The sequence below is a fragment of the Heterodontus francisci genome, chromosome 3 (assembly GCF_036365525.1).
Source record: "Heterodontus francisci isolate sHetFra1 chromosome 3, sHetFra1.hap1, whole genome shotgun sequence".
Lineage (NCBI taxonomy): Eukaryota > Metazoa > Chordata > Chondrichthyes > Heterodontiformes > Heterodontidae > Heterodontus > Heterodontus francisci.
The window spans coordinates 134546126-134674345 of NC_090373.1; the positions used below are offsets into that span (position 1 = coordinate 134546126).

At 42.8% G+C, this 128220-nt stretch overlaps 2 protein-coding genes across 2 annotated transcripts; both read right to left on the reverse strand.

The window, feature by feature from the left end:
- Positions 1 to 186: 186 nt before the first annotated feature.
- slc35d3 (solute carrier family 35 member D3) lies at positions 187 to 2051 on the reverse strand. Its single transcript, XM_068018760.1, has 2 exons — positions 1616 to 2051; positions 187 to 917 (listed from the first exon to the last, which is right to left on the reverse strand). The coding sequence occupies exons 1-2, from the start codon at positions 2049 to 2051 to the stop codon at positions 187 to 189; spliced, it is 1167 nt and encodes a 388-aa protein (XP_067874861.1).
- Positions 2052 to 34981: 32930 nt separating this feature from the next.
- pex7 (peroxisomal biogenesis factor 7) lies at positions 34982 to 121685 on the reverse strand. Its single transcript, XM_068018770.1, has 10 exons — positions 121452 to 121685; positions 107837 to 107894; positions 105441 to 105591; positions 98652 to 98729; positions 95241 to 95349; positions 63754 to 63860; positions 63515 to 63628; positions 61378 to 61433; positions 42002 to 42101; positions 34982 to 36251 (listed from the first exon to the last, which is right to left on the reverse strand). Exons 1-10 carry the CDS (start codon positions 121573 to 121575, stop codon positions 36183 to 36185), a joined length of 966 nt encoding a protein of 321 aa, XP_067874871.1. The 5' UTR covers positions 121576 to 121685; the 3' UTR covers positions 34982 to 36182.
- Positions 121686 to 128220: the final 6535 nt, after the last annotated feature.

Sequence of the window (128220 nt, forward strand, 5' to 3'; positions counted from 1 at the left end):
AGTGCAAAGTTCTGGCAGTGTATTGTTGACATTAATACCATGCTGTTTTACCTGGTGGTGAGTAGGAGTGAGATCAGTGACAAATTTACAAATGTTACAAATTAGCACTCTTTTAAATAATATATATTAAGCCCTCTTGGCTCCAATAACTGGCTTTACACAAAACAAAAAATGCGAGGTCTTGATTTATTGGGATTCCTGAACTGAAGGATCTTTCCTGAAAACCCGTAAATGTCTTAATAACCTCCAGACTCCGATATAATTTTCAGTCAGTGGGCTGTTGTGCATGTCTCCCTGTGCTGTCGGCACGCTTCCATTCTTCAGAATATTGGGATCTTTCTGCAGTTCATACATTTGGGGAGTCACAGTAGCAGACTCGAACTGCTCCTCCTCATCCTCCTTGGTCAGTTCTTCCAAGTCATCGTATTTAGCCTGTTGCCTTGTCTCGAAATATTTGACGATGCAATAGGTGAGCGAGCCCACCGTGTTCACGACCACACCAGCAATGAACAGGGAGGTGGGCTCCACGTCTTTGAAAGCCAGCATGCCCACCGTGATGGTGACGATACTTTTCACCACCCCCACAAAGCTGGTAGTGACCGCTGAGTTGATGTAAGTGCAGTGTAAGGTGGTGAAGTTCATGAGGCAGCCGATCAGGATGCAGGAGGTGAAGGTACAGCCGACGGCCGCCTCCTGCCAACCCGGGTAGGACCAGATGTTGATGGTATCCAGGCTGGCGAAGCTGCAGAGCAGTAGGATAGGCGAGGCGGTGAGGGCGATGGTATACTGGGCAGTCAGGGGTCCATAGGAGTGTTCACTGCCCGTCTTCTGAATCACCACCAGATAAGCGGCATGCACCAGCACGGCGAATACCCCCGTCACGTACCCGAGTGGATCCCCAGAAAGATCACCAGCTCCTAGATCAGAGAAGGACAAAAAAAGACTCATCAGAAAAAAAAATACCAAAATGCCGATAACTATTCCTGGTTGCCCGAGTAGACTTTGGCACACCAGGGCAAGTCTGTAAAATGTAATCCATTGATTTAATGGGAGCTTTCCGCTCCTGAGGAAACTTCAGTATGAAACAAAACAAAATGACGAGGAGCGATTAATTTAGCAATAGGGTAAATAGAGCAAAACAACGGTTCGAAAAACGTTTATTTATTGACTGTTTCGTTTATTCAAACCTTTGATCGTGACGAGTGGCGAGCTGGACAGATAGGAAATGGATAAATGGATAAGTATATAAAGATTGCATTATTTCAAAAAAAAAACTCGATAAGTTTGGCAATTCTTACATTCCTCTCAAAAATTCTTCACAGTCCAAATTTGAGCTGCATTTACTCAGATCGACAAATAGAAACTTGGCCTGACCGTCAGCTATTAGATCTGCTTGGGTTTTCTGTGATTTACCCTATCCCCTTTTACCATTTTGCTGCAATGCTAAACCAATCCACAGTTTTCCTGCAGTTCTCCCCGGTTGCCAATTAAACTTCAATTCATTTTGTTCACCCCTCACGAGTAAACTAAAAACATAGATTTTGTGCAATTGCATGGGGAAAATCAGAGGGAGAAGAGAGACAGTCCTTGGAGAGGGATGCTGAGTGATACTGACCTGCCAGCGCCGCTCCGCAGGTAGTAAGGAAGACCGCTACACTGACACCGATGGAAGGAATGCCATTCTTGAGAACAAAAACTCCTATTATTAAAGTAACGAGAGGTAGACAGCGCTTGAAAACAACATACATGGGAAGACTGAGCCCCCGGAGTGACCACAGAGTCAAACAGGACTGGAGAGTGGACAGCAGCGTGACACTGGCAAAGACTTTAGCCAAACTTAGGCTGAAAGGCGGCACATCTATTTTACCCAGCCTTCTAAGGATCTCCAGGGTCAGGGCGGCGGTGCTGCTGGTGAGACACTGCACCAGCGTTAAAAAGATAAAATTATAGCGAGAAATAAGGAGTTTCAGTAGAATATTGAGAGATCCGGAGAACACCCCGTGTGCAACCGCCACCGAAATGCCAAGCACACGACCCTTGCAGCACTGCATCTCTCTTCAGATGTTAAAACAAAGTTGAAGCGGTCTCAGCATTAGCTTAGCCTTTCGGTGCCGACCGTCACCAGCGCTCTAATATCCAGAGCCGCCCACTATCTGCTTAAAACTTCCATTCATTTAACTAAAGGGGGGCTGTGGGGCGAGGGGGGTGGAAGTGGGATGGAGCAGAATCGGTGTGGGCTCAAACTGATCAATTTAACATTTTATTAATGATCACCTATTCCAACTGCTGCAAAGTGAAATGTGAAAGATCCGGAGCTGCTGACGCATGGAAACCAGTTGAATCTGCACTTTCCATTTACTTAATTAGGTAAGTAGTTTTTATTGCATTTCTGTTCGCCGTTGTGTTGAAGGACTGGAGGTGAGTCACTGCCGGGGGTCCTCAGCCAAGCCAACAATGCAGCAGTCAGTCACCAGTCTAAAATTCTGATGCTCAGAGCTGAAGTAAAATCTGCTGGAAACACCTCGTTATTTGGTTGAATGGAATCCAACTCCAAGTTCACCAAGTTTCAGGTGATAGAAATCACCTTCAATGCAGCGCCTACCTTATATTAACTGAGTACAGTTATCCTTAACTCAAAGTATGCACAAGTGATCTGGGTAAAGAAGGATCTGCACAGCAAAAGTTTTTTCTCTTCACACATGTCGACTGGAAGGGCGGTGGAAGCAGATTCAATAGGGAATTGGATATATACTACTGTACATTTGGTATTGCGACGTATTTCCGACATATTATTTCTGCAAAACGCTACAGTGGTGGCAACGGCTAGAAAATGGCAAATTTTCTCCCAAAGATTTAGTTGATTACCACAATTACAGAGATTATAAAAGGATTTTGCAACTAAGTACAAATGTCACAAACTCAACATGCCAATGTAATTTAGTTTAGCATTAGATGTCCACAATCGTAATGTTTGAAAGTCGGCAAAGTCAGACTTCAAATGATTATCTGTTGATGACAGGACGAGGGAAATTGTCAATGATATCTTTATCATATTTAGAAGGAACGATTTTATACTTGAATGAAATTGAAAAATTAGATGTAAATATTCGTTTTCTATATATAAATAAAATATTTTCTGCCAGCTACCATTTCAGCTTCTTTCATTGACAGAACGCTGCTTTTTGACACAAATGCTAACAACAGATGGGAATGAAAGTGTAACACTCCTGACTCTGCTACCTTTCAAATTTCCCTTTTGTCCTTTTGTTTGGGCATGTCTAATGCTGCACTGGGCCTGCAGCTGTAGATTTCTAGGTAATGTGGAGCTGCAGTGTTTCCTGCCACTCCCCAGCCTGCATTTCATAGAATCATAGGGCAGAATGTTTCCCAGCCAGGTGAAGGCAGGTTTCGAAGCATGCGTGGTGGTAAATTCCCTGGGGAAATGTTACCAGGAACGAGGAGGCGCATTTGGGGGGTGGGGCAGGAAAATCGCACAGAAAGAGGTCGTGCCGGTTCCCCAATGTGTTCCCGCCTCCTTGCGCTTTTCCCAGAGACAGCTTCATTGTGATCATGGCATTCTGCCCAGCAATGTCGGGAAGCCAATTAAGGCTCATCTGCAACTGATTAGCAACAATTTCCCCGTGTAAATGAGAGTTCACCGGCGCCGCACGGGACCCCCCGCTATGTCTGCAGCTCGTTGGGTAAGAGGCGGTACATGCAGAGGCAGAGGTTGAAGCACCATGACAAATAAATTCCACCTACCACCTTAATAATGCAAATCAGCAAGCCTGAAGTCCTCTGCAGAGGACTTCCAATCTCCCGGAGACTGCAGTGAGGAATAGTGCTGGTGGTGCTGCCCCGTCCCAGGGCACCTTCCCCTGCAATCGCAGGAGGTGCAATACCTGCTCATTTACCTCCTCTCTCCTCACTATCCCAGGCCCCAAACACTCCTTTCAGGTGAAGCAGCTATTTACTTGTACTTCTTTCAATGTAGTATACTGTATTCGCTGCTCACAGTGTGGTCTCCTCTACATTGGGGAGACCAAGCGCAGACTGGGTGACCGCCTTGTGGAACATCTCCGCTCAGTCCGCAAGCAGGACCCTGAGCTTCCGGTTGCTTGCCATTTCAACACTCCCCCCTGCTCTCATGCTCACATCTCTGTCCTGGGATTGCTGCAGTGTTCCAGTGAACAACAACGCAAGCTCGAGGAACAGCATCTCATCTACCGATTAGGCACACTACAGCCTGCCGGACTGAACATTGAGTTCAATAATTTCAGAGCATGACAGCCCCCCATTTTACTTTCATTTTTAGTTATTTTTTCTTCCTTTTTTTTTTACATTCTTTTTTACATTTTTTACAATCTTTTTTTGCATTTATTTCATTTCATCTTAGTTTGTTCAGTTTGCTTACCCACTGTTTTTTTCAGGTTTTTTTTCAGGTTTGCACTTGCTGCTGTTCAATATTCAGTGTATTCACACCTAATCTGTACTAATGCTTTGTCTTTCAACACACCATTAACATATTGTTTGCCTTTGCTCTGTGACCTTTTGGTCAGCTATGTGGCCTGGTCCAATCTGCACCTTCTCCTTTGTTATCTCTTGCCCCACCCCCACCTCACTTGCTTATAATCTGTGACTTTTCTAATATTTGTCAGTTCCGAAGAAGGGTCACTGACCCGAAACGTTAACTCTGCTTCTCTTTCCACAGATGCTGCCAGACCTGCTGAGTGATTCCAGCATTTCTTGTTTTTGTTGCTCTCGTACTTTATTTTCCCCTTCTTAATCAATCCCTTGGTCCTCCTTTGCTGAATTCTAAATTTCTCCCAATCCTCAGGTCTGTTGTTTTTCCTGGCAAATTTATATGCCTCTTCCTTGGATCTAATGCTATCTCTAATTTCCCTTGTAAGCCATGGTTTGGCTACCTTGCCCGTTTTACTTTTGCACCAGACAGGGAGAAACAATTGTTGCAGTTCATTCATGCGCTCTTTAAATTTTTGCCATTGCCTATCCACCGTCATCCCTTTAAGTAACATTTCCCAATCCGTCTTAGCCATCTCGCGCCTCATACCTTCATAGTTTCCTTTACTAAGATTTAGGACCCTAGTCTCAGAATCAATTACGTCACTCTCCATCTTGATGAAGAATTCTATCATATTATGGTTGTTCATCCCCAAGGGGTCTCGCACCACTAGACTGTCAATTATTCCTCTCTCATTACACAATACCCAGTCTAGGATGGCTTATTTTCCAGTTGGTTCCACAAAACCATCCCGTATACACTCCAAGAATTCTTCCTCTACGGTATTGTGACTATTTTGATTTGCCCAATCTATATGCAGATTAATGTCACCCATAATTACAGATGTTCCTTTATCACATGCATCTCTAACTTCCTGTTTAATGCCATTCCCAACATCACCACTACAGTTTGGGGGTCTATATACAACCCGCACTAATGTGTTTTGCCCCTTAGTGTTTCTCAGCTCTACCCATACAGATTCCACATCGTCAGAGCTAATATCTTTCCACACTATTGCGTTAATTTCCTCTTTAACCAGCAATGCAACTCCACTGCCTTTTGCTTTTTGTCTGTCCTTCCTAAATACTGAATACCCTTGGATGTTCATTTTCCATCCCTGGTTACCTTGCAGCCATGTCTCCATAATCCCGACTATATCGTACCCGTTTACATCTATTTGCACGATTAATTCATCCACTTTATTGCGAATGCTCCACGCATTAAGGCACAAAGCCTTAAGGCTTGTCTTTTTGACATTACTTGTCCCCTTCCCACTATTTTTCACTGTGGCCCTGTTTGATTCTGGCCCTTGATTTCTCTGCCTGTCACATTTCTTATTCCCCTTACTGTCTTTTGTTCTTGTCTTTGATCCCCCCTCCTCTAACTCTTTGCAAAGGTTCCCACCCCCCTGCCATTTTAGTTTAAACCCTCCCCAACTACTCTAGCAAATACTCCCCCTAGGACATCAGTCCCAGTCCTGCCTAGGTGTAACCCGTCCAGTTTGTACTGGTCCCACCTCCCCCAGAACCCGTCCCAATTTCCCAGTCATCTAAAACCCTGCGCCTCACACCATCTCTTCAGCCACGTATTCATCCAATATATCCTGCTATTTCTACTCTGACTAGCACGTGGCACTGGTAGTAATCCTGAGATCACTACCTTTGAGGTCCTATTTTTCAACTTACTTCCTAGCTCCCTATATTCTGCTTTTAGGACCTCATCCTTTTTTTACCTATGGCGTTTGTACCAATGTGTACCACGACCACTGGCTGTTCACCCTCCCCCTTCAGAATGTCCTGTAACCGCTCTGAGACATCCTTGACCCTAGCACCAGGGAGGCAACATACCATCCTTGAGTCTCTTTTGCGGCCAGAGAAACACCTATCTATTCCTCTTACAATTGAATCCCCTATAACTATTGCATTCCCACACTTTTTACTCCTCCCCTGTGCAGCAGAGCCAACCATGGTGCAATAAATTGGGCTGTTGCTGCTTTCCCCTGAGAGGTCATTCCCCCCAACAGTATCCAAAGCAGTATATCTGTTTTGCAGGGAGCCACAGGAGATTCCTGCACTGCCTGCCTAGTCCTCTTGCTCTGCCTGATGGTCACCCATTCCCTTCCTGCCTGTGGGGTCTGAGCCTGCAGTGTGACCACCTCTCTATATGTGCTATCCACGATACTCTCCACCTTGTGGATGCTCCACAATGTCCCCGGCTGCCGCTCCAGCTCTGAAACCCGGGCTTCCAGGAGCTGCAGCTGGACACACTTCCTGCACACATCATAATCCCGGGCACTGGAAATGTTCACGGCTTCCGACATGGAGCACGAGGAGCACACCATGGCTTTGAGCTCTCCTGCCATGACTTAACCCTTTAAATTAACCTTTTGGAAGATTTTAATATCAAATAATATCAGTTACTCTAGGGGCCTTCTTCCCTCGTTATTCCAGAACTCCCTAAAAAACACTACTTACTATATATGAAATAAACGGTAATCCTTTCTTACCTTAGATACTTACCCAGCTACTTAGAGCTATTCCCTATCAGCAGTGACTCACCAGTCCCTCGGGAATGAGGACGACTTTCTTCCACTCTGGGGTTGTGGGTCTTTAGGTGACTGAATAATCCAAACCTGATACTCCAGGTCCCAAAGTTCATTTTGAGGGGGTGGAAGATGCCTGTGTGTGGGTTCTTTTAATGTGGGGTGGCCGTTGCACACCGACTACCACACGGTCCAAGTGAAGGAAAGTCTTTGTCCAATGGCAAGGATTGGAGACCAGGCTCTGCTACATGGACAGGGACTAATACATGCACATGGCTAGCATGTCCAGCTGGCAAGCCTAGTAGCAGGCCATGTGAACCTGCAGAAGGGTGTTCTTGAATGGGGTAGCTGAAAGCCTGCTCCAAGGATTCCTGTGACAAGGGCTCCCCAGGACCCCTCATGGAGCTGGCAGGATGAGGCTGATGCAGAAAAAGCAGTATAACCAGGCTCACAGGCTCAGCAGGATGCTGAAGTTTCTCAGTCACAGCAATGGTGGAGGAAGGGCAGTAAACTGATCAAAGTTACTTTAAATATCACATCTGAGCAGCAATTCAGAGACAAAGTTGGGTCTTACGTTATAACCAGTGTAGTGCAGAGCAAAAGCGTCTTCTTGATTTTGAGATAAGTCCAGAAATTTGAAGCTAAGTTTCAAAGAGGATCTAGATGTAGACTTTCCAGATCCTTTCCACAGCTCGCAGATTGGAAAAACAGAAAAAGGCAGCAGATTATAGATGGACACAGAGTCTTACATTTTTCCAATGTAGTCCAGTGCAGAAGCATGATCTTGATGTCCAGAGAAGCCAGGATTTTGAAGCCAGATTTGAGAGAAAAACCACATCCAGGTCTTGCCCAGATCTTTACCAATGCCAGCTCTATGAATGCTCCGACAGCATCAGGAGCCCGCCCACCATCTTCAATTAGGAGGCCACCTCCGGGAAGACTGCACTGAAGGCTACTGCAAGCAAGTGTGGGCATGGGACCCCAATTTGGTCCCAACGCTGGGGTCTTGAAGCCCACAGTAAAATCTAGCCCAGAGTGTGTAAAGGTATGTGAGTATGCATGTGTATGGGAGTTTATGTGAGAGAGGCAAAGAAAATGGAGTGGGATTGTGACAGAAGCAGTCTGACAGAGATAGATAAATACATTGTGAGAATGAATATGAACAAGACTGAGAGAATATGGCCTGTTGCAACCTGCGCTTGAATGTTAGCAATCCTCCTGGCTCCCAGCCCATATTTCCCTCCCATGTTGGCTGGCTTATCATCAGCCATCACTCTCCCATCTCTATCAACACAGCTTGTTCCTGGCCAATAGGTTTAATACCAAGAGGTTCTGGGATGTCAGCCTGGATCCGGACCCAAAAACAATTTTAAGTACAAAAGCTATTTGAAATGCTGTATTTGAAAACGGCATGTTAGAATACAGGCTGCAAGTACAGTGGATTTTACACCTTGTAAAAAACGTTTAAGGCTGAGACCTGAGCAGACAGGTCAAGTCTTAAAATGTTAGCGTTAGGTCAGAATTAGGGTCAGGCCAGGAAACATTTGCATGGACCTGCTCCAGCTCTCGTGCAGCCACAATCCTTTGCCACCTCAATTCTGCCAGATTTAATCATTAACTACGAAACAGCAAACTATGCTAATAGCAAACTGGCAAGCGGGAGAAAGAGAAATGAAATCTCTCAAAATACTTCTGTAAATACTTCCAGTTGCCATCTTGGTTCCTTACTAACCTACTGATAACTAAAAAAAAATCTAATTTTAAAGTATTAAACACATAAGATAGTTCTAAACCAATCACCAAATGTAGCCACAAAGGTACTGCAATTATCTTTGAAATATCTGTGCCAAGTTCCTCTGAATGACCAGCCCCCTTTCTCTAGGTTGCGCAGCTTGAGTTTTACCACTTACCCAGTTCTTGCAGTGATTGATTGGGTTTGTTGCTATTTATTGAGCTCAGACCCTGCTGGATCTCAGTTTGCAGCCATTAGCAGGCTATCTCACAAATCGTTATCTCCTGATAAAGTCTTCCTTTTCCCTGCCTTAGTAATGGCTTCTCAGAATGGCTATACCGGGAAATAGCACTCTTGTGACTTCACCAGTCATTTTCTGCTCCAGACTTTACCCATTTCCTCCCTCTTACTAACGGTGTGAAGATGCATACTCTTCCTGCTTCACTGCTTTCGATCCCACTGCTAACTCCCAAATTTCTCTCACTCTTTCCCTCCTGATATCACTGCAAAGCTCCAGATTTCTCCTGCTTCCACTGTCTGGAAAGCAACTCCACGTCCATATCAGATTTGGTCTGCTCCCGTTCTTTCATCATGGACCCAAGTCTTTGCTGCTCCTTACAGCTATATTTTTCATCCCATTCCAGTGTGCCAGCCCTAGGTCAGTATCCAGTATTGCTAACCATGGGTGTACCTTGTGCCACTATAGTTGGTTGTATACTATGCTGCTGATCATTTTTTGATTTCCTCCACAGTTCCTCAGTTTCTATTGCATCCCCTTTGCACTCAGTGCTCACTGCTGTAGCAAGTCAAGTTGCCCATTCACCCTCCCTCAGAGCCCCAAACCTCAACCCCTTCTCTCAAGCTTCCCTCTTACCCAGCTGTGGCACCCCTCTCCCCTGCCACAGCCTCCAAACCCAGCTCCATGGGGCCAGGAAAATTCAACCCACAGAGTTGGAAAGAAGCAGAGATAGAGGAACATAGTTTTGTCCATAAGCAATGAGAGATCAACTAGTATTATTTATTGTATAGAATTATTTTTCATGAGATGTGGGCATCATTGGCAAGGCCAGCATTTGCTGTCCACCACCATCCCTAATTCCCCTTAATAATTGAGTGGTTTGCTAGACCATTTCAGAGGGCAGTTAGGAGTCAACCACATTGCTGTGGGTCTGGAGGCACATGTAGGCCAGACAAAGACAGCAGATTTCCTTCTCTAAAGGACATCCAATGGGAGTTTCATATCACCTTTACTGAGATTATCTTACAATTCCAGATTTCTATTAACTAATTGAATTTAAATTCTACCAGCTGCCATGGTGGGATTTGAACCTGTGCCCCTAGGTATTAGCCTCTGCATTATTACCACCAAGCCACCATCACCCTGACTATGTCCCCTGCCTACTTCTCTCTGTCTTTCTCATTAGTCACATTTTATTTTCTTCAATTTATTTTATGGGTTTGAACACTTTTCTATCTTTATCCTGTGACACTTTTTTTTCTTAGCATCAAAATCTCTGCACAGCACATCTGCAGTTATCTTTCCCATGATCAAGGGTTTTCTTCTCCACTGCTGCTCGTCATTTGCCAACACAAAACATTTCTTGAGGGCTTTAGCTGTCACTGAATTATTTATTTATTTATTTAGAGATACAGCACTGAAACAGGCCCTTCGGCCCACCAAGTCTGTGCCGACCAACCACCCATTTATACTAACCCGACAGTAATCCCATATTCCCTATCACCTCCCTGCACTAGGGGCAATTTACAACGGCCAATTTACCTATCACCTGCAAGTCTTTGGATGTGGGAGGAAACCGGAGCACCCGGCGAGAACCCACGCAGACACAGGGAGAACTTGCAAACTCCGCACAGGCAGTACCCAGAATCTAATTAGAAATGGCACACACCAAATGGAAAAGAAATTCTTTCCTACCATCTGCACTTATTGTGATTTCCATTCCTGCTGATATCTCCAGTGAATTGTGATTTTCCCTGTGATTGCAGGACTCTTGTATCACTCTTCCCAGAAATTAAGCCCAATAAAGCTTAATAATTAGGAAACAGGAATGCTACCTTAACAATAAATTATTCTTTGCTCATAAAAGCTGCAACCAGTTTTTCTTTATAAAGGTATGCAAATTATTAGTAACAAGTATTGTACACTTTTTATACAAGCATTCCATGTATCCTTTCCTTAGGTTTATTTTTAGGACAGAGTAAGTTAATAGAGCTTGGTTTTGCAGAAAAATTGCTGTATATACTTTGTTTTCATTGCTGCCCATTTTATCAAAACCTTTTGAGAATTTAGTTTTTCAATTTTGGAGAGCAAGGCAAAAGGGTCAAATATGTTCATTTATATATGCAAACATGAGTCAGAGGACAAAGTTAAAACTCCAATGCCATTTTTGTCTTATCCCTCTTATCCCTGACTACCATCAGTCCCGGCTCCCATTCACCAACCTACAAATCAGGATGTGGCCATTTCTAGGAAAAATGAACGATGAAAGAGGTCTTCAATTCCAGTCAGAGAAAACTTGGAGGTTTGGGAAATATTTTTAAAGCAGTTACTTGTGGATTTTAACCCATAAAAACTTCCAAAATTAATGTATTTGCTGCTGCAAGTTCTGCACACTAGATGCTCACGGCTCTAAAGTGCTGCTTGTTTTTATTCCTGATGCTTATAACCCTCCCCTTTAAAGTACTGTTGCAGGTCCTTCACATTTGGCCATGTCGCCTTATTTCCTGCCTCCAGATTGGCAAGGCTGCTTATTGGACTAGATTGCATGCCACCAGCTCATCGACCACACTATCTTGAGGATCCAGGATGAAAATGGATCAGATCCCACACTGAGTCCTCTGACAGCTGCCGCATATGCCCTCACCCATTGCCTTCACAAATCACACCCAATTTATAGGAACATAGGAACATAGGAACAGGAGTGGGCCATTCAGCCCCTCGAGCCTGTCCCGCCATTCAATGAGATCATGGCTGATCCACGGCCTAACTCCATATACCTGCCTTTGGCCCATATCCCTTAACGTCTTTGCTTAACAGAAATATATCTATCTCAGATTTAAAATTAACAACTGTTCTAGCTTCAACTGCTGTTTGTGGGAGAGAGTTCCAAACCTCTACCACCCTTTGCGTGAAGAATTGCTTCCTAACATCTCTCCTGAACGGTCTGGTCCTAATTTTTAGACTATGCCCCCTAGTTTTAGAATCTCCAACCAGTGGAAATAGTTTATCTTTATCTAGCCTGTCTTTTCCTGTTAATATCTTGAAGACTTCAATCAGATCACCCCTTAACCTTCTAAATTCTAGCAAAAATAGGCCTAATTTGTGTAATCTCTCCTCATAACTTAATCCCTGTAGTCCAGGTATCATTCTTGTAAACCTACATTGCACTCCCTCCAAGGCCAATATATCCTTCCTAAGGTGTGGTGCCCAGAACTGCTCACAGTACTCCAGGTGGGGTCTAACCAGGGTTTTGTACAGCTGCAGCATAACTTCAGTGTCTTTATACTCCAATCCTCTAGATATAAAGGCTAACATTCCATCAGCCTTTTTGATTATATTCTGCACTTGCTCATGGCATTTTAAAGATCTTTGCACCTGAACCCCCAAGTCTCTTTGGACATCCACTGTACTTAACCTCTTCCCATTTAGAATGTACCCTGCTCTATCCTTTTTTGGTCCAAAATGGATAACTTCATACTTGCCCGCATTGAAATCCATCTGCCACAGTTTTGCCCACTCACCTAGTCTGTCAATATCTCTTTGCAATTTTATGCTATCATCTAGACTGTCTACAATGCCGCCTAACTTTGTATCATCAGCAAATTTGGATATATGACTTACTATGCCATCATCCAAGTCGTTAATGAATAATGTGAATAATTGAGGCCCCAACACAGATCCCCGTGGGACACCACTAGTCACATCCTGCCCATCGGAGTACATACCCATTATCCCCACTCTGCTGCCTACCAATCAACCAACTTTCTAACCATGTCAATAATTTGCCCTCAACTCCATGGGCTTCTACCTTAGTTAACAGTCTGTTATGTGGGACTTTATCAAATGCCTTCTGGGAGTCCATATAAATAACATCCATAGACACTCCCCTGTCCACTATCTTAGTCACCTCTTCAAAAAATTCAATGAGATTTGTCAGGCATGACCTTCCCGTCATGAATCCATGCTGGCTGCCCCTGATTAACTGAAATTTTTCTAGGTGTTCAGTCACCCTATCCTTGATTATAGACTCCACCACAGATGTCAGGCTAACTGGTCTGTAATTTCCTTGGTTCCCCCTTTCATCCTTCTTAAAAAGTGGACTGACATGTGCAACTTTCCAATCCAGAGGGACCACTCCTGAATCTAGGGAACTCTGAAAGACTATAGTTAGGGCATCTACAATGTGCTCCCCTACTTCCTTTAACACCCTCGGATGGAAACTGTCAGGTCCTGGGGATTTTTCACTCTTTAGTTCCATTAATTTCCTTGTTACTGATGATTTACTTATGTTAATTGTATTAAGTCCCTGTCCCCTATCGGCTATTAATTTTTTCAGGACTTCCGGCAAGTTATCCTCCTTTTCAACTGTAAATTATATCATTAATTAATTAATATCATTAATTTATATCATTAATTTTGCCTGACATAAAATGGGTCAGTTTGATAAAATGGGGAACATTATCATGGAGGACTAGGAGGCACAGAAAAGCCTAAACCATCCGTGCTACACTGGATGTCCTTATTTACAGGCAGTTAAAATGTAATGTTTTGTAAAGATGAGCAGATTACACCATTACCTGTGTCATATGCAATGTGTTTCTTGTTATGTTGTAGCTACAGTTCCAGTTGAATAGCCTTTTCGCTACTGAGTAGGGCAACACTGGGTCCAATGTTGCCCTTTAGGGCGAAAAGGACTGAGCATGAAATATCCCAGAATATGAATACAAACTATTGTATGTAGTTTAAAAGAAGAATGTAGGAGTTAACTTCCTCTAATCATTTATAGTAAATTCTACAAGCAAAATAATGAAGAATTTAAAAATTATTACCTCTTCCACCTTGAAGGACAAGGATAGCAGAAGCATGGGAACACCAGCACCTGCAAGTTCCCCACCAATTCACACACCATCCTGACTTGGAAATACTTCGCCATTCCTCACTGTCGCTGGATCAAAATCCTGGAACTCCCTCCCTAACAGCACTGGGTGTACCGCACCAGATGGACTGCAGCAGTTCAAGAAGGCAGCTCACCACCACCTTCTCAAGGGCAGTAGGGATGGCAATAATGCTAGCCTTACAAGCGATGCCCATATCCCGTGAAAGAATTAAAAAAAGTAGCCCCCTTTCTTTCAGAACCCTTTAATTTGGATGGATGTAAATGTGGGTGATGGGCACCAGGGAGTAGTAACTGCAGTAACTGGGACATACAGTTTAAACAAGTGATAAAGAGATTAAGGTATCTCTAAACCTTTAGCCCAAAATATGCCTTCCCAGATACATGTGTTAATTTTGAGATAAGGGCCTTCCTAGCAGCTTTTCCTCTGATAGCTGAAACAAAAACAGAAAGTGCTGGAAATACTCAGCAGGTCTGGTAGCATCTGTGGAGCGAGAAACAGAGTTAACGTTTCAGGTCTGTAGGACCACAGACAATGTTTTTATTAGAATTGTGTTTTAACCCTTGGTCAATAAATAGTCAATAAACAGACAAGTGACAGATTTTCTCATAGGTTTAAAGAAAAATGAATGTTTATTTTTTTAAAACCCCGAAAATTCGCAACTTCACCCACACACAAATGCACACACTCATGATATAGAATAGAAGATTTAGGTCTGGTATTTTTTTAAAAAGTTCATTCTGAAACCTTGTTTGTTTTCCCGGGAGGAAAATTTAAACAATGCAGGCCTGTTCATCCTTTTCTCCTGGTTTACTGGAGTCAAGCTTTGGAGAGTTTCAGGTGGATGGCTGCTTGGCTGCAGACTTCTTTGGTTAAATCTCAGTTACAGTCCAATAACGAAGATCCTGCTTCAATGTCTCTGATGGAGAGTTTTCAAAGGTCACCTTTTCGTCTCTGCCTCTAGGTAGTTTTTAAAGATGGTGTTCGGCAGGGTCTTCTTCTTGGCTAGAATAGATCTCTCTCAACCTTCTGGCTGTAGGCTTTCTGTCTCTGCTTTCAGCACAGAAAAGTCTCTTTTTTTAAAAAAACTTATCAGGCTTGGGTTTCTGTCAGGTGATGCAAGTTGCTCTCTCCTGGTGTTTTCATACAATGTCTCTGTCTAACAATGGCCACACATTCAATGGTCTTTGAATGTTGCTCATCTTGATAAAGTGGTGTCTGGTCACACCTATTATCCTGAGTTTTGTTTTATTCATTCATGGGATGTGGGCATCACTGGCCAGGCCAGCATTTATTGCCCATCCCTAATTGCCCTTGAGAAGGTGCTGGTGAGCTGCCTTCTTGAACCGCTGCAGTCCATTTGGGGTAGGTATACCCACAGTGCTGTTTTCATTCCTTTTTATTGACTTCGTAGCAGTTAGGTACAACTGAGTGGCTTGCTAGGCCATTTCAGAGGGCATGTAAGAGTTAACCACATTGCTGTGGGTCTGGAGTCACATGGAGGCCAGACCAGGTAAGGACAGCAGATTTCCTTCCCTAGAGGACATTAGTGAACCAGATGGGTTTTTACAACAATCGACAATGGTTTCATGGCCATCATTAGACTAGCTTTTAATTCCAGATTTATTAATTGAATTCAATTTCCACCTTCTGCTCTGGTGGGATTCAAACCCATGTCCCCAGAGAAATACCCTGGGTCTCTGGGTTACTAGTCCAGCGATAATACCACTACGCCACTGCCTACCCCTGAGTTTGAGTCTGTAGACTCTAGGTCTGCAAAGATCATTTATAATAAAAACAGAAAGTGCTGGAAAAACTCAGCAGGTCTGGCAGCATCTCTGGAGAGAGAAGCAGAGTTAACATTTCAGGTCAGTGACACTTCATCAGTTCATGAAGGGTCACTGACCTGAAACATTAACTCTGCTTCTCTCTCCACAGATACTGCCAGACCTGCTGAGTTTTTCCAGCAATTTCTGTTTTTATTTCAGATTTCCAGCATCCGCAGTATTTTGCTTTTATTTTACTGCAAAGATCATTGTTAGCCCAACTGGTTGAAAAAGATATCCATTAACATTAAATGGGGTAATTAGCATTTCTAATGCTTTCTTCAAGGCTGATCCAGACATAATGATAGGTTCAGTCTCCAGCAGTCACTATGTCTATTCGCAGTACAGGAGAGCCTGTAGCAAAAGTGTGTCCATTCTGGGAGGTTAATTCATAAGTTCATTTTTATAGTTCATAATTGCTCCTTGCGTGAGCATGACAGAATCAATAGTACATTGTAACAGTGACTACATTTCAGAAATACCTCATTAGCTTTGGGATATTCTGAAGTTGTAAAATGTGCTATTAAGATAGTGTGTTGTGTCTTTACAGAAATGACTACACTGTCACCTTTGTTCAGATTGCATTGGTGTTTTGTTCCTATTGGAGAAAGGAGCTGAATGGACTGCCTCACTGTACTTGGTAACATCTAAATTAGGTTATGTATGTTTAGAATTGTGTGCAAGAGGACAATATGGTGTACCATTGCAATCTGTGCAGTGAAGGTGCTTCCACAATTCTCTTAGGTTAAGAGCTCAGCTGTTTAGGTACAACTGAGTGGCGTACTACACCACTTCAGAAATCAGTTAAGAATGTTACAAAAGGTTTTTTTTTCTACTCAGAACTTAGAATTCTGTGTGTTTCAAAAGCTAAGAAAATGATTTTTGCTCAGTGGAAGACAGCTGCAAATAGTTGGAATTCCTGCAGTGTTTTGAAAGGAAGCCATAACAAAAGTTGAACTTCATGGGTGCTTTGAAAGGAAATTGAACTTGTACAAGGACAGGAAAGCCAGCAATTTCAAGGAAACCACAGGGGTTTGACCTTTCTTCAGAGCAGCTTTTGAGTGACAGGGGGAGATACTGTGTCTGCACATGTGACCATGTTCATGAAGTTTATTTTTCACCTTGGACCCTTTAAAAAGCCTGTGACCATGTTCATGAAGGTTTTTTTTTCCTTGGAACCTTTAAAAAGCCTGTGAATTGGACAAAGGACAGGCATTTGAAATCTTTGCTTTGATCTGCCTGGAGCAAGAGAGGGAGACAAGGTAAAGTGTTACCTCGCTCTGTAAAGGAGACATGCATCTCTTGAAAAGGAATCCTGCATTTGAAAGGTTGCAGATTCCTGTTGCCTCCTGTCTCTGAAGAATTCCTGCATCCAATGAGAATCTTGCTGCCTCCAGTGTTCTAAGAAATACTGAAATCTGAAGAATTCTTCTGCTAGACTGCTGCTGACCTAAGTCGACCTCTTGCTACACCCCTGATGGAAGACATATGTGATGCTTGCTGCAGTTAAATTGCCATGAATGCCTACCCATCACAGACTGTTCATCAACCTCGCCTGGAGAGACTTTGAGTGGCATCCAATTATTAGACTCTGGGACACCTCACCATACCAGAATTATCCTACCATAACGTGATAAACACAATTATTTTTAGTATTCCTTCTATTCCTAAGAAACAGCATTAAACCAAAAATGTTTTTGCCCCCGGTTAACCAGTTTCTTTTTGAATGTATGTGTGTATGCATGAGGGTTAAAGAAATAAGGTGTTTTCATATATATTGTTATGACCATGTGAGAAAGATGTCTAGGGGTCCCTCTCAGCCTTCACCTGGTCTTTCCGTAACAGGGTTTAATTTTAAACACACCGTGTTTTCAGCTCCCCCTTGGTGAATCCTTGTTCACCGCTTTCTACTTATAAGGCAAAGAAACCAGTGCAAACAGGTTTTTTTAGGTTTAAACTCTAATTCGGTGACGCCTACGGAAAAACGACAAGCCCACGCTAGCATGCATACGCGATACACACATGCAAATAGAGATAGAAAAGAGAAGAAAAATAGTGGAAATGTTTGAGGCAATATCTGAAGAGTTTTTGTTATGGTTCTTCAGGCTCACTGTAGCGTCCTTGATTGTAGCTGGATCTTGCTTTTTGTTGCGGCTCAGTATTCTTAAACCTTGTTTGCTGTAGGAGACTTTTCTCTCTTGGGGTTCATGTGTCTTCAGTGGATTCAAAGGCTTGTGAGAAAGAGATGGGAGCAGACAGGACAGATCTTCTCAGTCCAGGAGCAAACAGTCTTTCTCAGTTCAAACTCTCTGTGGCTAGTTCAAAAAACCTTGGAACAGCCAGTTAGTCATGTGACCAGCTGGTGCAACCAGTCCTGGCCCCCGTGGATTGCATCACCCCAGCAGGCCCTGTAATGTGCTTCCCCAACCCCTCACAGTCCGGAGATCAACATCCATTGTGAGTTGAATGTGTCAGGGAATGGTCCTTTGTCTACACAAGCACTGTCTGTTAGTATGCAAATGTTTTTTCCAGCCACGGCTGATCTGTTCAAGTCATTTCCTCACTCCAGCAACAGTTCAAAATCAATGTTCATATGACAAAACCAATGTGCCTCATTCTTGGTAGGTGGGGGCCTGCATGACAATATATTTATCGAGTTGGTAGTTAAGACCTATTATTTCTTTTCTAATAAATAGTTAATGTTGTTGTTGTTTAAAGAAACCTGGTTTGGTGTGTTTTATTCTGGGGGGAAAACTAGAGTGTTTAATTTGGCTATTCTTCGGTAGGTGGGAAACTTTATTTGATACCTGTGGAGCAGTGGGACTGAATTAGCCGTGCGTTACTCCTGCCTTGGTCGTAACATATTAATTGGGGCTCTTGTCAGGATTGTTTCCAATGCTAATTATGTGAATTATAAGGGGAGTAAATAATTGAAAGAGATAAAAAAAGGAACCAGGTTTCTTGTGTAATGGGGTAAAGTCTACACCACCAGAATGGCATTGGCAGCTGCTGCAGTTTTTCTGGGAAAGGACTATGTCCGTCAGTGACTTGACAACTTTAACCAAGAATAAACTAACAGAGTTGGCAGCACAATTGGGATTAGAATTGAAATCAGGTGCTAAAAAAGCAGAGATAATTGACTGTGCTGCTCTGTCAGGGTACACTGTATTCCTTGACTGCTGTGACTCTGCTCTACCACTCAAACTTGCCAAGTTTAAGGCAACATGTTGTGGCCTACAGTGCCTATTCCCTACCAGCTGCTTTTACCTGCTGAGCTTTGAGATTTTACTCGTGTACTGCTGGTTTCTCAGCTTTACTCCGCTGCTCTGTTGGATACTGTCAGAGGATTCCCTCATGTTAAGGGTGTTCAGCCATGGGTTACCTTGTCAATGTTTCGGTTTGGCAGTCCCAATTGGGCATGACAAGGCTTTATTGTAACATTACCAGAATCAGTCATGCACACAGTATTCAAGCAACAATTAACAGAATCAAGGTCGGTATCAACAGGTCAGAATTTCTGGACAGCCGCGTAGCATGGTGGGTCTTGTTCTAATCTGCTGTGTGTCATCTTCTTCTTCTTTTTCTTTGGCCTCCTTGTCTCGGGAGACAATGGGTAAGCGCCTGCAGGTGATCAGTGGTTTGTGGAGCAGTGCCTGGAGTGGCTAAAAAGGCCAATACTAGAGTAACAGACTCTTCCACAGGTGCTGCAGATAAAATTGGTTGTCAGGGCTGTTTCGCAGTTGGCTCTCCCCTTGCGCTGCTGTCTTTGTTCCTGCCAACTGCGAAGTCTCTTCGACTCGCCACACTTTAGCCCTGCCTTTATGGCTGCCTGCCAGCTCTGGCGATCGCTGGCAACTGACTCCCACGACTTGTGATCAATGTCACAGGACTTCATGTCGCGTTTGCAGACGATTTTAAAGCAGAGACATGGACGGCCGGTGACTCTGATACCAGTGGCAAGCTCGCTGTACAATGTGTCCTTGGGGACCCTGCCATCTTCCATGCGGCTCACATGGCCAAGCCATCTCAAGCGCCGCTGACTCAGTAGTGTATAAGCTGGGGATGTTGGCCGCCTCGAGGACTTCTGTGTTGGAGATACAGTCCTGCCACCTCATGCCAAGGATTCTCCGGAGGCAGCGAAGATGCAATGAATTGAGACATCGCTCTTGGCTGACATACGTTGTCCAGGCCTCGCTGCCGTAGAGCAAGATACTGAGGACACAGGCTTGATACACGCGGACTTCTGTGTTCCGTGTCAGTGCGCCATTTTCCCACACTCTCTTGGCCAGTCTGGACATAGCAGTGGAAGCCTTTCCCATGCGCTTGTTGATTTCTGCATCGAGAGACAGGTTACTGGTGATAGTTGAGCCTAGGTAGGTGAACTATTGAACCACTTCCAGAGCATGGTTGCCGATATTGATGGATGGAGCATTACTGACGTCCTGTCCCATGATGTTCGTTTTCTTGAGGCTGATGGTTAGGCCAAATTCGTTGCAGGCAGCCGCAAACCTGTCGATGAGATTCTGCAGACACTCTTCAATGTGAGATGTTAATGCAGCATCGTCAGCAAAGAGAAGTTTCCTGATGAGGACTTTCCGTACTTTGGTCTTCGCTCTTAGACGGGCAAGGTTGAACAACCTGCCACCTGATCTTGTGTGGAGGAAAATTCCTTCTTCTGAAGATTTGAACGCATGTGAGAGCAGCAGGGAGAAGAAAATCCCAAACAGTGTAGGTGCGAGAACACGGCCCTGTTTCACGCCACTCAGGATAGGAAAGGGGTCTGATGAGGCGCCGCTATGCTGAATTGTGCCTTTCATATTGTCATGGAATGAGGTGATGATACTTAGTAGCTTTGGTGGACATCCGATCTTTTCTAGCAGTCTGAAGAGACCACGTCTGCTGACGAGGTCAAAGGCTTTGGTGAGATCAATGAAAGCAACGTAGAGGGGCATCTGTTGTTCGCGGCATTTCTCCTGTAGCTGACGAAGGGAGAACAGCATGTCAATGGTCGATCTCTCTGCTCGAAAGCCACACTGTGCCTCAGGGTAGACACGCTCGGCCAGCTTCTGGAGCCTGTTTAAAGCGACTCGAGCGGAGACTTTCCCCACTATGCTGAGCAGGGAGATTCCACGTTAGTTGTTGCAGTCACCGCGGTCACCTTTATTTTTATAGAGGGTGATGATATTGGCATCGCGCATGTCCTGTGGTACTGCTCCCTCATCCCAGCACAGGCAAAGCAGTTCGTAGAGTGCTGAGAATATAGCAGGCTTAGCACTCTTAATTATTTCAGGGGTAATGCCGTCCTTCCCAGGGGCTTTTCCGCTGGCTAGAGAATCAATGGCATCACTGAGTTACGATTTTGTTGGCTATAAGTCCAGCTCATCCATGACTGGCAGAGACTGGGCTGCATTGAGGGCGGTTTCAGTGACAACATTCTCCCTGGAGTACAGTTCTAGGTAGTGCTCAACCCAGCGGTCCATTTGCTTGCGTTGGTCAGTGATTGTGTCCCCTGATTTAGATTTGAGGGGGGCGATCTTCTTGATGGTTGGCCCAAAAGCTCTCTTAATCCCATCATACATTCCTCTGATGTTTCCGGTGTCTGAGGCCAGCTGAATATGACTGCATAGGTGTTGCCAGTAGTCATTTGCGCAGAGCCTGGCTGTTCTTTGTGCAGCGCTTCTGGCTGTTTTAAATGCTACGGATGTTAACTCGCTGGGGGCTTTCTTGTAGTTCAGCAGTGCAATGTGCTTAGTGGCTATGACAGGTTCCAGCTCTTCAAAGTGAGATTGAAACCAGTCTGCATTCCGCTTCACGCGTTTGCCAAAGTGGTCATAGCTGACTCATAGATGGCGTCTCTGATGTGGGCCCACTTGGTCTCTGCATCCCCTGTGGGAGTGTTTTGAAGGGCTTTTTCAAGTCAATTTAGAAATTTTTGTAACAGCTGTGGATAAGAAATTCTGCTCATGTTGATGCGCGGGTGGCCCTTCTGCTTGGAGTGATGCAGCTTCTCTGGTTTGAGTCTAACCTTGCTGCACACCAGGGAGTGGTCGGTGTCGCAGTCTGCACTCTGGAAGCTGCGTGTTGTTTGAACGCTGTGTAAAGAGGCTTGCCTTGTGACGATGAGGTCCAGCTGGTGCCAACGACGTGATCTTGGGTGCCTCCAAGAAACCTGGTGACAGGGTTTATTGTGAAAGAACGAGTTGGTGATGCAGAGGTTATGATAGGTACACAACTCAAGCAGTCTCTGTCCATTCTCATGTGTGTCGTAAGAGGTCTGTATGCCTATAAGACTGGGAAAAAAAAGACACTGTGAACAATGACTACAGAGGCTCAGTATTTGAAGTGCAGCTGCAGGGCAATTTGTATCCAAGCAACAGGAAGATTTTACGACAGTCTTATGACTTCTGTGGAAAGACTTCAGTTTCAGTTCTGTAGAGGGAACAGAACAGCTATTAGTGGCTGGAGCTGTGATTTGCTGATAGACCACAGAAAAAGACCTATTCTCTCTGAAAATAAGCTCTGCATTTCAAGGGGAAAAGTGTGACATTTAAGGTGAGGTTTTGACCTGCCTGAAGAGACAGGAAGAGACCCAGAGAAAAGAGGAATTGCTACCTTCTCTGGAGAAACAATGCTTTGGAGAAAGGAAGGCTGTGTTTCAGGTGTGGCAGGTTGCTGTTGCCTCCAGTCAATAATCATTGTCTCAAGAGTGAGTTCTGTGGTTGCTGTGCTCTGTGCTCTTTTGCTGACAGTATGTCCTGTTGACTCATGTATTTTTGGAAATTCCTGAAATCTCAAGAAACTTTCTGCTGTTAGACTGCTACTTTAAACTTTTAAATAGACCTTTTGCTGACAGAATTGTATAACGTCTGCTGCAGACAAACTACCTTGAATGCCTACCCACCACAGACTGTTCATTAATTTCACCTGGAGACTTCAGGTGGCATCTAACTATTCGACTCTGGGACACCTCACTGATCTGGAAACAACCCACCAAGAGTTACAACCCAGTTATTTTATTATCCTGAAGAAACTGTTACAACATCAATATAACTATTTTACCCGGTTAACCATTGGTAATTGAATGTATGTATGAGGGTTAGGAAGATTAAGGAGTTAGAAGATCTTTTCATATATATAGATTCATCTCATTATTGTTTAAAACTTGGTTTATTAATAAATATTTAATTTTATTGCTGTTTATAGAAACCTGGTTCAGCATGCTTTATTCTGGGGATAAATAAGGTGATTAATTTGGCTATTTTTACGGTAGGTGGGAAACTTTACTAATATGCTGTGACCCGTCAAGCAGTGGGACTGAATTAACTGTGCATTACTCCAGCCTTGGTCATAACATATTAATTGGGGGCTCTTGTTGGATTCAAATCCAATGCTAATTATGTGAATTATAAGGGGAGTAATAATTTGAAAGGGAAAAAATAAAAGGAACCAGGTTTATTGTATATTAGAGTAAAGGCTATATCATCAGAATGCCATTAGCAGTTGCAGCAGAGTTTCTGGGAAAGAAGAATGTGTCCCTCAGTGACTTGAAAACTTTAACCAAGGTTAAATTGATAGAGTTGGCAGCAAAATTGGGGTTATAGTTGAAATCAGGTGCTAAAAAAGCAGATATATTTGATGTAATAGTCCAACATTTAAAATTGGAAGAAGAGGAGGAACAACAAGATAGTAAGTCAGAGAGTGAAGCAGTGGAATTGGCTAGAATTCAGTTAGAAACGAAAAAACTTGAAATGGAAAAAGAAACAGCAATAGAATTGGAAAAACTTAAGCTTCACCAGGAAAAAGAAATAGAATTGGAAAGACTTAGGCTTCAATTTCAGAGGGAAAGTGAAAAGAAGCAAGGGAATTTGAATTAAAAAAATATAGAACTAAGACAAAGGTGGTCTTGATTCCGGGGTAAATTCTGGTCAGGAGGAATCTGAATCCAGTCCAGGATCCAGAAAAAGCTGTTTAAATTCATACAAGCTCTTCCTATGTTCAAGGAAAGGGACGTAGGGGCAATTTTCATTTCTTTTGAAAAAATAGCCAAATAAATAAAATGGCCAAAAGAAAGCTGGACACTGCTTTTGCAAAGCAGGTTGATGGGCAGAGCTCAAAGTTTATGCCATGCTTCCTGAAGAGGCTTCTGCAGATGATGAGATAGCAAAAAAAGCTATTCTTGCTGCGTATGAGTTCGTCCTAAAGCTTACCGTCAGATGTTTTGGAACTTACGGAGATTGGCTGGGCAGACATATGTAGAATTTGAGAGGGTAAAACAAATTAATTTTAATTGTTGGTGTTACTAGCAGGTGAGCAATGTGTCTAGGGGTCTGTTACTATCTTCACCTGGTCTTATTGTAACAGGGTTTAATTTTAAACACACTATGTTTTGAGCTCCCCCTTTGTGAATTCTTGTTCACAGCTTCCCAATTATAAGGCAAAGAAATGAGCACAAACAGGCTTTCTTTGATTTAAAGAAGTGAAATTTATTAAACTTACTTAAGCTTAAATTCTAATACAGTTCACGCCTACAGATATAAGACGTGCCCACGCTAGCATGCACACACGATATACACATGCAGATAGGGACAGAAAAGAGAAGAAAAGATAAAGTGAAACAATTTGAGGCAATATCTTGTTACTGTGCTTTGAGCTCGCTGTAGTCCTTGATTGAAGATATGGTCTTGCGTTTCGTTGGGGCCCAGTATTCTTTTTAAACCTTGTCCACGTAGGAGACTTTTCTCTTTGAGTTTACTTGTCTTCAATTGTTTCCGAAGTTGGTGAGAGCGAGATGAGGGCAGACAGGAGAGGCTGTAATTCTTGCTTCAGTTCCAGGAGCACATGGCATTCTGAGTTCAAATTCTGTTTTTCCAGTCTTAAACACCCCTAGTTGGCCAGCAAGTGGCCACATGACTGACTGGTTTGACCAGGTCCCTTCTGTGAATTTGGGCGGGGACCGGTTCCTTTGTTTCAATATTGTCTGGTACGATGCAGATGTCCTTCCAGCCAGGGGCTTGCAATTTTAAGTTTTAATGTTCATGTGGCGAAATCATGTGTGCCTCAGTCTTGGCAGGTGGGGGGATTTTCCTAACAGTTGGATACAGGCATTAAAGATGACAACCATGTATGAAAACCTTAGGGAACTGATTCTCTTGGAAGAGTTTACAAGTTCAATCCCTCCAGTAGTAAGGACTCATGTAGATAACCTGAAAGTTTTAAAAGCCAGACAAGCAGTGGAAATTGCTGATGATTTTGAGCTTGTGAATAAGCCAAAACCCCCACAAACCCAAGAAGGATAGAAAGTGGGAGAGTGAAGTGGGAGGCAAGTAGTCGGGGACAAGAAGGTACAAATGGGAATACCCCAGGATCACCTCCTCAGGCCAGAAAGGAAGGTGCTGAGGGTAGAAGTGAACTCTGCAAGCCAATGTGTTATCATTGCCACAAGGTGGGACATTTTTATTCAGAATGCTGGAAGTTGTGAGGTAAACCCTTGGGACTTGTTGGGGTACACAAAATTAATGCAGGTTAAGAGCTTCTTTTTCTGACAGAGAGAACAGCAGACCAGGCTGCAGCTTTAATGGCAGCTGTAAAATCAGACACAAAAACTAACGTGAGTATAGAGTTTAAGGATAAGATGCCTGAAAGTTATAATGAATTCTTGTCAGAGAAAAGTAACTCCATATCCCTAAAGTGAGGCAGGAAAACCTATCGTTATACTTAGGGATACAGGAGCAACCCAAACTCTTTTGCTGGGGACAGGTATAACGTTTCCACCAGAGAGCACACTGAATACTAAAGTTTTAGTTAATGGAATTGGTGGGGAGTATATATCTGTACCATTATATAGAGTGCACCTAGAGTGTGACCTGATATCTGGGATGGGAATTGTAAGAGTTGTCCATATAATATAAAAACAGGAAATGCTGGAAACACTCAGCAGGTCTGGCAGCATCTGTGAAAAGAGAAGCAGAGTTAACGTTAACTCTGTGTTGGAGAATTTTCTGAGCTTTGCTAATTATTACTTAACTTTGTAGAAATAGAAAAACAGGACGCAGCTTGTAGCTAACCTAACCAATGGTCAGGAAATGTAGACCGAGCAACTGACCACAATCATCTGGCTTAGGAAGGGACAGAGCTCATGATGGATTTTGGGGAAGTGAACACAGACTGTTCGTTACTGACTCTTCCGCTTTTATCATGTTTGTGCAACCTAGCCAGAAGTAACGGCCAAATATAGTACCTGGCGTGTGTACGTTAAATAGGGAACAATAGCTTGTTATGCTCGAACTAATGCTCTACTGACCTCGGACTTTGCAAAGGGCACAGAGCTGCAGGTGGTCTTGTGGTTGTCCTGTGGTTTATGCTTAATTGTGAAACTGCTAGCTCTGCTTCTTTTATACTATATAAGTCCACGACGCTTTGTAGCTCTCGGGAGTATCACTGGACCGCCTTTAGGTAAGGTGTGCTCCCCCATGATATCATGCAATAAAGTGTTTGTTCTCAACGTCTGAGTCCGGAGAATTTGTTCAACAGTTGGGCACAATCTGGATTTTCTCCAACACTCTGCTTCTCTTTCCACAGATGCTGCCAGACCTGCTGAGTGGTTCCAGCATTTCTTGTTATTTCAGATTTCCAGCATCTGCAGCACTTTGCTTTTATTTTAGTGTTTAATTCACTGCCACTTCTCTTCCAGGAATGCCTACCTTGAAGAAGTTCTGCTCTTTCCTCCGACAGGATTTTCGTTTGTCTCTTTTACCTTGTTCACCTTCATTGCTTTCTATTTCCCTCCTGGAGTTTGATAAAGTGTCTACCAAAACTCGTTTTCACAGCCACATCTCCTTCCTCAGTGACTGTCTCCAGCTCCGACTTATTCCACGTGGATTCCAACTGCATTTTCACCCATCATGTTTTGAATCCACCCAGGATTACAGGTATCTCCGAGAAATACAACGTTCCTCGGACTGCTACTCTCGCTGCATCCTAAGATCCACACTCAGTGCTATGCGCCGCCACATGCACACACTGGACCTCTCTCTCCAGCAGCACCGCCTCACCTTATCTCAAAGCTGTTCTACCCCGCAGTTTCATTTCATCTTTCGTCTCATCCGACGCATTAACAAAAAACTATTTTTCTTCCTTTCAGATGTCAAGGAACGCAAGCTCCAGCAGCTGATTGGGACGAATGCTCCTCCAGATCCTCCTTCCGCTTCACTTCCCTCTGACCCCATCCCTTCTGATCTGACCCCTTGCCGTGTATTCACTATACCCTCGGCCCTCCCCCTCTCTGATGCTGAACATTCTGCACTCAGCAAAGGTCTCAGTTTTATCCCATTACGCCCCCACCTCAATGAATTTCGTGCACGGCATGACCTTGAGCTCTTCTTCCGTCGCCTCCGTCTCCGGGCTCACTTCTTTGATCAGGAGTCCTCCCCCCGACCAACAGACCCATTCACCCGCCTCCAGCATTCTCCCTCTACCTGGACCCCTTCCCCTGACCTCTTACCCGCTCTTGATCTCTTCATTGAAAACTGTCGGCGAGACATTGGTCATCTCAATTTCTCTGCCCCCCTCACTCACTCTAACCTGTCCCCCTCTGAACTTGAGGCACTCTGTTCTCTCAGGTCTAACCCCGACATGGTCATCAAACCTGCAGACAAGGGTGGTGCTGTTGTTGTATGGCATACCGACCTCTACCTTGCAGAAGCTCAACGCCAACTCACAGACACTTCTTCCTACCTCCCTCTGGACCATGACCCCACCACCGAACATCAAGTCACTGTCCAAAGGACTGTCACTGACCTCATCTCCTCTGGAAATCTTCCGTCTACAGCTTCCAACCTCATAGTCCCGCAACCCCGGACAGCCCGCTTCTACCTCCTTCCCAAAATCCACAAACGGGACTGTCCCAGCAGACCCATTGTGTCAGCCTGCTCCTGCCCCACTGAACTTATTTCTTCCTATCTTGACTCTATCTTTTCTCCGCTGGTCCAGTCTCTTCCCACCTACATCTGTGACTCTTCTGACGCCCTACGTCATTTTGACAATTTCCAGTTTCCTGGTCCCAACCGCCTCCTCTTCACTATGGACGTCCAATCGCTCTACACCTCCATCCCCCACCAGGATGGTTTAAGGGCTCTCCGCTTGTTCCTTGAACAGAGGCCCAACCAGTCCCCATCCACCATCACCCTCCTCCGCCTGGCTGAACTTGTTCTCACATTGAACAACTTCTCCTTCAACTCCGCTCACTTCCTTCAAGTAAAAGGTGTGGCTATGGGTACCTGTATGGGTCCTAGTTATGCCTGTCTTTTTGTGGGATACGTTGAGCATTCTTTGTTCTAGTCCTACTCAGGCCCCCTCCCCCAACTCTTTTTCCGGTACATTGATGACTCTATCGGTGCCGTTTCCTGCTCCCACCCGGAACTGGAAAACTCTATCAGCTTTGCTTCCAATTTCCACCCTTCTCTCACCTTTACATGGTCCATCTTTGACACTTCCCTTCCCTTCCTCGACTTCTCTATCTCCATCTCTGGGGATAGGTTGTCTACTAATATCCATTATAAGCCCACCGACTCCCACAGCTACCTGGACTACACTTCTTCACACCCTACCTCCTGCAAGGACTTCATTCCATTCTCCCAGTTTTTCCGTCTCCGACGCATCTGCTCTGATGATGCCACCTTCCATGACGGTGCTTCTGATATGACCTCCTTTTTCCTCAACCGAGGATTCCCCCCCACTGTTGTTGACAGGGCCCTCAACCGTGGCCGGCCCATTTCCCGCACCTCTACTCTCACCCCTTCCCCTCCCTCCCAGAACCGTGACAGGGTTCCCCTTGTCCTCACTTTCCACCCCATCAGCCTCCATATCCAAAGGATCATCCTCTGCCATTTCCGCCACCTCCAGCGTGATGCCACTACCAAACGCATCTTCCACTCCCTTCCCCTGTCAGCATTCCGAAGGGATCGTTCCCTCCGCGACACCCTGGTCCACTCCTCCATTACCCCCACCACCTCGTCCCCGTCCCATGGCACCTTCCCCTGCAATCGCAGGAGATGTAATACCTGCCCATTTACCTCCTCTCTCCTCACTATCCCAGGTCCCAAACACTCCTTTCAGGTGAAGTAGCGATTTACTTGTACTTCTTTCAATGTAGTATACTGTATTCGCTGCTCACAATGTGGTCTCCTCTACATTGGGGAGACCAAACGCAGACTGGGTGACAGCTTTGCGGAACACCTCCGCTCAGTCCGCAAGCAGGACCCTGAACTTCCGGTTGCTTGCCATTTCAACACTCCCCCCTGCTCTCATGCTCACATCTCTATCCTGGGCTTGCTGCAGTGTTCCACTGAACTTCAACGCAAGCTCGAGGAACAGCATCTCATTTTCCGATTAGGCACACTACAGCCTGCCAGACTGAACACTGAGTTCAATAATTTCAGAGCATGACGGGCCCCCCATTTTACTTTTATTTAGTTACTTTTTCTTTTTTTTTACATATTTTACAAAATTTTTTTCTTTTGTTAATTTCATTTCGTTGTAGGTTGTTCAGTTTGCTTCCCCACTGTTTTTTTTTTCATGTTTGTACTTGCTGCTGTTTAATCCTCAGTTCGTTAACACCCTATCTGTACTAATGCTTTGTCTTTCAACACACCATTAACATATTGTTTGCCTTTGCACCATGACCTCGTGGTCAGCTATGTGACCTTGTCCAATCTACACCTTCTCCTTTGTTATCTCTTGCCCCACCCCCGGCTCACCTTTGACATTTCTAATATTTGCTAGTTCCGAAGAAGGGTCACTGACCCGAAACGTTAACTCTGCTTCTCTTTTCACAGATGCTGCCAGACCTGCTGAGTGGTTCCAGCATTTCTTGTTTTTATTTCAGATTTCCAGCATCCGCAGTATTTTGCTTTTATTTAAGAGTTGTCCATAGTTTGCCAGTAGAGGGAATTGACTTAATCCTCGGGAATGATTTGACCAGATCAAAAGTATCAGTTTCTCCCGTAGTCACAGAGAAACCAAGTGAAGTTAAAGAAACGGAACAATTACAGGAACAAGTTCCAGGAATATTTCCTGCGTGTGTAATCACCTGAGCAATGGCTAAACAGGTTCTATTGTCGGAGATAAAATTGGCACCACAGACAGATAGCCGAGCATCTGAAACTTTATTTGGGGATTTGGATAATCCAGATGAGTTGTTTAACAAATCTTTTGTAATTACAGCACAACAAGCTGATCCAGAGCTACACAGAATAACACAATCAGCTCTGACAGAAGCTAAGGCAAAAGGAGTTCCAGAAGGCTATTATGTTGAAGACGGGACTTTGAGGAGGAAAGGGAGACCGCCTCACAGACCTGCGGATGAAGACTGGACAGTTGTTTGGCAGATAGTGGTACCATCTAAATATTGCCAGGAATTATTAAGGTTAGCACATGACATTCCTCTCGCAGGACATAGGGGGATTCAGAAGACTAAATCATGTAAAAGTCAACATTATTACTGGCCAAGCCTTACAAAGGACATGAAGCAATTTTGTAAGATGTGCTATACATGCCAAATGGTGGGAAAACAGCAACCTACCGTAAAACCGGCACCACTAATTCCCATACCAGTTATTGAGGAACCATTTAGTAGGGTATTGGTAGACTGTGTAGGACCCTTGCTGAAAACAAAAGCAGGACATCAATACATACTTACTATCATGGATATGGCTACTCGATTTCCAGCGGATATTCCTTTGAGGACAATTACTGCTAAAGTAGTAGTAGAGAAGTTAACCCAATTCCTTACGAGATATGGATTACCACTCAAAGTTCAATCGGATCAAGGTTCTAATTTCATGTCAAAATTATCTCAATAAGTCATGGGCAATTTGGGTATCAAACAGTTGACATCTTCAGCATATCACCCACAGACACAGGGAGCTTTAGAGAGGTACCATCAAACTCTAAAAACAATTAATAGAGCATATTGTCACGAATGTCTGCATGATTGAGTTAAAGGGCTAGTTTTTCTTTTATTTGCTACCAGAGTTTCAGCGAATGAGTCTACAGGTTTTAGTCTTTTGAATTCGTTGACGGGTACGAAGTAAGAGGTCCTCTAAAACTCAAAGACAGATTCTTAGAACAAAGGAATGAATCATTGATACTAGACTATGTATCTGTGTTCCGGGAAAGGCTCACAAAAGCTTGCAAAGTGGCTCAGGAACACCTCAAGGCATCCCAAGCCAATATGAAAAATGGGCAGACAAGAATGCAAAGACCCAAAATTTTCAACCAGGGCATGATGTATTAGTATTGTTACCTTTACAGGGTGAACCATTAAAAGCACGGTTCAGTGGTCCATATAAAGTGGTCAAAAGAGTTGGGAAGGTAAATTACTTGCCACCCCTGATCACCAGAAAAAGAATCAGTTGTATCATATCAATATGTTGAAGCAGTATTATCGCAGAGACATAGAATATAAGAGCAGGGAGGTTATGATGGAGCTGTATAAAACACTAGTTAGGTCACAGCTGGAGTACTGTGTACAGTCCTGGGCACCACACTATAGGAAGGATGTGATTTCACTGGAGAGGGTGCAGAGGAGATTCACCAGGATGTTGCCTGGGCTGGAGCATTTCAGCTATGAAGAGAGATTGAAGAGGCTAGGGTTGTTTTCCTTAGAACAGAGAAGGATGAGGATGAGGGGGGACATGATTGAGGTATACAGAATTATGAGGGGCATTGATAGGTTAGATAGGAAGAGACTTTTTCCCTTAGCGGAGGGGTCAATAACCAGGGGGCATAGATTTCAGGGAAGGGGCAGCAGGTTTAGAGGGGATTTGAGGAAAAGACATTTCACCCAGAGGGTGGCTGTAATCTGGAATACACTACCTGAAGTGGTGGTAGAGGCAGGAACCCTCACAACATTTATGAAGTATTTAGATGAGCACTTGAAACGCCATAGCATACAAGGCTCCGGGCCAAGTGCTGGAAAATGGGACGAGAATAGTTAGGTGCTTGATGGCCGGCACAGACACGATGAGCCAAACGGCCTGTTTCTGTGCTGTATAACTCTGTGACTCTATATCCAGGGATGTTGAGCTTCCATTCTTGCCCTTCTTTAAGCCAAGTTTCCATTATAGCAATGATATTGTGTTGTTATGTGTCTATCTGTGCCCTCAGCTCATCGGCTTTATTTACTATACTCCTTGCATTTAAATAAATACCCTTTAACACTGCCAAATTCCTGTGCTGCACACTTTTTAGACTTTGCTTCTTCTGCCTTTCAGAGTCACACACTATTTTTTTGCCTCCCATTCCCTGCCTTGAAATTGCCCTATCTGAGACTGTGCTCAGGTTCCCATCCCCTTGCCAAACTAGTTTAAACCACCCTCAGCAGCACTAGCAAACCTTCCTGCAAGGATATTTGACCCAGATCTGTTCAGGTGTACACCATCCAGCTTGTACAGGTCCCACCTTCCCCAGAACTGGTCCCAATGCCCCAGAAATCTGAAGCCCTCCCTCCTGCACCATCTGTCCAGCCAAGCATTCATCTGGTGTATTTTCCTATTTCTATACTCACTAGCACATGGCCTTGGGAATAATCCACAGATTACTAACTTTTGAGGTTCTGTTTGCTAATCTCGTTCCTAACTCCCTAAACTCAGTCTGCTGGACCTCATCCCTCCTCCTTCTTATATCATTGGTTCCAATGTGGACCATGACCTCTGGCTGTGCACCCTCACCCTCCAGAATGCTCTGTAGCTGCTCGGTGATATCCATGACCCTTGCAGCAGGGAGGCAACATACCATCCTCGAATCATGTTTGTGATCACAGAAAAGCCTATCTGTTCCCCTAACTATAGAATCCCCTACCACTATTGCTCTCTTGTTTTTCTCCTCCCTCCCTGCACAGCTGAGCCACACATGGTGCTCTGGTCATGACTCTTGCTGTACTCTCGAGGAACCCTCTCTCCCATCGGTACTCAGAACTGAATACCAGTTAGAAAGTGGGATGTTCTTCTGGGACTCCTGCACTATGTGCCTTAACCTTCTTGTCTGTCAGGCAGCCTCTGCCTGTGCTCTCGAGCTCTGAGGTGACAACCTCTTGAAATGTGCTATCGACGTAGTTCTCTGCTTCCCGGATGTGCCACAATACCTCCAGCCTCAGCTTAATAAAGGCCAGCTACCTGACCCGAACCCAACGGGACCCGAATACGTGCCGGGTTCGGGTCGGGTCAGGTTGTACTTCTGGGTCCGGCATTCGGGCCGGGTCGGATACGCTCTTATCACAGAAAAGTGGCTCCACTGTTAATTTAATTTTTGGACTAGAAAGCTGGTTTTGTTACAGTTACTTTAAGCTTGTGCAGATCAGCAACAAAGTGAAAAACGGTAGGTAAGTTAACTGATGGTCGGGTGCGGGAAAAAATGGAAGGACTCGGGCCGGGTTGGGCTCGGGTCGGATGTGGTTCTGTCGGACTCGGTTCGGGGTTTTTATTGCAGACCCGAGCAGGCCTTTACTGCTCGAGTTCCAAAACCCGGAGCTCAAGCTTCTGCAGACGGTGACACATCCTGCAGATGTGTTTGTCAAGGACACATGGTGCGCTCACGACTTCCCATATGCCACAGGAGGCACACTCCACTTGGCCAAGCTGCTCTGCTATACCTTAGCTTTACAAAAATATTATTGCCAATATAATAAATAAAATAACTTACCAGTTACTTGCCAATCAGCTTCTACCCCTGTACTGTGGAGGCTGAAAAGGCAGAATGGAAAAGAAAGACAGCAAAGAGCACCTCCTTCCCTTAGTCAGTGAAATCCCTCACACACAACTCACAGCCTTTCTCTCCAAATACCACTTTCCAATTAGTAATTACTAATAAATTACACTAACTAAAACCTTAGTAGTACCAACCTTACCATTTGCAAAGTAGCTATTTGGGGGGTTTTAACAAAATAAACAACTTTTTTTCTCTTTTTTAAGCAATTTACAGGCAATAACAGCTGTTATTTACCAACCAATCAGCTTACAGATTTTCCATGGTGTCACTGTTAAGTTTTTTTTCACTTTTCAAACACAGTGCACAGGGACACAGAGACTGCCAACTGCCGCTCTGATCTTCAGGTAAATGAGGGCCTCGAGCTCCACTCTTCATTTATACAGCTCCTGCTCCTGTTCCGCTTCCTCTTCCTCCCAGGTCCGCCAACAGCTGCTGCTCCACTCCTCAGTAAGTAAGGGCCTCGAGCCCCGCTGTTTATTTATACAGCTCCCGCTCTGGATCCCCCTCCTCCCAGGTCCGCCGCCAACAGCTGCTGCCGGTCTGCTCCTCACCACCACCTTCACAATGGCAATTAGGGATGGGCAATAAATGTTGGCCGAGTCAGCAATGCCCACATCCCATGAACGAACAAAAAAAAAAATTAAAAGATTTAAATTGTGAAGCGCTACAAGTTGTTGGATGGTTTGCTCCACCCCTCCATTCTCCTCTCAAATAATGGCTCGCCCTCACCTCCGAGTTTCAAGAAGTTGCTGCATTTGCACAATTAAACTCGCCTTAGAAAGTTAGGGCTAGTTCTGAACATTGTAACAGTGTAAGTACCTTTTTTATGATGATATTTATGTTCCTGCAATGCCAATCAACCTCTCCCACCCAGAATGTGAACAACTGAAAAAGTGGAATTTCATTCCTGCTGGTAGTAATTAGTTAAGAGATTTTAAAAGTTTAAAATGTCTTAATTGTTTTCTTTCTTTTCCTTGCCTCATTTTTCCCTCTTAATTCAATCTTTCTTTCCCTCCATTTCTTTCTGTACCAAACTTGACTCCAATTCATCCTATTTCCTTCTCCTTCACTCCTCTGTATTTTCTCTATCCTTAAATCACATTGGTTAATGAGATTGTTGGTTCCCTCATTCACCAAGGTCCCAGATGCTCTTGTCAACAGCTGGCACTTTCAGCAACTTGCAGGGTAAAAGCTTTTCAAGCTGATGGGCGAGAGACAAAACCTAACTATCGCAGCATGCCACGAGATGCTCCACTCCAGCAAAATCTGGGCCAATATCTCCTTCTTTGGCTAAGCAGCTTTTTTTAAAAAAAATTAAACCTTGGAAACGACTTGAGACTTTTTTCTATGTTAAAGGTACTAGATAAACGGAAATTGTCTTTGTTGATGACAAGATAACAAAGGACTAGTTAGCCTGAAAATGTGAATTATTTCAGAATATTTATTAAAACATATATACACTTCATAATGGTATTAACAAATTAAAGACAATATCTGTAAATGTAGCAAGACAGAAACAACCTAAATATTCTGAAAAGTGAAAAGTTCTTTTTGTAACAGAGTTCAAATTAACAGGATTTTCTTCCTTTGAATGTTGAAAAAGTGTTCAGGAAACCCACATTGTAATAATTCCCTGCCTAAAGAATGATTTAATTGTACTTTTTAAAGAAGAGCAGGGAATGTTTTCCAAGGAATTAAACCAAGGACCTGTCTGACTGTTTCAGTGGGCATTCTGGTAGTCCTATTCAAGGGTGTTCTCCTGGTATATTGGTCAAAATTCCTCCTTCAGCCAACACTGTCAAAAAAACAGATTAACTGGTCATCCGTTTCTCAATGTGGTTTAGCTCCAATCTCAAAGACGCAATCCATTCCACCAGAATGAAATTTTTCAATTTCTCACACCTGAGTAAGATTGTCATAGTAGTTTCAATTTGTGCCAATGTTTTATCTTATGGCCAGTTGCCCATCAGGAACTAGCATGAATCTGGTCAAACTCATTTCAGATCCTTATGGTCAGCAGAGAGACTCTCATCACAATAGTCTGGACCAAATCCCAGGGCTGCAAAGCCATGTCTAACCCACTGTAGCAACCCAAGAAACAAGAGGAAGATAAACATGGTTTGAGCAGATCCTCTTCATTATCCCAAACTTGAGGGTGAACCATATGAACAGAGCAGCTTCTTGTATTCAAATACATTGCCTCAACTGCACAGTCTAAGTGGCCCACAATTTCCAACCTTTTCAATGGTTAGGTACTAAGTCATATTGAATTCACATAAGAAAATTAAAAATAAATAAATAGATTAACTCCCAATATTGAATTTCATCCACCATTTTCTCAAGCATTCTGTATTGCGAACTGATAGAATTGCCGCCATTCCCATTTCTCAATATTTCTGGTAATTTAAACAAGATATTAAAACACAAAAACTCAATTATTTTCCTCCTTCAAGTGCAAGTCACCAATGCAAAAAACACTTCAAACTGTACATCCAGCTGAATACCGATTAGTAAAATTGGTGAAGAGCTTTACAAATTTACTGACGATAACCATTTACTTGTATGAATTCTAAAATGTTGCATATATCTGCAAATGAATCAAACAGTAATCTTTTACACTGTTTTTCAGGATACGGTATTCTAAATCTTGCAGTGATGTCAAGTTTAATGACTAACTGTAAGGCAAGCTGGAGTATAGATCTTCACTGTCTCATCCCAGGCACAGTCTGCAACCTGTAATGAAAGCACAACAGAAGGCCTGAGTTAGCAGTTTTTCAGACACTACCCATCTAAAAACACAGTTAATAAGATACCAAATCAGACTAGGAATATGGCAAAACCATAACTGAATATTGGAATGGTACAATCTCCAATTGGGAGAATTAATAATTAAAATTTACATTATTGTTTGGGATGAGGGTAAATTAAACAAAACTGTAAAATCATTCATTTAGTCAGCACATTTTAGAGTCATAAAGTTATAGGGTTATACAGTACAGAAAAAGGCCCTTCGGCCCATCGTGTATTTTAACCTCAATCCTTCATGATGCCATGTATCTACTCTACTGGATTAGCATATCAGTGGAAAAACAAAACTAAGCATCCCCAGAATTGGCTGCACACTGCATTACAATATATTGTTATGTAGGCCCCCACCTGCCAAGAAAGAAGCTCATATATTTCGCCACATGGACATTAAATTTTAAAATTGTTGCTGGGAAGAAAAGAAGGCCTATCACAAAGGGTTGCCAAGCCCCTGGCTGGAAAGACATTTTTTGCACACTAGCAGTATTGGAACAAAGGAACCAGTCCCTGCTCCAATTTAATCCACAATGGACTTTTGATTACCAGACATTGAGGAGCTTGCATTCCAGGTTGACTGCTAAGATGGCCAAATACACAAACAGATGTGGTCCCACACCCCTAGTCACATGACTAACCTGCTGGGAAACCTGAGTTTTTTTTAACTTGAACTTGCTACAGAGTTTTTGAACTGGCAGAAAGCTGTTTGCTCCTGGACTGAAAAGACCGCTCGTGGCTGGCTTGCCACAGCCTCTCCTGTCTGCTCTCATCTCTCTCACCAGCTTTGGAATCCATTGAAGACATATGAACCCCGAGAGAGAAAAGTCTCCTACAGTGAACAAGGTTTAAGAAGAATGCTGGGCCCCAACGAAAAGCAAGATCTACCTGCAAGCAAGGACTACAGCGAGCTCGAAGCACAGTAACAAAAACCCCTCTTCAGAGCTTGCCTCAAACCTCTCCAATCTTTTTCTTCTGCTCTTTTCTGTCTCTATTTGCATGTGCGTATCGCGTATGCATGCGAGTGTGGGGCGCAGCGTGTATCTGTAGGCGTTAACCGAATTAAAGTTTTAATAAATTTCACTTTTCTTCTTTAAACCTAAGAAAGCCTGTTTGTGCTAATTTCTTTGCCTTATAATTGTAAAGCGGTGAACAAGGATTCATGAAGGGGGAAGCTAAAACACAGTGTGTTTAAAACAAAACCCTGTTACAGTAAGACCAGGTGAATGCTGAAAGGGAACCCCTAGACCTCTTTCTCATCTGGTCGTAACAATATAGTTTCTGCACATATTGAATGGAAAAACCTGGTGCATCAGGCTGCCTTTAAAAGATTAGGTAGACTGGAAGGATGCAAATAGCAGTGTTCCTCAGGGGTCATTGTAGATTGAGCAGATAGATCTTAAATGGAATTTAATATAGAGAAATGTGAGGTGACACATTTTGGGAGGAAGAATAAGCCAATGATGCATACAGTAGATGGTGAAACTTGCTAATAAGTAGAGAAGCTTTAGGAAGGATGTCAAGATCATGGAGATGGTGCAGAAGAGATTCACTGAGATGATATGAGGAAAGACTAGAGAAATTGGGATCTTTTCAGCAGAATGAAGTAGATTAAGAGGAGACTAAATTGAGGCACTCTCCACTCCTGCTGTGTTAAAATTATGCCCTCCAAAATCCAAGAATCTTAAGGGACTCTAAGTGAAGACATATTTAAAACTGCTTGCTAGAATTTCGGCCTTGGCTGAAATCTAAACTATTTTACCTTGTTACGGGTGAAGCAGCCTTCCCACCTTCAGGTCAGAAGGTGCAGGATTCAAATCCCTGCTCCACACAGTCACTGTGAACAGAGACCAAAGCACTGGCTCTGAATTCTGGGTTGACATCCAGCAGCATACTCATCATTTGATTGATGACGGAAGGGCTGTCGATGTCATATACATGGACTTCAGTAAGGCGTTTGATAAGGTTCCCCATGGCAGGCTGATGGAGAAAGTGAAGGCGCTTGGGGTCCAAGGTGTACTAGCTAGATGGATAAAGAACTGGCTGGGCAACAGGAGACAGAGAGTAGCAGTAGAAGGGAGTTTCTCAAAATGGAGACGTGTGACCAGTGGTGTTCCACAGGGATCCGTGCTGGGACCACTGTTGTTTGTGATATACATTAATGATTTGGAGGAAAGTATAGGTGGACTGATTAGCAAATTTGCAGACGACACTAAGATTGGTGGAGTAGCAGATAGTGAAGGGGACTGTCAGAGAATACAGCAGAATATAGATAGATTGGAGAGTTGGGCAGAGAAATGGCAGATGGAGTTCAATCAGGGCAAATGCGAGGTGATGCATTTTGGAAGATCCAATTCAAGAGTGAACTATACAGTAAATGGAAAAGTCCTGGGGAAAATTGATGTCCAGAGAGATTTGGGTGTTCAGGTCCACTGTTCCCTGAAGGTGGCAACGCAGGTAAATAGAGTGGTCAAGAAGGCATACGGCATGCTTTCCTTCATCGGACGGGGCATTGAGTACAAGAGTTGGCAGGTCATGTTACAGTTGTATAGGACTTTGGTTCGGCCACATTTGGAATACTGCGTACAGTTCTGGTCGCCACATTATCAAAAGGATGTGGATGCTTTGGAAAGGGTGCAGAGGAGGTTCACCAGGATGTTGCCTGGTATGGAGGGCGCTAGCTATGAAGAGAGGTTGAGTAGATTAGGATTATTTTCATTAGAAAGACGGAGGTTGAGGGGGGACCTGATTGAGGTGTACAAAATCATGAGAGGTATAGACAGGGTGGATAGCAAGAAGCTTTTTCCCAGAGTGGGGGTTTCAATTACTAGAGGACACGAGTTCAAAGTGAAAGGGGAAAAGTTTAGGGGGGATATGCGTGGAAAGTTCTTTACGCAGAGGGTGGTGGGCACCTGGAACGCATTGCCAGCGGAGGTGGTAGATGCGGGCACGATGGAGTCTTTTAAGATGTATCTAGACAGATACATGAATGGGCAGGAAGAAAAGAGATACAGAAGCTGAGAAAATAGGCGACATGTTTAGAGAGAGGATCTGGATCGGCGCAGGCTTGGAGGGCCGAAGGGCCTGTTCCTGTGCTGTAATTATCTTTGTTCTTTGTTCTTTTTTATCGCATGAATTATGGGAGTGGATAAAATCCTCCTGTTGCATAGTCTGACTAACCACCTTATCGGCTGGTATAAAAATATGACCATGGAAGAAGTGTTCATTGGTCTGTCAATTCGTCCATTACGTCACATTATTTTCCACGGGAATAATGTAAAGGTACGAAAACAGCAACTTTACGAATGACGAGTTTCACCAGTTTGCTCAATCAGCCTTAAACAGATAATTACCCCTTTTTAATTCAAGTATTCAGAAAGGGGAAATCAGCAAACCACACAGGGTGTTCCACATCATAGTCCTGCCACAACCAAACTCACAATGGTAAACATGAAGCACCACAGCCAGTAGCCAAAGAGAAGCCAACAGCCGAGGTTCCCAGCCTCTCAGCTCAAAGTACAAGCCAAGTAAAACTAAAAATAAATCGGTGGGGGGAGAGAGAAAATTATTCTTAATAAGAAGCTTCATGGATCAGACGAAAATTGCCCAGCTAATTATCAAATAGCATTAATTTGTTCACTTCTCATATTGTGTTGCTGCAGAAAACTAATTTTAATCAACCCAACTGAAGCAAACAATTATGGGTGATGTGTCCTGACTTGGTCAATACTAGTCTTATCTCTGCTGATAAGGGCACGGAGAATCGAGGATAAATTAATGTTTCATCACTGAAGCTGAATTTACCTTATCTCCAGTATACCTTTGTTCTATTAACTGTATTTTATATTTTTCCAGTTCAGGGATACTTTAGAATTAAAAGTCCTTAATCCAGATGTGTATCCGTTTATAAGCATCTAGCAATCTACAAGTTTATATGTTTCTTGAAACCTGGATGTTAAATCACCCCAATCTAATCTCTCATTCAGATGTGAACAAATTGCAACCAGTGAGGTGCTGACACCCCTTCTAAACATTAGCTCAAATGAGAGCTTGAGTTGGAATGTGTTAATTGTCTGTTTTAGGCCAATTCAGCCAATTTGCATCTGCCACAGAGTAGATTTCAGTGAACTGACTCACTCTTACACTCATCTCCCCTTCCATCAATATAAAAAAAATCAGAAATAACCAAGTGGGGAATTCAAAAAGAACAAAAACTACAACTGCTTCCTTTCATCATCTGCATTCTCAATTAATTGCCTGACTGTATTGCAGCACTCACCTGTACTGTATAAAATGTGGGCGGTGAAATCTAATCACCCACGCTTTTCTTAATCATGTTTGTTCATTTTGATAAGTCTCCAGTGAATGTTGCCAACAGTCAGCTCTCCATTAATTCATTAATGGGCACTACATCTGATCCATTAACTGATTTAATTCTGCCACTATGGCTGCTGTCTCCAATTCATCACCATACTTTATCTTCAGCCCCAAGGGACCTTTCACAGCACTCTTGGGACAATCTGATAAATCAACTGCAGATTACAGCAATAATTCACTAACTTTTATTTCTTCCTGGTGAAATGAGAGGAGTACAGGAAGAAGCTTTAATTCCATTTTCTGTTCACGCAAAGGCTGCTTTTCCAACTCGGCACAAAAATCTGATATGATCACTATTTGTGTCATGTTGACAGACAAAATAAAATCCACAGTGTAGCTACGTTTTCTTTGTAGTAATGGTGTTACCATTTTGCACACACTCATATTTCACCAGTGAAGTGCATACATTGCCCCAACACCTGTTCATATCTTTGTATACATTGTGATACAGTTGAAGTGAAGCATGTCCAATTATTGCTCTACAGATTTGAGCACCTGCTCTACATTGGACTGGTTGTTTATTTCAAGCATTCACTCAGAAGGCATTTTTAAAAGTTCATATTGTCATTTGTAAGAAAGATACTACTTTCTTATCTGTTGCAAAAGGTTTTCCTTTCCAGGTTCCTTCCCTTCTCTTATCAAGATTCTTGCTGAGGTGACAGCCCTTACCGCCTTGCCCAAATAATTCTTCACGACAGCCCAATTAGCAAACACTGGCAGGTTATTTGAATGTAGAAGGCATCACACCCAAATCCAATGGTTCAACGCTTGCTTATTTACCAGTAGAAGTTGATGGATCTTATTCAGAGTAGAAACTAGAGCCCATTCCCCAATGTGTTGTGTCAATTGAGATCAGCTATCTCAGTACCAAATCCAAATCAAACCTTCAACTGTTCTGGTCTGCATGGCACAGTGCCACAGCAAGCAGTACTTTTATTTATTAATCTGATGAGGCAGCTAACAATATTTCACAAAAAAAGCTTGCCTTAGCAAAAAGCTCAGCTGATGCTTCAGTAAATAAAACACACAAGAGTAATCTACACAGTCAAACGTTCAACTCCTTTTATCCGCTCTGTTGTTTTACGCTGATGGCACTAATTAACCAAGATCTGAAGAACATTACATTTAACCGTGGAGTAATAAAAGGTGTACAAACTGAAGAAATGTGTTGTTTTATATTGCTTCACAATGTGACTTCCCTGCAGCATTTCTGGTCTGCTATTTGTTCCAAACCAAGGATCTGGAACTTGTTTATAGCTTTTGTATTAATTCATTTTGATCAACTGTCAAAGTAGTTAGTCACGTACCTGACCAGGGATATGTAAGCTGAAATCAAGGCCGCATACAAATTCTGTGTGGTGCTCCACTGTTTCAAGTAACGAGTCAGGCTTGGAAACATCCCAAAACCTATGAATGAGAGCAAACAAATGCAATTAGAATAACTGAATGGACTTAAAATCATATTTTAAAGTTATGACGCAGTTAGTATTCCAATGAACAAACTGAGCCATTTGATGTGTAACTTAGTCAGTTATTAAAGTTCCTACTGATACAGATGCTCAAAGGAGGCATGTATGTGCAAATACAAGTACCTAGTGTGTTTCTATTTCATGAAGAATAAAATAGCTGGTACAATATTTCAGCATATTTCACTTGCTCCCAAGCAGCATGAAATAATTTTAAAAAAGAATTCAAGTTGCACAAATTGCAAATAGCTAAATTTATTTGGTATTTTTGAAATAAGATTTACATAGACTCTCTGGTAGGCATCAGAGGTAGAAGATATCCTGGGCTGGAGGTCAACTCCTCTGGATTTCAGAGATGAAAGAACATTTGAAATGTTTTAAGATGCATGTTTCCTTCTTTCAGCAGTGAACATCATAAAAATTTGATTTGTCAGCTGAATCTAGCAATCTAACTCTCTCCTCAGTGCTGTGTGCTAATTTTAGTGCTACAGAATCTTTACTATTTTTAAATTAATCCTTCTCAGGATGTGGGTGTTGCTGCCAAGGACAACATTTGTTGTACTTTGTTAGTTGCACTGAGGTGGTGGTGGTCCTTCTCTTGAACCGCTGGCTTAGTTTGGGTTTGATACAACTGAGTGGCTCGCTAGACCACTGAAGAGGACAGCTAAGATTTAACCAGGTCGGTATGGTACTGAGTTCACACACAGGCCAGACAGCAGGTTGGGTTAGGACAGCAGGTTCCATTCCCCTAAAACAGCATCAGTGAACCAGTTGGGTTCTGAAGACAATCCAACAACTTCTTGGTCACTTTTAGCTTTTTATTTCCAGATTTAATTAAAACATGAATTCAAATCCTCAAACTGCTATGATGGGATTTGAGCTCACATTCTCTGAAGTATCAGTACAAGCCTCTGGATTACTAGTACAGTAACACAGCTACTGCACTACCATATCCCAATTGAAGATTCTGAATCCATTTTCAAGATAGTTTTCCAAATTCTATTTTATAATCAATGCATCATTATTTTGAAAGCATTGATCAAACCAATTATTATATGTACTTACAATTATAAATGATCTGCAACCACTGCTGCCTCTGGAAATTTTTACAACCCTCAAATCTTATTGAAATAAGTTTCAAAGTCTTTTTTTGTCTGCTTTTAAACATATAAACAATATACAGCTAGCTGCAAGCTACTGTTAATTAGCATACGCTTTATGTTTATGTGTTTCCTTATACAAATGCGTGACCTACCTTCAAGCTTCACTTTCAGCCTTACCGCTGGTTACCCAAAGCTCCAACAAAATGTTACCCAGATATTCAGGGCACAAGTGAATAGTCGTCACTGATTTTACTGAATTGATGCTGATATCGCAAAGACTTTTTAATTCATTCATGGGATGTAAGCGTTGCTGGAAAGGCCAGCATTTATTGCCCATCTCTAATTGTCCTCAAGAAGTTGGTGGTGAGCTGCCTTCTAGAACCGCTGCAGACCATGCGGTATAGGTATACCTACAGTGCTGTAAAGGAATGAGTTCCAGGATTTTGGCCCAGCTACAGTGAAGGCTTGGTGACAAAATTCCAAGTCAGGATGTTGTGTGAGTTGGAGGGGAACTTGTAGGCAGTGGTGTTCCCATGCGTCTGCTGCCCTTGTTCTTCTATGTGGTAGAGGTTGTGCATTTTGAAGGTATTATCAAAGCAGCCTTGGCAAGTTGCTGCAGTGCATCTTGTAGATGGCACAAGCTACTACCACAGTGTGCTGGTGGTGGAGGAAGTGAATGTTTAATGTGGTGTCGATAAAGCATGCTGCTTTGTCCTGGATGGTGTCAAGCACCTTGAGTATTGTTGGAGCTGCACTCATCCAGGAAAGCAGAAAATATTCCGTCACACTCCTGACTTGTGCCTAGTAGATGGTTGACAGGCTGTGGGGAGTCAAAAGGTGGGTTACTCGCCACAGAATTCCCAGCCGCTAACCTGCTCTTGTAGCACAGTATTTATATGGCTGGTCCTGTTAAGTTTCTGGTCAATAGTAAACCCCCAGGATGTTGATGGTGGGGGTTTCAGCGATGGTAATACCTCCAACAACCACAACCATTTTCCTTTTTGCTAGGTTTGACTCCAACCATTGGAAAGCTTTCCCCCCATTCCCAGTAACTTGAATTTTGCTAGGGCTCCTAGACGTCTCACACAATCAAATGCTTGATGTCAAGGACAGTCACTCTCACCTCATCTCTCGAATTCAGCTCTTTTGTTCATGTTTGGACCAAGGCTGTAATGAGGTCTGGAGCTGAGTGGCCCTGGCAGAACCCAAACTGAGCATTGGTGGGCAGGTTATTACTAAGTGCTGCTTGATAGCACTGTCAACAACACCTTCCATCACTTTGCTGATGATGGAGAGTAGACTGATGGGGCGGTAATTGGCTGGATTAGATTTGTCCTGCTTTTTATGTACAGGACATACCTAAGCAATTTTCTACAATCGAGAAGGTGTCGAACCTGTTCTGGAACAACTTGGCTAGGGGCACGGCTAGTGCTGGAGCACAAGTGTTCAGTACGACAGCGGGATGTAGTCTTTTGTATATCCGGTGCCTTCAGTTGTTTCTTGACATCATGTGGATCGAATCAAATTGGCTGAAGACTGGCATCTGTAATGCTGGGGACCTCAGGAGGAAGCCGAGAAGGATCATCCACTTGGTACTTCTGTCTAAAGATGGATCAAATGCTTCAGCCTTGTCTTTTGTACTGACATGCTGGACTTCCCCCAACATTGAGGATGGGAATGCTTGTGGAGTCTCTGGTTACCTGTTTAATTGCCCACTACCATTCATAACTGCATGTGGCAGGACTGCAGAGCTTTGATCTGATCCATTAGAACAAACAAAGAACAAAGAACAGTACAGCACAGGAACAGGCCATTCGGTCCTCCAAGCCTGCACCGATCTTGATGCCTGCCTAAACTAAAATCTTCTGCACTTCCGGGGACCGTATCCCTCTATCCCCAACCTATTCATGTATTTGTCAAGATGCCTCTTAAATGTCACTATTGTACCTGCTTCCACCACCTCCCCCGGCAGCATGTTCCAGGCACTCACCACCGTCTGTGTAATAAACTTGCCTCGCACATCCCCTCTAATCTTTGCCCCTCTCACCTTAAACCTATGTCCCCTAGTAACTGACTCCTCCACCCTGGGAAAAAGCTTCTGACTATCCACTCTGTCCATGCCGCTCATAACTTTGTAAACCTCTATCATGTCGCCCCTCCACCTCCGTCGTTCCAGTGAAAACAATCCGAGTTTATCCAACCTCTCCTCACAGCTAATGCCCTCCAGACCAGGCAACGTCCTAGTAAACCTCTTCTATACCCTCTCCAAAGCCTCCACGTCCTTCTGGTAGTGTGGCGACCAGAATTGCACGCAATATTCTAAGTGTGGCCTAACTAAAGTTCTGTACAGCTGCAGCATGACTTGCCAATTTTTATACTCTATGCCCCGACCGATGAAGGCAAGCATGCCGTATGCCTTCTTGGCTACCTTATCCACCTGCGTTGCCACTTTCAGTGACCTGTGGACCTGTACGCCCAGATCCCTCTGCCTGTCAATACTCCTAAGGGTTCTGCCATTTACTGTATACTTCCCACCTGCATTAGACCTTCCAAAATGCATTACCTCACATTTGTCCGGATTAAACTCCATCTGCCATTTCTCCGCCCAAGTCTCCAACCGATCTATATCCTGCTGTATCCTCTGACAATCTTCATCACTGTCCGCAACTCCACCAACCTTTGTGTCGTCTGCAAACTTATTGATCAGACCAGCTACATTTTCCTCCAAATCATTTATATATACTACAAGAGCAAAGGTCCCAGCACTGATCCCTATGGAACACCACTAGTCACAGCCTTCCATTCAGAAAAGCACCCTTCCACTGCTACCCTCTGTCTTCTATGACTGAGCCAGTTCTGTATCCATCTTGCCAGCTCACCTCTGATCCCGTGTGACTTCACCTTTTGTACCAGTCTGCCATGAGGGACCTTGTCAAAGGCTTTACTGAAGTCCATATAGATAACATCCACTGCCCTTCCTTCATCAATCATCTTTGTCACTTCCTCAAAAAACTCAATCAAATTAGTGAGACATGACCTCCCCTTCACAAAACCATGCTGCCTCTCAGTAATAAGTTTGTTTGTTTCCAAATGGGAGTAAATCCTGTTCCGAAGAATCCTCTCTAATAATTTCCCTACCACTGACGTAAGGCTCGCCGGCCTATAATTTCCTGGATTATCCTTGCTACCCTTCTTAAACACAGGAACAACATTGGCTATTCTCCAGTCCTCTGGGACCTCACCTGTAGCCAATGAGGATGCAAAGATTTGTGTCAAGGCCCCAGCAATTTCTTGCCTTGCCTCCCTCAGTATTCTGGGCTAGATCCCATCAGGCCCTGGGGACTTATCTACCTTAATGTTTTGCAAGACACCCACCACCTCCTCCTTTTTGATAATGAGATGACTGAGACTATCTCCACTCCCTTCCCTGGGCTCATCATCCACCAAGTCCTTCTCTCTTTGGTGAACACTGATGCAAAGTACTCATTTAGTACCTCGCCCATTTCCTCTGGCTCCACACATAGATTCCCTCCTCTGTCCTTGAGTGGGCCAACCCTTTCCCTAGTTACCCTCTTGCTCTTCATATACGTATAAAAAGCCTTGGGGTCATCCTTAATCCTGTTTGCCAATGACTTTCCATGACCCCTTTTAGCCCTCCTGACTCCTTGTTTAAGTTCCTTCCTACTGTCTTTATATTCCTCAAGGGATTCGTCTGTTCCTAGCCTTCCAGCCCTTACGAATGCTTCCTTTTTCTTTTTGACTAGGCTCACAATATCCCACGTTATCCAAGGTTCCTGAAACTTGCCAAACTTATCCTTCTTCCTCACAGGAACATGCCGGTCCTGGATTCTATTCAACTGACGTTTGAAAGACTCCCACATGTCAGATGTTGATTTACCCTCAAACAGCCGCCCCCAATCTAAATTCTTCAGTTCTTGCCTAATATTGTTATAATTAGCCTTCCCCCAATTTAGCACCTTCACCCGAGGACTACTCTTATCCTTATCCACAAGTACCTTAAAACTTATGGAATTATGGTCACTGTTCCCGAAATGGTCCCCTACTGAAACTTCCACCACCTGGCCGGGCTCATTCCCCAATACCAGGTTCAGTACGGCCCATCCCTAGTTGGACTATCTACATATTGTTTCAAGAAGCCCTCCTGGATGCTCCTTCCAAATTCTGCCCCATCCAAGCCTCTAGCACTAAGTGAGTCCCAGTCAATATAGGAGAAGTTAAAATTACCCACCACTACAACACTGTTACCTTTACATCTTTCCAAAATCTGTCTACATATCTGCTCCTCTACCTCCCGCTGGCTGTTGGGAGGCCTGTAGAAAACCCCTAACATCGTGACTGCACCCTTCCTATTCCTGAGCTCCACCCATATTGCCTCGCTGCACGACCCCTCCGAGGTGTCCTCCCGCAGTACAGCTGTGATATTCTCCTTAACAATTAATGCAACTCCCCCACCCCTTTTACATCCCCCTCTATCCCACCTGAAGCTTCTAAATCCTGGAACATTTAGCTGCCAATCCTGTCCTTCCCTCAACCAAGTCTCTGTAATAGCAACAACATCATAGTTCCAAGTACTAATTCATCTGCCTTACCTGTTATACTTCTCGCATTAAAACAAATGCACTTCAGACCACCAGTCCCGCTGTGCTCAGCAACATTTCCCTGCCTGCTCTTCCTCTTAGTCTTACTGGCCTTATTTATTAGTTGTGGAATCGCTTAGCTCTTTTCATAGCATGCTGCTTCCATTGTTTAGCATACATATATTCCCGTGTTGTAGCTTCATTTGGTTGGCAACTATTTTTAGGTACACCTGTTGCTGCTCCTGGCATGTATTTCTACATTCTGCACTGAACCAGGGTTTATCTCCTGGTTTGATGGTAATGGTAGAGTGAGGGAGATGCCAGGCCATGAGGTTGCAGATTGTGGTTGAATATACTTCTGCTACAGCTGATGGCCCACAGCGCCTCCTGGATCCCCAGTTTTCAGCTGCTAGATCTGTTCTGAATCTATCCCATTTAGCATGGTAGTAGTGACACACACCATGATGGAGCATATCCTCAGCATGAAGACAGGACATAATTTTCCCAAAGGTCTGTGCAGTGGTCACTCCTACCAATACTGTCATGGACAGATGCATCTGCGACAGGTAGATTGGTGAGGGCGAAGTTAAGTAGGTTTTTCCCTCTTCTTGGTTCTTTCACCACCATTCGCAGGCCCAGTCTGGTAGATGTGTCCTTCAGGACTTGGCCAATTGGTCAGTAGGGGTGCTAGTGAGCCACTCTTGGTGACAGAAGTTCCCCACCCAGAGTATTTCTCTGCTCTGGCTACCTTCAGTGCTTCTCTCAAGTGGTGTTCAACAAGGAGCAGTACTGATTCATCAGCTAAGGGAGGAAGATAGGTGGTAATCAGCAGGAGGTTAGCTCGTCCATGTTTGACCTGATGCCATGAGACTTCATGGGGTCTGGAGTCAACGTTGAGAACTCCCAAGGCAACACCCTCCTGACTATATACCACACTGCTGCCACCTCTGGTGGGTCTGTCCTGCCAGTGGGGCAGGATAAACCCAAGGATGGTGATGGAGGAGTCTGAGACATTGGCTGTAAGGCATGATTCGGTGAGTATGACTATATCAGGCTGTTTTTTTTCAATTCTGTCACGGGATGTGAACATCGCTGACTAGGCCAGCATTTATTGTCCATTCCTAATTGCCCTCGAGAAGGTGGCAGTGAGCTGCCTTCTTGAACCGCTGCAGTCATTGGGGTGTAGGTACACCCACAGTACTGTTAGGAAGGGAGTTACAGGATTTTGACCCAGTGGCAGTGAAGGAAGGGCTAGTTCTAAGTCAGGATGATATGTGACTTGGAGGGGAACTTGCAGGTGGTGGTGTTCCCATGCATCTGCTGCTCTCATCCTTCTATGTGGTAGAGGTCGCAGGTTTGGAAGGTGCTGTCGAAGGAGCCTTGGTGAGTTGCTGTAGTGCATCTCATAGATGGTACACACTGCTGCCACTGCGTCAGTGGTGAAGGGAATGAATGTTGAAGGTGGTGGATTGGGTGCCAATCAAGGGGCCTGCTTTGTCCTACATGGTGTCGAGCTTCTTGAGTGTTGTTGGAGCTGCACCCATCCAGGCAAGTGGACCATATTCCATCACACTCCTGACTTATGCCTTGTCGATGGTGGACAGGCTTTGGGGAGTCAGGAGGTGAGTTACTCGCCACAGAATTCCTAGCCTCTGACCTGCTCTTGTAGCCACAGCATTTATGTGGCTGGTCCAGTTCAGTTTCTGGTCAATGGTAACCCCCAAGATGTTGATAGTGGGGGAATTCAGCGATGGTATTGCCATTGAACATCTCTCTTGTTGGTAATTGGCCAGTTTGGATCGGTCCTGTTTTTGTGTGCAGGACATTCTTGGGCAATTTTCCACATTGCCGGTTTATGTCAATGTTGTACCTGTACTGGAACAACTCGGCTAGGGGCGCAGCTAGTTCTGGAGCACAGGTCTTCAGTACTATTGCCAGAATGTTGTCAGGGCCCATAGCCTTTGCAGTGTCCAGTGCCTTCAGCCGTTTCTTGATATCACGTGGAGTGAATCAAATTGGCATCTGTGATGCTGGGGACCTGAGGAGGAAGCCGAGATGTTGCTTGATGAGTCTGTGGTACAGCTCTCCCAATTCTGGCACAAGTTCCCTACAGAGGAGGAATCTGCAGGATCGACTTGGCAATGTGTACCTTTGTCGTTTCTGGTGCCTAGGTCATGCCAGGTGCTCCATCCGGTTTTAAGAACAAAGAACAGTACAGCACAGGAACAGGCCATTCGGCCCTCCAAGCCTGCGCCGATCTTGATGCCTGCCTAAACTAAAACCTTCTGCACTTCCGGGGACCATATCCCTCTCCTCATAGCTAATGCCCTCCAGACCAGGCAACATCCTAGTAAACCTCTTCTGTACCCTCTCCAAAGCCTCCACGTCCTTCTAGTAGTGTGGCGACCAGAATTGCACACAATATTCTAAGTGTGGCCTAACTAAAGTGCTGTACAGCTGCAGCATGACTTGCCAATTTTTATACTCTATGCCCCGACCGATGAAGGCAAGCATGCCGTATGCCTTCTTGCCTACCTTATCCACCTGCGTTGCCACTTTCAGTGACCTGTGGACCTGTACGCCCAGATCTCTCTGCCTGTCAATACTCCTAAGGGTTCTGCCATTTACTGTATAACTATTCAGTTTGTAACTAAACAGTGCAATAAGCTTTGGGCTTTTATGACCAAACATTGGAAGTACAAAATCTTGACACATATCTAAGATTCGTGGCTTTTTTTTCTTTACGTATTTGGCTAATTTACTCTCTTTCCCCCTTTGCTTCATTTACATTCTGCAACACAGCCAGCTGGATAAGTACTTTCTTTCAATTTCGCTAAGTATGAGAGCATGTTATGGATTTTCTTACATGGACTAGGTCCAAAAAAAAACAAAAACAGTTTGCTATGCAGCGCAGGATAAGACAGCTTTTCAGAGCTCCCCAAATGAAGGTTTTACAATCATTAGATATCTGAGCACCTGTCACCAATAGAACTTGAATGTTCAATGAACAAGAATTTAACTCATGCGTACCATCTGACTACAACCATCATCAATTTTTGTAAAGATGCTTCAGCCCGTTAGTGTCATTATATTTTATCATATATTTTATGGATCACATTAATAATTAAAAAATATGTAGTCTGATTGTTTTACTTTATAAACTGACTTTAACAATCACATTGTCAATATTTATAGAACTAGACATCTTGCAATTACTGCATGTCAACAGGGTGCAGAACAATTTCTGTTACATGAGATGCATCACAAGTGCAAAGTGTTCATCACACTTGATATCCTGATTAACAGCAATAAGGCACCATTGTTTCAAGAAGTGGCAATGGATATCTTGCTGCTGCAAATGCAGCAGATGAGGGAAGACCTTGCTGTCCTCCCCAGGGCCACTGGGTCAGCCTGAAGAGTACTTCTGATGGATTGGCACAATATTGCTGGTCACATATATGTCAACAGCACTGTACAGCAAACCTGGATTCAATACCAAAAAGTGTTCCAATGATCTCACCAGGACTGGCAAGGTATGATATTTTAACGTGACTTCATAGTTGTATTCCCGCCTACCCACACATTCTAGAGTTGTTGCACTCACCGACATTCCAGAAAACAAAATTTAAATAGCAGCAGTAAGTTAACTAACTCTATATATTTTCAAATATATAATCTTCCTTTCAAAAGCACAAATGAGAGCAATATAAATGCAGCAGCAAAACAGTGTGTGGTTCTAGATTTTCCACTGCACTGCACTCCTAACCATCCTGTTAGAAATCTAAACAGCCCAGAAACCAGAAATCTCCACCCTGGCATATTGCTCAGCCTCCCAACTGATGCTGAAATCCTGCTACGTTATTGTATCCGGTCACTCAGTCCATTTGTGAAAATTATACCTGATACGTTCTAGCCATGCGGAAGTGAAATTAAACATGTGTCAATGGGCTTCCTCCAGTTGAAAGCCAGATAACAACCTCATAATCTTCTACTCAATAATAATAACCTGTACTTATATTGTAAAAAAAAACTGCAGGTCATCGACCTGAAAAACTTCTCTGTCAAATGCTGCCTGACCTGCTGGGTGTTTACAGCATTTTCTGATTTTGTAGTTACATAGTACTCCTCACACAGAAGAACATGTCTGAATGTTCTACTTGGTTGCTGGGTGGGGAGGATGAGGATGCCAAGTTGCAGACAAGAAAAAATTACGGGGGGCGGAGGCGGGGGTGGTGGGTACAGAACAGGCTTTTGAAGAAAGGGAGAAAGGCGAACTTGTTTTGAGAATGCTTTCCAAACAGCAGGAAATTAAGCAATGGAAAACGGGAGACCAGCAGCAATTCAGAGTCAGAGAATGATATAATCATACAGCACAGAAGGAAGCCATTTCGCACATCATACTTGTGTTGGCTCTCTGTGGGAAATATCAATTTAGTCCCATTCCCCTGCTCTTTCTCCATAAATTTTACATTTTTCTTTCACAAATATTTATCTACTCCCCTATTAAAAGCTAAAATGGGTCTTAAATTTATGCCTTTTGCAGATACTGACTCATCAGAAACCTATAGCTGGAGGTCACTCAATTAAGGGGAAGTACGCTGTGGAGACTTTGAAAATGAAGATGAATACTTCGAAATCGATGCACTGGGGTGCAGTGGAGATTGGTAATGGTGGGAATGATGGATGAACAAGACTATATGGGGGACAGGACATGGGCTGCTGAATTCTGCATTAATTGATGTTTGTAAAAAGCAGAGCAAGACAGCTGGTAAGGAGAGCAATCAAGAAATCAATCAATGCTCAACTAAAATTGCATAAAAAAGATAAACTAATGTTATTTACTAAAATTGATTTTTCATTATTTCTACAGTCTACATTGAGAATCTGGTAGGAAGCTGAAAAACAAAATAAAAAAAGATTAATGTGGAACAATGCAACGGATATATGCTTGACTACTGACGTTATTAAAGAGACTTAAAATTACAACACACTACTATACTGCTTTCAGTGCATTATCTTTTCTTGAACTTGAAGTTAATATTTAGAATCTGTATCCTATGGGATGTATTTCGCCTTGCTATTTGTCCCGGATACAGATTCTAAATATCAACACTGATTAGGCCTCAGCTGGGGTATTGTATTCAATTCTAGGCACCACACTTTAGGAAGGATGTCAAGCCTCAGAAAGAGTACAGAGGAGATTTACTAAAATAGAACAAGGGATGAAGGACTTCAGTTATGTGGGGAAACCGGACAAGCGCAGAGTTAATAGAGGTGTTCAAAATCATGAATGTCTTTATCCAGTCCATCAAAACCAAAGACTAAAAAAGGAGACACTGTTTCCAGTGGCAGAAGGGTCCTTAACCAGAGGACACAGATTTAAGGTGATTGGCAAAAGAAACATAAGCAACATGAGGTAACTCTTTTATTTTACACAGGAGATCTGGAATGCACTGCCTGAAAGGGTGATGGACGCAGAGGCAGTACTAACTTTCAAAAGAAAATTGGATAAATACTTGAAGGAAAAAAAATTACAGGGCTATAGGGAAAGAGCAGGGGACTGTAACTAATTGGATAATGGTTTCAAAGAGCCAGCACAGGCATGATGGGCCAAATGGCCACGTTCTGTATTGTACGATTCTATGATTGTAACTACATATAAAGTGTAGCTATTGTTATTACATAGGCAAAAATCAAGATAAATAGAGAGGTCAAAACAGAAAGCAGAATCTTGATATTTGGCTTTTATCTCCATTCAGTATTATCAAAGCTATGCGGATCCACACCAAGGCTGCTAGATCCCAGAATTTTCCCACCCAAGGTTCTGTTAAACTCCTGATTTGCTCCTTACTGTTTTACCAAATCTCAGGACCATCGCCCCCTCCCATCCCCCCTGTCCCCACCACTTCTGCCACTCTCTGGGGGCCCCCTTAGTGCATACAAAGCTGAGGACTTGCCCAGTGCTGAAAACAATCAGAACTCCCATTGTTGTGCTGGCAAACTCCTTGATATCCTTAACTGTTGTCGAAATCCCAACCCAGTATTACAAAAGCCCAGGTCCCAGGCACCACCATGCCCTCCACTCCACCAAGAGTCAAAAAGAAAATTGGAAAATGTTAGGTTGTAACTTTGTTGCCAAGGAAGAGGGGTGTGTGTGTGTCTCTCTCTCCCTCCATCCCTCTTTGGGGAGGGGGGGCTGCTTGGTTAAATATTTCAGATATGAAATCCAAATACTTTTTGCTTGATTTCTGGAAAATTTGAGCCAATCGGAAAAGCATAACAGATCTTATCCTATTGATACATTCAAAGCATGGCATCAAATGCATGCAAGATGTTTTATTAATAGATGAAGAAGGAACTCATGTATGGTATTGTAGCATAAACATTTCAAAGGAAATTTCAATCTCCCATTTGGTGTGTTAGTATTGGTACAAAACACATGTATGTGAAAACCGAGAGAAAATGAAAGACAGTTCTGGTTTTTCACATTTACTGTTTTGGATTTTGTTTTAACAAATAAAAGCACGAAGTTCTCAATAATCCTAGCAGCAAATATTTAGTCTACTTGTTAATTCCTAGTCACTACCAAACACGATTTAGCTGGTTGTCAATGAATACTTGGGATAAAAGAGAAACCATTCAATGAGTTGCCCATGAGAGATGAAAAATACATATTTAGCAAAGTACAATACAGTATCCCTGGTCAATCAAATAGCAAACAATGTGAGCTAACAAACCAAGTTGACATTTCCTGCATGTAGTTCTATCCCTGATAATTCAGGACTTACACTCATCAAAGATACACTATATATCAACAGTACACTTTCCACATATTCCAATGGTGCAAATATTATACTTACTGACCATCAAATTCAGTGCATTTTCAACTCTGATCACAATTAAAACATTATATCTGCTAACGTGACAAATTCTGTAGTTTAATTAGGTCACTACATTCAACTTGAAAATGATTTTGTAAATTTTGAATGAAACATTTCATGATTATGCCATTATACTACTGAAGCGACTGATGATTTAGCTAATAACTAAACTACTTTGCATTCATTGTCTTCAATCCCATATGTTTACATTTCTGAGTAACCAAGACAGCACTGAAAAGAATATCTCTTTGGATGAAAATTAATTCTGCTGAAATACACTGATGTTTTATTAATGTTTGTTGGGATTGAAGAAAATATTTTCTGCAGGATGAGTCTGCAAGATTAAGAAAGACAAGAAAAACTCTTCTATATTACCCTTTTTAGAGACGCTGTACGGTTTCGAAACTTGAAGCTAAGGAAATCCTCATTATAGAGAATACCCCAAACCGAAAATCAAAACACTGATGTGAATTTTCATTACAACATGTAGATTGAACTTCTTCGTTCTTCAGAAAAGTTCAACCTACTTGTGCTAGGTTCTCTAAAATCCTACACCACATGGAATGCAGTGGTTCAAGTAGGCAGATTACCACCACCTTCACAAGGGCAATTAGGGATGGGCAATAAATGCTGGCGGCCCTCACATCCAATGAATGAAAAAAAAACTTTGTTATCAGATCTCAAGAATGATTTTGGATTGAAAACATTTAAAATAAATTCAAAATAATCAATTGGTAGAATGGATTCTGATTTTAGAGCTTAATTTAATAAAAGAATCAATTAAGCTGGCGTACAGCCAGTAGAGAAATTTAAACTAGCTTCAGCAAAGAACAATGAATCATGTCATGATGACTGGCACTCTAACTGTACAATTTATTTTAAGCACTTAAAGAAACTTCTGGTCATAGAAAATATAATCAGTCAAAACAAGTTCAGCAAACGCAGGGTGACTATTAATGACCTCCCAATGGATTTTTATTTATTTATGCAGTATGATTGTATATCACAAGTAAGGCTAAGACTGATGAAATGGCAACATATTTGGATTTTGCATTTCAGCAGGAACAGTTCTTCATCATGCTAGACATGACAAAATATGCACTCACCATCTACTGACAGAATTTTGTTTTGTTTAAAGATGCAGATCTCTTTATGCTAGTCTATCAAGATTGTTATGTAAAGATATAAAATTGCTGCTAAAGTTCTACTTACAAACATTATGTTTGGATATTTGATGTTGCAAATCTGAAATTAAGGTAGCATCTAAAAATGGCATCATTTTGAAGTGATTGGAAGCAGTTTCCTTTTAGCTACAATACTGAAGAGTTGACTGTCCACTCCAGAAAGATAGAAGGATGAATTGAAGATAACTGGTCATAAAAGTCTGTGTTTTGCTTTAAAAAATCAAATATTAAAGAGGCCATGCAAAATTACAATATTACATTTACGCAGACTAAACAGAAGGATGTAGAAAGGCTGCTGAGGGCTTTGATAGAGCAAGTAGGGAGAAACTGTTTCCTCTGGCAAGTGGGTCAGTAGCCAGAGCTCACAAATGTAAAATAATTGGCGAAAGGACGAGAGAGAAAGATTTCTTTCCACTCACAGAGCTACTTTGATCTGGAATGCACTACCTGAAAGGATGTTGGAATCAGAATCCTTAGGAACTTTCAGAAGGGATTGGACATGTACTTGAAGAGGAGTAATTTTCAGGGTTAAGGGGGAAAAGGCTGGGGTATGGGATTAAATTGGACGGTCCTTTCAAAGAGACAGCACAGGCACAACAGGCTGAATGGCTTCCTTCTGGGCTGTAATATCCTATACTTCTATATAAAACAAGCATTGCCAAAATCACTTTCCTTTTGCAAATCGAGTAGTTTAAAAGTTTCTAGTCCATTAACGGTTCATGACGACATGCTAACTTGTGCTACAATACAGCTCCAAAAGGCTTGCCACTCTTCTGTACACTCTTCGCATTGTTACACCAATATGTTTTGTTGAATGATAATTTTCCTTAATCCACTGCCAGAAGATCTGAATTTACATTTTATTAAAAGATATTTTTCAAAGACAAGCTGCCAGCAAAGTCATCCTTTCAGCTTAAGATGATCACCAGGTTTGCTACACTGGATCCTACAATGCAAGGACTGTGAGGAGAGAGACAAAATGTCTGTGCATTTCCCAGCAAGAACCAAGACCCAAGAAGTTTAAAGGAACTACCTTGTTCTTTTCAGCAAGCACAGATATACTCCTACACTATCCAAGGCCCCAAACACTCCTTTCAGGTGAAGCAGCTATTTACTTGTACTTCTTTCAATTTAGTATACTGTATTCTCTGCTCACAATGTGGTCTCCTCTACACTGGGGAGGTCAAACGCAGATTGGGTGACCGCTTTGCGGAACACCTCCGCTCAGTCCGTAAGCATGACCCAGAGCTTCCGGTTGCTGGCCATCTCTTGCTACACCCCCACTTTACTTGCTTAAAATCTTTTACATTTCTAATATTTGTCAGTTCTGAAGAAGGGTCACTGACCTGAAACGTTAACTCTGCTTCTCTCTCCACAGATGCTGCCAGACCTGCTGAGTATTTCCAGCATTTCTTGTTTTTATTTCAGATTTCCAGCATCTGCAGTATTTTGCTTTTATAATAGAGAAATACTGCTACCTGCTATGTTTGAATCACTGAGTGACTGTCATGTGGCAAGCGCCTCCCATCTTTGGTTTTAAGCTGGTGTTTTTCTCAGCAGCAGAGGAGAAGCAACTGGACTCTGACATGAGCAGATCCTAAGTGGGGGTTCCCCTCTCTCTCTCTCCATTCAGCTTGAAAGCTTTCAAATCCTGCCTGTTGACTGACCACCTGTGCATACTCCAGCTACAATCAGAAACCCTGCTGGAGGAAATCATCTGCATCGTAAGATGCATCCCAAATGTTGATCAAACTGTTGACAAAAACTTCCTACTGACTAGGATTTTCAGCGAATATTATCTATATGGATTCCTGAAGGCATTTAATAAAATTCCATACAGAGATAAGCAAAAATTAAATCGGATGAATTGGAGAAAACCTTGCATGATGATTGGTAATTGGTGGCGGTAGGAGACAAAAACATACTCTGATTGGTGGGATGTGACAAGTGGGGTTCCCTGGGGATCTGTACTGGAATTCAGAATTCACCACGTATATCAATGACTTGCATGAAGGTATAGAGTGTTGTATACCCAAGTTGCAGATGACACCATGTAAAGAGATACAGTAGGTTGTGCAGATCATTACAAAGACATAGATAGGTAGATTTTTGTTGGCTAAGGGTGTCAAGAGTTATGGAGCAAAGGAGGATAAATAGAATTGATGTAACTATCAGCCATTGCTTAACAGAATGGAAGAACAGACTTGAGGAGTTGAATGGCCTACTCCTGTTCTTATGCTTTCTATTATTTACATCAAAACTGTTTCACACCCTTGATGGTGGATATTCACTCATTTGATTCCCATGTTACATGCCTCCCTTTCTGCCTGATCTGCCTGCAAACTGTTAACTCCAGGTTTATAACTTTGAAATGCATTGTGCTAAAAAGTAGCTTTGCAATTATTAAAATGCTGAATTACTTCTGATCTGAATCACTTGTAACCATTTAAACTGTTTCTGTAGAAAAACACATTGGGCAGACAGACTCGGGCACATAAATTACAATGGCAGAATACAGGATTAGGCACTCTGTAAAGGCAAAAATTCATAAAGTAGGTTCAGTCCTGGAGGATGAAGACATATACAGGTAGAAAAAGAGCCATGCAATTGTTTATTCCAGTTGCAATTATCTATGGATTAGGCTTTAATGTATCTAATTTTCACCTGAAAGACTTTTGAAGTGGGGGAAAAAATTTCCTATAAAAACTGCTTCTCATCTTTGACTGTCTCTTACCAACTTTTCTTGGTATTTGAGCGATTGCTGTATTTTTAGAGATGCCTGTGCTTGCATGAGGTGTATCCTGATCCTGTCTGCTTCTTCTGGTAGCTCAGATGGACCTTAAAATTCCTTTGGTAAGAACAGGAAGCTCTTCCCACATCCTGAGCAACACTGCACCCATCCCTCACCAATACCATCAAAAAAATCTAATTATTCATTGTAGAATTTTACTGCACTCTAGATGACTGCCATGTTTGCCTACATAATAAAAATGACTTGATTTCAAACAAATCCACTGTATATTAAGCACTGTGGAACATTTCTGAGATATCATATGGCATACATAATTGCAAATCTCTCTTTCTTGGCTATATCTGCCTTGTCTTTAATGGGGCTAAAATGAGGGGCACACTCAAAATATTTTGTCATTCTACACTTAGAAGCTTTAAAATAAATTTTAGCACTCACACTCTGGGCAGGCATAGGCAATGGGATAAAATGCCATCTATTCTACCTTTCTAACCACAACAGATTTATCCCAAATGCACAGTGAGACATTTCCATTTCTAGTATCAACTCTCCTTTGTGGCAGCTGCAAGTATACCTGACAATTTAGTTCCAACTAGCACTGAACTGAGGGCATTTTTGCTTTCTAAGATTTGCGCCAACTACTAGAATTGAGACAGCCTAAACTGGAAGATAGAACATACTTCAAACCATTTAATCAGAATTATATTTGAACCAGGACCAAGACATGAAAAAAACATCTGCACCCACGACACAACTCAATCTCCACGTTTATACAAAAACTAATAAGTTTAAGTTGATCATGAGGAAAGTGCATGGAAGAAGAGTTGTCACTGAACAGTTCTATTTCAAACAACTTCTTTTTAGCTTCTCTGGAACAAACTCAATGTTCTCCATCTGCATGTTATCCAGTAGGAAATAATATTACAAAAAGACCATGGAATGACAGAAATGCAAATCTCCCTTCAGACATGATGTAATTAAATATATTTATCTTTAGCCAACTGTTATATTATCCCAGAGTTTGTGATTTTCACACTTTCAATAGAACCTAGTCCAATTTGAGGACTTTGCCTTCGTGAGAATCAGCATTTAGTAACCTTAAGGTTTCGATAAACATAGTAATAATAACATGCAATACTCTTGACACGTTACTATGAAAGGTATACTGCACATAAACAATGTGATTCCTGACAACTCATCGGCCCTCTGACGTCATCAGATTGCGCCAAGCTGCGCACATGTGCAGCTAAATCTTGCCAGGACTTAGTGGCGCATGCACGGGATGGCGGCATCGTGCAGCACCAATGTCATCGCATATCCATGCCAGGTCCATCTTCACGCATGCGAGATAAAGCGTCATTGGATATCCAGCCCCCCCACACGGCTGGAGGAAGCGGGTGAATGGGAGACTTTGAGGCTGAAGCTCTCCCCCTTCAGCAACTGGCTCCAGGCCTCGATGCTTCCTCCCCTCAGCCGCTCGCTCCAAACCTCGCTGCTCCCCCCCCCTCCCCTGGCCGATTGTTCCTCGCTTCACACCACCCCACTCTCTAGCCTCCCCACTTCCCCGCCACCCCCTCCAGCCGCTAGCTCTAGGCCGCATCGCTTCCCTCCTCTCGGCCATTCGCTCCTACATCAGCCCATTACCCCTTGCAGCCCGCCTTGCTTCTTTGGGCGGCAAGTGGAGAATGATGAAATGTCGGAGCGAGTGGCCGAGAGGAAGGAAGCAGTGCAGCCCAGGACTAGCGACTGGGGAGGGGGAGGGCGGGTAGGAGGTGAGCGGCCAGACAGCAGGGTGGCTCAAGCGGGGAACAATTGGCCAGGGAAGTGGGGGGAGCAGCGAGGTCTGGAGCGAACGGCTGAGGAAGGGGAAGCAGCCGGGAGGGAGGAGGGGGAGAAAGCGAGTTGCCGAGGCGGGAGAGCGGCCAGTGGGGTGGGAGCAAATAACTGCTTTTGGGTGAAATCAGTCCTGGTCAGTCACATAAATGAATCACATAACAAATTGGCAGGACATTTTATACTCTGCCCGACTTTCTCTTGCATTGATTGGGGTGCCAATTCACTATCTTCCAATGGAAATTCAATCATGAAATTCCTTTTGTATTTAATAGGATTACTGGAATATTAAATGGATCTGAGGATTACAGTTAGTATCCTATAACTACATGGTATCATATTACTGGGCTTCCACCCAACTTAATGTAAGGTTAGTTTGATAGAACGATTAGCCATAAGTATTTCCTGTGATAAATTGAGCAGCGCCATCTTTAATCCTGGCAGCTGCCTTAATGTCGCAGACACTGACGTTCCAGTTGAAGAGCCTGCATTTGCGCATGTGCAAGTACTGTGCCACCTAGTGGTTGCGTTATCAGTAAACGCAGCTGCACATAAACACATCACATTTTCTTTGTAACGATCAAAGCTTGGTAGATTCAAAGATGAGAAATTTAAAATATTTGCTTAATTTGATCTAATAAAAAGAAAAAATCTTAAAAGGATCAAAACATTGCTTGCAACAATTTCTTATAAAGCTCTTCTGGATTTAATTTTAACTAGAGATACTCATCAAGCTATCAGAAATCTCATGGATGGGCAAAGTGCCAAATATATTCAGTGCCAATGGAACAGTACTCAAGCAAGGTGTCAATGCCTTCAGCTGAGGATGGGAGGAGGGAAAATAAGTGAAGAAAAAAATTGCTACTCACCTGACACTGAAATCATATGAACAAGAGGCCAATATAGATGCATGAAAGGGAGAAAACTAGAGAAAAATAGTAGTATTAGCTTAATATTACAAAATGTTACATTTCTGAAATCATGTACTTAATGTATTGATAATTTTAAAAATATATAACTTATCATACAGTATTTAAGCTTGTTACATCCTAAGTATTTTATATGTGCATAATTTGAGGTACTTTTTGCTTTGCAGATTTAAAAGTATCCAATAAGAAAAAATTATATTGCATTTTATTCAAGAAATTCAGACACTGACACTGACTTGGTCCATCAGAGTCAAGCTGCCTGGTTTAAATTTCAAGCAAAGCTTGACAGTTAACTGTCAGTCACCATAAACTGGTTTAGTCTCCGTGGCAACGCCTCTACCAATCAGAGCTCACTTCCCAACCAATCAGCACTCTCTTCTCATACAATATAAAGTTGTTGTTTTCCCTTACATTGGTATTCTTGCGGATTGTCCTGATGAGTGCAAGACGAAAAGCTTCGACAACATGTCTCTATTTTCAGCAATACTCAAGTTCTGTACTACCAAATGACGATCTGGGAATACTTACTGCAACTTTGTTTTAATTGAGAAGATGTAACACAAGGCATAGTACAGGGCACAATCATGGCTGAAAATGAGGTAAATCAAAAAGTAGTTGTCAGGTGATACCAAGTGTTGATTTTAAACAACTGTAGATTATAAGAGGTTGAGGGAGCTAAGGACCCCAAAGAATGAGCTACAGTAGCAGATGGTGTAGTTACTTTTGATTTCAACACATGGTAGGATGCAAGGAAGAGTAGATGGGATGGAATATTTAAGAGCTTGGAAGGAAAAAGATAACAATTTTTGTGCAGCGATGACTAATAGTACTATGACTGAAAAGGCGAGAGGTTGGAGTCCAGAGGTGAAAGAAAATGACATAACCAAAGAGCTTTTTTGCTGTATTCAATCCAGAAGGTCGAGAGAGGTATTTGAAGAATGCTTCAGATTAGAAGAGTAGTGCTCGAGTCTCGGACAGACTTTTGCTTTATAAAGAGTTTCAAGATGCTGAGGAGAAAAGAAGTATTTGACATCAAAGGGAAATAAGGCTTCTTGGAACAGCTTTATTGATGAAGATACAGCATGTCCAACTGAGATCTTATGAGAAAGTGAGACCATTAGTAGATAAAGAAAGACTAGGATTGAAGCTCTCAAAGTTAAAATGTGACAGCTTCTTTGGACTTTGGATATATGAGGGTTATTGGAAACTGTGTTTCAAGAATTGAAAGAAATAAGATCTTCATTTCCTCTTTGGAAAGTAAGAAGATCGACTTTTAGTGACTCAACCACGGGATTGCGAAAGAGATAAAGGACGTTTTACACAGTGGCGCACGTGAGCTGAAGGAAGCTGGTGGGGCAACTATCAGCAACAGAGTTCAATAATGAGTAGGAAAGTTATTGACATGGAGAAGAAACAGAGTAAGGGGAGAACACAGAACTTGATAACCTGAGTTACGGGAAAGAGAGTCAGATAATGAGTCAGTAACTACAACAAAAAGAGCAATTTGATAGAAAACCGGCTCGCCATAAGCACAGCATCAGTGGAAACCTTATGATGGCACATTTTCAGAAGTGCCTGGCCCCGTCCAAGACTTTGGAGATTTCCAAAGTAATGAGAAGTGAATCAACAAAGCAATCAAGAATAAAGTTGAATAATAACAATAAAGCAGCAACAACATAAAACAGGTAAGGAAATCACCATTGGAACAGCCAAGCTGAAAAACAATCAAGGATTGGCAGATCTCACTGGTTACACAAAGTGCGAAAATGTAATATTTCCTGGTCCTACTATCCCTCATATCGACGTGTACAATTTTAAAAAAAACTGTAATAACCAATAATCTACAAACTCGCCAGTTTCTTATCTTTTGTACAACTGGAACCTGTGATGTCCGGAAATGAAAGAGTAACTCATAACATTAGCATTGGAGGATTCAAATAAGCTAAATCTCCTGAACTGATACTTCTCAGAACACTGTACACTGAGTCACAAGTTTAAACCATCCAACCATTAAAAAAAATTAATGTAATCAATTGCTAATGACAAGCTACAAGCTAGAAACCATAAATGCACTTACTTTGGCTCTTCGTATAGCATAAGAATGGCCAACGAGATGATGTACTGGCCGCCGGATATTTCTTAGGTCCCAGGACCTTAAAGTGCAATCAACTGCTCCAGTGACAAGCAAGTTCTGGATTAAATACAATGCAATTTTATTATTTGGACCAATTTGCCATTTTTTACTTTTCATAACAATATCAGAAACTATGAAATTGCAATGTATTTACTCAAGTAAATAGATCTCTATATCTTTACCTGATCATATTTACTCCAGTCACAGGTCAATATTTCTGCTTGATGAGCAGGAATAATTACTCTGGCTCCTCCTGTCTTTGCATCCCAGATTCGTAGAGTGTTATCACCTGAAATTATATGAACAACACACTCGGTTCTTTTATCTTCCTCCTTTGGCTTCCCAAAAATACACCTGGCAAAAACGATCAGCCAGATCAGTTTCTGTGCAATCAGACTAGATACGAGCAAAGCGCATTCCTCATCAGATTCAACAATCATGTTAAGCTTCTTGGCCGCAAAATTCCAAAGGATTCGACTGGCTCCCATCATAACCCCAAGGCAACACTGAAAAACTGGTTACTTTGTCCAAGCATTTCTGGGAGTTTCCTGGTTGCTATAAAAGAGGTCAAACTTACATATGTCCCTTACAAGGCAAATGACCAATCTAGCAGGGTGAATGTTAGAATCCCTGCCCCTGTGTCCACCCTAAGTTACAAAAGTTCCTGCTGCTGAGCTCACATGGCGCAGTTCTGGCAAATGGAATATTGAGAAAGATGAAAGATGGAGGTATACCAGCAAGCAAAATGGCACATGGGGACCATCCCAATGGAATCCACCCCTCGTTCCTGAAAATGCAGATTTGAAAATAGTTGTACTCCATCAGTCCCGCTTGCTATGCAGACAATTGAAGCACTGTCAGGGTTAAGGTGAATACCTGGGCAAACAGCCCGCCTCAAGCAGGCAGTTGAATTTCCACTGGCATGGTGCAGGTAGGAGGCACAGATGAGCAGTTAAGTGGTGCATATACTTGTCTGCCCGATGCAAATAAGTTGCCCTCACAATGACCTCTCAAACTCCAGAGGAGGACAGCTTGGGAGGACATGGACGGGTGCAATCCTAGTGCAACTGCCGGCATTTCTGCAGTTGTGCCTCACAGAATTTCAGGGATAATCAGTTCCACTTACTCCCTCACTGCCTCAAGCCAAATGAACAGTCAAGTAGCAAACTAGATTTTGGCTCCCATGTCCTTGGACAGAGGCTAAGGTTGCAATGGTACAGCTACTTGACCACCCAACATATGTTACAATTTTTTGGACTATATTTTAACACCCATTAAAGGTGGCTCCTACCATCCTTTTTTTTTAAGCAGGGTTCCAAAACGTCCGTGTTTGAAGGGTATGTTGCAGAATAATGAGAAGTTAAAAAATTTAAATCTACATTCAGCAATAATCTGAAGTTAACTTAACATCCCTTCACAAATTGTAAATGGCGATGTCATGCCAAAGACAACTTTAATGCAAAAAAACAGCCGAAGGCACTTCACAGAGGTGTAATAAGAGAAAATGGGCATCGAGCCAAAGAAGGAAATATTAGGATGGATGACCAAAAGCCTGGCCAGAGTTTGGGTTTTAAGGAGGATCTTAAAGAATGAGGAAGTGGAGAGATTTAGGGACAATATTCCAGAGCGTGAGGCCTAGGCAAAGGGAGTGGTTATGCAGAAAGAGACAACAGTTGGGGGAACTGAGAGGTAAAGTGTGTATTGTGGGATGTTGTTAACATACATCTGGGGATCAGGGAGAATTTTTTTTTCCCAAGGGAGCAAGCGGCTGAGGTAAACATAATTATAAGTATATTTAGAATCATAGAGTCATTTATGGCACAGAAGGTGGCCGTTCAGCCCATCGAGTCCCTGCTGGCTCTTCATGGAGTAATCCAGTCAGTTCCACTCCCCAGTTCGATCCCCATAGCCCTGCAAGTCTTTTTCCTTCAAGTGGCCATCCAACTTCCTTTTGAAATCATTATCTCCACTTCAACCACCCCCATAGGCAGTGAGTTTCAGGTCATTACCACTTGCTGCATAAAAAAAGTTCTTCCCCACATTCCCCCTGCATCTCCTGCCCAAAACCTTCAATGTCCCCTCGTCCTTGCACCATTAGTTAATAGGAACAGTTTTTCTTGTCTAACGTATCTAAGCCTGTCATAATCTTGTACACCTCTATCAAATCTCCCCTCAATCTCCTTTGTTCCAAAGAGAATAGCTCCAGTTTTTCCAACCTAACCTTGTAACTAAAATCCCCCCCATCCCTGGAACCATTCTGGTAAATCTCCTCTGCATCCTCTCAAAGATCTCACATCCTTCCTAAAGTGTGTATACAACAAAATGACGGGGCTGATCCAAGTACCTTTATCATGAAACCGACAGAACGTCGAACTTTCACTTCTAGTAAAGCAAGTAAAAAGCACAATTACTACACAAGTCGATAACTACACATTCTATAAATATCTGATTTTCTGCACCACCTCTATTATCAGCCTGTACAATATTTAACTATCTCTTACAACATAAACAAAAAGTGATCCATGGCAAGTGTTGATATTATGCAAAGAATACAAACATCCCTTCATTAGAAAGTTTGCTTCTTGTTTTTGGCAGAACATGATAAATAAACTTGCAGAAAGAGTATGTAATTGGTAAATTAATTTAAGCATGGGTGGTGCATTTTGGTAGCAGGTTTGAAGAAACGCATTTACTCCTTAGAAAATAAGGAGTCTAAATGTGGTAGAGAAGCAGGGCGATCAAGGGATACGCATTCACATCATTAAAAGTAACAATGCATGTTAACAAGACCATAAAAAATGCAAACAAAGCACTGGGGTTCATTTCTAGAGGGATAGAACTAAAAAGTACAGACGTTATATGAAACTTGGTTAGATCACACTTAAAATCTGTGTAGAGTTCCGGTCACCAAGTGGAGCACATGAACTGGATTTTAAAAGCCCGCAGCAAGCTCATAAAATGACAGCCCGCAGACAAAGAGCCACCACAATCTCCCGCGTGACAGCTAATTTAAATAGCTGGGGCAGCCTGCACCCTCCCCCCCCCCCACCCACCCCAATCATGTGGGAGGTGGGGGGGGGGTGGGCTGCCGGCAATGGCGTCTGCTGACTTTGCGCAGGAGCTGGCGACATTTTTAAAGGGCAGCCAGCCATCCCTGCTGGCATATTTAAATTTTTAAAGCTACAACCCCCCAAAAGTTATCAAATAAATTTCTAACACCCCTTTCCCACCCCAATAACATTTACATTAACTATTTGCCCTTCACCACCACCCCACCCCCCCCAAGCCACTTAACTTTTAAATCTGACTCCCACCCTGTCCAGACTGCACCCATTACATTTATCTGACCCCGTCCACCCACCCATCGCACTGAGAATCTTACCTCCTCCCCTCTCCCCACCAACGTCATGCCGGCTTTCCCTGGACGGGGAATTGAAGGCGCAGGAGCGTCAGCTGCCACGCCGAAGTTCGTGGCGGGTCCGGAAGATTTAAGGTAAGTTGATTTAAATTTATGCATGTCAGTAACTTAAATATTTAAATCCAGGTCCCGTCGCAAAGCGGGGCCGCCACGGAGCCTCACCGCCACCGGGAGGATTGAACCAGGCCTTCCCGGCGTCGGCCTCCGTGGCAAACCACTGCCGGAACCATCCTCTGGCCTCACCACCACCCCCACGGAGCCTGACATCGGCAGCTTGGTGAAATCCATCCCAATGATTCCACTTGTCGGGGAGTCCAAACCTTATCCAAAAATAAATATAAGACAGTCACCAATAAATCCAACAGGGAATTCAGGAGAAACCTCTTTATCCACAGAGTGGTAAGAATGTGGAACTTGCTACCACATGAATGAATAACATAGATACCTTCAGGGGGAAGCTAAATAAGGACATGAGAGAAAAAGGAATGGAAGGATACGATAGGGTCAGACGAAATAGGGTGGGAGGAGGCGCATGTCTAGCCCAAATACCAGCACAGATCACTTTGGCCGCATCGGCTGTTTCTACACAGTAAATTCTCTGTAAAAACGAGAGTACTTTTCTTCCTTTCAAATGTATGTGGATTAACATACTTTTTTGAGGGGAGGGTGAATGAGGGTGTTTACAGGAATCTACAAGTCTACACTTCCAACTAAATAGTCAAAAAATACATTGGTGCCTCCAGTAGATATCTCAAATTGTTTCATCTTTAACTTCTGTTTATATTTTTTCATTTGCCATTGGAAAATCTGAAATTCTATACAGTGTACGTGAAACCTCAATAATTCATGGAATAACCAGAAGACCAAATCATTCCAAAGATGACAAGTTAAGGAAAATGGCAATTTAAGTCTATCTTATATATACACAACTGCTGGGGTTGTGCACCTATCACAACCTCTGCATCGCCAACTCGTTCTTTCATACTAAACCCTGTCACCAGGTTTCTTGGAGGCACCCAAGATCACATCGCTGGCACCAGCTGGACCTCATCATCATAAGGCGAGCCTCTATAAACAGTGTCCAAATCACACGCAGCTTCCACAGTGCGGACTGCGACACTGACCACTCCCTGGTGTGCAGCAAAGTTAGACTCAAACCGAAGAAGCTACATCACTCCAAGCAGAAGGGCCGCCCGCGCAGCAACACTAACAGAATTTCTTACCCAAAGCTGTTACATAAGTTTCTAAATTCATTCGAAAAAGCCCTTCAAAACACTCCTACAGGGGATGCAGAGACCAAGTGGGCCCACATCAGAGACGCCATCTATGACTCAGCAATGACCACTTTGGCAAACGTGAGAATGCAGACTGGTTTCAATCTCACTCTGAAGAGATGGAACCTGTCATAGCCATTAAGTGCGCTGCACTATTGAACTACAAGAAAGCCCCCAGCGAGTTAACATCCGTAGCACTTAAAGTAGTCAGAAGCACTGCACAAAGAACAGCCAGGCACTGTGCAAATGACTACTGGCAAAACCAATGCAGTCGTATTCAGCTGGCCTCAGACACCGGAAACATCAGAGGAATGTATGATGGCATTAAGAGAGGAGCTTTTGGGCCAACCATCAAGAAGATCGCCCCCCTCAAGTCTAAATCAGGGGACACGATCACTGACCAACGCAAGCAAATGGACCGCTGGGTGGAGCATTACCTAGAACTGTACTCCAGGGAAAATGTTGTCACTGATACCACCCTCAATGCAGCCCAGTCTCTGCCAGTCATGGATGAGCTGGACGAACAGCCAACAAAATCAGAACACAGTGACGCCATTGATTCTCTAGCTAGTGGAAAAGCCCCTGGAAAGGACGGCATTACCCTGAAATAATCAAAAGTGCCAAGCCTGCTGTACTCTCAGCACTCCATGAACTGCTTTGCCTGTGCTGGGATGAGGGAGCATTGCCACAGGACATGCGCGATGCCAATATCATCACCCTCTATAAGAGCAAGGGTGACCGTGGTGACTGCAACAACTACCGTGGAATCTCCCTGCTCAGCATAGTGGGGAAAGTCTTTGCTCGAGTCATTTTAAACAGGCTCCAGAAGCTGGCTGAGCATGTCTATCCTGAGGCATAATGTGGCTTTCGAGCAGAGCGATCCACCATTGGCATGCTGTTCTCCCTTTGCCAGCTACAGGAGAAATGCCGCGAACAACAGATGTCCCTCTACGTTTCTTCATCATTGATCTCACCAAAGCCTTTGACCTTGTCAGCAGACATGGTCTCTTCAGATTACTAGCAAAGATCAGATATCCACCAAAGCTGCTAAGTATCATCACCTCATTCCATGACAATATGAAGGGCACAATTCAGCATAGCGATGTCTCAACTCATTCCATCTTTGCTGTCTCCTGAGAATCCTTGGCATCAGGTGGCAGTACCGTATCTCCAACACAGAAGTCCTCGAGGCGGCCAACATCCCCAGCATATACACCCTACTGAGCCAGCGGCGCTTGAGATGGCTTGTCCATGTGAGCCGTATGGAAGATGGCAGGATCCCCAAGGACACATTGTACAGCGAGCTCATCACTGGTATCAGACCCACCGGCTGTCCATGTCTCCGCTTTAAAGACATCTGCAAACGTGACATGAAGCCCTGTGACACTGACACAAGTCGTGGGAGTCAGTTGCCAGTGATCGCCAGAGCTGGCGGGCAGCCATAAAGGCAGGGCTAAAGAGTGGCGAGTCAAAGAGACTTAGCAGTTGGCAGGAAAAAAGGCAGAAGTGCAAGGAGAGAGCTAACTGTGTAACAGTCCCAACAACCAATTTTATCAGCAGCGCCTGTGGAAGAGTCTGTCACTCTAGAATTGGCCTTTATAGCCACTCCAGGTGCTGCTCCACAAACCACTGACCACCTCTAGGCACTTACTCATTGTCTCTCGAGACAAGCAGGCCAAAAAAGAATATATATATGTACTTTTTTCCAAAAATAAAACAATTTGGGTGTTGAGGTCAGACATATCAATTTGACTAAAGTCAACAAAGCAGCTGAAAAAAATAAGCTTATTCTATGAGGATGAACAGATTCACTTTGATGAGAAATTCTTGGTGAAAATATATACATTGTTAGGAATGGTTTAATGGCAAACATACTGGCAATGCTACTGAGCCATAAAGACCAGGAAGACTCCAGATATTCTGTGATGAGTTAGCCATTCTCAACCAAGAAGCGGTGGTACCAATTGGCTCCAGCATCATCCTGATGCTGGGCAGGAAAGAATTATGGTCAGTTTCATGCTCCTGATCAATATTCAATAACTCTGCCGAAAGTTTGGAGAGTGGTGACTGTGTGCAATGGATGGCCTAGGAAGGTAGTAGAGGCTGATGATGTAGAAGAAATTAAAGGGGAAATTGGATAAACATTCAAGAAAATGGGTGATTTGAGAGGCATTCGAGTTTGTCCTTGCCAGGTGAGCTGCAGTCTTTGTGCATCTCTATTTGGTCTTTTTAAGATTGTCATCTTCTATTATATAAATGCCAGGATCTGATCACGTCTCACCCGGATGCACTGAAATAAAAAGCTCATTTCCGGTTCCCCAAATTCTACAGTTGTTGCTATGAAGGACGACTATTCCTTGAATTATTCTGCCTCAGAGAATTATGTGGAAATTGAGTCTCCTTAACGATTTGAGAAAGATGGTGGCTTTTTTTTTTAAAGTTGTGCTAACAAAATATTTTATCTTGAATGTTTATATGGAATCAAACTACATGATTAAATTTACATTATTTTAAATTCGCAGCATTTTACTAGCTTTGTAGCAGTTTAAAATGGACAAGGAAAAGAAATAGATCTTTAATAAACCCTAATTGGGACTTCTCAGTAAGTCACATCAGAGTCTATAATTCTTATGGGGAAGCTGAAGAGTGTAAGTCATTTTCTGCTTGGGAAAAAACATTCAGCAGCTGCAGTACATGTACTATACACAACCATGTCCTGACGGTTTTCATGCACTGACAACAAAAGCTTATTTGTTGGGTATTTTTGTAATGATTTCTTTCTGTCTATTGCAGAACATGCAGGGAGATGGAGCTGAATGTATCCAGCCATCAGGAATTCGTCCTTTTGGGAAAATATTAAAAGATGCTGTATGGGTAAACTTTCATATATTTTACCACAAGTTTAGCCAGGTTTAAGCTCATTTGCTTGGCAGGGCAATATTCATGAATATGTGTGAATATCAATTATTTATCAACGGAATTCTGCCTCCGGTTGAATGGTTTTTAACTATTTGAGGACTTTATTATTTTCCCTAAAATGATTCTGCTGAACATCATTTTTTTTTTGTACAAAGATATTCTTCAGTAACACAGCACAACAAAACAGAAACTATCTGTCTGCGGCACACAGTGAAGATGATCAGATGTTGGAATGTTTTGGTAACACACTTTCAATAATGCCAACACCTTCCTCAAAGGGTTAAGAGAACATAACTTCCCATAAATGCTCTGAGCAGGAGAATAGCCTGGGACTAAGCTTTGTTCACGGCAACAGCTGCAGCACTTGGGGAGCAAGAAATTTTATTTTTATTTCAGTATGCTCTGATGAAATTTCCTCAGATGTGGCTATCCGTGTAATAAAGGATTATTGCAAGGTGCTGCTTTTCATTAGCTATGATTTTTTTCAATTTATCACCTTATATTTTCAAACTTATTTACTGGAAAACAATTCCTTATCAGAACTACTGTTAAGTGCTTGCTATATTATAGGCAAGGTTAGATTTTGGTTAACTGTGGTATATAAAATGATTGAATGTAAAATATCAAATTGTAGCACATTTGGGAACCTTTGGATGGGAACATATTCAATATAATCAATTAGAAAATAGCTGGGCTGTTTCATAAGCAGGGATACTGGGGAGCTTTGTCTTCATCATGGGGTTTGATGATTTGAGGTCAAGTCTGCTTTCCACTGCCAAGATGAGTCTCTAACAACTCTGCTTGTGACCTGCATGAACCTGGACACCTGCGCACTTTGAAGGGTTCAGAAGGGCCTTGCAATTCCCCATAACAGCACAGCACTGTCACAGAATCCTAAACGATGCTGTGCACATTACTGCCATTTTTAAAATTCTTTCATGGGACGTGAGTGTCTCTGGCACAGTCAGCATTTGTTTCGCATCCCGAATTGCTCTTGGGAACAGAGTGGATTGCAATGCCATTTCAGAGGGCAGTTAAGAATCAACCACATTGCTGTGGGTCTGGAGTAACATGTAGGGCAGACAAGTAAGGACAGCAGATTTACTTCCCTAAAGGGCATTAGAGAACTAGATGGGTTTTTAATGACAATTTATGTTAGTTTCGTGGCACCATTACTGAGACAAGCTTTCAATTTCATATTAATTAATATAATTTATTAATTAATTGAATTTAAATTTCACCAGCTACTGTGGTGGGATGTATACCTGTGTCCCCATAGCATTAGCCTGGGCATCTGGATTACTAGTTCAGCAGCCTGAGCCTCTGGATTATTAGTTCAGTGACATTAACACTACGCCATATCTAATGGCATTTGCACCTTTTGATATTCTGGGTCTAGAACTTGCTTCGTTTTGGAACCTAGGTACTTGCACGATCTGGGCACAAATCAACTGCGTGGCCTAAAAGATGGTAGAATCCTACACAAATCTCTTTGATCTTTTACAATCGATACCACTGTCCATAATAACGGTCCCTTCCCCAAGTTACTTAATCGTCTGATATGCAAGATTCCTGCACTTGCTCAGAAGCTCTCTTGAAATTACAACCAGATTTTCAGGTACAGGAAGGAAAAAATCTTTCTTTTTGGTGATTTATTGCAGCTTTTTGAGCTTTATTCTTCACACTGAGACACGCACTGTATTTTCTATTTATTTTAATGGATTTTTATGGCATGTGTATGACTCACATTAAAAATTGAAAAGCTTCCCCGATCACGGGTTCTTAAACATGCTGTGTCGGATGTGCATGAATGACGGTTGAAACTTTAGTTTGTATACTTTGAGGAAATATATGACGTAGGTTTGGCACTTCCCTTGGCCTGATTGTTTATGCTGATTTTGGTCCACTGACACTAATGTAACGTTATAACTTGGCATCAGTAGAATGGGCACAGGATGGGCACATTTTCAGGTCTAACTTCCAGATTGAGCCAGAGAGTCCTGATGTTTACAGGTGTAAAGTGGTGCCCTGCACATTTGTGTTGTGCAAGTATTACATTTGCACCAGGCATCTTAAATGGACATCTTCCTTCTGCTTTAATATTTAGGCAGCTCAAAATAAGCCAAAACAGCACTGAATAGCTGCTTGTCAATACAATCATCAATTACACCGTCAAAACTTTTAAAAATATATACAATCAAAACTACCCTCATTGACGGCATTTGCATGAGCTGAAACAATGTTGCTATGTGCAATTGTACTGCATTAATGATAGCAATGTTTGACATTAACTAGAAATAAGCTTAGTAAGCTCAGTAGAGAGGGATTCATTTATAAAATTCTCGCGAATTGTCTTTATTATATAGCAAGCAATCGATTTTACTGTTAGTTACTAAGGTGAAGTTATGCCATTATGGCTTCTTAGTGCACTGTGCTGCATTAAGAGACCCACGTGCATTTTCTCATCTAAAACCTATTTTATGTTTTTTTATAATATAAATTTTTCATCCCGCGTTCCTTATTTAAAATAATAAGTCAGCTTGTTAAATACATACAACTTATTGGTCAGCACCTCATTGTCCCTTGTTACATTGGCCTGGAATTTTCAATGAGAATAATGGTAAGGCTACCAGTGTTCACCATTATAATAGAGGAAATCTGATGTACATCTGGGGTATGCAGATGAGCAGTTAAACTGAGAAATCCCGAAGCTGCTCTCAGAGATATCCTGTTCCTCCATAGGGTGTGCTGTTGCTGTCCTCACCAATAGACTCTGCAATTAAATTAATGTAAAGGTGTGAACTTGCTGTTCTTGCCCACTGGTTCTGAATTAAAAATGGCTGAAAAGGTTAGGGCTGGTGCATTCAAACATAAGTGAGGTTTTAATGATGTTATATGTGAACTGCTGAACAATCGCTCTGGGCTGAAAATTAATCTTGCAAGTCGAATTCCCTCAGAAGGAGTGTTGGAGATTTTTTAAAAATGTACTTTTTCTCTTTGTCTCTTATCACTCTCCCTTAATTCCATCTTTATTTTGCTTTCTATACATTACTTAAATCTAATTTATACTTCCTGCTTCATACTTCCTGTTTTGGACTTTGCATGTAAGCATTTTTCCAAGAGCCTTGCTTGCCCTGTTCACACACACCACAGATAATTTCTACAAGGCAGACCAGAATCTCTGCTGACAAGGCTCTGTGGGCAGTTGTCAGCGAGGTGAACAGCGAGGGATGTTCCTTCGCTGCTGAGGGCCATTGCTCCCAAACGTGGTTTTTTAAAGCGCAAAGATAGTTCAAGGCAACCAGTAAAAATGAAATAGATAAGAAGCATAAACTGTTTTATTTATTATTTTCTATCTAACGCCAAACAGAATCATTACAGCACAGGAGGTCATTTGACCCATCGTGTCTGTGTCAGCTCTCCAAACGAGCAGTTTGCCTAGTGCTATTCCCCCACCTTCTCCCTGTAGCCCTGCACATTCTTCTTTTTCAGATAGTAATCCAATTCCCTCTTGAATGCCTCGACTGAACCTGCAGTGCATTCCAGATCCTAACCACTCGCTGCATGAAAAAGATTTTCCTCATGTCGCTATTGCTTCTTTTGCCAATTACTTTAAATCTGTGCCCCCTTGTTCTCGATTCTTCCACCAATGGGAACAGTTTTTCCCTATCTACCCTGTCCAGATCCCTCATGATTTTGAATACCTCTATTAAATCTCCTCTCAACCCCTTCTTCTCCAAAGGAAGCAGTCCCAACTTCTCCAAGTAACTGAAGTTCCTCATCCCTGAAAACATTCTCATGAACCTTTTCCATGCTCTCGCCAATGCCTTCACTTCTTTCCTAAAGTGTGGTGCCCAGAATTGGACACAGTACTCCAGTTGAGGCCGAACCAGTGTTCTATACAAAGTTAACATAACCTCTTTGCTTTTGTACTCAAAGGAAGAAGATGCCCCTATTATTAAAGCCCAGGATACTGTATGCTCTATTAACCACTCTCTCAACCTGTCCTGCCACCTTCAATGGCTTATGCACATATAGACCCTGGTCCCTCTGCTCTTGAAGCGCCCTTTAAAATTGCACTGTTTATTTTATATTGTCTCTCCAAGTTCTTCCTAACAAAATGAATCACTTCACACTGCTCTACATTAAATTTCATCTGCCACTTGTCTCCCCATTCCACCAACTTGTCCAAGTCCTTTTGAAGTTCTACACTATTCTCCTCACAGTTCACAATGGTGCCAAGTTTTGTGTCATCGGCAAATTTTGAAATTGTGCCCTGTACAGCAAGGTCTGGGTCATTAATATATATACCAGGAACAGCAAGGGTCCAAACCGCAACCCCTGGGGAACTCCACTACAACAAGTGGTAGTCAAGGAGGATGGATTGTAAAACGAGGCACCCTCCCTGCAGGCTGGGTGGGGGGGGGGCGGGGTCCCTCCTTCGTGGACAATTTGTGGCCCATGGAGGACCTCCCATGGGAACAACTGTACTCCCTGGGAACCCCCCCACCCCCAGACTGAACAGCCAACATCCACCCCGCACCACCCCCCACCCGGGCCTTCCAGACTGGTCCCAGCAACCCAGCCTCACCTACGTGTGTTCCAGGGTTCCACCACTGGGCCTGGGCCCGAGGCCTCTGCAGTACAGGCAGTGGCCACTGCTCCCCGTGGCGTTGCTGATACTGCTGGGCTGCCGGCCCTCTGATCGTCTAGCAGCTCTTGGAGGCAGGATCCCCGTCCTTATAAAGTCTTTAAAAGGGACAGGGTTCCTGCCTCCTTAAACTTTGACCCTAAAAGACTGGAAGATTGTTCCAAGGGGCCAAAAGCTGCAGAGGTGGGATTCCCCTCGACTTTTTGGCCCAGCGCCGGGAGCCCTGCCTCCTGCACAAAATCCAGCCTTGCGTGTGTGATTTTATCACCTTTTCACAGAGAGATTGACAGCATGATTTAAAAGTAAATTCAAGAGAATGGCACTTTCGACCAAGCCCCCAAGGCTGGCCTATAAATAAAGGCGGCCCATTAATCATTTTAATCTCTGGGGTGAAATTTGTTACTTGTGTTGTTCCTCTCATTATGTTTTTCCAGTTTGATCTTTTCTCCGTCCTCTGTTTTCTTTCAGAAGCAGGAGCACATTGACTGCATCATGATGAACACAGCTTATCATGAGCCTATTCAGATTAAGAAATTCTCATTCCCATCAGAATATAAAATATTCAACAGAGGCTTGGAATTTGTAACAATGCATTTTTCCCTAGTTATTATGGATTACCCTAAGTGAGAACAAATATTCTGCAAAACAACTTTTAACTACAGTCTTCACTGGTACTGATGATGTAATATGTGCTAACAGACCCACCCTTCTTATTAAAGCTACACAATAGGAGTTTTGACAGTAGCCAAGAACAGAAAATTACTCTACATGTTGTCAGAGGCTGATCCAAAGAAGAATGTACTTCAAGTGCTGAAATAACATGTCAGTACTCCATTCAGCTAACTATCTAGCTCCATGCCAGGCATACAGGACAAATATCAGAACTTTTCATCATCAGAAGAACTTGTTCTTTAAGTGCTGAAGGATGTCCTTGATTTTCAACAGAGGGCAGTTACATTTGATGGAGGATAGCTTAACGATGCCATAATGGTGTTCTTGCGTTACTGGAATCAACCACTGACGAGTGCCTGGGAGAAGAATCAGCAGGAGAAAAGACAGTAGCCCTGATTTTAATGGGGGCGTGAGCGTGATATCGGGGGACAGGATATGGCAAGCACCAGTCCTGCCTGCCCTAAGATTTCACTGGTGTTTCTAGCACTGCACACAAAGTAAACATTTAGAAGAGCAATTGACTCCGGAGGTGATGAAGACATGCAAGACATTTTCATGGATGGGCTGAGGTGAGGTCTCTCATTTGTCAGACTACTTGTCTGACATCCAGTATGAGATGAGCCAAAATTCCCTCCAACTAAATATTGGGAAGACTGAATCCATTTTCCTCCATCCCTGCCACAAACTCTGTGCCTTAACCACTGACTCCATCCGTCCCCTGGCAAATGTCTGCGATCGAACCAGATTGTTCACAATGTTGGTGTTGTATTTGACCCCAAGATGAGCTTCCGACATATACTGCTCCATCACCAACACTGCCTACTTCCATCTCTGTAACATCGCACAACTCTGCCCCTGCTGAAATCCTCATCCAAGCCTTTGTTTCCTCTAGACTTGACTATTCCAATGCACTCCTGGCCAGCTTCCCATCTTCCACAGTACATAAATTTGAGTTCATCCAAAACTCTGCTGCACATATCCTAACTTTCACCAAGTCCCATTCATTCGTCACTGCTGTGCTCACTGACCTACATTAGCTCCCAGTCTAGCAACACTTCAATTTTAAAATTCTCATCCTTCTTTTCAAATTTCTCCGTGGCCTCGCCCCTCCCTATCTCTGTAATCTCCTCCAGCCCTACAATGCTCAGAGATACTGCGCTCCTCTAATTCTGGCCTCTTACACTTCCCTGACTCCCTTTGCCCCACCACCAGTGGCTGTGACTTCTGCTATTTAGGCCATAAGCTTTGAAATTCCCTCTCTAAGCCTCTCATTCCTTAAAACCATTCAGTGTCGCTGATGGCACAGAGGTGCTCAGAGTAGATGCCAACTGCGTCCCAGTCAGCAGCTGCATCCAGCATCCAAGGACACCAAGAAAGGGCTGAGACGGTCGTAGCAGATGACTAAGGAGCCAACCCTCAGGGGGCACGGTATCATCCTTCGGCCACTTGTAGACCCAGTAAAATCACATATAGTAAAATCACATATAGTAAAATCACATATAGCAAAAACACATATGGCAAAAACACACAAGAACTTAATTAAAATGAAGGGGCACTGCACACAGATAGCCAAGGAATTGTAGATATGATTAAAGAAAAGGTATTGAGGAGGATCCCAGAAACTGTCCTTGGACTTAGCAGATATAGGGAGTCGTCATGGACACCAGATATGATTAAACTCAGAATAGACAATGGGAAACTGTGAAGTTTTGAACAGGTTCTCATTGAGCCAAATCAGGAATTATCATTATGTCATTATATCAGACCCCTATGAGTAAGTAAGAGGGGCGGGTCTTAGAAACAGATTTAACCCCTGACTGAAACTGAGGAAGGTACGAGAACCCCGGGGAAGAACACTCGAGAAGATACCCTGAGCCAGGGGCTCAGAGAACAGAAGAGCAGCCACAAGTCCGAGACTGATCACCTCGTGTCTTGATGGGTAGTATACTGTACAAGTAGTGAGAGCAGTACTTTGACGAGTCTTGATACTGTACAAGTAGTGAGAGCAGTACTTTGACGAGTCTTGATACTGTACAAGTAGTGAGAGCTAGTACTTGATGATTTAGTGTGTGAATAATATATTGATATAGCCTTCACCAATCGGATTCCATAGATTCTTTAAGAGTAGAGTGCGTGTTAGGCACAACACCCTCACCCACTTCAACTCAGGAACCATCCGTGTGCCAAGGCCGTGTGACAGAGGCAGCCCCTCGCAGACGCGGCAGCCTGTGGAGCAGCCCCCACTGGCACGTCTAAGATGTGGATGGAAGCCATGGACATCTCAGCCAGAGGAAAGGAGCAGGGAGCAGGCTGCCTCAACCTCATCCTCTGTCACAGTGCGAGATCATAAAAGTGTTAGGGAAAGGAAGGCGCCATGCCATTGAATTAATTTATGATGTCACATCTCAGAAGGCGGCAGGGACATGGGGCCCTGGGAATGTTATGTGCCCCTGCCTAATGATGTAGGACAATGTTGGCGGAGGAACCCTCAATCTCCATGCTCATGGCTGGCAATGGGCACTTGCAGTTAAGGGTGATAGTAGTATAACAGCATTCTCTGCTGGAAGGTGAGTTTAGTGGTCATCAGCCACAAGGGCTCGGGGGAGATCAGGCAAACGCTATTGAATCAGTGTGGCCCTTGCTGCCATGCCTGCCTGCAGTTCATCCTGAGGTCTGGGTTGGCATTCACATGCTTCCACTGCAGCCTGGGCACCGGCCACCTTGAGTGATCCCTTCCTCCTCCTCTTGATCTTCCTCTGAGGCGGAATGGCATTCTAGCTCCTCCTCTTCATCCATCTGCAGGCATCTTTGCATTGTCATTTGTGCAGAGCACCACAGACGGCCACAATACTGAACACTCTGGCTGGCTCATACCGGAGGGCACCACCTGACCGGTCAAGGTAACGAAAGCGCGTCTTCAAGAGGCCAATGGTCTTTTCAATACAGATGATGTCTTGGTTTCAGAAGGGCATCAGGAACCACCTCTAGGGGACAACCCTTATCTCTCAGCAGCCACCCACAGAGTCTGGATGCCGACCTGAAAAGGTACAGCATCTAGGATTCTCACAAGATAAAGGAGTCATAACAGCTGCCCAGGAACTGGGTCCAGACCTGCAAGATTTGCTTCCTGTGGTCACAGACCAGTTGGACATTCAATGAGTGAAAGTCCTTTCTGTTTAGGAATCCAACTGGCTGCTCTGTTGGAGCCTTGATGGCTACGTGAACGTAATTGATGACCCCCTGAACCTGAGAGAATCCATTGATGGTGGCAAAGCCCAAAGCCCTCTGTGCCTGCGCAGGCCCAACTGTGTTAATGTGGATATAGTCCCTGCCCTCCAGAATATGGCATGTGACCTGCCTGGTGGCGTGATGAGCTTCTGACTGCGAGATGCCACCTAGGTCCGCAGCTGATCCCTTGAACGTTGCAAAGAAATTCAGGGTGACAGTGATCTTGACGGCTGCAGGTAAAGGAGTGCCATCTGGGCCACGAGGCCTCAGGTCATAGTGGATCAGAGCGCAAATGTCAAAGACCATCTGACTGGATAGGCATAGCCTCCTACGACACTAGCGCTGTCTCATTTGCAGGTAGCTGATTCTTGGGCATTAGACGTGATGTCTTGGGTAGCGCCTTCTTCCCCTTACAGCCCCACGCTGGCCGCCTCCTGTCCAGGAGGTTGCATCTTCTGAAGTTCATCCTGGCTGCTCTGTCCAATGTCAGAGTAGACTGTTCCCATATCAACTCCCTCAGCTGGGCTTTGTTCACCAGGTCTTCCCCTGCCAATCCCAGCTGCCAAATGATGCCAATGGCCTCATGTTCCTGTCCAGATTCCGACCACTCACCACTGAGAAAAGCAAGTCTTATAGCTGCAGCAATGGCTACTCCATGGCACCTTTGGAGCAGCTGAGTTTTATTTTGGGCCTCTGCATTAAGTTAATCTGCCCTTCCCATAGCCCTCATGGCCCCTGCATTTCTCACATCTTCCAAACCCTGCTGTGGTCCAGACATGGTGTTTCTCCTGTGCCCTTCCTTTGAAAATCTCAAACTGCTGCTGACAAGCCTGTTAATGAGCTCCACAATGAGATCAACAGGCATTTAATTGGAGTCATGTGGGCTTGCTGTTCTCTCCCTCCGAGCTTCCCTTTAAAAATGGCTTTACGTTCCAGAGGTAGCGGGACCCATTGCCGACCTCCAAGAATGCGATCTTCCACACGAGCACATCTACTCCCGCCCCCAGTGGGCCTTAAAAATCCAGCCCTCAGAAGCTCTCTTCAAACTTGCCTGTGATAGTCTTTGTTTTGCAAGTTGAGGAAATCCAAAGAAAACATATAAAAGAAATCCAACTGCTTTAAGTATTTACAATATATTACAAAATATAAATGCAAATTTAACAATGGCAACATTTAAAAATGCAAAGTTCATTCAAATGAATGAACAATCCCTTGAATAGAGCAAATGTCTTCTTTCCCCAGCAAAGTTACTACAGAAAAAAGTTGAGTTATGCTTTATTTTGTTTTAATGTTTCGCTCAGTGGTTTCTTACTAATGAACACATGTGGAGAAGAGTCTGGGTTTGCTAGTACCATATCCTGGCAAGCTCTAATAATAGCACACTTGCTGTCAATTGTAAAAGAACCTTTGTGATTTCTAACCTGTAGCTTTGTGTCAGTGTTAGCTCTGGAAAGCCGCATAAACTCAAGCCTCAGGCTTTCAAGTCGTACAAGTATCCAACAAAAAATTGTGTTAGATGAAGTTCAAACTCAAAAATGTATCGGTAATTTTACTCATTTCTGTGCTATGTTTGTATATTTTTATGTTACAATTCTAAATTAAAGCACCAAGTCCTCAGCTGAGTGGAAAATGTACAACTTTGCCAACAGGTGCATTATACCATGTAGCAGCACGTTTTATTCTATTGCTCAAGTGCAGCTGTGTGTAATTCAGTCTCACTCTTCATAATTATGTGTCATTGCTGTGCCTTCCAAATGTCAATTAGAGATCAGACAGACTTTTTAAAAAAATTGAAGTGTGACTCATAAAGTCAATTAGAAGATATTTCTGTGCTTTCCTGAGGTCAATCAGGAGCTGGCTGCACAGAGCACATCTTCAGGTTAGAAACTGGACTGGCTTTCTCTTTTCTTAAAAAAACTATGAAATGTGACACAGAAATTTGCATTGCATTTGATGCCAACTTTTAGACATTTCCTTGTGGGATCCTCCTGAAACTATTAGCAAATTCCAGAAATTCCCTTGTAGAAACACCAAGACTTCACACCATCCACCATCCCAACTTCCAAAAGGACAATGTCAGAAACAAAAAGGAAACCATGCTTTTGTTGCACATGATTTTTGTCAGTATACAATAGCAAAAACAGCACGCAAATGAATCATCAAGACAAAATGCGCATGGCCAACCCCAGACAAACATCTGATAATTGCCTGAAATTGTGGGATCTGTTGGCTGAGCCTACTCTGAAAACCTGTGCAATTTTTTTTGAGAGTACACCTACCAGCTTTGTTCTGGAGGGTTCTTTCGTAGTTGTAGATTTTTTTTTAAACTGCCTGTATAATACCAATATTTAGAAATGAAATTTGCAGAGCAGACTATGTCCAAATTCTAATGATTCATAGTCCAGTCACAACCAAAATTTAAATTTAAAGCTTGGGTTTATTGCTATTGACCTGCTTATCACACCAGCAAAACTAAAACACTCATCCTGCCATTTTAGATAAAGCAGTTTACTGAGCTTATTTGACAATGAGTGAAAGCTGAAACTGAATCGCACAGGAAAAGTACATTATCTACATTATGATGAAAAGCAGATGAGAGTGAGATTCATGGCCTGCAGCAGGCTCTCAGTATCTGCAGGTCAGTGCTTACGTGTTCCTAGCTTTTTAAAAAAACAGTTCAATTACATATTTATAACAGATATTTTTCCACAGTAAAACATAGATTTGAAGGTGGTTGAAGGGTCTTAGAAACCACAGAAAGGGTCAAGTTTCACAAATCCACAACAACTGCTTTTGCATGTTTTACTGTCTGCTCTTTTTAACTATAATGTATCTCTATTAACTATGACAAAATGTCCTTTGCTACAGTTTTTTTTAATACAGCTGCCTCCATTATAAATCATGATCCATTGATCAGCCACCACTGTATATAGTTACAGAAAAAATCTTCTGCTTGCATATTTTGTTGTGCACATTTACTTTTAGAAATAATGTGCAAAAATACTAATTTAGCTTAACTACACAGCAATAAGTGGTGCAAACTTTCTTGTACCAGAAATCGCTAAAAAAAAAATGAGCATCAACACTGCAGTCACTGAGTGGAGTTTCTGGGAAATCCAGTAGCTCTATTGAACAACTGAAAGATATATTATCAATTTTATATATATATAAAACCAACTGACGATGAGAAAAATGGTGGGATGCCCGACCATGCAAAAGCAGGAAATTGGGAGAGGAGGCTGACAGGCAAGATCCTGGCAAAAGGAAACAAAGAGGGAGCAGGGCCATCTTTGGTTTCATTCTTGTGATTTCCCCCACCAATTAAATCCTAGTAGATCGCCAAAACTCCCATCACTTTCCTCATTGTCACTCAGTTTAAAATCGATAATATACCTTGGACAACAAAGTACAGAAATGGTCAGTTGTCCAGTAGAACTACTGGATTTCCCACAAACTCCACTCAGTAACTGTAATTCTGATACTCAACTTTTAGTCCAGTTACTGGTCCAAGAGTAGTCAGTTATGATGTTCTGTGCGATTGCTCATATTGAGCCAGAGATTTTATAAGCAAAGCATTGGAGACAGCCTGGGAACTGGAAAGATGGTCCGCTGCTGACAAAGGATCGCAGGGTCTCACAGTCCATTGAGGGGAGGTGGGCTCCAAGGGACTTGGAGAATTACAGAGAAAGACTCCAAGAGCAACATGCTAGGTATCAGGATCTTGAATCATTGGAAGAGGTATGCTGGGTGAAGGAAACAACGGAACGGAGGGGGGGGCGGGGCAATGGTAGTCTCAGCATTTGAAAACACTGGAAGGACAATCTGAAGGTTTGTAAGCAATAGGAGGGGAGATGGTCCTAAGATCCAGAAGCATTGAGGAAAGATGTATAGGAGATTTGGAGAGCTGCTGGAATCTAATCGGTTGGGGGAACCACAAGAATGAATGCCAAACTGGTCCTGCTCCCTTTTGGACAGTTTTCTTTTGCCAGGATCTTGCCTGTCAGCGTCCTCTCCCAATTTGTTGCTTTTGTGCAGTCAGGCTTCCCACCACTTTTCTCATTGTCAGTTGGTTCCTACATTTAAATTTCTGCCCTCAATCATTCTGTTTACTACTTATATAGTCTAGTATTTACAGCATAAATCTCCACAACAAATAAAAATTACTTCATAAAACACTTAAATGTTAATTTCCAAATTGTAAGCATTAGCTACAAAAAATTATTTTCAGGCTCTAAATGGTTTAGAACCATAAACAAGATACTGGAAGTGCTGTAAATCTGAAACAAGAACAGAAACAGCTGGAAACAAGTTAACCAGCATCTATAAAAATGGGAAAATATTGAAATTTCAGGCATTACCTTCGTCAGAACTGGAAGATAATACATTGAGCAGTTTATAAGAAGGAACAGAACAGGGGTGGGAGAATACACATACACAAGAATACAAATTAGTTGTAAAGCACTCAGTAGAGAACAGAAGAAGGTTAACTAACATAAGTGTCATGCAGACCAACCCCCCCCCACCTGCCAAGAATGAGGCATATTAATTTTGTCATATGAACTTTGATTTTAAATTGTTGCTGGAGCAAGGAAATGACTTGTTAAACAGATCAGTCGTGGCAGGAAAAAACATTTGCATACTAACAGACAGTGCTTGTAGGGACAAAGGGGCGATTTCCTGCTCCAATTTAACCCATAATGGACTTTGAGCACCAGGTATTGTAAGAGGAGACATTCCAGGGTCAGCTAAGACAACAGAATCCACAAACAGACATAGTCAGACCATCTAGTCACATGACTAACCTGCTTGGCAACCTGGGTATTTTCTGGATTGTATAAAGAGTTTGAACTGATAAAAAAGACTGGTTGCTCCTGGAATGAGAAGACCTCACCTGTCTCCTCCCATCTCTTTCTCACAAGCCTCTGGACCCACTGAGGACACATGAACTTCAAGAGGGAAAAGTCTCCTACCTCAAACAAGGTTTAAAAAGAATACTGGGCCCCAACGAAAAGCAAGACCTACCTATGATCAAGGACTTTACAGTGAGCTCGAAGGACAGTAACCAAAACCATCTTCAGATATTGCCTCAAACTTTTCCACTTTATTTCTTCTGCTCTTTTCAGTCTCTATCTGCATGTGTGCATTGCATATGCATGCTCGCGTGGGCGCGTCGCGTATCGGTAGGCGTTAACCGAATTAGAGTTTAAGTTTAACAAGGTTCAACCTTTTTTCTTTAAACCTGAGAAAACCTGCCTGGCCAGTTTCTTTGCCTTATAATTGGAAAGTGGTGAACAAGGATTCACCAAGGGGGAGCAAAAAAAAAACAGGTGTGTTTAAAAAGATAAACCCTGTTACGGTAAGACCAGGTGAAGGCTGAGAGGGAACCCTAGACCCCTTTCTCACCTGGTCATAATATAAGCGATAATAATACGGAACAGGCAGCATGATAAGAAAAATTGAGAGAAACAAAAGACATAGCCGAAACCCAGAGAATGTGTGAATTGTTAAAGCAGGTTTATTAAGGTGGAAATGGGGGAGCACTGAAACCTGGTGAGGCAAAGCAGGCACCAGTGGCACAAGTGTATGGTGGAAGAAAAAGGCCAGTCGAGACCAGAGTGCAAACCATCCCGCCAGCTGTTTCAATGGAGGAATTCCCATCCCAAGAACCAACTACTCCTTCCTCTATCCCTGGAAATGTTGGTACCCCATCCTACTTCATCAGTACCTACTGACAGAGATCTGAAGTTGTTAAAGTCAATAGGAAGGCCAGACATCCCTTAAAAAAGTGAGCTCTTGTTCCACAAGCTAACATTGTCCTTCACCAGAAGTCACCAAGGTCAGAGTGGAAGCGCGATGGAGGTTTAAAGTGGCAAGCGATAGGACTCTTAGGGCTGCATTGCATACAGCATGAAGAGTAGAGCAAAGCGATCACCCAATCTATGGTTGGCCTTCCCAACATTCATGACTGCACTGAACACAGTACACTAGGTTAGAGAAAGTACATCTAAATTGCTGCCTCACCCAATGGTGTGTTTGGGGCCCTGGACAGTGGCGTGAGAGGAAGTGAATGGGGAAGTGTTGTATCTACTGCGCTCACAAGGGAAGATGGCAGGGAAGTAAAGCAGGTGTTGGCAGAATGTAATAGGGTGTTACGGGGAAAAAGTCTCTTTGGAATGCTTAACGTGGAGATCCACTTCATGGATGGATTCCATTCACTTCTCCCAGTTTCTCAATCTCTGTTGTATCTCCTCTGACAATACTACCTTCCACACCAGAGCTAGGGAGAGTCTTCTTTTCCCTTAGCCAAGGATTCCCCTCCACTTTAGTACACAAGAATCTTGAACAGGTCTCTCATTTCCATATATCGACTCTCAAACTCTTCCTCCTCTCCCAAAGTCATGACAGCTTCTCCCGCTCAGTCATTTTCCACTGCACCAACTGCTACAATTGGCAAGTCATCTTTTGCTTTTGTCAATATAATACCTCCACAAAACAGATGTTCCTCCTTCCCTCACTTTTGAACATTCTGAAGCTTAGCTAAACTGCTTTAATTATTTGCACATTTATTTGGATCTTGTATATGGCTAGAATTATATGGCCCCCAACGAGCAGGCTGGTGGCGGGGGTGGGGGGGGACTGTAAAATTCAGTGGGTGGCGGGAGGGGGGGGCTGTTCCCGATGCCTTCCTGTCCCCGCTGCAATTTTATGCGGGGCAGCGATGGCAAAAGATGGCCCACCCAGCCCAGGCCAATCAAGGCCCATAAGTGGCCAATTAACTGCCACTTAAGAGCCTCCTCCTGCTGCCACTGGTTTTTAACCCATGGCAGCTGGACAGCAAAGGCCCCAAGAACACCGCCAGTTAAACCCTGGCATCCTTCTTGTGGGCTGGGGGTGGGGCCCGCCTGATCAGGCACCCTGTTCCCCACTAAGGGCTGCCCCCGAAGCCCCAACCCCCATCAAACAACACTCCTCCCCACTCCCCTTCCCCCTCCCACCCCACCCCAAAAAAACAACCAACCACCTTTGCCTCGCTGGGGCCTGGCCGATTGTCCCTGGTAAGGCCCCAAAAACCTATCCGAGTTCCGGGGCCATCATTCCTCCTGCCTCCAATGGCTGGGTGCAGTTCCAGCAGTGGCCACCGCATCCACTGCTGATTGACCAGCAGCTCCATGAGGCGGGACCTCCTGCCTCAAGGAGGTGGAAATCCTGCCCAAGGCCAATTCAGGGCCTGGAGCATGAAAAATCCTGGCGTGGCTCCTCAGGCCCGACGGAGGTGGGCTCGCCCAGACTTTTCGGCCAGTGGGCGGGGCCTCCCGCCCAACGTAAAATTCCAGCCGATGTTTTTATATCTCTAATTTCACATCCTACTTGTGCTAACGGTTCTATCACTTAAACTACCTTACCCAGCTAATCTCTTCACAGTTCTTTTCTTTTTTTGTGTGTCTTTCCCATCCCAATCTTTTTTATTTATTCATGGGACGTGGACGTCGCTGGCTAGGTCAGCATTTATTGCCCATCGTTAATTGCCCTTAAGAAGGTGGTGGTGAGCTGCCTTCTTGAACCGCTGTAGTCCATGTGGGGTAGTTACAACCACAGTGTTGTTAGGAAGGGAGTTCCAGGATTTTGACCCAGCAACAGTGAAGGAACGGCAATATAGTTCCAAGTCAAGATGGTGTGCGACTTGGAGGGGAACTTGCGGGTGGTGGTGTTCCCACGCATTTGCTGCCCTTGTCCTGCTAGTTGGTAGAGGTCGCGGGTTTGGAAGGTGTCGACCAAGAAGCCTTGGTGCGTTGCTGCAGTGCATCTTGTATATGGTACACACTGCTGCCACTGTGCGTTGGTGGTGAAGGGAGTGAATGTTTGTAGATGGGGTGCCAATCAAGTGGGCCGCTTTGTCCTGGATGGTGTCGAGCTTCTTGAGTGTTGTTGGAGCTGCACCCATCCAGGCAAGCGTAGGATACAGTGTTACAGTCTAGGTGATCATCTTAAGCTGCCAGCAGTCATCTTTTTAAAATTTCCTTTCAAAAAAACATGAATTCTGATCTTCAGCCAATGGACCAAAGAAGATTTTCAACAAAACACATTGGCGTAACAATAGTGCCAGTCAACACTTAAAAACGAGGTGACCTCAGGGAGGAAGGAAAACAAGTACCACAATTCTAACTTTGTGGATGAATTTCAGAAGTATCACACCTTTAAAGAGTTTTATAGAGTTGTGGAGAACTTTTTTAGTCCGAAGAGTTGTGCTGCCTCAGAAAAATGTGCTGTTATACGTTGCAGTTCTGACTGACTGGGCCAGGAGAGCACAGTCATCGGTGAAAAGAAGTTCACAAATAAGTTTTTCTTGTGTCCTTGTGTGAGCCTGAAGATGCCGGAGGTTGAAAAGGCCTCCCTCAGTCCGGAAGTGTATGTAAACTCCCTCCTTAAGGTCTTCCGTTGCCTGCTGCAGCATCATGCTGAAAAAGATGGCGAACAGGGTCGGGGCCAGCACACATCCGTGCTTCACGCCATTGGAAATACAGAAGGGACATGAGAGGTCACTGTTTTGCTTGACTTGTCGGTACTGATTTTCATGAAACTGCTTCACCATGGTCAGGAACCCGGGTGGGCATCCAAGTTTTTCAAGGATTTTCCAAAGTCCATCTCTGCTCACAGTGTCGAATGCCTTGGTGAGGTCTACGAAAGTGATGTACAGGCCTTTGTTTTGCTCACAACGCTTTTCTTTGTCATTGTCTGAGTGCAAATACCATGTCTGTGGTGCCTCTGTTTGCTCTGAAACCACAATGGCTCTCTGGGAGGTTTTCTTCCACAATAGTAGGCACAAGGCTGTTCAGAAGTATTCTAGCCAGGATCTTCCCAGCAATAGAAAGGAGGATGATCCCACAGTAGTTGGAGCAGTCTGCTTTTTCTCCTTTGTTTTTGTACAAGGTGATGATAACGCTGCTTTTTCTCCTTTGTTTTTGTACAAGGTGATGATAACGGCATCACGAATATCCCATGGAATCCTGCCCTGTTCCCAGCAAGCTGTGAAAAACTCATGGAGTTTGATGTACAGGGCAGGGCCATCATGCTTCAAGGCTTCGGGTGGAATTCCATCGGCTCCAGGAGCTTTGTTGTTCTTCATCTGGTTGATGGCGGTCACAGTTTCCTCCAGAGTTGGACTCTCATCCAGTTCTTGACAGGCTGTTGTTGGATGCGATTGATGGCAGTATCATGCACTGTGCACTTGGAACTGAAGAGAGTTTCAAAGTGTTCCGACCAGCGATCCAGGACTGACTCCTTGTCTGTGTGTAAGGTCTTGCCATTGGTGCTCCTCAGGAGGCTTTGGGCTTGATGTGCTGGTCCATAGACAGATTTTAGTGCTTCATAGAAACTTCTTATGTCACCAATATCAGCGTACAGTTGAGTTTTTTTCCGCAAGTGCAATCCACCAGTCATTTTGGATGTTCCTCAGTTTACACTGAAGGGTGCTGCATGCTTGACGGTAGACTGTCTTTTCCTCTTGGCTGACCAGCTGAGCCAGGTAAGCCCGATGAGCTGACCTTTTTATTGTTCGCAGGTCTTGAATTTCCTTGTCATTTTCATCAAACCAGTCTCTATAAAAATCAGATTAAAGAAAACTGAAGTCCTACATCAGCCTGCAGCCCAAGAAGAATATAGCCCACCAAGCATGGTCATCGAGGGAATCAAGCTGAATGCTGGTATTTACTGAATAGGTATTTCTGGTACCTAAGCAACATCTTTCACACTGTGTGTTCTTCACAAAATGCACTTCTTCCACAAATTTCTTAGGTTCCCCTGACCTCTCAGAACTTATGATTTGCAGAGAAGCCTATGTGAAAGCCTTGAGTTAGTAGAACTTAAGATACTCTGTAAAAAATATGTGCTTGGCAAAAAATATACCACCCTAATTTCAAAACGCCCAAAACCACATAAGCTTTTCATTTAATCAGAGGTATTACCCTTTCCTTTCAGGAAATCATGACAAATGCAAGACCAAATTAATGTTAAGAAAAAGTACTGCAATTAACACTTTGTTCTTCAAAATCAATGCAGAAGAGCGTGAAAGATGCATGCTCTAAATTATGTTAGTATGCACACACAACCATTCTAATTTCAGGGAAAGAAAGTGCAGAACTGGCACCACCATGTGGTATCAAATAATTACTGCATCCCAAAAGTAAAGCAGCAAGACTTAAACTGTATTTTATGCTTCCGCCGGGGGTCCCGACGACGGGCCCGGAAAGCCAGGGATGGTCTAGCCTCGGACATTTGCAGAACCCCTGGCCTCATTTTATGGAGGTCAGGCAACTAATTAGTTGCCATCAGGGCTGCCATCCCTTTAAAAGACAGCTGCCCACCCCGAGGAGCTGCTGGCCAATCAGATGGCCGGCTGCTCAGCAGCCCTATTGGGATCAGTGGCCACGATTGAAACTGCACCTGGAAGAAGAGGTTGCCAAGAAGGATGCTCCATTACCACCACCACCCCTCCCCAAAACAGCTGTGAGGTCTGGGCGGGCCAGGGCCAGTCAGGCTGGCCCTGGGGAGCAGGGCCCGTGAGGGCAGGAGGCACCGTTACCGTGGGGGTGGCTATCGCCACATGGGGCCCCTCCTTGGGCCAAAGAGTGCCCAAATAGGAGGTCCTTCCCCAACCACCACCCCGCCCCCTACCCACCCCACCACAAGCATGGTGGCTGCGGGGGTTCACCTGACAGTCTCCCCACGTGACAGAGGGCCCACCCACTGCTGGTAAAATGCCAGCAGCAATGGTAAGACGCCCTTAATTGGCCATTTAAGTGGTTCAATTGCCTCTGGGCGGGAGGGCCTTCCTCCACCTTTCCTACCACTGGCAAGATGGCATGGAGGCAGGAAGACAACAGGCTCTCCATCCCCATCTTCCTTCACCAGTTTACGGGACCCTCCACAGCCATCCCCAGAGGGCTGGTAAAACCTAGTCCTTACAACACTTGTATTTAAATAGCGCCATCAAGTCAACTTTATGGAGTCCAATCATGGACTCAACAGATTTAAATCAGCAGGTTAAAATTCGCAAAGTTCCAAGACGATAAAACCAGCTTCCACTGCAACTCTACACTGGCTGACTTAATGGATCTTACAGTTTGAGTGTAAAATACACTGCAATTACTCAGCTTGCTCTCAGTAGAATGTCAGGGTCCTCCTTCTGCACCATCTCACTGGCTTATGGTGGCTTTTTCTAGTTCTTTCCAAGATCTCTGTGCTCCTCCAATTCAGGCCTCGACAGATCCCCGATTTCCTTTACTTCACTACTGGCTGCAGTGCCTTCAGCTGCCTAGGTCCTAAGCTCTAGAATTCCCTCCTTAAACCCCTCTCATCCTTTAAATTGCTCTTTAAAATCTACCTCTTTGACAAAGCTTTTGGTCACCTGTCCTAACATCTCTTAAGTGACTCAGTGTCAAATTCTGTCTGTTAATGCGTCTGTGAAGCACCGTGGGACATTTTGCTGTGTTAAAGGCTCAAATAAATGCAAACTATTTTAGCTGCTAAATTTTTTTAGCAAAACAGGGTCTTATTTGTTTTTACTTTCACTAAATTTGATGTTCAGCTATTGCTTCTGTAGTTTGAATTCCTGACTCTCCACTTTCCTGCTGTGTTTGGGGAGGGGGTGGTGATAGCTTTTCTTCAGTTCCAGCTCTCCTTCCTTTTTCTGACTGTTCTCTAGTCTGCTGTCCTTCATTCCATTTATGTCCGGTCCTGGTTCCTGTTGCCTTCCTCTCCTATTCCAGTTAATAGTTAATACAGTTTCCAAATTCTACAATGGCTACATAGTAATAAGTATTGCAATAAGGAGGAAATAAAGGTGTCCGGCAATATCTTTTAATCAGTTGGTAACTGGGGTTCTATTGATGTAAGTTGTACTTTCATCATGGTCGTCTAGACCATTTGAGAACCTGCAAAGGATGCTCTAGCTCTGGTCATTCTTCAACGGCAGCAAAAAGCCATTACAGTTAAACAATTTCAGTTCATAACCACTGCTCCCATTTTTTCAGACCGAGTTAATGGTATTGATTCCACTTTTGTCATTTTCAGCTCCCATGGACCCCCTTTTTGGTTATTTTATTATCCCATTACCAACTCATTTTGTCTTGACTCATCATCCCTTTTTGTCATTTAATTTCTCCTGCTTCTACCCTAACACAAACTCTCCCTCTTTCCCTACCTCTGTACTTATTTAAAACCTATTACATCTCTAATTGTTTCCAGTTCTAATGAAAGGTCATTGACCTGGAATGTTAATGCTGTTTGTCTCTCCACAGATGCTGCCCGACCTGCTGATTATTTCCAGCATGTTCTGTTGTTGTTTCAGCATTCCAGCATCCGCAGTATCTTCTTTTTGTATTACAGGTTAAACTTGTGTTGTACAAGGTGTGTCCAAACAGTTCTCCACTAGAAAGAATGAGCTAATATTTACATGATGACTTTCACAACCTCAGGGGACGCCAGAGAACTGAACAGCCAATGAAATATTTTTGAAGCATGTTGTTACGTTGGAAATGCAGCAATGTGTACAGATAAGTTCCACAAGCATGACTGAAATAATGACCAGATAATCTGTGTTCTTACTGATTGCAGTTGAGAGATAAATACTGGACTGAACGCCTGTTTGAAATAGTACCTTCTACACTGACCCAAAAGGGCAGATGGGGCCTCATTTTAACGTCTCAATGGAAGGATGACACTCCCTGACAGTATAGCACTCCCTCAGTTCTGCACTGAAGTGTCAGCCTGGGTTCTCTGCTCAAGTGTTAGGAGTGGAACCTGAACACACAATCTTCAGTGCATCCAACCACATATATTCAGATCCCATATCTTCTCCAGCACACAGACAGCCTATGTATACCTCCGCAATATTGTGCAACTCTGTCCTTACATCAGCGCAGCAGTGCAGAAAGTCTTATCACATGCAAAGTCAACTAATCCAATACTCTTCTGGTTTACCTCCCAAGCTTCATCTTCCCTAAACACCTGCCCATTCAAACTCTGCTGCCTGTATCCATAACCACCATTCCCACTGTCCTCACTGAGTTACACTGGAGGTGTAGCCAACTGAAACCGGGAGCCAGTGTAAAGTTTTCATCACCAATTTTAGTGGTCTTGTCCCAATTCATCACTATAAACTATAGCCCTACAACACCCCTTCCTCCTAACTCTCCATTCTTTTGGCTCTGCCCGCTTGTGCACCCCTCCCCCAAACATCTCTGTCTCTCCTCCTTTGAGATCCTCCTTCAAAACCCTTTGGTTCTTTGGCTCAACGTCCATTTTTTGATTATGCCCTTGAGAAGCATTTTTGGGTGTTTTTCTACATTAGAAGTGCTATATAAATGCAGATTGTTGTTGTACAACTAAATGGCAGGTCACAAGCTCAGTCTCACAACAATGGGCTCTGACCATGTTCATTCCTTCAGAAAGAGATGTTGAATAGAAACATGAAGAGAGTGGTAAGGCACAGAAACAGGAAGGGAAGGAAAATCTGCCAAGCAGGAAGAGAAATAAAGATGGCAGGTGAGAACACAACATGGAAGAAAAATGAAGCTAAGAGATAGCAGGGACTGATGGGGAGCCATCCAATATTGTTGAAAATTAATAAATTACACTTTTTCCCTTCCAGATCTTTTTATATTTGACAGCTGCTCCACTAACCAGGCAAACACAGTTAAGTTAGTTTACAGACAATCTCCCTAACAATCTGGAAAGCATTAATTTTTGAATTTTACATGTTAATTCATACTATAAGCAGTAAAAAAAAATTAAAATGTTCTGCCAAAGGGCATTGGGAGAATGAAACAGGTTTCACTCCAACTAAGTGTATAATAGTTGCTTAGGAGTACTGAACTTGAGTATTGCTGAAAAAGAGAGACATGCTGTCAAAGCTTTTCATCTTGCACTCATCAGGACAGATGCAAGAATGCCAAATTTCAAAGGGAGCAACAATTTATATTGCATGAGAAAAGGGTGTTGATTGGTTGTCAAGTCGACTCTGGTCTAGGCGTTGCCATGGAGAATGTACCAGGGAACTATTGTTCCCCATGCTTTTGTTTAATTCAAAAAAGGCACAACGCCTAGACGTGATCCTTTTGCCTGCAGAGGACAGATCTCTGCATATGAATATATGTAGCTTTTAGCAAGTGTAAGTAAGCCACATTGCAAGCCTACCTGATAATCTTAAATTCGTTGATAGTGTAATTCTTAGCACGCTTGGGATTGTTCAGTAAGTGCTGTCCAATTGCGGAATCATATCCACCATTAGACATTATGTTCTGAGTTTTGCAAGCACGGGCTGGTTCAGTACTGTCAGTACTCTGCCTACTGTGAACAGCCGAAGGGACGTGCTGTTTGATACGATCCGCCAGTCGTTAAGACTGGCCTGCGTAACTGACATTCTGCCTATGGCACAAATGAGTAATGTGGTATATGAATTCCAATGCCGGTGCGATGCCAGGTACATATTTCTCACAATGGAGTATAATAGGTAATGGAAAGTGCTGGTGTTCTCCAACATGGAAATTCAGAATGAATCACACTGAACAAAAGTTCACTATTTTCAAATTGTTTTTCAAGGTAGTTTCTCCATAAATATGCAAAAAAGCAATCTGATGGAAAATTTACTATGCTCTGAAAAGTGGAAGAAACTTGCATAAAACCTAGCATCAAAATTACAAAGAAAGGCACAGCTTAATTGCCCACTCAATCAGTCTTCAAACTACACGGTGGGCACAAGGAAAGCTTGTGTGAATGCTTCCAACAAAAGAGCAACAATAATGATGTAGTCTATGAATCATTGTGTCACCAAAATACACAATAGTTTTGTTTGACATACATGAACATAACCTCTTAAAAATTCAATTTAAAAAGTGCAATACTAAAGAGTTTAGAGGATGTAATAAACTTAGATAAAGCTCAAGCTGTTACGCTTCATCAAAATGTTAACAGGAGTTTGAATGTAACCAGATTTAGGAATTTCTTGGCACTTTAAATAAAAATCTGTAAGGATTAAGAATTCCATTCCATCTCTTCATTACCGAACCTTGTAAGTTTTTACTCCACTGCCATAGTAATGTAACTAAAATAAGTTTACTGAACATGACAGGGAAATGGCATGTAAAATATAATTTGATATTTTTTTTATATTTCCAAAATATACTTTATTCATAAAAACCTGTAAAAAATACATTACAAAGCAGTTCCAAAAAGCACCAAGTCAAAACAATACAAAGAGTGCAAAGGAGATCAGTTTCCTTCAATACAGGAGTGAGTTGCCTCACAACCCTTCCATTTCATGTTACATGCCATGTACATTTTACAGCAGACAAATTTGATACATCCAAGGATAAATATAGCTTACTGAAAAACTTGCAAAAAAATCAAAGTGCCTTGGTGAAGTGAAAGGACCAAGAATCATTTTACAGTTTTGTATTGCAAAATAGTCAGTGTTTGAAAGTATCAATTTGTAATGAAAAAAAGATCTACCTGAGGCTGAAGCAAAGCAACCTGGGATATGTGGTGACCAGATTGTGCTGTAAATGACACTTTCATGGCCATGGAATGTAGAGATCGACTCTTTTACCGTTGGATCCCACTATGAGAAACAAAAGTAATGATCAACTTCTCTATAGATGAAGCCATACCCAAGATAAATGCAGAGTTCACACATCAAATATATAAAATTTGTCAGGCTATCTGTGGGGTTATTCACAAGCCACCTGATCAAAGTTCAAATGATATGATTCAATTTGGTGTACTGAATTTGACAGTTGTTTTGAGACCTTTTTGAGAAGCGTGTGGGGTCATTGATTGGAGAAAGCCCTCTGTGACAAACAGCATTGGGGATAGAGAATTCTTCCTACAGAATTATATTGACAATCCACAGCAAGTCTTCAAGGAGTGGTTGTGAATGAATCTTTCAGCCAGTGGGCTGAGAGTTTTAAAATGTGAATACTAGCTTTGGAAAGGATAGTTGAGTTAGATTCAGGCTATGTAATGTAAACCTCCACTTGGCAATTATGTTTTCGGAGAAATCAAAAGTTTGTGTTCATGCGTGTAGTGAATTACGTATTCTAATGTTATACTGCTTGTTTGTTTCATCGTATAAATAAAAACACTTTTTTGATTTGGTATGAGTAATTTATTCAATTTCCTGTCAAAAATCATGGAGCATTCACATGGCATATTCAGGTAGGTTGTATATAGAGTACAGGTTCTCTGTTTAGATCCTTGGATCTCACTACCCTTTGCTGGATATTGGATAGGAAAAGGTTCCCGATCTTAGAACCATCAGATCAGTGATGGTGAGGCTGAGAAAATAAAACTGCGACTTATTGCTGAAAAATGTCTCAAAGGACTTCACACACATTAAATAATTAATTCATTTTTGTGCACTTTAATATATTCCATCTGGGGTTGATGTTGTATGTATTTTCCAAGTACTCAACTCTCCTTAAGTCTGTTTAGTTTCTTTTTTTGGAAAAAATACAGATGACTCCAAACCACTTAAGCTACTTGCTTGGAAATGATAGTGATGCAGATAATAGTTAAGAATGTTTTGGAACAAAGAATTCAAAAGGTTTATCATAAAGTTGTCTCTTTTGCCCTATCTGCTTTCTCATTTGTAAAAGGACCGTACTGTTTGTCGATACTTGGATTCAAAAGTAACTTTAAATTCTCTGACTTATCTAATATGCATTGCAATTGTTTTCCATTTTTGTTTCCCCTTTACTCCAATTAATACTTGCCATCTTCTCATATTTTTTGCAGTATAACTATTCTCCAGTCACTTCAAAAAAAATCGCTCTTGTTTTATAACATGCTTTGTTTTGTCCACTTTAATATTCTCCTTTTATTTTCTCAAGTTTCCTTACTGCCTTTATTTCAACTCTCCTGAAAACTGGTGTATTAGGTGTACTATTCATTGTTTGACCACTTACCTCTTGTTTAAAATTTGCTACCATATTAAATGCTAGCTAACACAATCTATTCGTTGGCACTTCGTAAATATGCTGTAAGTTTGTTTTTAAGATAATGTTAATTTAAAACAGGCTATCACCCTTCTTAAATGTAAAAATGCTGAGCTAAATGGAAGCTCTGCATTTCCATTTATCTTTAATCCTTCCCTTTTCCCCAGAGAGTATGGCACATTACCAAATGTGGCAGTCTAACTACTGCATTGATGACTCCTGCTGGTCTGCAAGGAGAAGGGACCTGCTGTACCAGAATGACTTCAGTCCTCCACTCAATTCTCATAAGTTCAGAAAATCAGGCATATTGTTTGTTCTTTCAAAGACTCCATTATTGGCAATTTAAAGTAGATACTGGAATCTGTGCCATATAGAGAGAGTTCAGTGCTGTTAAAATTTTATAGTTTGTTTTTATTCTGACAAGAACCCAAAATGTTTCATCAGAACAAAAATGTTTCTATCAAAATGAAAGAATGAGCCTTTGAAAAGCCTATGTTTTGAGCATGAAAAAAAAATCATTACATTACTAAGATGCATTACTTTCCTGTAGAATTTCCATTCTTTTACAGGAAAAAAAAACAATTGTTCCAAATGCATACTGCACAAAAATCTTTCCACTGCCTTGCCAGTTTATTTAAACTTGAAAATATGCGCTCTATAGGTGACTCTGCCAGATTCCCACTGCTTGTAATTCATTGATTGCTTCCTTGATGTTGCGTATAAAAATATTACTTAACTGTATCACCTTTACATCTGTAACAGCAGAGGAGTAAAGGTAAGGCCACTGTAGGCAGCAGCAGCTGTGCAAAATGAAATGGGACTAACATCTGTTTTGTTCCAATTTTCACCGATAAATTCAGAGATTTGTTTTAGGTGGTGAACTGGCTGAAAAAAAAGCAAATGGATTCCCCCCAAATTTCAGAAATAATTTCCCATGGTGTTGTACCAAAAAGGACTGGGGATGAATGTACATTTTGCTCGTAATGTCAGCACCCTTGCTTTGTTATGTATATGACATGGAAGCCTAATGTGTGGCAGGGAAATAAGCAATGGTTGCATAATTCAGATTTTAAGTCACAGACCTGAAACGTTAACTCTGTTTCTCTCTCCACAGATGCTGCAAGACCTGCTGAGTATTTCCAGCACTTTCTGTTTTTATTTCAAATATCAGAAACAGTTAGTTTCTATCTGCTCTATCACATGCCTTGATAATTTTAAGCATCTGACCACTGGACACCTCAAAGCGCTTCACAGTCAATTAATTACTTTTGAAGTGTAGTCACTGGTACAATATAGGAAACTCAGTAGCCAATTTATACACAGAAAGCTCCCACAAATAGCAATGTAATAATGACCAGATAATCTGTTTTTTGTGATGTTAATTGAGGGATAAATATTGGCCATGACATTGTTTAATCACTCCATAATCTCCTCTGATCAAAAATGGCCCAATGTTTCAACTTGCCTCATATTTGTATTTTCATACCAGAAAGCATCCAAGTGAATCTATCTTCAGCAAGAACAGTTATACACTGACAATAATTACCACAATGATTATCTTCTGAATTGAGGTCGTTAATCAAAGGCAGACATAGGTCAAACACAAAGACATTGTTTACTAAGAACAAGACCACGACTATTCCCTTGTACATAATAATCAAGAATTATTATCCAGTATAATAGCAGGTGAGTAGCTGGGGCCACAACAACATACTTCAATTTTACTTTTAATTTTAAGAAGTTATTCAGGAATTAAGTGAAAGTCCGATGTTCTAGTCCACAAACGTGTTGTCTACGAGCCGTGTGAATAATGTGGCCTGTCACTTAACTTTACTACACCATTTTTTTTTAAGTCCCTTACTTATAAATGTAAAAAAAATGTTTTTCATTATTTGCTTTTTCTTTAAAAAAAACAGAATAAACTTACTACTTTTATTGTTTGATCCCACGAACCAGATACTATCAGATGTTCTCCTCGTGTCTGGCTCCAATCAACACTGTAAACCTATCATAGCAGGGGAAGAGAAAACACCCAACAGAATAAAATTAGATAATTTACCTGTGGCTGGGAGAGGGTAAGTGAAATTTGCAAAAGTTTACTATTTTTTGACAGATGTACATCATTAGACTCTCCATAACTAACTCATGATTGTCAGTAAATTGACCTTTACATGCCCAACTTAATATGTTTTTTTGGTAAAACAGTCTATCACAGACAGCTCATTTAAACTGCTTCAATGATAAACCTACAAAGGCTTGTCCCAAAACAGGTCTCCCTCCTAGGGATCTGCTATTTGCATTGTTTGAACTTTTGGCAGGGAGAAAGTTTAGTTTAAACTTTGCTTCACAGGGTTTTATACTACAGCAAGATCCCTCAGAGCTCTTGTGATGTCCATTTTGTGGCTTTCTAGGCAAATCACATTACCAAATTTCTGTTTGCATTGTTAAACAATTTCACACATCACTAACTGGGTAAACCTTTTCTCCAGCAGTATTTTTGCGTCAGTTGGTGTTGGAAGACAGCAATTTTCAGGAAACAAAGCTGTTTTTACACTCAAAAGAGAGTCAATTATTTAAATGCAAATTAGATAGATTTCTTTCAGGAAATCTGGTACTAGAATACTAGTATTCTGGACTAGTAATCCAGAACCCAGGCTAATACTCAGGGGACATGGGTTCGAATCCCACCACGGCAGATGATGAAATTTGAATTCAATTAATAAATCTGGAATTAGAAGCTAGTCTAATAGTGACCATGAAACCATTGTCACAAATGTCCCTTAGGGAAGAAAATCTGCCATACTTACCCGGTCTGGCCTACATGTGACTCCAGGCCCACAGCAATGTGCTTGACTCTTAAAATGCCCTCTAAAATGGCCTAGCAAGCCACTCAGTCCAAGGGCAATTAGGGATGGGCAACAAATGCTGGCCTCACCAGCGATGCCCACATCCCACAAAATGAATTTAAAAAAAACATTTTGGGATACTGTATATGAGTAATTTGAGACAAGGCACAGTAGACGTAACATCCTCAGGAGGAATCTCAGAATGATACAGCATAGGAGGCTACCATTTGGCCCAACATACCTCTGCCGGCTTTTTGAAAGAGCTACCCAATTAGTCCTACTCCCCTGCTTTTTCCCCGTGGCCATGTATTTTTTTCCCCTTCAAGTATTTATCCAATTCCCTTTTGAAAATTATTACATCTGCTTCCACCACCTTTTATTCAGTGCATTCCAGATCATCATAACTCGAGGTGCAATAAAATGTTTCCTCATGTTGCCTCTGGTTCTTTTGCCAATCACCTTAAATCTATGTCCTCTGGTTAGCGACCCTTCCACATTATTTTCTTGACCAAAATTCTTCATAATTTTGAATACTTTTATTAAATCACCCCTTAACCTTCCCTACTCTATGGATAACAACCACAGCTTCTCTCCTCTCTCCACGCAACTGGAGTCCCACATCCCTCTAACAATTATAGTATATCTCCTCTGCAAGGCCTTGACACCCTTCCTAAAAAGTGGTGCCCAGCTGAGGCCTAATTAATGCTTTATAAAGGTGAAAAATAACTTCCTTCCTTTTGTACTCTCTCCCTCTACTTAGAATGTCAAGAAACCCATATGCCTTAACAGCCTTCTCAACTTACCCTTCCACCCCCAGGTCTCTCTGTTCCTGCACCCCATTTAAAATAGTATCATTTGCGAATATAGGAACATAGGAACAGGAGTAAGCCATTTAGCCCGTCGAGACTGTTGCACGCCATTCATTCAGTGAGATCAGGGCTGATCTGCGTCCTAACTCCAATTCTTTGTCCCATATCCCTCAATACCTTTGGTTAACAGAAATCTAATCAATCTCAGATTTAAGATTTACGATTGATCTAGCATCAATTATCAATTGCAGAAGAGTTTCAAACTTCTACCACCCTTTGTGTGTAGACTTGCTTCCGAATTTCACTCCTGAAAGATCTGGCTCTAATTTTAGACAACGCCCCCTCGTCCTAGACTCTCCAACCAGTGGAAATAGTATCTCTCTATCTATCCTATCTGTTCTTGGCATCTTGAAAACTTGGATCAACTTACAACTTAACCTTCCAAACGCGAAGGAATACAACTCAGTTTGTGTAATTTCTCCTCATAATTTAACCCTTAGAGTTCATTCTGGTAAACCTACCCTGCACTCTTATATGTCTCTCCTCATTCTTCCTAACAAAATTAATCAATTCACACTTCTTTATGAGCATTCAATTTCATCTGCCATGTGTCTGCCCATTTCACTAATCTATGCCTGCCTGCAGTCTGTTGCTATCCTTCTCATAGTTTACTACATTTTGTACCATCTGCAAACTTTGAAATTATATATACAAGTCCTGGTCATTTTGATATTTATCAAAAAGGGAAGTGATCCCAACACTGAACCCTGAGGGCTATTATGTAGTACTTTAGCAAATACCTTTTGAAAGTCCATATGTACAAAAAGGTGACTTTAGATCTATGGTACCCAAAGCTCTCCTTGTGATATTTCTGGGCCTGTTGTAGACCAATTGATAGAGATTGATTGCTATTAGTCAAATGACTACCTGAAGGTGCTGGGGATATGGTTCAGAAGGGCCGGGACATGCACCAAAACCTGGAAGCAGCGAGTAGCCAGGGTACAACATAAGCTGAGCATGTGGGAACAGTGGTCTCTCTCCATTGTGGGTAAGAACCTGGTCATCAGGTGCAAGGCGCTCACGTTGTTGCTGTACATGGCGCAGGTCTGGCCCATACCCCACTCCTGTGCTGTGGCGGTCACCCGAGCCATTTTCCGCTTCATCCGAGGATCCAAAATGGACCGGGTCCGGAGGGACACGATGTTCAAACCTCTGGATAAGGGCAGGAAAAACGTACCCAACATCGCCCTCATCCGGATGACTACCTTCGTGTGTGGCTGTATCAAGCTGTGTGTAGACCTCCAGTACGCAAACTCCAAGTGTCACTACGTGCTGAGATTCTATCTGTCCCCGGTGTTGCGAAGGATGGGCTTGGTCACATCGCCGCGGAACGCTCCATCCAGTTGGACTGTGCCATACCACCTATCCTTCATGGAAAAGTTTCTGCGGAAAAACACCTTTGACCACCAATGCATCAGGCAGTGGTCTGCACAGAATGTGCTCAAGGCCCTACAGGAATAGGAGATGGTGGATCCTGTCGGATGGTTCCCCGAGCAGACGGCCAAAGTCATTTTGCGGGATGCCTCATCACCAGAACTTTCAAACAAGCACCAAGATTTTTTTTTTATTTCCAAAATATACTTTATTCATAAAAATCTGTAAAAATTACATTCCCAAACAGTTTAAAACAGCATCAAGTCAAAAAATACAAACAGTGCAAAGGTGATCAGTTACCTTCTATACAATCATGAGTTGCCTCACAACCCTTCCATTTCATTGTCATGCCGTATACATTTTTACATTTACAGCAAACAAAATTTCTCCGATACAGTTCGAGGGGTTTACCATGGATCCAGCCCCTCAGTTCAGCTTGGTGGGGGGACCTTACACTGTGCTCTTTCCCCATTGAGCCTTTGCTGCGGCTGCCCCAAGCTTTAGTGCGTCCCTCAGCACGTAGTCCTGGACCTTGGAATATGCCGGTCTGCAACATTCGGTCGTGGACAACTCTTTTCGCTGGAAGACCAGCAAGTTTCGGGCAGACCAAAGAGCGTCTTTCACCGAATTGATAGTCCTCCAGCAGCAGTTGATGTTTGTCTCGGTGTGCGTCCCTAGGAACAGCCCGTAGAGCACAGACTCCTGCGTTACAGAGCTGCTTGGGATGAACCTCGACAAAAACCACTGCATCTCTTTCCACACCTGCTTTGCAAAGACACATTCCAGGAGGAAATGGGCAACCGTCTCTTCCCCACCACAGCCACCGCGGGGGCATTGTGCAGAGGGGGCGAGACTTCGGGTGTGCATGAAGGATCTGACGGGGAGGGCCCTTCTCACCACCAGCCAAGCTACATCTTGGTGCTTGTTTGAAAGTTCTGGTGATGAGGCATTCCGCCAAATGACTTTGACGGTCTGCTCGGGGAACCATCCGACAGGATCCACCGTCTCCTTTTCCCGTAGGGCCCTGAGGACATTCCGTGCAGACACTGCCTGATGGATCGGTGGTCAAAGGTGTTTTCCCGCAGAAACTGCTCCACGAAGGATAGGTGGTACGGCACGGCCCCACTGCATGGAGCGTTCCGCGGCAATGTGACCAGGCCCATCTTTCGCAACACCGGGGACAGATAGAACCTCAGCACGTAGTGACACTTGGAGTTTGCGTACTGGAGGTCTACACACAGCTTGATGCAGCCGCACACGAAGGTGGTCATCAGGATGAGGGCCACGTTGGGTACATTTTTCCCGCCCTTGTCCAGAGATTTGAACATCGTGTCCCTCCGGACCCGGTCCATTTTAGATCCCCAGATGAAGCGGAAAATGGCTCGGGTGACCGCCACAGCGCAGGAGTGGGGTATGGGCCAGACCTGCGCCACGTACAGCAACAATGTGAGCGCCTCGCACCTGATGACCAGGTTCTTACCCACAATGGAGAGAGATCGCTGCCCCCACATGCTCAACTTTTGTTGTACCTTGCCTACTCGCTCCTCCCAGGTTTTGGTGCATGTCCCGGCCCTTTCGAACCATATCCCCAGCACCTTCAGGTAATCTGACCTGACGGTGAAGGGGACAAAGGATCGGTCAGCCCAGTTCCCAAAGAACATGGCCTCGCTCTTGCCGTGGTTAACTTTGGCTCCCGAGGCCAGTTCGAACTGGTCGCAGATGCTCATCAGTCTGCGCACGGACAGCGGATCCGAGCAGAAGACAGCGACGTCATCCATGTACAGGGAGGTTTTAACCTGAGTGCCTCCGCTGCCTGGGATTGTCACCCCTCTTATGCTCGCATCCTTCCTAATAGACTCAGCAAAGGGTTCAATACAGCAAACAAACAAGACCGGGGAGAGAGGACAGCCCTGTGTGACTCCAGATTAGATCGGGAAACTTTCCGATTCCCACCCATTGATTGAGACTGCGCTACTGATGTTTGTGTAGAGCAGTTGGATCCAATTGCAGATTCCCTCCCCAAACCCCATTTTGGAAAGCACGTCCATCATGTAGGTGTGCGATATCGTGTCAAAAGCCTTCTCCTGGTCCAAGCACCAAGATGTAGCCTGGCTGGTGGTGAGAAGGGCCCTCCCCATCAGATCCTTCCTGCACGCCCGAAGTCTCACCCCCTCCGCACAATGCCCTCGAGGTGGCTGTGGTGGGGAAGAGACGGTTGCCCACTTCCTTCTGGAATGTGTCTTTGCAAAGTAGGTGTGGAAAGAAATGCAGTGTGTTTTGTCGAAGTTCATCCCAAGCAGCTCTGTAACACAGGAGTCTGTGCTCTACGGGCTGTTCCCAGGGACACGCACCGAGATAAACATCAACTGCTGCTGCAGGGCTATCAATTTGGTGAAAGACACCCTTTGTTCTGCCCGAAACATGCTGGTCTTCCAGTGCAAAGAACTGTCCACGACCAAATGTTGCAGACTGGCACATTCCAAAATCCAGGACTACGTGCTGAGGGACGCACTAAAGCTCGGGGCAGCCGCAGCAAAGGCTCAATGGGGAAAGACCACTGTGTAAGGTCCCCCCACCAAGCTGAACTGAGGGGCTGGATCCATGGAAAACCCCTCGAACTGTATCCGGAAAATTTTTGTTTGCTGTAAAATGTATATGGCATGAGAAATGAAATGGAAGGGTTGTGAGGCAACTCACTCCTGTATTGAAAGAAACTGACCTCCTTTGCACTGCTCGTATTTTTGACTTGGTGCTGTTTGGAACTGTTTGGTCATGTATTATTTTTACAGATTTTTATAAATAAAGTATATTTTGGAAATTTTTTTTAAAAAGCTATTAGTCCAATAATTCCGTTGTCACTGTATCATTGGACTACTAGGATGGTACAAGGCGAATTATATAGACCTTGGTCTTTTTTGTCCACCAATTCCTATGTCCCTATGAAAATAGTGCAACAGCAAATCCACTGCTCCTGATCATTATATACAGAGTCGTTGGTTCTATATTTCATGGATCAAGAATGCTTGTACATTTAACACACTTATCCTGCTATTCACTTATTAACTTCTCAAGGACCAATGCAACAATTCCCAAACACCACTGGGTTACAATGTTCTTTTCAAATATTTTTCTTACTTTTCTTTTGTCTCTTTTTAAAAAAAACTCACTTAATCTGCTCTCTTTTGTTCCCTCTCTCTATTCCTCTTTCTGTGTCTATACATTTCATTTGACCTTTGTTCACCCCATTTCCTTTGCAATGGTTCGCTGTTTCTTTATCCTATTCTTTCACTGGTTAAGAAGATAGTCAATTAGGCAAAACATTCACCATGAGGTCCTAGATGTGACATTGACATCACTGTGCCATTAACTGATCAAGTTCAGCAATTTGCAGCTCAAATATAGTGCAAAGTCGATGCTGAGCATAAAAGTCCAATTAACATCGTTCATAGGCAAACCCACCATTGCAACAATTTGTCACATTAAACTCTGACAAATAGCATAAAACTCTGAAATAAAAAGTGGAACTTTTGACCGTCTAAAATCTCAAATCAAATAAATTCCCCAAGTCTACAATTCATTCAAACAGGGAATTCACTAATTCAATTTTACAAGTAACTTTTATTTTACCTCTTGAGTGTGTTCTTTGAAGACTTGTAGGGGTCCAGTAGGGTTTGCAGTATCCCAGATCTGCAGAGATCCATCACCACTACTAGTGACCAGGACATGTTCATTGTTCTCACTCCAAGTAACATCAAAAAGACTATCATTCCAGTCAAAACTAAACAGAAGAATAAATTATTTAAAAGCAAGTTCTTTGCAAACACATTTTCCGAGGAGAGTGCATAATGTCCAATGCATGCTGGATAGCTGAGCTTTTGTACTCACAAAGATCTGATTATACAAGTATCAATTCTCACATTCATCGTGCAAATATCAGACTCCCAGACACTCAGAACAGGGATACATAAAAGATATAGTGTTTTCTCTGTACACGGAACAAAAAAGGTGGTCGGAAAGAAACAATGTTGTCATACTGAGAAAGGATGGTACTGTGAAAGGAAATAAGAAAAAAAAGAGAATAGTATAGATATTAAAAGTAAATAAAGAAACCAAATACTACAGGAGTGAACTACTGAACTAAAATAGGTCAAATTAAATGTTAAGTGCAATCTCATCTTTTAACTAATTAATATGCAGAAGCACATCAGGCTGCAACTTGGAGAAGGCAAGTTGAATGTAGGAAGAATCCCATTTGAACCAAACCACTTGGGAAGGGGGGAGAGAACAAAAGGGAAGGTCTGTGATAGGATGGAAGTCAAGAGATAGATAGAGTGACAAAAAGGGATGGTGCAAGGCAAAATGAGAAGGTTTGGGCAACAGAAGATGCATCTAGAGGAAGTATAAATGGGAATAGCAGAATCATCACCAACAGCTGCTGTTGGAAAAAAAATAGAAGCAGAGGATATGATCTGAAATTGTTGAACTCAATATTGAGTCTGGAAGGCTGTAAAGTGCCTAATGAAAAAATAACATGCTGTCCTTCAAGCCTACGTTGAGCTTCATTGGAACATAGGAGGCAGAGTGGAAATGGGACAGAAAATAAAAATGACAGGCAACCGGAAGCTCAGGTCACACTTGTGAATTGAATGGAGGTGGCTCACAGGTCACCCAATCTGTGTTTGGTCCCCCCCCCCCTCCCCAGTGTGGAGGAGACCACATTGTGAGCAGTGATTACAATATATTAAATTGAAAGAAGTACAAGTAAATCATTGTTTCACCTAGGAGGAGTGTGTGGGGCCTTGGGCAGTAGGAAGAGGAGAGATAATAGGGTAGGTGTTGCATCTCCTGCACGGGAACATGCCCTGGAAAGGGGAGGGAGTGTTGGGGATAACTGAGGAGTGAAGTTTGTTATTATGTAATTACCCTCAGCTTCACAACTTCTTATTGAAACTATCAAGTCCCAATTATGGGAACACATTGTAAATTTTAAAATGTGCATCAATTTTTTCCTATCGAGGAGGCAATTGTAACATACATTTTCACAATAATAAATGACTGGTTGGAGAAACATAGAACTAATTTTAAAACATTTAGTGTGTCCAACCCATTGTTATGTACACAAATTTTAAATTGATTCAGCGATACTGCAACAACTTATATTTATGATATTGAAAAATAAAATCCTAAACAGCAACTGCTCAGTTGACTGTAAATGTGTCAACTATTCAATTAGAGTATTGGAAATGACATTACAAGTGGTTAGAGATGAAATTGCCAAATAATGCCAGTGGTGGGGGTAAAAGTTTAACATACTACTGTACTATAACAAGTAACTATTGCAAGGCATTCAAAAGAATACTCAAGGTAACACCTTTTAAATACCTTATTGTTCAGAACCAATACAAATACAGCCCAGCAATTAAGCATCTTTTTGAAAAGCAAAATAAGTTAATTGAGTAGTTGAACTATTAACTGGTGTTAGCGAGGCTAGCAATTGAAAATGTGGTATTACTTGTCTGAAACTCAACTCAAAAGCACTTTATCCTCTTCCCCAATGCTTATTGAAAACACTGAACAGCAGAATGTGTGAGTAGCCAAGACTCATTGACAGCAGGTTACATTTTCACACTCGAGCCTTGAAAATATTAGAAAAATAATTGAACGTTTTGCAGTAAAAGTTACTCATGACACCTGAACAGTATTACTGTAATATTGAAGATTCGGTTCGGGGTCATTGTGAGGTCTTGAGCTGCTTAAAATTTAACAATTAAATGGCAGCTCTAATGAAATAACTACTTTATTCATTTTTATGTTAGTTGCCATATTTTTATTATTAGAATCACAATCTTGGTGTTAGAATCAGAATATTAACACCTTGACCGAAAAACAAAAACACACAGTAATGAATAGCTAAATGATTAAATAAAATTGGAAACCCAAGTCATCACTTTTTTTCTGCCAATATTCCATAACAGTACTTGATATTAGAGAAAACAGAAGAATTCTTGTTCATTTTACAGTACCTCCTGAAAGGGATAATTCCAGCTTCTGTCTGTTCCAGCACTACTAATGTTCCACAGCCTGAAAAGTAGCGCATACAAAAGTGTCAAGCAATAGCTAACCAGTTCCATGTCACAAATGGTACTTATTTATTACCATTACAGCATCAATTCACATAATCACAAGGGCTTGGGACCATTAACTACCAGAAACCTTGGCAAAAAAATCTAAACTTCAACTCTGCAGTGATATGTACTGCATAACACTTGAATTAACAAATTTGGTGTAATTCTATAGTTTAAAGGTAGTAACAAAAAAATAATCATGTTATAATTTTCTATGACCAAAAAAAATTACAGATCAGATGTAGACATTTTAAATGGCAGCAGAATTCAATGCAGTTTATCGAAGTTGTCAGTGTATCAGAGTCATATCCATATCAAGAACCCTGAGTAAAGTACTATCTAGTATTTACCTTCTGGTAGCTGCAGTGGCCTAAACGACAACAGGCAGCTCTTTTACATCAAACTGTGAGGGATTTTTCTCTCTTTGCTGGCTCTCTTCGAACAGGATTTGCTGAAAGTCTGCAACTTGGTTTCTTCCAGCAGGATCACTCTCTCAAACAAGGATATAGCAATACTTGCTCAGCCATTCCTCCAAAACCTCCACCTGTGCATGCCTAGCTTTAACACCACAAGGATCAGAGAGATGAGTCCTAGTTATGGTCACCAAGGTCAGAGGTTGCTGTATGGCAATGCAATGGGATGGATCACATCAGCATCATTAGCCACCCAGATGCACATCCGTCCTTCCAAGAAATTCAGAAAATAAACTCTGCACTCACCCGACTCAGTTAGATGAATTGAGGCGGCTCAGATGTTCCATCCATTCTCACCCTTGTCTGGAGAGTTGGTTTACAGCACAAGGGCCCGAAAATTCCTTTCAGGCAGCTCTGCCTATTGCATCAACTATCTCTTAGAAATGTTCTCCTTTTCATTCCATTCTGCATGGAGGGATTTCCTCTATTTGTTACTGCAGCATACTCTCAACTAATACCAAGTCCCCTACGAGTATCTCCGCTGGAAGACTCTATTTGGGGATCTTTCCCAGTACCACTGGGGCCTGAGGTGCAGCGGCCTCAAATAGGTACCTGAGCCAATCCACAGAATAGACACGCAGTCCAGACAAAACTCTTATTTCATATTTGCAACCATGCCAGAGTCTACAGCATTTTTTCACAAGCTAAAGGAACTGCCACTGAATTGTTGGCTTCATTTCTCTCCCCACATTATTTGTTTTTTCTGGAGAACAGCATGAGCAGATCAGAGGACCTCATGGCGGGTCTGCAACTGGGGCTGGTGACATCTGTCCAGGATGTGAAAGATCACCAGAGAAAGCCTCTCCATCTGTTTGCCTGTGTTTCAATCACTAGTATATGCTGTGACTATGAAGCTCTCCATAAACAGTGGGCACCACAGGATATCAACTGACAAAAGTGTTATTTCATCTTACCAGCTTACATTTTTATTTACAATGTGTTTTTGATTATTAGTGATGCACTGTGGGAACAGAGTAAAAGTAACTGTGAGAACAGATTAAAAGTAAGCTAATCAACTAACTGTGAAGCTGTGGAGTCAACTTGTAACAATAACAAGCAGAAGCTAACAGGACAACTGCAGATAGCTTATTTGCCGCCCATTGTTGATGGTCAGTCTAACGAGTATACCAATCAGGCTCTGACAACACGAAATTGCGGAGGTTTGTGAACCACTCAGAAACAAAGGGGGGACGTTACAAGTTTTGTTTGAATAACTATAAGAAAGGCTTGCTGTAGTGAGTTCTCTCTCTCTTCCCTCTTCTTGTTTCTTTCTTTTTCTTTGTTCTTTTGCATGTTCTTTGTTTTGTTTTTTGTTTCTTTTGTAACCTTGCAATGTAACAACCATATACTGCAATAAAGTTTCTAAAAGTTACGGTCAGACTTTGTCTCTCCTTGTAATCCTTGGGATCCAACAACTTGGTGTAGTCGGCAGGATCGCTGGAGGATTAAAATCGAAGCCCTAGACATCGGACCTATATCGGCACCCCCGGAGGTAAGGACTCCTCTTTATTTCAAAAGTCCTCGGCCGTTATCTGATTTCGGTACTCCACCACGCGATCCCGAACTTTTCTTCGGCTCAAGACCCCCTTTATAGACGTCTAAATCGGCGGTGTTCGAGGGTAATACACCAGCCCGGCTGAAAAGCCCCACGGCTCGAGACCCCTCTCTCTACTCGAATCAATACAATGGAGTGTTTTAATTGGGCCGACTTGGCCGATAAAGGCCAGAGGGCTCCATGACAAAGTTTATGGCAGAGTGACATAAATGTGAAAAGGCAATTCATTTCAATTTAAGATTGTGCACCCAAGAATGGGATATAAACTTAAATTATATTTTAAGTTAAAGTTTTATTTTTTAAAGTTGGTTTTGCAACTGTGAAAAGGCCATGAACAATTTTGTAAGAGATAAGTTTCAGCCTTGAAGGTCTGAAGATGTCTGTCAAAAACCCAATTTGAAGTTTAAAACATTATTTTAGTTGGAGTTCCAGCTTAAAATCTGTTCTTGTTTTTTTTGAAGTTTAAATTAAAGACATGTTTTATTGACTGTGTTTAAGTAGCAAATGTCAGGAATTGGATATTGGTTTAAGGGAGAGAAGGATAAACAAAGGAGATATAGGAAAGATTCTGTCTGTTTAAAGTTTGTTTAAGAAGTTGGTGTTAAATCTTTTGTGTTAGGAATGTTAAGTAACTTTTTCTTTAGTTTTTGGTTTTATTACAGTCATTTGAAAAGGCGCCTGAAGAAAGAACAAGAAAAATGACGTAATTTACCTATCATTTTTAAAAAAGCACGTGTATTCTGTTCTGTGTATAATTAATGAGTATTATAAGTTAATAAGTCTGAATTAAATTATACTATTAAGGTTAACTGACCTGTTAAGTTGAAAAACTGGAAATTTCATTTGTGCCCACAATGAACTTTCAAGTTTATTATGTCAAGTTTGGAGGAGTCTTCAGTTCCGGACACAAGACTCGTTCATATAACATTGGCAGTTTTGACTTTTAAATATTTATTGCAGTGAATTGGAATTTGGAATCATCTTTGTTACAAAAAAAATCTTGGCATTAGAAACCTCTTACAAAAGATGCTAAAAATTTGGAAACAATTGCAGTTTGATCTAAAATGCTATCTTTCCTGATGGAGATGCTTTCCTTTGAAGTTGATAATGTTACTAATGATTTTGTTGTTTTCAAACCCTAAGGATACCAAAAGGATTGAAAAAAAGTTTAAAATGGAGTAGTTCTTTTCGATCAGAAAAAAGGTTACGTAAAGTGACGCAGCTGAGAATGTTTTGCTCCGCCCCCTTTGGAGACAAACAAAGAAATTAACCCTGCTGCAGCTATTGTTTTTCCATTTAATCCACCTCACAATTTTTGCCTTGCTGAGAGTAAAATTTATACATATTGGACATTATTAAATGTTAAATTTCTAAATTGACAGATATAATTGGACAAATTCACCCATTGGCTCAGGGACAGAGCCACAATGGATTCTTTTTTAAGCAGGTGACAGTAGATTCCAAGGCCATATGAGAATTGATGCCACAGCAAGAGATCCAGCAGCTTTAAGAATTTAAGAACTTAATTGCAGACATCAAATGTCACAGCATCTTTATCCTCGAACTCCCCCTTCCGCAAGATATTAAAGCTCTAAGATCATTTTTGGGCATTGTTGGGTATCGCAGGAACCTTACTGATGGATTTGCCTTAAAGCCAGCCCCTTTATATAATCTCCTGAAAAAGAACTACTATGTACCTGGCGGACAATTTAATCTGCTGAGTATTTCCAGCATTTCTTGTTTTTGTTTCAGATTTCCAGCATCTGCAGTAGTTTGCTTTTATTTTAGTAGACAATTTAATCTACCAGGTGTGTCAGGTTTTGACAGCAAAGGCCCTCCAGGGACCTTTTGTGTCAAAATCATTGGGGAGTGTACAAGGGAAGGAGCCAGCAATCAAACCAGCACTCAAAACTTATTAAACGGACAAGAAGCACCAACCCCCACGGTTACCCCCACATCCGAATTACCGACGAGTAAGGTTACGACCCAGCAGCCACAAATGACTGGTCTCCCTTGCCCTGCATTAACTGCAGGACCAGAAAATTGACTTGCGATAATAAAAACTAATAAAATTGAATATGATAATATAAAGCTTGAGTTGGTACCGGTAATATTGAATATCTCAGATATCCAGCTACCTGACTGGTGCCCTGAGAAGACCCGAGAGTTGTACAAGGTATTACTGTAACAATTGCTAAGACAAGAATTTGGTGACGAGGAAATAATAAAGGGAAAGAGACGTAAACGTAGTTTAGTGAATGACGCAGCCACAGTCCTTACTACGGGAACTTGATCTATAAAAGGATAGACAATTATTTATGCCATAAAAGGGTAATTGTATAACCTTAAAATGAGTTAATGAATGTACTCTAAGAATGAAATTGTATTATGTTTGTACAATTGATTATGTAATAGATGCTTAAATTGTGCTTTCTTTAACATTACGCTGCTTATGCTTTTGCTTTGAAAATGAAATTGTAATTGTACAAATGTACTACCTAATAGACATGAGAGTGTGATCCCTTGGGCATCACCTTGCAGGATCAAAGGGGGGTACTTGCGCCTTGATAGGGCCTGAGTGCTGCACCTACATTCCAGACAGCTCCGAAGAGATCTCTAATCTGGCGGAGCACATCCGAAAAGAGGTAGAAAAGCTCAAACAACCCCAAACTCCCACCTTATGGAGTTGGGCAACCGGGTGGTTGGGCTCAATAGGGAACTCAGTGGTACAGGGTTTGATCTTTTTTGTTAGAATCATAAACTTTGTATTTTATGTTTTTGTTTATTAAATGCTGTTGTAAACAAGTAATTGAAGCCCCTGCCAAGCTTATGCCTTTACAGAGATCCCACCGTCTCCTTTTGTAGCAGAAGTGGGCAACATATTGAGCGCAACCCCTCCGGGTGTTGAAGGCTGTTTCTAGACAAGTAGAGACCCTTAAAGGCACCAAGGCGGGATTGATGGAATGAATCTTAAAGGAGTTTGAAGAATCAAAGGGGGGATTGCGGGAACAGAGTAAAAGTAACTGTGAGAACAGATTAAAAGTAAGCTAATCAACTAACTGTGAAGCTGTGGAGTCAACTTGTAACAATAACAAGCAGAAGCTAACAGGACAACTGCAGATAGCTTATTAGCCGCCCATTGTTGATGGTCAGTCTAACGAGTATACCAATCAGGTTCTGACAACACGAAATTGCGGAGGTTTGTGAACCACTCAGAAACAAAGGGGGGGCGTTACGAGTTTTGTTTGAATAACTATAAGAAAGGCTTGTTGTAGTGAGTTCTCTCTCTCTCTCCTCTCTTCCCTCTTCTCCTTTGTTTCTTTCTTTATTTCTTTCTTTTGCATGTTCTTTGTTTTGTTTTTTGTTTCTTTTGTAACCTTGCAATGTAACAACCATATACTGCAATAAAGTTTCTAAAAGTTACGGTCGGACTTTGTCTCTCCTTGTAATCGCTGGGATCCAACATGCACTAACAGCTGCCCTCTTCCCAAATCCACTCGAGCAACCCAGAAAGAAAGGGTCAAAAAAGTGACAGCTGCTGCACAAATCATTCTTATTCATTTTACTAGTTACAATGCAAGTTATGTACGCAAATAACCATACCCCCAGACTAAGTCATCCTTCAGAAAAAGGAGGAGTAAGGAAATAAAATTGGGAGATAGAGGGGAGAAACTGTGCATAAAAAGAAAATTTCATTTACAGTTGATCCACATATTTTTCTTGTAGCTTTTTATTGTTACTTTACTCTCCTCATTTTAGACACCCATATGCAACCTAACAGTTCCAAGGCTGAGAGGATGGTCTGCCTGACTATCTGCGCAATTAGGAAGTCCACAAGACTAGCCTTATCAATGCACCTTGCATGTGAGAAAGCATCCAACTTTTGCCAAACATCCTACTTACCCAAAGGCCTAAACATTCAAGGTGAGCACATAAGGATCAGGCCATTCAGCCCCTCCACCCTGCTCTGCCAGTTCGATCATGGCTGATCTGTACTGCAGCTCCACTTACCCATCTTTGCTCTATATCTCTTGCATAACAAAAATCTATCAATCTTAGTACTGAAAGCTTCAACTGACTCAGCATTCACAGCCTTTTGGGGGATGATAATTCCAGTTTTCTTCCATCCTCTGAAGAAGTGCTGCCTGATTTCATTCATGATTAGCATGGCTTTAATTGTTAGGATTTGGACACATGCTCTGGATTGACTCACTCGAGGAAATAGTTTCTATTTATCTATCCTACTGAATCATTTAAGTACCTCGATTCGATCACGCTTCACTCTTTTACACTGAAGGGAATACAAGCCAAGTTTATGCAACCGGTCCTCATAATTTATCCGTCTTAGCCCTGGTATTTTCTAGTCAATTTGCATTCCAACCCCTCTCTGGGGAAAATAGATGGCAGTAATGGGAGAGAAGGGGATGGGAGAGGGGGAGACTGGGGAATGAGTTGAATGTGGAGCTCAGAGGAGAGAGGGAATAGTCTAGAGCACTCAAGTTTAAATCCCACCATGGCAGTTTGAGAATTTGAAAAATAAAATGCTGGTATTAGTAAAAAAAGCGATAAAGCAATCAAATTGCCCTAAAAAACCTAATTGGTTCACTAATGTCCCTTAAGGAATGAAATCTACTGTCCTTGCCTACTAAGGCCTATAGATGACCCCAGTCCCCATACCAATGTGGTTGACACTTAACTGCTCTCTAAAGTTGTCTAACAAGCCACTCAGGCACATCAAACCCATGACCAGTGGTTCAAGGAAAAGGCCCACCACTGAATTCTCAGGCAACTAGGAATGGCCAATAAATACTGGCCTTGCCAGAGACATCCACTTTTTGATAATGGTATATTTTAAACTAATAGTTATCAGTGCAATTTCAGTGAGTTGCTAGTAGTTACTGATGGGATCAAAGTTCCTTCCCCTTCTGGACGTTACCCACCCCACGTCCTGGAAATTAGGCCCCCACCTTCGGTTTCCAGCTGCTGGAGAGAAACCACGAGCAAAAATGCTCAACGACAGGGACCCAACTTTTATAATGTAACTGCAGTAACATGGCCAGGCGTCCATGGTCAGTTATTATATGGTCAATGCTTCAGGAATGCCTCCAACCAGAAGTGGCAAAAATAGCTAAAATGGTTTCTTATTTCAAAAGGGCAACAAACCAGACACAACAAATACAGCCATACTGGTCCTTTCAATCTTGTGTAAAATAGAATCAATCATCAGATGTAAGCTGGACAACATCTGTACAAAGTTAGTTATCATCACTAAGCACAGATTCAGGTGAAGATCTGTCTACCCTCTCCAATGCATGAATTAGTTTTTTCTATGGTGTGATGATGAGAATTGAATACAGTACAGCAATTGTATTGCAAAGTCTTAACATAACGTCTAATCTTCTTCTCTACTCCAAGCTAATTCTATTTGTGGAGTTGATTGATTCAGCACATTGGCGAGACATTGGATGAGTCCAAGGTTCATATCACTCCAAAATCTCCCCAGCTTATTCAATTCTATTCACTACACAATTAGAATATTTTTCAGCAAATGTGCAATACTTTGCATTTATCAACATTTTTGTTATTTATTAGCCCGATTGCATAACCAAGATAAATGCTTCTGCAAATAATTAGCTACATCCTCTGATCTCGTAGCTATATTCAAAGAGTAAGGGAGTTCTCCTGGTGTCCTGACCAATAATTTTTTAGTAACGTTGGCTGAGATTTAAAACATTATCTGATCATTGTTGTGTTATTGATTTCTAACAAAAACATACCAAACACTGTGAGGATGATTGGTAAGTTGAATGAAGGTTTTTTTTTAAATTACAGGATAGCTCTTCAATACACATGCTACCTGTTGACCAACACTACAACTACTGTATCACATGGTGCCTTGCATCACTTCCTGTGTTGATCTAAGAACATAAGAAATAGGAGCAGGAGTAGGCCATTCAGCCCCTCAAGCCTGCCCCGCCATTCAATAAGATCATGGCTGATTTGTCCCAGGCCTCAACTCCTCTTTCGGGCCTGCTCCGCATACCCCTCGACTCCCCGAGATTTCAAAAATCTATCTACCTCCTCCTTAAATACAATTAGTGACCTGGCCTCCACAACTCTCTGAGGTAGAGAATTCCAAAGATTCACCACCCTCTGAGAAGAAATTCCTTCGCATCTCAGTTTGAAATGTGTGACCCCTTATTCTGTAACTATGTCCCCTAGTTCGAGATTCCCCCACCAGTGGAAACATATTCTCAACATCTACCCTGTCAAGCCCCCTTAAACTCTTATATGTTTCAATAAGATCACCTTTCATTCTTCTAAACTCCAATGAATAAAGGCCTAAACTGTTTAGCCGTTCTTGATAAGACAACACCTACATCCCAGGAATCAGCCTAGTGAACCTTTTCTGAACTGCCTCGAATGCTAGTATACCCTTCCTTAAATACAGGGACCAAAACTGTACACAGTACTCCAGGTGTGGCCTCACCAACACCTTGTACAGTTGTAATAAGACTTCCCTATTTTTAAACTCTAACCCCCTAGCAATAAAGGCCAAAATTCCATTTGCTTTCCTAATTACTTGCTGCCCCTGCATGCTAACTTTTTGTGTTTCGTGTACAAGAACACCAGATCTCTCTGTACTGCAGTATTTTGTGGTCTTTCTCCATCTAAATAATAATCTGCCTTTTTTATTCTTCCTACCAAAGTGGATGACCTCACACTTTCCCACATTGAACTCCATCTGCCAAGTTTTTGCCCACTCATTTAACCTATCTATATCTTTTTTCAGATTCTTTGTGTCCTCATCACAACATGCATTCCCACCTATTTTTGTATCATCAGCAAATTTGGATACACTACACTCTGTCCCTTCCTCCAAGTCATTGATATAGATAGTAAATAGTTGAGGCTCTAGGACCGATCCTGTGGCACCCCAATAGTTACGGATTTCCAACCTGAAAAAGACCCATTGATCCCGACTCTCTTCCTTCTGTGTTAGCCAATCTTCAATCCATGCCAACACATTACCCCCAAAACCTTGAGCTGTTATTTTGTGCAATAACCTTTTATGTGGCGCCTTCACGCCTTCTGAAAATCCAAATACACAACATCTATCAGTTCCCCTTTATCCACTCTGCTTGTTATATCCTCAAAGAACTCTAACAAGTTTGTCAAACATGATTTCCCTTTCATAAAACCATGTTGACTCTGTTTGATTGCATTATGTTTTTCTAAATGTCCTGCTATTTCTTCCTTAATAATGGACTCTAGCATTTTCTCAATGACAGATGTTAAGCTGGTCTATCATTTCCTGCTTTCTGTCCCCCTCTGTTCTTGAATAGGGGTGTCACATTAGCGGTTTTCCAATCCGCTGGTACCCGACTGGAATCCAGTGAGTTTTGGTATATTACGACCAATGCCTCCACTATCTCTGCAGCCACTTCTTTTAAAACCCTTGGATGCAGGCCATCAGGTCCTGGCGACTTGTCTGCCTTTAGTCCCATCAGCTTGTCCAGCACCTTTTCCCTCATGACAGAGATTGTTACAAGTTCCTCCCTCCCATTTACAACTTGCTCATCTATTATTGTCGGAATGTTTAAAGCGTCCTCCACCGTGAAGACCGATGCAAAATACAGGTTTAAGTTATCTGCCATTTCCCTGTTCCCTGTTATTGATTCCTCAGTCTCATCCTATAACAGTCCCACACTTATTTTAACTACTCTCTTCCTTTTTATATACCCGTAGAATTACTATATACTAAGCTATTTACATATTCAGTAGTAGGTTAACTAGTATTCAGGCAGTTAAAGCAATATTACAACAGTCGTTATCTCATTGATGTTTGTGGGCCCTTGCTGGGCACAAATGGGCTGCCACAGTTCCTACATTACAACAGAACCACACTTCAATAAGTACTAAATTGGCTGTAGATCACTGTGGTCAAGCAAGGTGTTATATAAATGCAAGTTTTTTCTCTTTTTGTCTCTGCTGTCCTTTTTATTTTAGTGTGATCACATTTAACAATCTTTTAGAATTCAGCTCACTGAGATTTTTAAAAGGTCCTAAAAAAAAACCTTGCTGGATTCCATTTAGCACCAACTTGAGTCAAATTATAGCTTCTACCAGCAAAGTTGATCAAAATAAATGGGAAAATGTGAACACTTGTATTTGAATTAATAAATCCTGTATTTAATAATCAAATAAGTAATTGTTACACTGTACATTTTATTTCATTGCAAAATACTTTCTATTGAAGGCTTCATAATTTGGAGAAATTTCCAAGAGTGTTGTAAATGTGGAACTCCAAGTCAGAGTGATTAAAGTGGATAGCATTGAGATGTCTTAAAAGCGGCTTGATGCACACATGAGGAAGAAAAGAGGGACATGGGGCAAAGTGGGATAGGTTGGAAGGAGGCTTGTGTAGACTATAAACACTGAGAGTCAGCAGGCCTCGCTCTTTGCCACGGAGGCCTCCAAGATCATCTTCCGGTCCAGAGTCCGCTCCATTGAGCAGGATGAGACGTGCTCGTGTTACTTCTTCCAAAAGGTACACACAGAGAGCTCTGTGATCAGAAGCCTGAAGGAAGAGGATGGCTCGACAACGTCTTCGCAGTCTGACATACTAAGGATCAGCAAACCCTTTTATGATGGGCTGTATGATGCGAAGCCCACAGCCAGCAGAGCCTCCCAGTCCTTCCTGTCATCTATCACAGAGGTCTTAGATGACAGCATGAGGGAGAGACTGGACAAGCCGCTAACTCTGGACAAGCTGATGAAGGCCATCGAGTCCTTTGAGACGAGTAAAACTCACGGAAGCGATGGCTTACCGGTTGAGTTGTATTCGGCCCTGTGGGACTGGGTCGGCCCCGACCTGCTGGAAGTATACGAGAGTATGCTCCTGGCCGGCAACATGTCAGAATCCATGAGGAAAGGCATCATTACCCTCATCTACAAGCGGAAGGAGGAGAGGGCAGAAATCAGAAATTGGCAGCCCATCTCACTGCTTAATGTTGACTACAAGATTCTGTCAAAAGTCATAGCCAGTCGAGTCAAGTCTGCTCTGGAGTTGACGATTCACCCTGATCAGATCTGTACTGTACCAGGCAGGAAGATCTCTGATAGTCTCGCGCTACTCAGGGATACGATTGCCTATGTACGGGACAGGAGGGTGGATACCTGCCCCATCAGCCTGGACCAGGAGAAGGCTTTTGACAGGATATCGCACACCTACATGATGGACGTGCTTTCCAAAATGGGGTTTGGGGAGGGAATCTGCAATTGGATCCAACTGCTCTACACAAACATCAGTAGCGCAGTCTCAATCAATGGGTGGGAATCGGAAAGTTTCCCGATCTAATCTGGAGTCAGACAGGGCTGTCCTCTCTCCCCGGTCTTGTTTGTTTACTGTATTGAACCCTTTGCTGAGTCTATTAGGAAGGATGCGAGGATAAGAGGGGTGACAATCCCAGTCAGTGGAGGCACTCAGGTTAAAACCTCCCTGTACATTGATGATGTCGGCGTCTTCTGCTCGGACCCCGCTGTCCGTTCGCAGACTGATGAGCATCTGCAACCAGTTCGAACTGGCCTCGGGAGCCAAAGTTAACCACGGCAAGAGCGAGGCCATGTTATTTGGGAACTGGGCTGACCGATCCTTTGTCCCCTTCACCGTTAGGTCAGACTACCTGAAGGTGCTGGGGATATGGTTTGAAAGGGCCGGGGCGTGCACCAAAACCTGGGAGGAGCGAGTATCCAGAGTACAACATAAGCTGAGCATGTGGGAGCAGCGATCTCTCTCCATTATGGGTAAGAACCTGGTCATCAGGTGCGAGGCACTCACGTTGTTGCTGTACGTGGCGCAGGTCTGCCCATACCTGCGCTGTGACGGTCACCTGAGCCATTTTCCGCTTCATCTGGGGATCCAAATTGGACCGGGTCCGGAAGGACACGATGTTCAAACCTCTGGATAAGGGCAGGAAAAATGTACCCAACATCGCCCTCATCATGATGACTACCTTCGCGTGCGGCTGCATCAAGCTGTGTGTAGACCTCCAGTATGCAAACTCCAAGTGTCACTATGTGCTGAGGTTCTATCTGTCCCCGGTGTTACCACCTATCCTTCGTGGAAAAGTTTCCGCAGAAAAACACCTTTGACCACCAATCCATCACACAGTGGTCTGCATGGAATGTCCTCGAGGCCCGACAGGAAAATGAAATGGTGGATCCTGTTGGATGGTTCCCCGAGCAGACTGCCAAAGTCATTTGCGGGATGCCTCATCACCAGAACTTTCAAACAAGCACCAAGATGTAGCCTGGCTGGTGGTGAGAAGAGCCCTCCCCATCAGATCCTTCCTGCACGCCCGAAGTCTCAACCCCTCTGCACAATGCCCTCAAGGTGGCTATAGTGGGGAAGAGACGGTTGCCCACCTCCTTCTGGAATGTGTCTTTGCAAAGCAGGTGTGGAAAGAGATGCAGTGGTTTATACCGAGGTTCATCCCAAGCAGCTCTGTAACACAGGAGTCTGTCCTCTACGGGCTGTCCCCAGGGACACACACCAAGATAAATATCAACTGCTGCTGGAGGACTAACAATTTGGTGAAAGACGCCCTTTGGTCTGCCCGAAACTTGCTGGTCTTCCAGTGCAAAGAGTTGTCCACGACCGAATGTTGCAGACTGGCACATTCCAAGGTCCAGGACTACGTGCTGAGGGACGCACTAAAGCTTGGGGCAGCCACAGCAAAGGCTCACTGGGGAAAGACCACTGTGTAAGGTCCCCCCACCAAGCTGAACTGAGGGGCTGGATCCATGGGAAACCCCTTGAACTGTATCCGGAAAATATTTGTTTGCTGTAAAATGTATATGGCATGGAAAATGAAATGGAAGGGTGGTGAGGCAACTCACTCCTGTATTGAAGGAAACTGATCTCCTTTGCACTGTTTGTATTGTTTGACTCGGTGTTGTTTGGAACTGTTTTGTAATGTATTTTTTACAGATTTTTATGAATAAAGTATATTTTGAAAATAAAAAAATACTGACATATTTAAGTTGGGACGAATTGCCTGTTTCTGTGTTGTTGATTCAGTTAGAAATTCACACAGGCTGCTTTCCCCAGAGACAAACTGAGTGAGCTGCACAGTTTAATGACTCAGGTTATAACAATGTGTGATTTAAGTGCACTATTCTCGTCCCTGATAATTACCTCTCATGCAACAAAGAAAATTCGAAACTATTTTTTTCCAGTAATACATCCCTGTTATTATGGTATGTACACTGGCCTGCCAAATGACATTCCTTCTGACGTAATGACTCATTCTTGGTTTGAAAAGGTAATCTGTTTTTGTATGTTTGCCCCACTCTTAAAAAGCTAAACACAATTCCATCTACTGAACTGCGTCGCTGCTCACGAATCCTCCCAATATTTCCCTGATGCATAACTGAAAATACGAACAAGTCTGTTCCCCCACTTCAGTGTCCAGAACGGTACCTGCTATTCCATAGTACTGAGAAGTAGCGCAGGCCAGTCTGGAGGGGAAATAAGGAGAAACCTCTACGGCATAACCGTGTCGTGCAGGCACCCGGCACGTTTTAACCAAGGCAGTGTCCTCCATTCTTACAATGAAATATCCCTAAGAGTCGGCCAGTAGAATCTCTACCCCACCTCTTCCAAACCCTTGACCCGCGAAAGGGGAAGAGGCTGCACCGCTCCCAGTTCCACGTTGTGGTGATGCAGCCGCGCGCCACGCTCGTCCGGAAATGCCGTGGAACCCGAGCCCGGGGCCGCAGCGTCAGCAAACCGCGCGCGTAGAACCCAAGCCCGGGTGCGCGAGGCCACAACATCAGCGGGCGATTTGTGTTGCTTTTGTTTAAACAAAAATAAAAGTGCCGGTTGTTTAACTATTGCAGCAGGTGCTGCGCTTTTAGATTTTGCTACAACAGGGTTAGATTTTTTAAAAGGCCTGAACCGTTAACTTTGCTTCTCTCCGCCATACCTGCTGAGTATTTGTTTTAGATTTCCAGCATCTGCAGCATTTTGCTTTTCGAATACAGCGATGTTACATTTATTCAAAAGCAAAGAATCTTTACTGTGAATGTTTAAGAAATTTAACGAGCTTGTGTTTTTGCTTGCTCTTCCCCCATTTGTTCTTTCCAGCTTCCATTTGCTTAAAGTTCCCTCATATCATTAAGTGCTGAATCCCACTCATGATTTACAAGTGCCTTCCTGATCACTCCACACCATACCTATACACTGCTGCTGTGTAGGGTTTACACCCCGGCACAGCCCGAATGGCTTGTTTCTGTATTTCATTTGAATGTATTTCTTTGTAAAACTGACTGTCCTCCAACTCTGACCTCCTGTGCAACCACTCTCCCCAATTCCCTCTGCACTACCATCAGTGAGACAGCCTCCAGCCAACTCAACTCTGAAACTCCTTTTCTAAACCGCTTCATTTGCTACTTCTCTTTTTAACTATGCTTTTAAGTTGTCTTACTTAACTTTAGGCCAGCACAAACACGAAGGGCCTGTTTCTGTGCTGTATCACTCTATGACTAACTATTACTACAGCAATTTCTCCAATGTATCAGTGTGGCATATTTTCTACACTGAAAACACAAAAGCAAGTTACTGATTGTGGTACTGGCATTCTAAAACAATAGCACAAATTAGCAATCATTTGAATGAAAATGATACATTAATAATTGAGTGGTGTGCTTTGTAAATTGTAACTTTAAGAATGTAATTGAATTCCTGTGTAGACTCGTAAGTAAATCCACCATGTTATGCAGTAGCGTCAGTGGGCCAGAAAGGGAGGTCCCAAAGTTAGACTTTTGAAAGATAATAAAAGGGAGTTGTACCAATAGGATGTGTCAGTCCGGAAATTGAAATTAAACAAAACCGCACTATAAGAGCTGCCAGAAGAAGCAGATCCTGAGCTGAGGCTTGTGGGATACTTATGTGTAGTTAACAAAAAAAAAGTTTTTCTGGCTTCGTTTGCTTTTTCATTAATATTGGCTTACTCTGGCTTTCAGTGTAACCGGTGAGACTCCTATCTTTATTAAATTTCCAAAGTATCAGACAAAATGGAGTTTTAACCATATCCTTTTGGATTTGCTGTCCACTTTTCCTTCAGTAAAATTCATTGTGAACCAGTTGAAAAGCCTTTAATTTGTAGCGGGTTGTCAGTGAAATGCATCTACTTAATTAAACCTTGGAGAGCTGCAGCCCAACCTGCACAATGATTACACACGGTGGGTGGATTTGTTTTGATAAATTAAAAATACTGGTGACCTGTTGCCATAGTGAGATTTGTAATCAGAAAGAGAGAGACAGGTTGCAAAACTAGTTAACCCCTGTATTGTTAAGTTACTGGCATCAGAATGTTACATTTTAAACCAAGATAAATCAGTGCCATTCCTTGTCAGTAAAACATGATAGATTTGCAAAGAAGATAAATAAGAGCAAATATTTCTACATTTTAAATACTTTCCCTACAATTTATTAAAATAATTTAATTCAGAATGTTTATATCACCTGTATTTCTGCAATCACAAAATCTGCACACACTGAGACATGAACTGAATGTAGGTACAAGCTTAGAGACTTCTAAGCCACATTGGATTTGGTACTGGGTAATGAACCCGGCCAGGTGTTAGATTTAGATGTAGGTGAGCACTTTGGTGATAGTGATCACAATTCGGTTAGGTTTACCTTAGCGATGGGCAGGGACAGGTATATACCGCAGGGTAAAAATTATAGCTGGGGGAAAGTAAATTATGATGCGATTAGGCAAGATTTAGGATGCGTAGGATGGGGAAGGAAACTGCAGGGGATGGGAACATTCGAAATGTGGAGCTTATTCAAGGAGCAGCTACTGCGTGTCCTTGATAAGTATGTACCTGTGAGGCAGGGAGGAAGTTGTCGAGCGAGGGAGCCGTGGTTTACGAAAGAAGTTGAAGCGCTTGTCAAGAGAAAGAAGAAGGCTTATGTTAGGATGAGACGTGAAGGCTCAGTTAGGGCGCTTGAGAGTTACAAGCTAGCCAGGAAGGATCTAAAGGGAGAGCTAAGAAGAGCAAGGAGAGAACACGAGAAGTCATTGGCGGATAGGATCAGGGAAAACCCTAAGGCTTTCTATAGGTATATCAGGAATAAAAGAATGACTAGAGTTAGATTAGGGCCAATCAAGGATAGTAGTGGGAAGTTGTGTGTGGAATCAGAGGAGGTAGGGGAAGTGTTAAATGAATATTTTGCGTCAGTATTTACAGTAGAGAAAGAAAATGTTGTCGAGGAGAATACTGAGATTCAGACTACTAGGCTAGATGGGATTGAGGTTCACAAGGAGGAGGTGTTAACAATTTTGGAAAGTGTGAAAATAGATAAGTCCCCTGAGAAGGTGACCAAACAGGTGGATGAGGGTAAAGCAGTGGATGTGGTGTATATGGATTTCAGTAAGGCGTTTGATAAGGTTCCCCACGGTAGGCTATTGCAGAAAATACGGAAGTATGGAGTTGAAGGTGATTTAGAGCTTTGGATCAGAAATTGGCTAGCTGAAAGAAGACAGAGGGTGGTGGTTGATGGCAAATGTTCATCCTGGAGTTTAGTTACTAGTGGTGTACCGCAAGGATCTGTTTTGGGGCCACTGCTGTTTGTCATTTTTATAAATGACCTGGAAGAGGGTGTAGAAGGGTGGGTTAGTAAATTTGCGCATGACACTAAGGTCGGTGGAGTTGTGGATAGTGCCGAAGGATGTTGTAGGGTTCAGAGGGACATAGATAGGCTGCAGAGCTGGGCTGAGAGATGGCAAATGGAGTTTAATGCGGAAAAGTGCGAGGTGATTCACTTTGGAAGGAGTAACAGGAATGCAAAGTACTGGGCTAATGGGAAGATTCTTGGTAGTGTAGATGAACAGAGAGATCTTGGTGTCCAGGTGCATAAATCCCTGAAGGTTGCTACCCAGGTTAATAGGGCTGTTAAGAAGGCATATGGTGTGTTAGCTTTTATTAGTAGGGGGATCGAGTTTCGGAGCCACGAGGTCATGCTGCAGCTGTACAAAACTCTGGTGAGACCGCACCTGGAGTATTGCGTGCAGTTCTGGTCACCGCATTATAGGAAGGATGTGGAAGCTATGGAAAGGGTGCAGAGGAGATTTACTCGGATGTTGCCTGGTATGGAGGGAAGGTCTTACGAGGAAAGGCTGAGGGACTTGAGGTTGTTTTCGTTAGAGAGAAGGAGGAGGAGAGGTGACTTAATAGAGACATAAAAGATAATCAGAGGGTTAGATAGGGTGGATAGTGAGAGTCTTTTTCCTCGGATGGTGATGGCAAACACGAGGGGACATAGCTTCAAGTTGAGGGGTGATAGATATAGGACAGATGTGAGAGGTAGTTTCTTTACTCAGAGAGTAGTAAGGGCGTGGAACGCCCTGCCTGCAGCAGTAGTAGATTCGCCAACTTTAAGGGCATTTAAGTGGTCATTGGATAGACATATGGATGAAAATGGAATAGTGTAGGTCAGATGGTTTCACAGGTCGGCGCAACATCGAGGGCCGAAGGGCCTGTACTGCGCTGTAATGTTCTAATTCTAATTCTAATAAGACTACAACTCCCAGCATGCACAGTACGACTACGAACAGGAGTAGGCTGGGATTGGTCTGTTTTATAACCAGCACAGTTTCGAAAAGGCAGCATCTAGCTCAGCAAACGACCAGGTGAAAAAGATGTCTCGGGGTCCCTTTAAGCCTTCACCTGGTCTTACTGTAACAGGGTTTTGATCTTAAACACACAGTGTTTTGAGCTCCCCCTTGGTGAATCCTTGTTCACTGCTTTCCAATTATAAGGCAAAAAAATGAGCACAAACAGACTTTCTTAGGTTTAAAGAAGAAAAGTGAAATTTATTCAAACTTACACTTAATCTCTAATTTGGTTAATGCCGATGTACATGCCGTGCTAGCATGCATACGCGATATGCACGTACAAATAGAGACAGAAAAAAGCAGACAAAAAATAGAGAGGTTTGAGGCAATCTCTGAAGAAGGGTTTTGTTAATGTGCTTTGAGCTCGCTGTAATCCTTGCTTGTAGGTAGGTCTTGCTTTTCATTGGGGCCCAGTTTTCTTCTTAAACCTTGTTCACTGTAGGAGACTTTTTTCTCTTGGGGTTCATATGCCTTCAATGGTTTCCGAAGCTAGTGAGAGCAGACAGGAGAGAGGTCTTTTCAGTCCAGAAGCAAACAGATTTCTGAGTTTTAAAACTCTGTGGCAAGTTCAAATTAAAAAAACTCCAACTGCCAGTTAGTCATGTGACTAAACTACTCTGACCAGGTCTTCTGTGTATTGGAGAAACAGGGACTGGTTCCTTTGTTCCAACACTGTCTGCTGGTATGCAAAAAAGGTCTTTCTGGTGAGGGGCCAGGCAATTCCTTGTGATAGGCCCTCTTTTCTTCCCAGCAGCAATTTTAAGTTTTAATGTTCATGTGGCAAAATAATGTGTGCCTCAGTCTTGGCAGGTGGGGGCCTGCATGACAACCTATATACTTAAAACATTCTTAAATTTCTGTTTAAAATCAAAATGATGTGCTTTAGAATTCAGTGTGGACTAACTAATGGCCATTTTGTCCACTGCATCTCTGTCAGCTCTCTGAAAGAGCTATACATTTAGTCCTATTTCCATACCCTTTCCCCATGCCCTTGTAAGTTTTTGTTTTCAAATATTTACTTCTTCCCTTTTAAAAGCTATTACGGATCCTGTTTTCACCATGTTTCTGGTATTGTATTCCATGTCCTACCAACACTCTGAAAAAAATTCTGTTACCCTCTCCATTTATTCTTTGGGTGATTATCTGAAATTTATAGCCCCTAGTTAGCAATTCACTAACCGTTGGAAATAGTCTTTCCCAATTTACCTTATTATAACCCCTCTTAATTATGAACAACTGTCAGATCTTTTTTGTTCTAATGAAAAGAGCTGCAGTTTCTCTAGTCTTTTCAATAATTAAAACTTTTAATCTCTGGTATCATTTGACTCCTGACATTCTTCCTAAAGAAAGGCACCCAAAACTGATAGCCTAGAAATGCAATTACATTTTGGCCATTTTATAGATGTAAACTGGTGTGTCAGGGTCCAATCTGGTAGCTGCCATTCATGTGCTCATTCCATGCAGGAAATGTGCCACCCACCATATTGGTAAAGGTTTCTCCATAGCAGTGCAGGGTGCTTGCCTTAGACAAGGGCACTTGCCTGAAACAGGAATTAGACCCACTGCATGTGCAAATAGGTGCCTATTGCCTGTTTTTTAGAATTAGAATTAGAATATTACAGCGCAGTACAGGCCCTTCGGCCCTCGATGTTGCGCCGATCATCTGACCTACACTATTCCATTTACATCCATATGTCTATCCAATGACCACTTAAATGCCCTTAAAGTTGGCGAGTCTACTACTGTTGCAGGCAGGGCGTTCCACGCCCCTACTACTCTCTGCGTAAAGAAACTACCTCTGACATCTGTCCTATATCTTTCACCCCTCAACTTAAAGCTATGTCCCCTCGTGTTTGCCATCCTCATCCGAGGAAAAAGACTCTCACTATCCACCCTATCTAACCCTCTGATTATCTTGTATGTCTCTATTAAGTCACCTCTCCTCCTCCTTCTCTCTAACGAAAACAACCCCAAGTCCCTCAGCCTTTCCTCGTAAGACCTTCCTTCCATACCAGGCAACATCCTAGTAAATCTCCTCTGCACCCTTTCCAAAGCTTCCACATCCTTCCTATAATGCGGTGACCAGAACTGCACGCAATACTCCAGGTGCGGCCTCACCAGAGTTTTGTACAGCTGCATCATGACCCCGTGGCTCTGAAACTCGATCCCCCTACTAATAAAGGCTAACACACCATATGCCTTCTTAACAGCCCTATTAACCTGGGTAGCAACTTTCAGGGATTTATGTACCTGGATACCAAGATCTCTCTGCTCATCTACACTACCAAGAATCTTCCCATTAGCCCAGTACTCTGCATTGCTGTTACTCCTTCCAAAGTGAATCACCTCACACTTCTCCGCATTAAACTCCATTTGCCATCTCTCAGCCCAGCTCTGCAGCCTATCTATGTCCCTCTGTACCCTACAACACCCTTCGACACTATCCACAACTCCACCGACCTTTGTGTCATCCGCAAATTTACTAACCCACCCTTCTACACCCTCATCCAGGTCGTTTATAAAAATGACAAACAGCAGTGGCCCCAAAACAGAACCTTGCGGTAC

Excerpts from the sequence above, each read along its gene's own strand:
- pex7 (XM_068018770.1), bottom strand. The coding sequence starts at position 121,575 with ATGGAGGACACTGCCTTGGTTAAAACGTGCCGGGTGCCTGCACGACAC. Across the intron at positions 107,895-121,451 it reads TCAGTACTATGGAATAGCAG|GCTGTGGAACATTAGTAGTG; the intron begins GTACCGTTCTGG and ends GCTACTTTTCAG. Across the intron at positions 63,861-95,240 it reads TTGCTTTGCTTCAGCCTCAG|GTGATAACACTCTACGAATC; the intron begins GTAGATCTTTTT and ends ATATAATTTCAG.
- slc35d3 (XM_068018760.1), bottom strand. The coding sequence starts at position 2,051 with ATGCAGTGCTGCAAGGGTCGTGTGCTTGGCATTTCGGTGGCGGTTGCA. Across the intron at positions 918-1,615 it reads CTGCGGAGCGGCGCTGGCAG|GAGCTGGTGATCTTTCTGGG; the intron begins GTCAGTATCACT and ends TCTCTGATCTAG.